Source organism: Cnephaeus nilssonii (genome assembly GCF_951640355.1).
Source record: "Cnephaeus nilssonii genome assembly, chromosome: 6".
Classification (NCBI taxonomy): Eukaryota; Metazoa; Chordata; class Mammalia; order Chiroptera; family Vespertilionidae; genus Cnephaeus; species Cnephaeus nilssonii.
In genome coordinates, this window is record NC_137077.1 from 3,019,369 (window position 1) to 3,160,969 (window position 141,601).

At 50.2% G+C, this 141,601-nt stretch overlaps 2 protein-coding genes and 2 pseudogenes across 11 annotated transcripts in view; 3 read left to right on the forward strand and 1 right to left on the reverse strand.

Annotated features, from left to right (window-relative positions):
• The first annotated feature begins 6,164 nt into the window (after window positions 1-6,164).
• PACSIN2 (protein kinase C and casein kinase substrate in neurons 2) lies at window positions 6,165-120,661 on the forward strand. Of its 8 annotated transcripts, none has more exons than XM_079774562.1 (12): window positions 6,165-6,328; window positions 56,811-56,914; window positions 98,557-98,676; window positions 105,275-105,431; window positions 107,217-107,452; window positions 108,821-108,976; window positions 110,110-110,285; window positions 112,383-112,503; window positions 114,776-114,897; window positions 116,809-116,931; window positions 117,361-117,557; window positions 118,946-120,661. In XM_079774562.1, exons 3-12 carry the CDS (start codon window positions 98,617-98,619, stop codon window positions 119,056-119,058), a joined length of 1,461 nt encoding a protein of 486 aa, XP_079630688.1. In that variant the 5' UTR covers window positions 6,165-6,328; window positions 56,811-56,914; window positions 98,557-98,616; the 3' UTR covers window positions 119,059-120,661. The 8 variants fall into 8 exon arrangements, with proteins under 8 accessions (XP_079630688.1, XP_079630687.1, XP_079630685.1 ...); XM_079774561.1 differs by having other exon boundaries at window positions 56,814-56,914; XM_079774559.1 differs by having other exon boundaries at window positions 56,811-56,918; window positions 118,946-120,660.
• On the forward strand, window positions 56,932-60,404 carry LOC307101542 (palmitoyltransferase ZDHHC4-like; annotated as a pseudogene). The gene has a single exon. The product of its transcript is annotated as a palmitoyltransferase ZDHHC4-like (transcript).
• On the reverse strand, window positions 71,142-74,234 carry LOC307101541 (keratin, type I cytoskeletal 18-like; annotated as a pseudogene). The gene has a single exon. The product of its transcript is annotated as a keratin, type I cytoskeletal 18-like (transcript).
• A 9,439-nt stretch (window positions 120,662-130,100) lies between the features above and the next one.
• The window catches only part of ARFGAP3 (ARF GTPase activating protein 3), a 12,525-nt gene continuing 1,024 nt past the window's right edge, over window positions 130,101-141,601 (forward strand). Inside the window, 4 exon segments of the mRNA XM_079773382.1 lie at window positions 130,101-130,261; window positions 134,013-134,131; window positions 138,799-138,871; window positions 141,163-141,294. Of these exon segments, the coding sequence (XP_079629508.1) occupies window positions 130,193-130,261; window positions 134,013-134,131; window positions 138,799-138,871; window positions 141,163-141,294 (393 nt within the window). The 5' untranslated portion in view covers window positions 130,101-130,192.

The window sequence follows — 141,601 nt, forward strand, 5'->3', positions numbered from 1 at the left end:
ATCGGCTGCCTCCTGCACGCCCCTCACTGGGGATGGAGCCCGCAACCCAAGCATGTGCCCGGTGCCTGTTAACCTGCCGACCGGCAGCTCTGGCTGGGTCTGTCTGCTGACCGGGCCCAGAGGGCAGAGAAAGTGGTGGCCACGGGCAGTCCACGGGCAGAGGAGTTGCTTGAACTTTTTTGTTTGTTTGATTGATTTTTGTTAATCTCACCCGAGGATATTTTTCCATTGATTTTTTTTAGAGATAGTGGAAGGGAGGGGTGAGACAGAGAGAGGAACATCAGTTGGCTGCCTCCTGCACGCTTTCCGACCAGAGCCAGGGACTGAGGTCCGTGCCCTTGACCAGGATCAAACCTGGGACCTTTCAGTCCACAGGCTGACACTCTATCCACTGAGCCACACCAGCCAGGGCAGGAGCTGCTTGAAGTTGCTGTGGCTGTTTGATTGGCGGGCAGGTCTGATGGGTCTCAGACCCGGTTGGAGGCTCCTGCAGAGGGCGGGGACAGGGAGTGAGGCGGGCACGGGATGGCCTGGGAGGAGCAATTGCCGTGGGAGTGGGAACACAGGCAGCAGGGCCGGGCGGGGCGGCCTGGGAGGTGGGGAGATGGTGCCCGCATTCCTCGTGGGTGATGATGCCAGGGAGCTGAGGTCCAGCGCCCCTGAAACTCACCCTCGGGGCAGCACCCTTAGCTCTGCCCCTCTCGGGGCGGGGAGTGCAGGAAGAGAGAGAGAGAGAGACAGACATCCGTGATGAGGGAGAACCATGGATCGGCTGCCTCCTGCACGCCCCTCACTGGGCCTGTGCCCTGACCGGGAATCGAACCCTGACCTCCCGGTTCATAGGTTGATACTCAACCCCTGAGCCATGCTGTCAGGGCTGTGCTGCTTATCTTTGAGGATGTGCTTTTCTTAGGAGCCCCCTAGGGCCCCCCAAAGTCCCCCAGGGTGCTGCTTGGCCCCTCCGGAGCCCTGCTCTCAGCTGCCTCCTGGGGCGCCCACCCACAATGAATTGCTCAGAGGTGGGGACTGTGCGCTTTCCATTCAGGCCTAGGTGCGGGCATCGTGCGTGTCAGAGGGGAGTCACCAAGGAGGGTCTCCGGGGCGGAGGCAGCGTGTGTCTGGGGGGGCTCATCAGCAGAGACGGGATGGCGGGAGCCAATGTGAGGAGGTGGAGGGCGTGGGGCTGGATGGTGAGGGAGCTAGCATGTCCACGGGGCCTGCCTAGCCTGTCACCTGACCCTCTCCCCTCCACAGACCAGGAGGCGGCTGCACGATGCCAAAGGCAGTGCCAGCATCCGCGGAGTGAGCACCTACTGTGTGCCGGCGCCGTGCAGAATGCTTTAGTCCGTGACCCCACTTAACCCCCGCCCCCCAGCAGGGGTGAGCCATCGTTCCCTGTCCACACAAGGACACTGAGGCCAAGAAACGAGGTGACCTGCCCAAGTCCATAAAGTCTATTCGAACAAAACCAGAAACAAAGCAAAAAGTAAGAAAGCACAGGAACCTCTGGGCCTAAATGTCCTAACTGCTGGAAGCAGCACCCTTTGTCACAGAAGAAAAAACTGGGTCTGTGAGGCTCAGCCTCTCCCCCTCCTTTCTCTGACACCGGACGTGACCGGCACCCAGTGAGATACTGAACCCCAGGGGGGTGTCTGGGGGTCTGACCTCCTCCGCTGCTGCTGCTGCTGCTGCCGTGATGGTGACACGGCTACACACAACCCCGGGCTCTCGGTGGGAGACGGCCCGGGACCAGCTCACCTGGAAGTCCCCCGACCCCCAGCGAGGCATGGACGCCCCTCCCCACCCCAGGCAGCCCTTGTCCAGTTTCACAGATGGTGATTCAACAAGTCAGTCACAGACGCACACGGACAAGGTCCCTCCTCGTCAGCAGGACCTTGGGAAACAGCTGGTCTGGGGTCCGAGAGCAGCCCCTGATGGCTTCCCGCTGCCTTCCATCGTGGTTTCAACACCTCTTCATCTTTTTAGCTGCGGGACACTTTCCGTGACATCTTACATGCAACCAACAGCAGCGCTGTGTGGGTGCATGTTTATTTCACAGTGTCAGTACTGGTGCACAGCTTCTTTTACAAGTTCAAGCTCATTAACATTCCTTTGTTATAAACCGAACCAGTGAGAGCAATGCCACTTTTCTGATGAATGTACATTTTGAGACTGTTACAGGTACTTTTTAAAAAAAATTAGTTTCAGCATCTAATATTATTTCGTATCAAGGAAATCTGGATTCCCAGGACTAGTCAGTCGCCTATGATTACAAATATCTCATTTTACGATCATCACAGGATGACCTTCAATTTGTCCGAGCCGGGAGCCGACATGGGTGAGATGAGACTTAGCGTCACAACGGAACCCTGTGGTGGCTTCCCGGTCCCCCTGACTCTCCAGGGCACAGGGGAAGTCCCCAAGGAAGCTTCTATGGTCACCCGATAGAAAGTACTTACAATGTATCCCGTCAAGGCTGGGCATTGGGAGTCTTCATTCAAAGTTTCAAACTCTCACCTCAATGTATCACTTTCGTTGTTGACACGTGTGCCACTTGGGGACCCACGGCAACATTGTAACACGGAGCGGGCTTCCGCACTCGGTGAAAGTGAGCCGGAAGTATCTGTGAGGAACGGTGCTTTCAGAATGCTGAGGGATATGAGGGCGATCTGGCTGCGACATCTGTCACCCCATTGATCGCCAGGGTTGATTCGGCTGATCTGGCTGGCTGGCGGGTGTCCCCCTCCTCCCTCACCGATCCACGTGCGTCCCTCCCGAAGCCGCGCGCTCGGTTGAAGAGGACGACCTCCCCCCAGAGGAGAGGACCGGTCTTCGGTCAGGGGTATCCGAGTAGCTGCGCTCCCCTGCTAGACCCTCCAAACAAGCTCTCTCAGAATGCCTGAGACGCGGGAACCCGCCGAGGAACTGAAGACGGGGTGATCCCCATGTCGGTGTCTTGGAGACGCCCAATTGGGGAAACGTCGTCGTCCAGGTGATGTGCCCATGTGCCCCTGACTTTGGGTGGGGGCAGGCTCCAGGCATATGTGTCCTGCTCGGTGGCACTGGGTGGGATGTGGCATGGTGTGGCACAGGTGTGAGGCCACGTCCTTGCTGGTTTTATGGGAGCAGACCTGCGCAGGCCAGAGTGGGACAAAACAGAGCAAAGGCCGAAACCGGTTTGGCTCAGTGGATAGAGCGTCGGCCTGCGGACTGAAGGGTCCCAGGTTCGATTCCGGTCAAGGGCATGTACCTTGGTTGCGGGCACATCCCCAGTAGGGGGTGTGCAAGAGGCAGCTGATCGATGGTTCTCTCTCATTGATGTTTCTGGCTCTCTGTCCCTCTCCCTTCCTCTCTGTGAAAAATCAATAAAATATATTAAAAAAAAAAAAAACACAGAGCAAAGCAAGGAAGGCCAGGTAACTGCTTCCTAATCAATGACACATTTGCCAGGAATTCAGATCTTTACGCAGCTTTGGCCGGCGACAGGTTCACTCTGGTGTATCTAGAGATGTGTGTCTTTGGCCTCAACGGTTAACACTTCGGTGTCTGTGAAATATCACTGGTGCGCAGCACGTGTTCTTTGGTCTTTCTTCTTTTTTTATCACAATTTTTTTAAAGAGCACTTTCACAAAATGTGTATGAGCCTTGCACACTCTCAACAACCACAGACTGGGCCTGTGACCTCAAGAATCTGCATACTTTCCCTCAGCACTAGATTCTGTGATTATTCCCATTTTACAGGTGAAAGAATTGAGGCCTGAGGGTGAAGCAACTTGCCAGCATGGCACAGCTACTTGCTGCTCAGCCGCCTTCCCCACCGGTTTCCCCTAACTTCCCCTCCAGTCTGCAATACTCTGGCCAAGCAGGACCCTCCCCTTCCTCGGGCCGGATTTCTTGCCTCTGGGCCTTCGCTCATGACTCCCACCCACCCAGGCGAGGTGAGACTTCACTGCCTTCCATGTTGTTGCCCTCCCGCTGGAGGGTTTCTCCTCCTCTGGGACCACCCCATGAGGTCCCCCCTGTGTCTCTTCTAGGCTCTGTGCCCTGCAGGGTCTTCCCAGGAGTACAAGCAGGACCCGGGTTCATCCCTCCCTGAACCCTCGCTGCCACCCCCTGCCTTGTGCATTGGAATTTATCGAGTAGATATCTGGAACAAACTTAGATCTTCGTTTTTTCTCTCTCTCTCTTTCTCCTTAAAATATATATATTTTTTATTTCAGAGAGGACGGGAGAGGGAGAGAGAGATAGAAACATCAACGATGAGAGAATCATTGATCACCTGTCTCCTGCACGCCCCCTACTGGGGATCGAGCCTGCAACCCGGGCATGTGCCCTTGACCGGAATCGAACCCAGGACCCTTCAGTCCGCAGGCCAATGCTCTATCCACTGAGCCAAGCCAGCTAGGGCAGATCTTTGTTTTCTTGAAAGAAGCATGTATACCACTGTACAAGGATATTTACCAGCAGCACCACTGTCTGGATGCTTTTATTTTTTTGAGAATGTTCTGTTCTCTGTGAAAGGGTGTTCTAACCTGGGCTGCTTATCCTGGCTGGTCAGTGGGAAGTGGCTAATAGACTAACATAGACAGCCTTGGTTCCAGACCAGGAAATGGACACATTTGTGGGAAAGAGGAGCAGAATGGCAGCTGACAAAGTGTGGCCTCAGGTTAGCCGCCCTGATAATGAGCACGCGCCTGCTGGGCCTGTGCTCCCAGAGGGGCCCTCCCGCTTCCACCTGCTTGCCCCATGGCTCCTCACCCCAACCCTGCGAGGAGGGCTGGCCCTGCGTCACCGATGGACACAGAGGTGCATTGACTGGGTGGTGACCTCTTGGGCCAGGAGGTCAGCATCCGGTCTGCAGGGACTGCTGGGAGCTGGCAGTTCCAGGCGTGGGGTGGGGGGATTTGCGTGAGGTGTGGCAAAAGGTGACGATGGAGAAGGTGACGACGCCGAGGACCCGGGCGTGTGCGGGGAGGAGCAGGAGCACTGAGGCAGGGGGGCGGACATTGTTCAGAGACCTCGGGAAGGACGGGATCTTCACACGGCGTGGGCTAGCTGTGTGCGTGGGCCTCACCCAGGTCCCCGGGGCTGGGAGACTCTGTGATGACTGGGTTCAGCACTCACGCCCCGGAGGTGTTTTGGGTGGCAGTTGGGCCCTTTGGGCTGAGTCCTGGAGAATGGCAGGGACTCCTTGGCATTGGCTTGCCCCGGCACAACATGGGGGTACCCTCCCCCCACTTTCTTTCTCAAATATTATCATAAGCACAGAACAGTTTGGAAAGGGGCCGACCACTGTTTCTCGTGGCCTCTCGGCCAGTCCCTGTCCGGGGGCACAGGAGTAGCAGTTTTAGGGCCCCCACCATTCTGCATTTTGTACCCGGCTTTTTCTTTTAACATTTTTCTTTAACGAAAATGTTTAGAGCTCCCACCATTCTGCATTTTGTATCCGGCTTTTCTTTTAACGTTTTTGTTTAGCATTTCCCCGTATCCTGCTACACTGTTCTCATGATTATTTTCAAGGTGGTGATGTGGAACCAGTGCCGGCCTGGCGTCAAGCGGACCTGGGGTTCTGATCCTGGCTCTGTCATTTACTCTCTTTAGTTGGGGCCACTCCCCCCAAAGTTACCTGGTGTCAGTATCCGAAACCCTCCCTTGGGCTTTGTATACCACCTTCTCCCCTCCAGCCCCCCTCTGCCCGCCCCCCCCCCCCCCCCCCCCCCACTAAGCCGGTTGAAGTGGAACATACTCCAGTAGTGTGAGTCTGAGGGAGCCCTGATGACACTTTCAGAAAGGAGACTTTCAGAAAGACTTCCCTGAACTCCCAGTCAGATGCGGTGTTGCCCCCCCAAACCTTGGTGGCCTCCCCAAACCCGTAAAACTCGGGCTCCACTAGCGAGCTCTGCGGACCACATCCTGGGAGTCACTGGGCTAGAATGACCCCAGCAACCTTCTCCGCCGCTTAAGTAGCCCTGCTCCTTTGATTGACAGAGGAAGCCGCCAAAGGCGCCCAGGGGAGGTCCCTTTTGCGCGCGAGGGGGCGTGCCTCCTCGGCTTGCCTCTGGACCAATCAGATGCGCCTAAGGGGCTGTGGGGTGGGGCCCGGCGCCCAGCAGCCAATGGGACGAGCACAGCGGACGCGGAGGAGGAGGTGCGCTCGGCGCTGGCGGCAGAAGTAGTGGCGGCGGCGGGTCAGGGCTGGGCCGGGCAGCGCAGCGGAGCGAGGGCGGGATCCTGGCCGCAGCCGCAGCCGGAGCCGGAGCCGGAGCCGGAGACGCCGTCGCTGCCGGAGCGGGGTGCGCGGCCGGTCGAGAGGCGAGCGGCGGCCGAGGTGAGGGGCGCGCGCCGGCGGTTGGGAGGCGCGGGCGGACGCGGGCGCTGGTCGGCGGCCGGGCCCTCGCCCTGTCAGGCCCCGCGCCGCGCGCCAAGGGCAGCCTCTGGGGCCGCCGCCCGCACCTCCCGGGCCCGCGCTGCCCGCGCGGGAACTTCCTGTCGCGGCGGGAGGGGTGTGTTCGGGGCCGAAGCGGAGGGGGCGCCGAGAAGACGTCTGTCCGGGGGCCCGGAGGAGGTGGGGGGGCCCGAGGGAGGGGGCAGCCGGCGGGGCGCGGGCTGGGGCTGACGGGGGAGAGGCGTGCGGGAGCAGAGCCCGCGGGGTCCGAGGGGGAGAGGGGGCCACGGTCGGAGGGCAGCCGGGTCCATCGGTTCGCAGCGGAGGCGCCGGCGTCCGGGGGAGACGCCGCGGGAGAGGCGTGGCCGGGAGCCGCCGGGTAGGGGCTCGGCGCGGTCCGAGGTGGCCTGGAGGGAGGGGCGGAGGGGCCGGCGGGACACATATGCGGATGCGCTTATTTGGGCGCTGGGAGGACCGTCCTCATTTCCTTCCCTCCCCCCACCCTCCCTGCCCCTCTCCCGGCTCTCCCTCCGTGGGGCGGGGGCCAAGCCCTTCCTCGTTCCAGGTCCGAGGGCTTCGGGGCGGCCGGGGCGCCCGGAGCGGGTTGCCGTCTGCCCAGACCGCCGCTGCTTCACCGACGCGCGAGCGCCCTCCCCCGCGGGGGTTCCGGAGCCTGCCTGGCCTCGGGGGAGGTCGGCGATGGGCGAATTTGGGATCTCTGCTGCTTCCTTGGAGCGGTTCTCTGGGTCTCCGCGCCACCGATTTTCTTGGCAGACGCAGCTGGCCCGGGCGGCCCGCGGTGCGCGCTCCGGGGGCCCACGCGGCTGCAGCCGGGGAGGATGCCGCTCGGCGGGCCGGGCGCGGGGCAGGGGGCCTTCAGGTGTGCGCGCGCCATTCCTGGATCTTGCCTTCTCCCTTTCCCCGAACGGCCCCTGCGTTTTTGTGGCTCCGGAGGGGAGGCTGCTCCGAATCTCCAGGGCTGCTCGGTACCCTGTTTACCAAACACGCCCTGGCTGTCCTGGTGAGCATCGAGGGGCCAGCTCACCCCTTCCTCCTCCTCTCTCCGGCTCCTCCTCCGCAGCCAGCCCGACATGCTGACGTTCTGATGGAATCCTCCTGGGCCGGAGGGGCTGGAGCCCCGGGCCAGGTGGGTGCCCTGGGGGGGCAGCCCTCCCGTTCTTGCCCCAAACGTTCTTATTCCGCTTGACCACACGCCTGCCTGCAGCCTCCCTGCAGAGGCACCCAAGGGGGTGGTGGCGGGCATGGCAACTTGGGTTTCTCTTGACTCACACGGGAAACTCTCATCTGTGTGCATCTCAATTTATAATGTTAGCGTTTGGCCATCTCTTTGGTGAGGTTGTGCCAGCTGCGATAGGAGGCCACTGCAGCAGAAACACACTTTCCTGTGGTGTGTTTTTCTTTGGACAATTGTCTGGAATCTTTTAAGAAACTGGCCCTTAGGCTGGTGATATTTATTACTTGGGAAAGTAACACAGAGGAGATGCGTTGATTAGATCTGCACTCTACTCACTTTTTCGGAGAAGAATAAACACTCATTTGAATGGAAATGGCATTCTTAGCTCATGCTGTTTGGGAACTGGAAACTTCATTACTTTTATTTATTTTTATTTTTATTTTTAAAAATATATTTCTTTATTGATTTCAGAGAGGAAGGGAGAAGGAGAGTGATTGAAACATCAATGATGAGAGAGAATCATTGATTGGCTGCCTTCTGCACACTCCCTGCTGGGGATCCAGCCTGCAACCCAGGCATGTGCCCTTGGCTGGAATCGAACCTGGGACCCTTCAGTCCGCAGGTTGCCACTCTATCCACTGAGCCAAGCCGGCCAGGACGGAACTTCATTACTTTTAGTCTCAAATGTATAAGAGGTCATAATACTGAAATAATCAAAGTATGCATTTGTAAACGACAGTATCTGGGTTTTGAACACATTCTCCTTCTGGGAAATAAAGTTGGCTTTCCCTAGTCCTGGAGGCCAAGTCCAGATCTCTGATGGCCTGGCCAATTTTTGGGTGGGACCTGAGGTTCCTTTGTCCTTAATCTTTTTGTTTCTTCTCTATTCACTTCAATTTCCGTACCGACTGAGTTAAGAAGCAAGATGTTCAGGCTTCCTGCTTCTGCTGGGGTCATCTGCTGTTGCAGGATGTTATGGAATATCAAAAAGGTTGCATAGGTTCCTTAATGATGATAATAATGGCACCGTGTGTTTGGAGATCCTGCTAGCATTTACCAAATGCTCTCTGGCCACCCTCCCGTGAACGCCCCAGCTCACTTGGGCCTGCCTTATCTGCCATCAGGTTGTAAGGTGGATTGTGGAGGCTGCCCTGTAGATTATGGGGGTAATGACCACCTTCCCATGAGTGAGAGTGCTGGTTCAGTTTTTTTCCAGTTAGATTGTTTGGAACTGCAGCTGCATACCTGAAGGCAGTAATGCCTTACTTCTGACGTCAGTTTACATTCCACAGGTAGCTACCTTCTTTCTGGCCCTGGCAGTGATCCTTCACATACCTGGAAGCACCATCAGTGCCCGAAACCTGGCTCCTGATTGGTCCAGTGGTGGCCCCTGGGATGGCTTTGTAGGAATTTCTTTAGTATTTATTACTGGGACTAAGGAATTCCTGCAGATAATGAGGCTCTGTCTGGTGATTGGAGACGGTCTAAAAAGAAGTAGTCTCAGAGTATTCTGTGCAGTGCAGCATTCTTGGCATATGTGTAGTTCTAAAGGTAACTATTTGAAGAACAGTTGCCATTTAGGAGCATAAGTTTTTTGGTATTTTGATAAAAAACACTTAAGAACAAAAATCTCCTTTAATTGTGTAATGACTTGCATTTATTCCCATAATTGTACATTTATGTTTGCTTAATAAAACAGAGAGCACCGTGTAGTCTTTTTATTTTGTTTCCTAGAATAAAATCTTTATTTTTAGAAATTGAAAGGTAGCCCGGCCAGTGTGGTTCAGTGGTTGCACATCAGGAGGCCCCAGTTCTTTTCCTGGTCAGGGCTCATGCCCAGGTTGTGTTCTCGATCCCCAGCAGGAGGTAACTGATCAATGTTCATGTTTCATCAATGTTGCTCTTTCTCTCCCTTTCCCTTCCTCTCTCTCTAAAATAAATAAAAACATTTTTTTAAAAGAAATTGAGCCCTACTTGGTTTGGCTCAGTGGATAGAGCATTGGCCTGAGGACTGAAGGGTCTCGGGTTTGATTCTGGTCTAAGGGGCACGTATCTCATTTGAGGGCTGGATCCCTGGCCCCGATTGGGGCGCTCGCGTGAAGCAACCAATTGATGTGTCTCTCTCACATTGATGTTTCTCTCTCTCTTCTCCTCCCTTCTCTTCTCTCTAAAAATCAATGGGAAAAATATCCTTGGGTGAGGATTAACAAAAAAAAATATAAAAATTGAAAAGTATTTGACATGTAACATTGTATAAACTTAATGTGTTAAAATTTTCAATATTAAAAATTCATCTGAGTATTTCCTGTTTCCAGGCACTGAACTAGACTGAATGAGAATATAGAAATGAATAAAGTACAGACTCAACTAGCAAAAACCTCAGAAAGAAGCCTTAAGAAGGAAAATGATAGAAACTTTGTTATAACTTGAAACTAATATAAAATACTAAATTAAAATTTTTATTTATTTATTTTAGAGAGGAAAGGAAGGGAATCGGGGTGGGGAGAGAAACATAAATTTGGCCGTAACCGGTTTGGCTCAGTGGATAGAGCGTCGGCCTGTGGACTGAAGGGTCCCAGGTTCAATTCGGTCAAGGGCATGTACCTTGGTTGCGGGCACATCCCCAGTGGGAGGTGTGCAGGAGGCAGCTGATCGATGTTTCTCTCTCATCGATGTTTCTAACTCTATCCCTCTCCCTTCCTCTCTGTAAAAAATCAATAAAATATATCTTTAAAAAAACCCACAAAAAACATAAATTTGTAATGCCACTTATTCTTGCATGTGCCTTGACCAGGGACCGGTGTATCGGGATGATGCTCTAACCAACTGAGCTACCCGGCCAGGGTAATATAAAATAATATTGAATGTCAACTGTAATTGAAAAGTAAAATAAACTTTATTATATTTTTAGGTAGAAAACATGTTTCAACATTATATAATAATATATATTATTGTTATGATGCTTAGAAAGAGCCAGGCTGGTGTGTCCCTTCAGTGGTTGAGCTTTGGCCTATGAACCAGGAGGTCAGGGTTTGATTTCCTGTCAGGGCACATGCCCGGGTTGTGGCTTGATCCCCAGTAGGGGGTATGCAGGAGGCAGTCGATTGATGATTTTCTCTCATGATTGATGTTTCTTTTTTTTTTAAATTTAATATTTTTATTGATTTCAGATAGGAAGGGAGAGGGAGAGAGATAGAAACATCAATGATGAGAGAGAATCATTGATTGGCTGCCTCCTGCACAACCCCTACTGGTGATTGAGCCTGCAACCCAGGCATGTGCCCTTGTCTGGAATCGAACCTGGGACCCTTCAGTCCTCAGGCCGATGCTCTATCCACTGAGCCAAACCATCTAGGGCATGATTGATGTTTCTATCTCTCTCTTCCTTTCCCTCTCTGAAATCAATAAAAATATATTTAAAAAATAATGCTTAGGAAGAAAACAAGTGGAAAGATGAATAAAATTAGTGTAATTATTTTGTTAATCTACATGGGCTCTGGTACTTCTGTATTCTCTAAATTTTGTGTTATAAGATTATTATTTTTTAATGGAAGCAAGAGTAGTATACTTTCTTAATAAGTCTAGTAGAACTTCAAAAAAAAAGAAACTTTGCAGTGACTTTAGAAAGCCCCTGTTCAGTGGTTTGTGTAACGTACTCTGGCTATATGAGGTTTATGTGACCATTTTCCTTCCTAGACCTGTGGAGTGGTAGAGTGGGAGGGGCATGGATGGAGGTGGGAAGCCCTGGGCTGGTCCAGCCTTTCCCCGACTGACCCTGAGGTCCGGAAAGTCACATTCTCGTGGGTCTCAGTTTTCATTTGTAAAATCAGGGGCTTAGAGGTTCTTAACTTTTTGAGAAACTGATAACTATGGACTTTTCTCCAGAAAACACACGGGGACAGCTTCAGAGGCCTGGACCCAGAGTAAGAACTGGATCGTCTCACCTCTAAGCTCCCACTCCCCTCTGCTGTTCTGTAATCCTGTTGTCCTGGTCATCTTTGAGCTAATAATAATGATGACTTGTGTTTATAGAGGATACATTCCAAAGCCTTTCACCTCATTTTTTTGTCCTTAAAACGTTTCTGAGTGGTGTGGGTAGTGAGGGATATTCCTTTTTGTGACGAAGAAAGGGTACCAAACCGGGCCACCACTTTGGTAGGGTCACACAGCAGTCGGACTGTCTTGGGATCAGAACCGGGCTTCTGGTGGCCAGCCTGGGTTTTTTCCATTAGTTGAATTCCTAGGTGGTTGTCTTTACGAGTTATGTTTGGCAGTGCCCGTATCCCAGAATGTGTCACTTGCAGAGGAAACTGTTTGTTCATCTGCTGAAAGACCTGTTTTCTTGTCTGACTTTGGATCACTAAACACCTTTCTGCCTGACCTTCAAAAGGTTACTTACTTTGTTTTTGTTATTTTTTCTTGCCATATTTTCCATAGGGGCACATTTGTTAGACTTAGGTGTTTTGAGCAGACTTTGTTTAATGTTTATTGATTAAAGAGTACATCAAAATGATTACCTCTCAGTATTGCTTAGCACTTGATAAACTTGTGAAATAAATGTTAAGTGAAAATTCCAAATATTTGACTTGTTTCATCCAAGTATGTTCTCACAGAAGAGAGATGTTCCTTGTAGCCTGGAGACCCCTCCCTGGGCTGAAAGCTGCTGGGTGGGCTGAGAGCTGGGTGTGGGTTGTGCCAGTGACCAGGATTGTCCAATAGTGGTTTCTTGTGGCCTCTGGCCGATTCTGAATATTTTAAGGACTGATTTTTTTGTGTGAAGTTTATTAGTATAGAGTCTCAGCTACATAAAGAGCTCATGTATGCAAAAGAACACTAAAGCCTCACAGATGTTAGATGGTTTATTATTGATGAAAAGCATTATCCATCATAAAGAGGTTTGGAATACTCAGACCTGGAGGTGATAGGATGGTATACAGTAGGTATCACTCACATGTGGTGTGTGTCCTCCTGTCTTGTCAGTTATGTCTGACACCTGTGAGGAGATGGGCTGCCATCATGCACTGTCCAGGCTGGAAAAGGTCTTTGTTGATTTCGGGTGCATTTCCTTAGGCTACAGGAGAGGATGAGGCAGACACACACAGCCTCCCTGACACGGCATATAAAGCTGGGTGTCATGTGTCAGCTTCCCGAAGCGACTTGCTCACTAGAGAGGGGTTGGTGGAGGTGTAAGGCCGTCAGTGAATCCTGAACATTAAGCAGTAGAAAATCACCAAAAGTAGAAGGCTGATCAGGACATGAGGCTGTCAGTGAGCAAGGCCCGTGATGAAGTGTAAGCTCCAGGCTGCTGCCACTGTGCCGGATCGTGCCCTTTAACCTGCTGTAGCGCCTCCTTCGTTAGCTCTGCTAGTGTTTATGAGCCTCTGCTCTTACCAGGAAACTTGCATCCTATAGGTCAGCCCTTCTCTGCCAGGGGCCTCTGGTCTGTGATTTAAATATTGGTAGAGAGGCAGGGTTGTTAGTGAGCTCAGAACGCCTTTAGTGAGGCTGCTTTGTTGAAGTAAGTGCTTTTTATTTTAATTTCACTCTCTGAGCTGAGAGTGTTTGGAGGGAGTGTATGTGGGTGAAGGGAAGTAGGCGGGTCGGGTCGAAGGGACTGTCCTGGTCACTGAGGGTTCAGTGCCCCTGGCATTGGCTGGGATTCTGAGACTCAGGTGACTTTTGCACTCTGCAGAGGCCGCTCAGTCAGGAAACGGGCCTAAAGCACTCCCATTTCATTGGGACAGTAGCAAATAGGAGTATGTACCAAGTGGAGGGGACTGAAGAAGGCCGTTCTGACTGCCCTCAGGACACTGCAGAGAGCTGCCTCTGAGGGAGGTGACTGCGGAGTGGTTTTGCCAGTTCACAGGTGCTTGCTTTTGTGTGTGTTTTTTAACTTTATTTTTAAAATATATTTTTTTATTGATTTCAGAGAGGAAGGAAGAGGGAGAGAGAGAGATAGAAACATCAATGATGAGAGAGAATCATTGATTGGCTCCCTCCTGCACGCTCCCCACTGGGGATCGAGCCCATGACCAGGGCAACATGCCCTGACCAGGAATCAAACTGTGATCTCCTGGTGTCATAGGTTGATGCTCATCCGTTGAGCCACACTGTCTGGGCAATATACTATTTTTAAATCCCAACATTGATGTTACGTTATCCAATTCTACTGAAAATTCTTCTAAAATGTGTTATTACTCTCTTCTCCAGCCAAGGCATATTTAGTATATTTGGGCCTTTCCTTGGTGACTCAGGGTCCCAGGGTTGTTGATGTGGGCGAGGCCTGCAGTCCTGCATGGAGTATCCTTCCTCCTAGCACTACAAGGCCTGCTTCCTCTCTTCTTACCACCTCTAGGCTTCTTTCCTCTTGGTTGGGACGCGGGCCCGAGGGTGGCCATATTCTCTTTGGGTTTTGAGGGCCGCCTTGCCACGTAAAGGCCCAGCTCCCTCTAGGTCGGTCCTTTGTGCCTGGGTTGAATGTTACAGGTTATAGGAAGCCTGACCCTGTGATGACGGGCTGCTTCTGTGTGACTCTCAGGATTGGAAGGGCGTGTGTGTGATGGTGATGATAACTCATACTTAGGTGATGAAAAATACAGAGTTGAAAAAGCAAATTGTAAAGCTACATGCACACTGATCAGATGTGTAAAATATTAAAATACTATACAGCAATGAGGTTAAGGTTGTAGAAGTCTAGAAAGTTTCTTATTTTCCAAACTGTACCATTGCCCTTTTACTTTTAGAGTGAATATTTAAGTAACAACTTGGCTTTGTAATTAAAAAAATATATACAAAGCTTGGCTTTGTAATTAAAAAATATATATACACAGCTTGGTTGTGTAGGTATGTGCCGTTTACCAAGAACTTTCCATAGCCCTCATTTTGTTTTCAGAGCAGTCCTGTTGCTTTGCTCCCTCTTCATTGTTCAGAGGAGAAAAGAGGGAGGCCTGGAGGATTGGTGGTTTTGCCTGAGGTCAGTGGGCCAAGACCCCACACAGGCCTCGCCCCAAGTCCAGAGCTCCCGGGGAGCCTGGTTATGGGGCTCTGCAGGTGGCCTTCCACATATAGAATAAACTGGGGCTAGTGTTTGAAGGTTCCTGTTCCACTGAATGAAATTTTATTATTATCCAGTGATGCCCAAACCATTGTTTGTGAGCATTTTCATGTCTTAAACTACATTTGTGTTCCATTGTACCCAATTACATTGTCGCCAGCCGAGTGTGCCAAGTCTGTGAGTTGTGGTCTTCAGAGAAACCACAGAGCAGGCTCTGCTCCCCTCTCGACTTCCAAGCCTGCTATTAGTGGGTTTGGGAGCTGCCTGGTGCCCTTTAGCATGGATATGACAATGTTTTAGTTAAGGAAGCCATTGTGACCTCTGCACCAGCAAAGGTTTTATTGGCTAAGGAGCCTGGGCAGGTGCCAATGAGGGGGTTGGGCGAGGGGAGGGGCAGATCACGGGTGGGGTCACCGTCTGAGACAGACCTCCGGATACAGTGGTGTCTGAGGGACCATAAAGAAGCTTTACATTCTGGTCATTTAATTCTTGCACAAGGTAGCATTAATCCACTGTCCTTATGCGTAAACGGAAGCTCTGAGAGATGGCATGACCTTCACAGGATCACTATCATTTCACTTATCTTGCTGCCTTGAATAAGTGAATTCTGGTTTACTCACCTGCAAATATGAAAGTAATCTTTAAAAGTTCATCTTTTTCCCCACCCCTCAGAAACAGAAACAAGACAACTTATGTGGTCTTTTGTTTAAGATGGTATCTATGCCTGCAACTAACTTGCTTAAGATAATCTGAAAGTTTGCAGTAATTTACACAGTTGGGAGATAAAGGGAAGAAAGGGAGAGGCTGCTAAACAGCCTAGCTGCTGGGCGTGAGTCCAGGTAGCCTCTGCTTGTCCGCCTGTTTACCTGTCCATCCGCTGTGCTGTCCGCCTCCCGACTGGTGAGCGGAAGCAGCGTGCCCGGGGTTCAGACCTGGCTCAGGAGTACTGTCGTCTCACCTTCCGCTAGCTGCCTTTGGAAAGGTGTCGTATGCGACTAAAATGAATCAAGAGAGGAGAAATTACATTTCTGTAGAGCATTGAGTTTGCATTGCACTTTGTAAAATTGTGTAAGACTTTCACATTTTGCTAACATTGTGATACCAAATTACGATCATTTGTGCAGGTCTATTAGAGCAAATGTTTGTTTTTGTGCTTGTGATAGTCTTCATTTTTGTGTCACGGGAATTCCCTTCCTTTCTTGTCTCTTAGGTCTTTTAAATGTTGAAGATACAACATAGAAAACAGAGTTTTTTGAATAAAGAACTCTCTTTCTATTTTATCTTCCACACAAGGAAGCAATAGCTGCCACATATTGTCTCCTTTGTTCCAGGCTGCAGAAGAGGCGAGACAAGCACAGTGCCTCTGTCGACCTCTGGGGTTACTAGTTTGAACATGAGGGTGCTGCAGGTCGTGAAATCTATGCTCAGTCCCAGGTCATCCAGGTTGGGAACAGGAGAGAGGCTTTGAAGCCCGGTCTGACCACATGTGCTCATCTCTTTTTCACTGATCAATATTGTTGTTACAAATGTGTTATTCAGATTTGCTTAAATATTTTTTCATATTAAAAATTTTTTTTTTATTGATTTCAGAGAGGAAGGAAGAGAGAGAACTAGAAACATCATTGATAAGAGAGAATCATTGATTGACTGCCTCCTGTACTCCCCCCACTGGGGGACTGAGCCTGCAACCTGGGCATGTGCCCTGACTAGGAATCCAACTGTGACCTCCTGGTTCATAGGTCGACACTGAACCACTGAGCCATGCCAGTCGGGCTATTTTTCATGTTTTTAACATTATATGGTGTGGGGGTGTGGGGGTGGATGGATGGATGGATGGGTGGGAGAGATTAATGGGGGAACTTAAAGGCATATATGCATAACCCATGGACACAGACAGTAGTGTGGTGAAGGCCTGGGAGGCGCTGATGCTGGGTGGAGGGGGTCAATGGGAAAATAAAAAGGGGGGGGGGGAGAGACATCTGTAATACTTTCAACAATAAAGATAAGTAAAAAAAAGACTTAATGGTTGCATAATCCTGTTGATGTCATGAGATTAATATATTCCCCTCTAATGCTGGACATTTTAGGTTATTTCTACATTTTTTTGCTATAATAGATGAATTTGCAGTTTATAATTTCATTTTTCATCTGTGTAATAAGTTCCTGGGAATTTGGGGGATAAATTCCCAGAAACAGAAGTGCTGGTTTAAAGGATCTGCACATCTTAGAGGGTTTTAAAAACCTCCTCTGTTGTTAGTGGGTTTATTTTTCTGGTTGAGGAATTCTTTCTCTTTAAAATACCTTGGACTTTAGAACTTCCAAGTATCTGTGAGATAAACTTTTGTGAGAGTTTCTTACATGAGTCACATTTTCTTCCTAAGTTTCTGCATATCATTTTACTTGAATTGGATGCTTTACTTTTTAAGTAAGAAAGTTTTTGGAAAAGTCTTCCTTCTTTCTTTCTTTCTTTCTTTCTTTCTTTCTTTCTTTCTTTCTTTCTTTCTTTCTTTCTTTCTTTCTTATATATGTTTTTATTGATTTCAGAGGTGAAGGGAGAGGGAGAGGGAGAGAAACATCAATGATAGCGAATCATTGATGGGCTGCTTCCTGCACGCCCCTCCTAGGGATCGAGCCCGCAACCTGGGCATGTGCCCTGACAGGAAATCGAACTGTGACCTCTTGGTTCATAGGATGACACGCATCCCCTGAGCCACACCCAGCTGGGTCCTACTTTATTGTTTAATCACCTGAGCTATAATTCTCCATTCCCAGGATGTAAATGTTTGTGGCTGCCTGCCACCAGCAGCTCAGTCACTGTGGAGTCTGAACCTCAATATCTCGTCTTCACTCCCAGGCTGCGTATATGGAAAGGCTACGCAAGGGGGTTTCTCCCGTGTCATGCATCCGTTGGGATGGCCGAGGGGGGATGTTGGCATTCTTCTGATTTTGCCTGACTACCTTGTAGATGCTGCTCTCATGGATGTCCCTAGCTCGGTTCACACAACTCAGAGAACATATTGGGAGGTTTATAGTGTTGTTTTGTTTGTGTGTTTTTTTGTTCCGAAGTCACTGTGTCCTTCACCTTGCTCTTTCACTGTCGGCTGGCTTCCTTACTCACCTTCTACTGTCACTTCGGTATTCACCCTCAGTGAGTGGCGTCCTGCTTCCTGGTGGCTCGTTTTCCAGGATCTGCAGAGGAAAACGAGCTTAGCAGGGACACGGAAGGGCTCCAGGTCAGGAGCAGTGCCCGGGCCTCAGCTCTCACCCTTGGATCCTGTTTCTCTATCAAGTCCCCCATCCCTTGCTTCCCTGGGGGGCTACTTCCCTTTTCGTTCTCTGGCCTCACAATAACAAAAACTCTCTTTTTTTTGGTTCCTCTTATACTAATTCGCTAAGAAGGGCTGACTTCACAACAAAACGAAAGACATTATTACATAGAAGGTGGAAATAAGAGGAAATAATCACGAACAACCCAGAAGCATAGTAAGAGTTTTGTTTCCCAGGCACAAGTCGGTTTTTGGTGCCAGCGCCGTAGGGCTAGCCTAACGGCATTGGCTCGGCTGGGTGTTGCCTAGCTTCCTGCTTTTCCTCTCTAGCTGTATTTATTCTGTCAATAAATCCAAATTTTAGAGTAATGCTATGCTCTGTGCTTGGCAGTCTGTTTTTATCACAAGTATGGAAAGTGTACTTTGCCCTGGTTTCCACAGATGCCTAAACATGTCTAGGTTGGCTGTTGCCTAGGCAACTGGTAGAGCTGTTGGTTGTGTGTGTGGTGAAGCTTGGACAGGGGTTGGACAGAGGGCCAAGTCATCCATAGGCTTCTCAGCCAGGCTGGGTGGTAACCACCAACCCCAGAGGCACAGGCTCTTAGCTTCCCTTTGCCCTTCCCACTCCTAAGTCACGGGAAAATTGATTGGATCGTTGGGGTGCTACACTATGTCTCCTTTCATGAAAACTGGGTGAAATAGTTGATAGAGAAAACTCCAGGCTATCTTTTGTTACCTTATCTTTAATGCTGCTTTTATTTTTGTTTTGATTTCTTTCCTTTTTGCTCTCGCAGGTGTGGGTCTGAAGTTGGTGATCGTCTTCAGAATTGCTATTTTGGACCTGTGCTTTTTGGTCTACAAATTCTATCAGAAACTTGCAGGTTCATGAAATTTAGAAATAGTTGAAAATAGCATGCTCTCTTGCTAATAATTAAAGAGACAGGAAAAAAAAACCCTTCAAATTCGTGCCTTATAAAAATTGAATGTTAGCAGAATGACTGGAGAGGTGGCCTCATTCTTGGAAGACTGTCTGCCCACTTAGACTCGTGGCAGGCAGGAGGAGGGGCCTTTCCCTCCCTGGGAGGAGGTGGCAAATTGCCTGTATCCACAAGGGCTGTGAAGCCTGCTCCCTAGTCCCTTGGTTTGTCCAGGGGACTGCCTTTTGAGGCCATGAGCTGGGGCCCAGGTTGCTTTCACCTTAGGAGGGCCCTTTTTGGAGCAATGGGACAAGGACAAACCTCTGCTGCATTCCTGTACCCCGTGCTGCAGGTGTATGCAGCCAGCCATCCTAAAATATAAAAAAACCCAGGGTCCGTAACGACCGACTGAAGGCTCAACCGAACACCGGAAGTCAGTCCTGCAGTCAGTGCATGGTTGCCGTGGCAACCCAGCACTGACTGCTGCGGGGGCTGTGGATCAGGCCTGGAGAGAGGCCTGAAGAGAGAGGCAGGGTCTGATTTGCAGCCTCCGTGGCAGCTGTTGATCAGCTGTTGCCTCTCTCTTTCTCTCCGGGCTTTGTCAGCAGCCGTGCCTCTGTTTCTCTCCAGGCCTCCGTGGGGGCTGCTGATCAGCCCCGCCTCTCTGATCAGGCCTGGAGATAGGCCCCAAGACGCTGACTGGCATAGAAACCAACCAATCAGAACCAAATCTGGGTGAACTGTGAGGAGCCAATGGCTGCCTAGAAGGCAGAGCTTTTGACGCTGACTGGCATAGAAACCGACCAATCAGAACCACATGGGCCAGCAGGGGAGGGCATTTGGGGGCGAGATCAGGCCGGCAGGGGAGGGCTGATGGGGGCAAGATCAGGCTGGCAGGGGAGGGCAGTTAGGGGTGATCAGGCAGGCAGAGGCAGTTGGGGGAGAGATTAGGTCGGCAGGGGAGAGCAGTTGGGGGCGAGATCAGGCCACCAGGGGAGGGTAGTTAGGGGCGATCAGGCAGGCAGGCAGAGAGGTTAGGGGTGGTGAGGCAGGCAGGCAGAGGGGTTATGGGCAATCAGGCAGGCAGAGGCAGTTAGGGGTGATCAGACAGGCAGTTAGGGGTGATCAGGCAGGCAGGCAGGTGAGCAGTTAGGAGCCAGCAGTCCCAGATTGCGAGAGGGATGTCCGACTGCCGGTTTAGCCACAGGGATGGGGCCTAAACCGGCAGTCGGACATCCCCCAAGGGGTCCCCCATTGGAGAGGGTGCAGGCTGGGCTGAGGGAATTCCCCCCCCCTCCATGCACGAATTTTGTGCACCGGGCCACTAGTTATTATATAAGGAGCTTGCAGGCAGATTGTCTGGGCTTGAATCCCACCCAGCTCTGGGCAAGTTATTGCATCTCTCTGCGCCTGAGTTTCTGTGCCTCTAAAATGATGATAAGTAGCTGGTTTGGCTCAGTGGATAGAGCATCGGTCTGCGGACCGAAGGGTCCTGGATTTGATTCCTAGTCAAGGGCACATACCTTGGTCAAAGGCTCCGCCCCAGCCTGGGCCCTGGTGGGGCACATACAGGAGGCTACCAATTGATGTGTTTCTCTCACATCGATATTTCTCTCTGTCTTCCCATCTCTCTTCCACTCTCCCTAAAAATCAATGGAAACATATCCTTGGGTGAGGATTAAAATGGGGATAAAGACAGGATTATTGTGAGGACTGGTCGAGTGCCTGTGTACCCCACACTTGGGGATTGCACCCAGAGAGCCTTGTTTAGTGCTGCCATAGGTGTGCCTCTGAGCCCCCAGCATCCTGCCACATGCCTCTTTGATTCCCACTTTACAGGTGAGGGAACAGGCTCGCAGAAGCTTAACAGCTCCTCAGACCAGAGCTGCCTTCACGCTCCGCCTGCAGTGCATTGGTGGTCTGCTGTGGGGACCTGGCTCTCCAGGACGCTGGGCTGTGATTGCACAGGGGCTGCTCACTCAGGGCTGTGCCATCAGGCGTAGCTTGTAGATGGGTATTTTTACTGCCCCTGTACATACACACATGCACACCATTTATTCATATGTTATAGTACACAAATGATACTGTGATTATGATTAATAAAATACCAATTCATTAAAAAAAACTTGAATTGAAAGCTAGCTTTTTGTCATCATGATTTCCTTAGTCATTGAATGCCAAAAGTACCATCCTCTAGGGAGCTAGGGAGGGAGTTGATCTTAAGAGTCCTCTTTTGTGGGGAGAGTTCAGTGGAGGTTTATTGCTGCCCTTTTAACCCTGTCGGGTATGTTAGTGTATGTCCTTCTGCTGTCCACCATCTGCATGCCTCATGGATCAGGGCATGTGGGGGAGATGGAGTCCCCAGTGTGGCTGGGCTGAGTTGTGAACTGGAAGCAGGTTGGGAGCTCAGAGTCCATGCCAGGTTCAAGAAGCAGGAGTGTCTGAAGTGCCTGTGGGAGCAAAGAAGGTGATTACATCCGAGGGGCCTGGAAGGAGTTCTGCTGGGTGCTTGTTCTCTGGAAGCATTGGTTCTGGCTCACCTGTCTTCCCTGCATGGTGCAGCGTGATTTTGTTTTGTTTTAATTCAACAAATCCAGCTCCCTCCTTAACCTGGGGCTCTAATTGCAGAGTATATTCCTGAATCCAAACCACAGACCTAAAGGCTGGGCCTGCCCATGGAGAAGTTGGTGATTCCATGGCGGCCAGCCCAAGAAGCCCCTTTTCTAGGAAAGCTCTCCTCTTGGTTAGATTTGGTTCCGTAATTTTTCTGCTTATTCTCCTAACCTTGGTCATTGGTGCTCTGAGACACGTGGGTGGAACCCAGCCATGCTTCTTGACCTGTATTTGGGTCTCGGATCTCCTTCAGAATTTCATGAAAATAGATTCTCTTCCTTCCATACAGGACACAATTTTTTTTCATGCAATTCTGACAGGTTCATAAATCCCCAATCATTTATTCGACAAACATTTGAATGTTATATGCCAAGCATGGTTCTGAGTAGTGGGATTGTAGCAGGAACACAGTGGACCAAGTGCTAGTGGGAGAGGGAGGCTGTGGACAGCATGGTAGCCAACCCCTACCCCAGCGTGCAGAGAAGGCCAGCCTCGGTGGGCTGGAGTGGCCCGCCCTCATCCGCCTGCTTGGGGCTAGGCTCATTGCCAACCTCCCAGTTCCCTTCCAGCTTTTACTTTCTTGAACTGGTTTGTGACTACATCATTATCATAATGATTTTAAAAACTTTAATATTTACTGAGGCTTATTTTGTGCAGCTGCCCTGCTTTTCCTTGCATGATTACACGTATGACAGCTTTGTTTTGCAGGTGGAATGCTGGGCGCAGAGAGGTTCAGTGACAGGCCGCATAGTTAGGAAGGGCGTTTTGGGTCAGCATGCCGCCTGGTGTTGAATTCAGCAGCCCGGCCTGAAGACATCATCGGAAATGCCAACAAAGATTAAGTTGACCACTTTGTCCTGGACCATCTCCGTCCTCAGACTGGTTCCTTTAGCAGCCAGAGATTTCTTTTTTTTTTTTTTTTAAATTTCTTTATTGATTAAGGTGTCACACATTTGTCCTCATCCCCCCATTCCTATCCCACACCCCTCCCCATGGATGCCCCAACCCTCTGTTGAACTTAAGCATTGGTTAGGCTCATATGCATGCACACAAGACCTTTGGTTGATCTCTCCCCCCTCCCCCCACCCTCCCCTATCCTCCCTCTGAGGCCCGATAGTCCGATCGATGCCTCCTTGTTTCTGGTTCTGTTCTTGTTCATCAGTCTATGTTCATCATTTCCCCTAGATGAGCGAAATCATGTGTCACTAGAGATATACTTATAGGAATTGAATGTGCGACGAGCAATAATAGTTATGCTGACAGGCAAATGAATCAGTCTGTAGTGAGTTTCTTTCTGGACCAACAGTTCTTTTTTTTTTTTTTTTTTTTTATATATTTTATTGATTTTTTACAGAGAGGAAGGGAGAGGGATAGAGAGCTAGAAACATCGATGAGAGAGAATCATCGACCAGCTGCCTCCTGCACACCCCCTACCAGGGATGTGCCCGCAGCCAATGTACATGCCCTTGACCGGAATCGAACCTGGGACCTTTCAGTCCGCAGAGCGACGCTCAATCCACTGAGCCAAACCGGTTTCGGCCCAACAGTTCTTTTGAGACCCAATATCAATGTCCACCAGTTCCTTATGAGTACATGTCGGCACTGACCCCTCAGCTCTGGATGGTGGACAAATGGTGGTAATGCAGGTCCGACTCCCTCTGGTTTGGTCTCGGCCGGACCCAGGGGCACGGCTTCACCCGGATCCAGGGGCCCACGGCCTCACCCGGACCCGGGACCCAGCCTCACCCGGATCCAGGGGCACACGGCCTCGCCCAGACCCAGGATTCAGCTTCACCCGGACCCAGGGGCGCATGGCCTCACCCGGACCCAGGGGCGCGTGGCCTCTCCCGGGCCCGAGATCCAGCCTCACCCGGATCCAGGGGCACACGGCCTCGCCCGGACCCGAGCAGCCAGAGATTTCATCTTTACGTGACAGTCACACCAAATTGCCTTGTCAAGGATGAGAGCCTGAGTGGAACGTGCGTTCCGGCCTGGATGGGGCAGCCATTATAGATACCATATGTATTTACTGTTAGCAGAATTGCATACTCCCATCCTCAGTCCCAACTAATTGCCTTGTGAATGACATTTGAAATGCACATTATTCAGTACTTGGCTGAGGAGATTTATATGCACGCTGCTTTTTCCACACCAGACAGTTGTTTTCTTGTTTTAATTTTTCAGGCACTGCCCAGCTGACATAGTAACTTCCTGAAAGTTGCTTTAAAAAACGTCGTATCCTCTGTAGAAGGTGGAATGAAATAGCATTTGTGATCTTGACTCAGTCCCTGACAACAGAATCGTTCTTCTGACTGGAAGTTTGCAAGCTGCCATTCTCCTGGCATCCGCTGCTCGTTCTTTCCCTATTTATTTACATTTAATAACTTAACAGCTCTGCTTCCAGCATTCTAAGGCTTGCCACAGCTTCGTGTGAAGCACAGACTGCACTTTGGAGTTACTTTGAAACCTGACTAAATGCCAGCTTGCATCATGGACACGCGGTGGGACTGTGTTTAGCTCAGGGTTAAAAAAACGTGGCAGTGCCCCGTCATTCTTCCTGGGCCCTTGGGTCCGGAGAAGCCCCAAGGCCGGGAAGGGGAAGTTCTTTTATTATGTGACCAAGGGATGGCTGTTGGAAGTCAGGTCCTGAGACAGGCGAGGGAGGAATTCTAAATGCAGTTTCCGGTCTGAAGGGGTGAGGCAGGGTTGGGGAAGTCCACGTTTGAAGTCCAATAAGACGGAGATTGGGAGTGGGAGGATGGGGTAGCTGACGAGAGAACCTGTCGGTTTTCTGAGTGTGTGGGTGAGTGGGGAGCTCTAGTGGCTTCTTTCCCTGGCGGGCTGTGCTAAGGCTGGATGTGCCGCATGGGGCTCCCGCCCTGGGCCCTCTTCTATGCGACTCTCCCCGTGGGGTGAGGAGTCTGAGAGGCCGAGAGTTGTGCCTACCTGAAACCCGTGCCTCCACCTCTAGACCCTGCCCAGGGACAGAGACCCTGGCATTCCCTGTCCCAGTAACCCCTGGGCCACTTCCAAGACCTGTGGGAGCTCTTCCCTGTGGCCCACCTGGGGTTGGACTGTGCCCCCTGTGCACACGCCTCCGCCTGAGCGGTGGCCAAGTGGTGGCTGTGTGCAGGCTGTGTGTGTAGCTGGAGCTTGGTGTGCAGGCGGGGTGTCCCCCTGAGTGCACGTGGGGTGCAGGGTCCAGCTCCGGAGTCGTTGTATATTTGCTTTCTTGAAATAGCAAAGTCTGGGCTTATTTATTGGGTGTGTTTGTCCCATGCCGTCCCTGCTGCTCAGGGTACCCTGATGTCCCTCCCTGTCAGACACTGCGGAGCTGGGTTCCAGGGCAGGCCTGTCCCTGCTCAGCTGTTCTCACCGCCAACCCAGCCGCTCGCGAGGACGACCACTTGCACTGAGCCTTTTCCCTGGAGTCTCCTCTAGGGCTTGGCGGCTGGAGGTCTTGGATTTTGTTAGCATCTGGCACCCTATCAGAAGGATTCCAGTCTACATCGTGGACTTTTTAGAGCTCATATTTTATTTCCGCTTTATTCCATGGACTTTAGCCTGGAAGGTTCCCAGTAAGCAGTTTTCACATTGACACATGAGACTTTTCCTTGCAGCGAAGCACAGGTACCCTGGCTCTGAGGTGAACGGCTCTTCTAGAAACTGGTCAGGTCACTTCTTCAACAGCAAAGCGGTGTTCCAGGCACATTCCTGTGACTGCTTGTCCTTCAGGGGCAGGGCGTGTGTCTTTGGTCACTGCCACAGTCACAGTGTCCCACAGTACACACGGGCTTCCGGGTGCTGCTGGGGCTGGGTGCCACCCCTCAGGAGGAACTGCCAGGTCGGAGATGGAGACCGCAGGGCAACTGAGGACGTGGAGCCTTCAGCGGTGTCCCCAGCCCAGAGGGTCACCAAAGCTGGGCTGCAGTGGTATTGTCACCAATGTGAGAAAAATAAGGACAGTAATCTTTTATGTGTTAAGGTTAGAAACTGCCTTTTCTTGGGAAGAGTTGTCTTTTAGTGTAAAACTGTGAGCTCTGTATCTTTTAGTTTTGAAGTGTCCTTATTTTTTAGTATTGGTGATAAGAGCTGGTCTGGTAGGTTTCCGCCCCCCCCTCCTAATCCTCACCCAAGGATACACACCCTTTCGACTTTCAGAGAGAGAGAGAGAGGGAGAGAGTAACGTTCATTGCCACCTACCCCTCATCCCCCCATGCCCTGACTGGGGATTGAACCCGTCCCCTTCCCCAGTTCCCAGGTGCCTAGGACCATGCTCCAATCAATGGAGCCACCCGGCCAGGGCAAGAGCTGGTAGTTTTTAAAGAGTATTTCTTTCTTGACAAAATAAGAAGTTAGTGGTCATACTTTTCCACCAAAATTTTAAACTTTCCTGAGTATAATTAACAGTTAGTTGCACATATTTAAAGTGTACAATTTGATAAGTGTAGTCATATGAATACGCCCGTTAAACCATCACCACAATCAAGATAATAAATACACCCATTATGCCCAAAAGTTTCACCGATTGACTTGAATAGTTCCTTCTGCCTGCTCCTCCTCACTCCAGGCAACTGCTCTGCTTTTTGTAGATTAGCTTATCTTTTCTAGAGTTTTACATAAATTGAATCAGACAGTATATGCTCTTTTTAGTCTGGCTTTTTCATTCAGCAATATTATTTTTAGATTCATCCATGTTGGGGCATATACCACCGTATCATTCTCTTTAACCCAGTGTATGGCTATGCCGCACTCACATGCACACACAGTTTGTTCACCCGTTTGCCTTTGATGGACAGTGGGCTGTTTGTAGTTTGGGGCTATTACAAATGAAGCTGTTATGAACATTTGTGTACAAGCTTTTGTACAGACACGCTTTCATTTCACATGGGTAGATAACAAGAGTGGAAGGGCTGGATGATACGGTGTTTGTTGAACTAAAGTGCTGGACCCTATTGCATCCCCACCAGCAGTGTGAGAGTTCAGCTCCTCCAGATCCTCACCAGTGTTGGGTATAGTCAGGCTTTTTCTTTTTGCCATTCTGGTAGGTCTGTAGTGGTGTCTCATTATGGTTTTAATTTACATTTCCCTAATGACTAGTGATGTTGAGTGTTGTTGTCTGTATATCGTCCTTGATGAACTATCTATTCAAGTCATTTGCCCATTTAAAAAAGTTGCAGTTTATTTTATTATAGATGCTCCCTGACTTATGATGGGGTTATGTCCCAATAAACCCATTATAAATTGAAAATATCCCAAGTCAAAAATGCACTTAATACACCTAGCCTACTGAACATCACAGCTGAGCTCAGCCCCCCTTAACCATGCTCAGGACACTCGCATTAGCCTCCAGTTGGGCAGATCCTCTAACACAGCAAAGTGTCGATCCTTACTCTCGCGATTTCGTGGCCGCTGGCCGCGCCACTGCCCAGCTGCATTGGAGAGCATCACTAGCCCCAGAAAAGAGCAAAATGCAAAATTCAAAGTACGATTTCTACTGAATGTCTGTCACCGTCACACCATCGTAAAGTCGAGAAATTGTATGTTGGAGACTGTCTGTACTTAGTTTCGAGATTTCTATATTCTGGATGTAAGTCCTTTATCAAATATGTGATTTGCAAATATTTTCTCCCAGGATGTAGCTTGTCTTTTCATTCTGTTAACACTGCTCTTTGAAATTTAAAAAAAATTTGCTGATGAATGTGTTCTTCTGTGGTTTGTGCTTTTTTTGGTTGGTGTCATAGCTAAAATCTTTAGTCCAGTTGAAGGTTTTACACTGTGGTTCATCTGAGTGCTGTGATGTGTACAGCTCCCTTGGTCTGTGTGTGGGGTGGAGATGTTGCAGGAAATGTCCTCTCTCATTAACCAAGTATTGAGAGGGAAGTGGACTCCACAGCTGTCAGAGTGGTGTGAGGGGACAGGGCTGTGGGTACAGCTGGGGGTTGGTAGTCTGGGAAGGCTTCATGGAGGAAGTGGAGATGTGTGTATCTCTGGGTGTATAGAATTTACATACAATAAACTTCACTTAAGAAATTTGGTACTCAGGGACTTTATTAGATAGGCAGTGGGAATTAACAAAGTTTTTAAGCAGAAGAGTAAGGTGAGATCAGATCTGGGTTTCAGATAGGTTTTCTGGCATGGGTAGGAAAGGATAGAGGTTAGTTTGTGAGAGGCAAATGTTTGATGCAATAGCAAATGCCCTTCTTAGGGTCTTTGCATATCTGGTTCCCGCTTCCTGGACTGTCCTGAGCCTGGCTGGCTACTTCTTATCGTTCAGGTCACCAGCCCTAGCATCAGCCTGATGTTGCTCCCTGCCCCTTGGTGCCCATTGAATGTCTGAAGGCGTCGAGCTTCCACACGGATCTCAGTGTGTTACCTCCACCCTCAGTTAGACTGTCACCATCACGTACGTAGGGGCCTGTCTGTCCCCTGTCCTCTCAGAACAGTGTTGGGTCCCCGATGCCCCTGTGGTGTGAAAGCACAGCTGAGGTTCAAGATCCCAGATGCCGAGGGATCGGGCTGGGCTGGCGGCAGCACAGCGGGAAGGGGAGAAGAATGCCAGGGCCATGCTTTTTAATTCCATGTCATCAGATGAATGCTGCCCTTGATTGACACTTGTGATGTTCCAGTTGGTTGGCCACTGCTCTTTCCTAAACAGCTGGGGTGTTTGCCAGACTTACTGACCATTCTGGCTGGGCTGTGGCTTACGAAGGCGGCATGATTTTGCTTAGTTTGGATCTCCTTTGCTTTTCTGATGGGAACATGCTCTTTTGCTAGCTATCATTTCCTTTTTTCAAGTCTCCCAGCATAGCTCCTGGTATTCCTTTCCATGTCGCTCCCTTGTCGAATGCTTGCTTTTTCTGTATTAATTCTGGAAAAAGGGAAATCAACTTGGAATTGCTTAACCGAGACTACAGAGCAGGGGAGTTGTCAACGTGGAAATTAAAGCTCGAGCTGCCTGACTCTGGACATTTGCTTTGGGCCAGACCGCGAGGTCAGGCAAGGTGACCTTGATGTGTCCTTTGCACTGGTAATGTGAGGGGTGAAGACAGGTGGCCAGGATCTGTCTCTGATGTCAGTCCTGTAGTCAGTGAAGGGAGAGCACCGTGAGGATGGGAGTGGGTGGAATCGCCTCAACTGGCAACAGGGCTGTGGAGTTTGGGGTGAGGATGTGGGTTTGCGAAGTGATTTCTGGATGAGGGGGCCCTTATCACATTTCAGGGTCTTTTTAAAACTTGACCTCTTCCTCTAGAATATGATGCAGAAGCGGAGAAGCAGACACAGGTTAACGCTGAAGCTGGGTGCAAGGTTTTCTTTCTCTTTACCAGGCAGGCCCTTCTGAGGGGTTGGCTGATGGCTGGTAGATGGTGTGGAGGGCTGGGGGTGCTGGTTAGTAAAAGCTAACCCTGCTGAGCCCTAGGACTGGGTCTGAACCTGGAGGGAAGTGAAGCCAGGGGAATCTGGAGTCTGGGACCACCATGGAGTCTCCTGGCACTCCCATCTGCTGGTCCTAGAGCGGGGAGTGTGGAGCTCATCAGGAGCAGCCGGGCAGCTAGCCAGCACCTGGGCGTGAGCACCCCGTCCACCTGACAGGAGAGGGCCAGCTGACCTTTGGTCACCACACAGAACAAACCAACCAATATATTCACCTCTAGGTTTAACTTAGAATAATAATGAAGCATCAGCCCCACTTTTGTTTTTCAGCCACCTCCCTCCCTTGCTTCTTTTGGGCAAGCAGCTGCCTCTTTTGAAGTAGTCGCCACTGCTTGGCTTGACAGTCTGTTCGTTGTTAAATTTATGGCATTGTTGATGTGCCAAGGGGAAGAGACCTGTGTCTGTAATGGGGAGGTGCTCAGCCCGGCCCCGGGTTAAGTTAGTCTTGTGACAGTCAAATAGGCTTTGTAACCTGTTGGCACAGAGGAATTTAATTTCCATTTCCTCTGGTTTACTTTGCTCCTTCCCAGATGCTCTGAAGCACCAGGTAAAGGGAGTGGTTTTTCCACGCGGAGCCATCTTTGCATCAGGTGTAGCTAACCAGCTGTCCTAGGTCAGGTACCGATGGTCACAGTTACCATGCTTTTTCCCTAGCTGGTGAGTTTTCACTTTAGCTCCAGATTCAGTTTGGAGAGAGGGTAGGTGGGAACAGAGTTGTGTTAGGTTCACATATCAACATCAGCGTACTTTCAGGGACGCCTGGGGCTTTTATTTATTTTTTTATTATTATTTTTAAAATATATTTTATTGATTTTTTTACAGAGAGGAAGGGAGAGAGATAGAGAGTTAGAAACATCGATGAGAGAGAAACATTGATCAGCTGCCTCTTGCACACCCCCTACTGGGGATGTGCCCGCAACCAAGATACATGCCCTTGACCGGAATCGAACCTGGGACCTTTCAGTCCGCAGGCTGACGCTCTATCCACTGAGCCAAACCGGTTTCGGCTGCCTGGGGCTTTTAGATTAGAAAATAAGAATTCTGAATTGGGCATTTTTCTTTTTTCCCCTTTAAATACTAGAGGCCCGGTGCATGAAATTCATGCATGGGTAGGGTCCCTAGGCCTGGCCAGTGATCAGGGCCGATCGGGGCCTTCTGGCTGCCAGGCGGGGCCTTCCTTCTCTGGCTGCCAGCTGCTGGCCAGAGCCTTCTTTTGTTCCGTGCCGCCCCCTGGTGGTCAGTGCACGTCATAGCGAGCCATCGAACTCCTGGTCTCTTGGTCGAACTCCCGAGGGGACACTTTGCACATTAGCCTTTTATATATATAGACTAGAGGCCTGGTGCACGAAATTTGTGTATGGGGAGGGGGGTGTCCCTCAGCCCAGCCTGCATCCTCTCCAATCTGGGACCCTTGAAGGATGTCCGACTGCTCGTTTAGGCCCGATCCTACCAGGGCCAGTCCGGACATCCCTCTCACAATCTAGGACTGCTGGCTCCCAACTGCTCGCCTGACTGCCTTCCTGATTGCCCCTAACCGATTCTGCTTGCCAGCCTGATCACTCCCATCTGGGAAAGTAAATTAGCCTGATCATTCCCCTGCCAGCCTGATTGATGCCTAACTGCTCCCCTGCCAGCCTAATTGCCCCTAACTGCCCTCCCCTGTAGGCCTGTTCCCCCCTAACTGCTCTCCCCTGCAGGCCTGGGTCCCCCCCTAACTGCCCTTCCCTGCAGGCCCAGTCGCCCCCAACTTCCCTCCTCTGCCAGCCTGGTCACCCCTAACTGCCCTCCCCTGCAGGCCTGGTCCCTCCTAACTGCCCTCCCCTGCTGGCCATCTTGTGGCGGCCATCTTGTGTCCACATGGGGGCAGCCATCTTGTGTGTTGGAGTGATGGTCAATTTGCATATCACTCTTTTATTAGATAGGATAGAGGCCTGGTGCACCGGTGGGGGCCAGCTGGTTTGCCCTGAAGGGTGTCCCGGATCAGGGTGGGAGTTCCCTTGGGGCGTGGGGCGGCCTGGGCGAGGGGCCTGTAGTGGTTTGCAGGCCAACTACGCCCCCCCAGCGACCCAAGCGGAGGCCCTGGTATCTGGGATTTATCTTCTATAATTGAAACTTTGTAGCCTTGAGCGGAAGCCAGGGCTGCGGGAGCTTGGCTTCCTCCATTGCTGGGGAAACCCAAGCCTCCTGCTTGCTCAGAGGCTGCAGCTATCTTGGTTGGGTTAATTTGCATACTCACTCCTGATTGGCTGGTGGGCGTGGCTTGTGGGTGTAGCAGAGGTTATATATATTACATATATATTACCCTTTTATTAGATAGGGTGTTTTCATTGACTTAAAAATATTTTTATTGATTTTAGAGAGGAAGGGAGAGGGAGAGAGAGAGAGAAACATCAAAAGATGAGAGAGAATCGTTGATCGGCTGCCTCCTGCAAGCCCCACAATGGGATCAAGCCCTCAACCCAGGCATGTGCCCTTGATCAAAACCGAACCTGGGACCCTTCAGTCCGCAGGCTGACACTCTATCCACTGAGCCAAACCAGCTAGGGCCCAGTGATCTCTGGGTTCCTGGGTCCACACTCAACTGCTGAGCCACACCAGCCAGGTATAGGTACTATTCTGTGTGAGTTTTTTTTTTTAATCCTTACCCGAGGATATTTTTCCATTGATTTTTAGAGAGAGTGGAAGAGAGAGGGAAAGACAGAGAGAAATATCGATGTGAGAGAAACACATCGATTGGTTGCCTCCTGCACGATCCCTGACCAGGGCCCGGGTTGGGGAGGACACTGCAGCGTGCCCTTGACTGCAGTCAAACCCGGGACCCTTCATTCTGCAGGCGGACGCTCTATCCACTGAGCCAAACTGGTCAGGGCGGTACTTTTCTTAATTTGTCCTGGTCTTTATGCAAATTATATGGCTGTTCTGTTTTCACTGATGGCATGGAAGAGTTTTTAATGCCCCTCTAAGTACTGAGCCCCATAGCTGTTCATAGCTCACTCAGCTGCTTTCCCCTAGTTTATTTTCCATGAGGCTGTGTTGTCCTCAGGACTTGACATGACACCTGACCAGTGTCATCAGCATTTGGGACTGGCCAGCAGTCCGTTAACTAAAGAAGTTGGATAGAGCAAGGATAATTAAAAAATAATACATAGTTTAGGCATTTTATTTTTAACTTAAAAAAATCAATGTATCTCATATGCCAATCTTTTGTTGACCTTTCTTTTTAAACTTTAAATCTGCTTATCAGAATTGTCAGTTGTTTTCTTGCATAAACCACACCTATCATTCATTTATTGTGTTCAATATTTGGTTTTTGCTTGAAGAGGATTGAGAACGTAGATGCATGAAGCAGCCTGAGTTGCTAAATCCTAGATTTTTACACATTTTGACCTTGTCTTTTACACTTGTCTTACCCACAGCTATAATTTAGTTAGGATTTTTTAAAAATTTAAAAAATTTTAGCAAGTTGTAGTTTTTATAGAAACAACTGTGCATTTATTCCACAGGTTTTTATAGTTAAGGATGTGTATGTGTGTATGTATATATCTACATACATATCCATATATAATTTCTAAATACATACATGTTTATATGTACAATTGGCATAAGCAGGTTTAGGGACAAAGACTTGTTTAGCGCACTGGGAATGTGTAGGTCTGCTTGCCACATGTGCTTACTATGCCGAGGGGGTCGGTCCTTTAGTAAATCACAGAGATTCTGCTCTCAGGAAGCTTCCAGCCTAGTGGGGGCGATGTCTGTGTTTCAGTAACTAGAACACAAGTTAAAAAGTGGCAGATGCCTTCAGAGAGAGCATGGACTCCCAGCAGGAAGGGATCCGAGAATTCATGGGGGAGCAGGCAATTCATTTCTTTCTGTGCTTAGGCGAATGTGTTTCTGTAAGTAGAGGTGTAAACAGAGGTAAATATCTTTCAGAGCCTTGGGCAGTGGTATGAACATCTGGCGTGTGTCTGAAGTTTCTGTCAGCCTTCCGTAGAGGCACATGCTGTTTCTCCTGACAAAGCTTCGAATATCCCTGTTGTGCTCTGCTGCAGGGGGTTAGTCAAAAGGGATGGTGTTCCTCTCAGTGAGGAAACAGCGGAGCAGTCACGGTTCTGTTGTCCTAAGCTAACCTGGGCATAAAAGCACTTCCCTGGCATAGTGAGTGGGGTGGCTCCACAGACTCAGAGGGAACCTGACTAGGAGCCAGGGGCGGGACGAATGTTGCAAAGGGGTGGGGTGGGGAGGGTTCCCCAAAGCCCAGTTGGAATGCTGTTACAAAGAGGAGGAGGAAGAGGGGGAGGAGAGATGGGTACTGGGCAAGGAGCAGCCCTTTCCGACATGCTTCGTAGAGCTCCCCATGAAATGGGGTGATGCATTAACCAGGAGCCAGGCTGCATCCAGGAGCAAATAGACTTTGTCTCTCCAGTGAGTCCACCTGAACTTTAGAAGCTAAAAGCGTAGCACAGCATCCAGAGGAAATCAGGAAGAACTAGGGTTCATAGGAATTCAAGAAATGTTGCCAAACTGCCTCCTGAAACTTACTGTCCATATGAGCAGAGAGCCTTCCTGTGTTCTGCCCTGTGTGGGTGTGTGAACTCACGTGTGGGGAAACGGTGTCTGAGAGCGAAGAGCCCAGTTTTGCAGTCATTCAGCAGGATAGAGGGTAGATCTTGGTTCCGCCACCAATTTGATGTGGCCCTTGTGTTCTTTTGTTGTGTGTAAACCAAAGCTGTTTGCAATATTCTTTACTAGATTCTCAAAGTGACAGGTTATTGCGTTTGTTTCTATATGCTCATACCAAGTGAAACAAAAAGATGTATACACAGCACAGTGATAATAAACCTCCCATCCAACACTCTGAGCTGGTGTAGGCGAGCCTTCCACAACTTTCTCCAGACTCTCACAAACACCAGCGCATATTTTAACAGAAGGAAGAACATCCTGAAGGCAGCACTCAGCAACTTGCTGTTTTCACTTCCCTTTGGCTTACAATCTCCTGGTTTGAAGCACTCTGAGAATAAAGATTTAACAGAGTGCTCTGCCTGTTGTAGGTGTTTACTGTTGAATGAATGAATTAAAGAGTGAAAAAAATGAATGAATGCTGTATTCTAGATAGCTCTCCGGGTTAGTAGTTTTGGTTAGTTGCCCCGGATTGAATTGCTTCAGCCCTGTTGCGGGTCATGCTTTGATCAGCAGTGTATGAGTACTCCCTTTTCTGGGCATTTCCACCAACACCAGATGTTGTTTTTTGCTAATGTGATGGGTGAAATACTATTTCATTGTTATTTTAATTTATATTTTCCTGAGTACCTGTGAGGTTGAGCATCATTTCACATGTTTATTGGCCATTTGTATTTCTTTTTCTTTGAATTCTATATCCATACTAGAGACCCAGTACATGAAATTTGTGCACGAGGGGGGGATGTCCCTCAGTCCAGCCTGCACCCTCTCCAGTCTGGGACCCCTTGGACATCCCTCTCACAATCCGGGACCACTGGCTCCTAACCACTCGCCTGCCTGCCTGCCTGATTGCTCCTAACCACCTCTGCCTGCCTGCCTGCCTGATTGCCCCCTAACCTCTCCACTGCCGGCCTGATCGCCCCCAACTGCCCTCCCCCGCAGGCCTGATCGCCCCCAACTGCCCTCTCCCATTGGCCTGCTCGCCCCCTAACTGCCCTCCCCCACGCCAGCCTGATCTTGCCCCTAACTGCTTGTGTCCCCCTGCCGGCCTGATCGCCCCTAACTGCTTGTGTCCCCCTGCCGGCCTGATCGCCCCTAACAGCATCTGCCTCGGCCCCTGCCACCATGGAAGTCGGACATCAGGAAGATGTCCGGTCGACCAGGTCTAATTAGCATATTACCCTTTTATTAGCATAGATTCATTGTGTCCTCCCCCCCCCCTTTTTTTTTGTCCTATTGGATTGTTTTTCTTTTCAGTTTTAGAATATTTTTGTATATTGGGCTATTGCAAATATGCCCCTACCCCCAGTTTTGTTTCTATACTTTGTTTTTTGCTTTGTTTAGGTGTCTTTTTCTATTAAGTTTAAAGATTTTTATGTAGTCAAAGATGTCTATCATTTCTTTGTAGTGTTTAGGTTTCTGTTTCATCCATGATCTAGAGAAGACTATACACCAATTTCCTTTGTACATGTGTATATACAGATATATGTTTATATAAATACACACAGGGTGTGGCAAAAGTAGGTTTATAATATGAGTACATGAAACAGTTTTTTCTTGTGTTATTACTTATTAATCATTGTATTGTATTATTTTCCATATGAACAACTATAAGCTTACTTTTGCCCCACCCTGTAGGTGTGTGTGTGTGTGTGTGTGTGTGTGTATTTGCAACATTTCTAAATAAGTAATAATTTGGAGTCGTGTGTTAAAAGATTAATTCTCCATGACCAGGTGAGGTTTATTCCAGAAGTACAAGGATTGCCTAAGGTAAGGAGTTGGGTTGGCTGAAGGAAGTTCTGGCTCAGAGCTTCAAGCACGATGTGTCGCAGTCCTGCCATCTGCTAACTCTGACTTTGGCCAAATTATTTAATGTCCCTGAGCTTTAATCTCCTCATCTGTAAAACGAGCAGGACAAGAATAGCATCATTGTATAGGATCCACGTCAGGACTAGTGGTTAGAGCAGGACTTGGCTCATAGTAAGTGTTCAATTAGTGTCATGCTAAACAGTTCACTATATAACATTAAAAGAAAACCTATGCTGATATATATTAATAGGTGTTTGAAAGGCATATGATAGAATTCTACAGCTAATCCTAATAAAAATCTAAGTAAAATGACCACAGTGGTAATCTACATAAATACAGATGTGTTGCCCAGAACCCAGCAACAAGCACATGAAATGGCCATTTCATTAGGCTCCAGGCATGACAGGGAGGCCTGCGTGGAGCACTGTCCCCACACATCTGTGAACCCCCAGATGGTCCAATGGACAGGCTCGTGGGAAAGGAGTCAGAGAAGTAGCTGTGACAGTGTCTGTCCAGCCTGAACTGGCTCTGTGTTTCTCTCGCGCTGCCTGGAGCACGTGACCACTTTGTTCCTGAGGCCTGCACTTCCCATTGGCCTTGGCCTTTCACTACGTGGGTGAAAGGCCTCCTGGTCTCACCCTGCAGAAACCAGGAATGAATTCCTGGGGTTGGGTGGGGGAGAGGATTGTGAAAGGAACAAGCCACCTCCAACTGGCCAGGGGAGCAGTTTCATGGGCGTAGGAGGAGTCCTGGGAACCAAGTGTGACATGGAGTGCTGAGGGCCAGCAGCAGGTGGGTTAGCCTGGCAGGTGCCCGGGGCTCAACATTCTCTGAGAAGAATTAGCGCACTCATAATTTCTAACTCCCTCTCCTCTTCCACATGTAGAATAAATGTACCAGCGCTCTCAAAATGAGAGAGGGAGGGAAGGCTGGAATACTCCAGAACCCGGAGGGCTTCAGGTCAGTAGACCTTCCGGACTGGCCTGGAAAGCCTTTCTTGGGGGACGGGGGAACCTTGGCTTTGGCCTGCTTTTGGCCTGGCATTTGGGGAACACACATTTCTCTCCTTGTGTCTTTCTTAGGGCACTTTTCTTGCCTACCTCTAGCTTAGAAATGTTTTATGATACCTTAAAATTCATGTAAATGGGTGCTGGGTATGTAAGTTTTGAAGCATTATTATAAAAACCTCAAAGCCAACCTCCTAGCTTGACACCATTGTGCATCACGGGAACTCCTGGTGGGCACTTCCTGCCAGGGGTAAGGGGTTCCAGGAAATTTTATTGTTCCCTATTCTCTTGTGTTTTTTTTTTAAAAGAATACATAGTTATGTGTATCTATAACTAATACATTCAGCTCTTGTTTATGAGCTTTATAAAAAGAGAATCAGGAAATCTGCAAATTGGGGTTTTCCTCCATTTTCACTGCTGAATAATAGTCCTCTGTTTGTATTGTATTAGTCAGGGTTCTCCACATGGATGGATGTGTGTACATAGAAAGCAATTTATTTTAAGGAATTGGCTCACCTGACTGTGGAGACCAGTAAGCCCTAATCTGCAGCCCGGGAGAGCCAAGGCTGGCAGCTGAGGGACTAGGAGAGTCGATGGTGTATGTCCGAAGGCTGTCCTGTTCTGGGCTTCACTGATTAGATCAGGTCCACCCACATTATGGAGGGCGATCTACTTAACTAATTAAAAAGTTAATCTTACCTGAAAACACCCTCACAGAAACACCCAGAACAATGTTTGACTTAATCTCTGGGCATTTGGGGCCCAGTCAAGTTGACACATAAAATTAACCATCACCTGCATAGGCCCAGATTTACCATTCTCCTGTGGGCAGGCACTGGCTTGCTTCTGTGTGTTGGCCATTGGGGGCACTGCAACTCTTAGCCTTCTTTATACCGTCTCCTGGTGTACTCGTTCCTCTGAGGTTTACACTAGAGGAGACTTGCTGGCTCCTGGGGTCTTGTGTGGGCAACATGCACAAATGCCACGCCCAAGGGACCGTGCCAGTTTACTCCATCTGCCATGTATGCAGGTTCCTACATCCCCTCCCACACTGGCTATTGTTATATTTCTTAATTGTGCCCATGTACTGTAGGTCACATGTCTTATTCTGGCCTTAATTTATCCGTCCTGGTTACAGAGGAGATGAGCATTGTTTCACACGGGTATTAGCAATTCATGGTCTCTCTTTGGTGACTTGTCTGATCAGGTCTTTCCACATTTTTCTCTTGGGTTGTCTGTATTTTTCTTATTGGTTTGTATTATTGTATACCAGTCAATTTCTTGGTTATATGAGGTACAGATACTGTCTCTAAGTTTGTGCATGTCTTTTCATTTTTATTATGTTGTCTTTTGCTAAACACTTTAAATTTCAATGTAGTATAGTTGACTATATTAATCTTTTCTCTTATGATAAGTATTTTTAATGCTTTGTAAAGGAAATCCTCCCCTACCGGAGGTCATCCTATATAATAAAAGCCTAATATGCATGTTGTCTTCTGGCTGGCTGGTGGCGGCAGCAGGCGGCCAGGGGAAGGGAGGCTCTGGCTGACAGCCAGCAGCCGGCAGCCGCTAGGGACCCTACCCGTGCATGAATTTCGTGCACTGGGCCTCTAGTAAAGATATACTCTTCTATTGTTTGTTTTAAGAATTTTATTTTACTTTATTTTTTAAAAATATGTTTTTATTGATTTTTAGAGAGAGAGGAAGGGAGCGGGGAAGAGAGAAAGAAACATCGATGTGTGAGAGTGGAAAGTCGATTGGCTGCTTCCTGCACATCCTCCCACCGGGGGATTAAGCCCACAACCCTGGCATGAGTCCTGACCAGGAATCCATCTGCCAATCTTTCAGTGCACACAACAATGCCAGCCAGCTGAGCCACACCGGCCAGGGCTGTTGTAACAATTTTAAAGTTTTGCTTTTCAAGTTAAGCCTTAGTATATCTGGAGTTGACTCTTGTAATTGATTTTTGTGTTTGGTGTGAAAGGAGTCCAGGTTTATTTTCTTCCAAGTGGATGATTAATTGAGTCAGCATCACTATTGAGTGGCCTTCTGTGCTTTGGGACACTACCTCTGTCACAGGAGTTTAGAGATAGGTCTGTTTCTTTTTTTCTAAATCAAAATTTATTTTTTATTGCAATAAAATATACATACCATAAAATTTATCATTTTAGCCATTTTTAAGTACATAATTCCGTGGCATTAAATACATTGACATTGTTGTGCGGCCACCACCATCTCCAGAACTTTTTCATCCTCCCGACTGCATCTCTGTACCCAGCAAGCAACAACTCCCTGTTCCTCTTCCTTCCAGCCCTGAGGGTCTGTTTCTGGGTTGCAGATGGTCAACATACCACCCGCAGAGGCAACCCTCCTTCCTCCGGTCTACCTTTTAATAGTTTTACCTTCCTTCTGAGTAAACCACAAGAACGAGGACTTTGTCTTAATGGGTCTCTGTGGCTCTTAAAAGCACTTCACTTTGTGGTGAGTGTATGGTGGGAGCTTCATAAATGCTAATAACTGAGCATTGGCATTGGGTTTGAGAGAGGTAACAAGTTAAACTCCGGTTCAGACCTGTGAGAGAGTGATCGGAGAGTCAGAGTGTGACCGAAACACCACCTAAGTAACAGGCACGGTGGCTGCGGTGTGGCTCATACGGGCCGCCGGCCAAGGGGACGTGCACTGTTTAGGCTCCGGCACAACCTCGGCTGAGTCTGCAGAGCACATATTCTTGCTCTTGATGGCTGCCGGCACTGGTTTGGGGTAGAGAAAGACGGAAAAGAGGTGGGAGGTGCTGGTCTTCTTTATACAGTCCAGGAAACAGGCTGGAGGGAAACCAAATTGTGATTCCTCAGCTGGAAGGCTGCGAGTTGAAGCCACACTTTTATTCCTGAGACTGGGCATTGACACCCGAGCTGTGCGTGTCCAGGGGGGAGGCTGCCATTTCTCTCATGGGTTTTCCTTTCTTTTTTCAGCATGTTGTGCCCCTAGGTGCTAAGCCCTGTCCTGGTGCTTCCCAAGGCCACAAGTGCAGTGAGGCATGATGGGGCAGGGACTGGGGTCCGGCACAGGCCTGCTGCTGTGGCAGCTCAGAGCGGGGAGCAGCCCACTCCGCTGGGTGTCTGGGGAAGGGGGCTGTGCCTGGCACCGTTGTGGGCTCGCCAAACCTGCTGGAGCACAGGCACGTGGCCCGAGAGCTTACCCATGAACTTTGCAACTGTCAGATGTGTCAAGTCCAAGGAACGTGACTAGTGTAATAAAACATTTACAAAATGAATGGAAAAAGCATACGTAGTCTTTTTCTCAATGTGAAGTTAAAGGATGAAGCCTCAGTGGAGGGCTGCTGGGCAGTGACACTCCCCTACGGATTCCTAGTCGAGTGATGGAGAATGCTGGGAAGTTTTGACCTGCATTTTGCGGACTCTTTCCAAAGACTGGCTAAGTGGAAATGAAGAAGCTGCTCAGGAGAGATTGCCTCTTTGATGAGAAGCAAGCATGGCAGATTCTGTCATTTTCCAATTGTCATTCTGGAGAACAGATGTGATCTTTTTTAGAATGTCTTCTGGCCCTGGCCGGTGTCACTCAGTGGATAGTGTCGGCCTGCGGACCAATGGTGCCCGGGTTTGATTCTGGTCAAGGGCACGTACCTTGGTTGCAGGCTCCTCTCCGGCCCAGGCCCTGGTCAGGGCTTGTGCGGGAGGCAACCAGTCGATGTGTTTCTCTCACATGGATGTTTCTCTGTGTCTTTCCCTTTCTCTCCCACTCTCTCTAAAAATCAATGGAAAAATATCCTCGGATGAGGATAAAAAAAAAAAAAGAATGTCTCCTGTCTTTTAAAAAAGAGATTATTTTTAAAAACATCACTGTTGTGTTTCAGTAATTTGTTGCAGGGCATTTTGGGGAATTTTTTACATAAAGTCCCCTAGGACTGACATTTAAGGGTAAGACGTGTTTGCTGCAGCGCGTAGGCAGATGTCTGGCTGCTCCATGAAGCTGCTTACTTACGCTTTAACCTCAGCCACAGAGGACTTCTTGAAGCCGGTTCAGAGTGAATTCAATCCCACATGCTGTTCATAATTGGAAGGTCCAGGTGTGTACTTTTATTTCTAGAACTGTGTTCTATTTAAAGTGCAGGAGGGTACAGTTATAAAGAAGCACCTACAAAGCCCTTTAAAAGCATGAGTGATTTCTTAATCACTGGGAGGCGGTAGGCTCTGCAGCTCCGAGCATGGTCCCCGGATCAGAAAGGCTGAAGGCAGCATTCTGTTTCTGCTGCTTCCAACCCCCCCTCCCTGCGGAGTGGCTGCAGGGTGGCCTGGGAGGAGAGGGCTGCAGAGACTGGGGCCGCAGGGAGGGTGGGCAGCGGGGTGCAGCTGGCGCCTGCAGCACTGTGATGCGTGCGGAGACCAGGCAGGGCGGCTCCGTGGTTTGGAAGTCGTTCCTCGCTGTCAGCACAGTTCATTCCCACAGTCAAGGGCTCTGTGCCTGTGTGGGGTGTCCTTTACCTTCAGACAGGCCCACCTTCATTTCAAGGGGCTTACTTTCTTTGAGATTTTAAAAAACAAATTATTTCCTTAGTCTTTATCTTTCCTGGCTTAATTTTTAAATGAAAACCACATTGTCACTAATGCGTTCTTGTGAAGAACGGAATGAATGCTCAATAGCCAGTTAAAATTTTTATATTATTACTAGAGGCCCGGTGCATGAAATTCGTGTGCGGGTACGGTCCCTAGGCCTGGCCTGTGATCAGGGCCATCTTTCCCAGCTGCCTGCAGCCGGCCCTGCCCCTGCCCCCCACCCCCGCCTCCACCCACCCCTAGATTCTCCGTTCGCCATCGGGTGATTGGTGCCTGATGGCCTGGAGAAGGGACCGAGAGATTGGCTGTTCCCGCCCGCTTGCCAGCCCTGCCCCCACCTTGGGTGGCCATCAGGCGATCGGAGCCTGCCGGCCGGGGAAAGAGACCAGGAGGTGGTCAGTGTGCTTAATAGTGACTGGTCCAGTGGTCATTCTGCTGTTAGGGTCAATTTGCATATTACCCTTTTATTAGATAGGATAGAGGCCTGGTGCACAGGGAGGGGGGGGGTGGGGAGGGGGAGGCGGGCTGGCCTGCCCTGAAGGGGGCCCCGGATCAGGGTGGGGGGGGTCCCCGCAAGGGGGCAGGGCCGGCCTGGGCTAGGGGCCTCGGGCAGTTTGCAGGTTGACCACACCCCCATTGGGGTGGGGGTCCCTGTTGAGGGGCAGGTGGTTTGCAGGCTGGCCACGCCCCTGGCTTTGTCAGGAAGAATGTCCAGTCTATTCGGTCTAATTAGCATATTACCCTTTTATTAGTATAGATTTCTGTAATAAAGTTTTATTTGGGAAAAATTTTAGATATGCAGATATATAGAAAAGTTGCAAAGATAAGAGTTCCCATATGCCTTTCACCCAGTTTTCTCTAACGTTAACACCTGGCATAACCACAGCCCATTTGTCAGAATTAAGACATTAACGTTGGTGCATTGTTATTAACTAAACTACAGACTTGACTCAGATGTCAGTGGTTCCACTGTTCCAGGATCCAGTCCAGGAGATCACATTGTGTTTAGTCTCACGTCTCCTTAGTCTCAATCTGTGATTGTTTCTGTCTGTCCTTATTTTTCATGACCTTGACAGCTTTGAAGTATGCTTATTAGTTGGATCATTTGTAGAATGGCCCTCGATTTGTGTTTGCCTGACCTCCCCCCCCCATATTATTAGACTGGGCTTCCCCTCCCCCCCATATTATTAGACTGGGCTTATGAGTTTTGGGGAAGAATACTGCAGAGCTGAAGTGCCCTCCTTATCACATCACATCAGGAGTACAGTGGCATCAGCATGACGTATCCTGGTTGCTTTAACCTTGCAGTGTTTCCATTCCTTGGCTTTATACAGGTTTAAGGGCTCTGGTCCCCCATAAATTAGCTTGTCCCTTCAGGACATGACCCCTGTTCTGCCTGCTTTGTGCCTGTTCCCACCGTGAGGACTTGTGCTGTGGATGCCAGGGTCAAGGCGGACCCACCAGGTCATGGAGAGACATTTTGGTCACGTGATTCTGTGAGCATTTAAGTTTTCACAGTCACAGATGGAGCAAGATTGGCCATGTGCTGCTAATTGTTGAAACTTGAGGTTATTATCCTAGTCTCTCCACTTTTAATATGTTTGACATTCCCCATAAAAAAATAAAGAGAAAAACATTTCCAATATACAGGTATAATGAATCCCAGATTGTTTTGATAGTGAAGGTGTTATGATGTTGGTTGTTGCCAGGGTTGTTTAGACTGTATTTGTTTTTTTCTCCTCAAGGCCTCCTTAGGGAAAGAAAACTTACATCTAAACCAATGTTAAATGGTATTGCTAGTAACTGTGGAACAATAATATTCCTTAATATCTTTTTTTTAAAAAAATTCTCACCTAAGGATGTGTTTATTGATTTTGGAGAGAGGAAGGGAGAGGGAGAAAGAGAAACATTGAAGTGAGAGAAACATTGATCAGTTGTCTCCTGTATGCTCTCCAACTGGGGATCAAACCTGCAACATAGGTATGTGCCCTGATCAGGAATCGAACCTTTTGGTGTGCGGGATGATACTCCAACCAAGTGAGCTACCCGGCCAGGGTCCTTAACATCTTTGCGGGGAAAAAATCGTTGATGTGCCGTCAGTAAAGAATTTCAATTAAAATTAGGTTACAAATTAGTTGGCATACATTTATAGAATAGGAAGAAAATCTTTACCACTTATTGTCACCCTAACTTGTTGTAAAGAACACCTGAATATAATGAATGTGACATGGCCTATTTCTAATCTGTATTTTGACATTACAAACTTGGATTTTGGTCTTTCAGCAAATGTAGCAGAGAAATACTGATATCATGTAAAGATCCTAGTCTACCCTCCTGAGCCCAAGACAGCGTCTAAGTGTAATTGAGTGTATAGGGGGAATGAGCACCGAGGGACCAAGGGGCCGGGTAAACTCGCCTGTCTTTGTGTTCCCCCATTAACCTGCAGGCACACTGTCACGGCGTTACGAGCTGTAAATGTGTGCCCTGTCAGGAAATAGAATGAGTGCACTGGGTGCTGTCACATTTTAAGAAGACCTTGTCCCTGGAGGTCAGATGACCTCTCAGTGGTTTATAAATGTCCCCAGCCCTACTCCATGTGTGCAGGTCTGGTCCTCTTCCCTGTCGCAGGCCTTTGTAACAGCTTTGTGGGTGCATGTTAATTTGTGGGTTTGGTGGTCACTGAGTTCTGTGGGTCATGTGGGCTGTCAGGGGCACTGGGATCTTCGTCTCCTCTCTGGGATGGGACTGTGGCTGCTGACTCCCCTTGCTCAGGGTGGTCACTAGGAGGGGCCTGGTTGTGAGCCTGAGGAGTCTCCTGCCTGTCTGTGTGTGGATGGGGTTGGGGCCCCTCATTTGGTTCTGCTCATCCAGAGAACTAGGACTTGTTTACTCGCTCAAATGTCTGCCTCAAACGTGCCTCTGCCGGGATTAACTCATGTGAGGTGGAGGTTCAGGAACCTGCTCACCGTGGAGGAGATTGCTGGTCTAAGGCCGGGCCAGCACCTGCTGCTTTGGGATCCCGCTGGCGGTTGTGACTCTTCCTGGGATTTGCTTCTTTACAGAAATGGTGTGTAAAATCTCAGCCTTTAGGCACCAAATTGTGTGGAGCACCCAGGAATCACTCCCTTCTCTTTCCCACACGGAATCCTACCTAATAATAGACAAATATGCAAATTGACCGTACCTTTGCTATGTCCGTGATTGGCCAGGAGGCGCGGGGGGGCGGGACTCAGGGTGGTCGGGGTAGCTGATTGGGCCAGCGGGACACTGAGCTCAGCGTCTGCGCCATGGCTGTGCTGCGGCACAGAAGGGGCCTCTGGGGCAGCGCGCTCACGTTCCACTGCGGACCATCAAAAGCGGGGGAGCTGGGTGCCTGTCCGCTCAGGCCTGGTGCACCAGTGGACAGGCACCCAGCTCCCCCGCGATCGAAAGCAAAAGCATGGGAACTGGGTGCCTGTCTGCTCAGGCACCAGGCCTTTCAGAAGCCTCCGCCGCGCCGGAGGCTTCTGAAAGGCCTGGTGCACCAGCGGACAGGCACCCAGCTCCCCTGTGATCGAAAGAGAAAGCGTGTAGGGGACCCTACACGTGCATGATTCAATCATGCACTGGGCCTCTAGTGATGTATAATAGGTAAAGCCAGCGGCAGGGGTGACAGCCGCCTCTGGAGGAGGAGGCATTGGAAAGGCAGATCTTGGTTGATAGCCACTTGTTCGAGGGTTTATCCAGAATGGGATTTTTACCAAAGCTCTGCAGGTGGTTTTGTGCCCGTGACCTCCTTGTGTCTGGTGGTTTACGGAGGACTTGCGAGTGTTGTGGGCCCCCCTCTGTTCAGCAGCGGGGCTCTCGGCAGCCCTTCCACACTGCCTCGGTGCTGTCCGTCCAGGTTTCAAGACTCATTAAGGAATTCAGTTTATTCCTTCAAGATAAAATTCATTCATGCACTTTGTAAAATAAAATATTCTAAAGGAGAAAATCACTGTCCACACCTTGATGTGCAGTTTTCCAGTGTTGTATTGACACACACAAACGTGATGTGAAAAAACAAATGGGATCATACCACTTAAACTGCTTTGTACCCTGTTCATCTTTAGCTGGGTCACGGAGATACATGCCCTTCGTCTATACAGCATCTTAAGCTGAGCCACCTGTCCTGTTACAAATAGTGACCACTACCAGGCTGAGCGCCCTGCTTTCTCCCTGTGACTCCTGCCAGGTTGCTCACAGCACATCCACCACAGCACCCTGATCTTCCCAGCAGGAGCCCGAGAGTCGTTCGGACTTGGCACTCTCTGGTGCTCGGCCCAGTCGGCCTCTGGGCAAAGTCCCCTCACACTATTTCCCTTCACAAGGCCTTCTGAACCAGCCCGTCCTTATCCATACTTCACACGTGATCATTGTGAGTTCTGACAGTCACTTCCGTTTTGATGGCTATGGCATTGGTTCATTGATTTTCCAATGTTTATTGATTGCCTGCTTGAGTTTCCTGGGGTTAACCTTACGCTGCTGCCTCCTAAGTATGTGTCCTCCTGTGCTTCACACCTGCCCTTAGAGAGGCCTTGGGCCCTCCTGTGGCTTGAGTTGTGATCAGCATCATTGGGAGCTTCCATTTCTGTCATCAGATGGTCCCAGTGGCTACCATTAAAAACGCACTGTGTGTGTATGTTATTTCGCTTAATCTTCACACTCCTGAGGCGGCTCCCGAGGCTGTCTTCATGGTACAGGTAGAGGAGCTGATGCTTAGAAACTTGCCAAGGGCCTGCATCTGCTCCCTGCTGTCTTGCTCTGCCCCACTCAGCTCTGCTTTTCCAGGCGATGTCTGTGGAAGGTCCGGTAGGGGACCAGGCTGTAGCCATTACCTGGCTCATGTCCTCACACAGCAGGATCTCATTCCATGCTGAAGTACGACTGGGATCATTGTATTAAAATATTGCTTAAGTACTGTAGACTTTCATTTAAATGGTAAAGGTAGAAAAAAAGCAAAACATTTGTAAAATGAGATATATAGTTAAGTTTGTAGTTGGTATCCTGTTTTTAATCAACTCCATATGTTGAACCTAGAATGGAAGCTTTTGGAGGTTAGAGACCATGTCTTCTAAATTGAATTTATATAACACACAATAGTGTTATAGGATTTAGAGTCATTCATTTATTAAACACCTAATGCATTCTTATTATATGGCACATTGAATATGATATTGAAACTTCTGAGTAAGGGTTCAAATGTTTTTTATTTCTTGACACATAAAGCGTACTTGATTCTTGTTCATCTTCCCATCTTATTTTTCTGGCACTGGGCCAAAATAGAGGAGAAAGGGGAAGATAATGGGGGCATTCTGGAATGCTTGGGATCGCCATTTCATTTATTTCCAAAGTTATACCTCTCCTGGTTTCGCAGAGGATTTAAGTTGGTTGCTTGGGACTACAAAGAAAAGACAGTGGCGGCAGAACTGAATTTTTCCCTCGCCATCCCCAAAGCAACAACAATAAAGTGCATGTTTAGTTCTGATGAGGACCTCAGAGGTCACCTGAGCCCTCCCATGGCATCACGGTGTGTCTGTGGGTGCTGTCTGAGCAAAGCACTGTGTGACTTGGGCAAGCCGCTTCCCCCGAGCTATAGTGTTTTCATCTGAAAAATATGGGCATACTCTCACCTTGCAGGGTTTTTGTTGTATGTAAAGGCCCGGGCACATGTGTATAAAATGTCATAAAATAGTATCGAATTTTATTATCTATTTGCAGGGTTTCTAAACACCAGTTCATGACGGTATTTTTACTGGCATGCAGCCATACTATCAACAGTAGTTACTCTTTTATAAAGCTAAAGATATTAGTTTGAGGCTTTTCATTTATTCTCAGGTTGTATGGCTTGTTTTCTGGTGTTAAATGCCTTGGAAATGAAATACTGGGAGGTGGCAGTTGTTTGTTTTAATGTCCTTCGTGGGCAAAATGAAGCTGGTGGCCTTGTGTTGGGTGCTCCTCCTGCCCTTAATAAAAGACACTGGCCAGGAAGTGAGAGCTTGCTCGGGTTCCCTGCCTGCCCTCGCAGGAGGAGGAAGCCGCAGCCAGAGAAGGGAGTAACAGCTAGAGGTACGGAGTGACTCCACCTCTGCCTGATTGAGCTGAGGGCCTCGCTCTCCTGGGAGTTTTCCCACATCTCTGCTCAGCGCCCCTTCTTACGCCCCCTTCAGCGCTCCCTGCTTAGTTCTGTTATGTGGCACTTGTCACACTGTGTGTCCATAATAGAACTACTAGACTCTAAGCTACGTAAGGACAAGTGTGGTGCATTATTTAGCTTGTGACTTCCAGAGCCTAGCACGGTACCTATAAATCAGTGAGGGGGAACATTACTCTAAGTAACCTCCAATGAAACGTTAACATAGCATACCTATCTCCACCCTCACCACAAACCTTGTTGAACACTCCTTTTTAAAACAAAGATTTTTTAAATTGATATCAGAGAGGAAAGGAGAGAGAGAAACATCAATGATGAGAGAGAATCATTGATTGGCCACCTCTCGCACACCTCCTACACTGAACCCAACCCAGGCACGTGCCACAACTGGGAATTGAACCATGACCTCCTTGTTCATAGGTTGATGCTTAACCACGGAGCCACACCAGCTGGGCTAGCACTCCTCTTTGAATTCAGACCTTCCTTCTGGAGTCCTTTTCCATCTTCAGTGTGTTGCCCAAAGAAGGCTCAGGTGTTCCCAGGACGGTGGGGCTGGGTGACGTCTTCACCACCAAGCTATGTGTCAGGTGTTCCTTCTCATGATGGGTTTTTATAAAATGCATAAGAAAAAATTAACATGTTTTCTATCACATTGGTGCTTTGAAGTTTTTCCCAATTGGTCTTTCTGCTTTAATTAGTCTGGCTTCTTCTTCTTTTTTTTGTTTTGAGCTTTGGACAAGTGCCAGAGAAGCAAAGAAGCTTATATAAAGGGTTTTATTTTTTTTTACTTTGCCAAAGATAGAACTGGTACTTAGCTCAGCTTGTCCTGGCACCTTCTTTGATAGAGAATGTTAGAAATTTGGCTTGGTTTATTCCTTTTTATGTATATATGTGGGAAGAGTCACAGCAGGATGGCTCTATTTTTGTCTTGGTATATGAAAGGTAACAAATAGGATTTAAACATAGCCAGCTCCCCTCCCCCCCTCAAAAAAAAGCTTGACCCATCATATCAGAATGTTTTTATATAACCTGTTTATGAATATGATAGGTTTCTAGAATTTAAAATTTATTTAAGACAAAGAAAAGCTAATACTTATAATTATCATATTAGATTTTACATATTTACAAACTGTCAGCCATTGAAACTTATCACTGAAAGCTGCCATTTCTAAGTCACTGACTGGTATTATCACACTTTTTTACTTAATAGTGGAGAGAACGGCGTTAACCTGGTGAGCATGTAGACATTCTGGCTTCTCAGAATCATTTGTGTATGTCAGAGGATAAGTTATTCCAAGAATTGAGAACCAATGAAATGCACTCGGTGCTAACATTACACAGAACTTATTTTAGTCTTTGGAAATAGACTAAAACCCTTTTTAAAGAGGGTTTTTCTCCCTTTCTTCCTCTTTTTCTTTCTTCCTTTCTTTTCTCCTGTCTTCTTCCCTCCTCTCCCTGTCTCTTCCCTCCCCTTACTCTCCCTTTTCTCTTTATTGAGATACAATTTACATACAACTGAATGCACCCGTTTAGGGACATTGACAAATGGGCAGGCCTGAGTAGACCTGTCCCTAATCAAGGTACAGACCATTTCCATCACTTGAGAAGTTCCTTGTGTCCCTGTGTGGTCCGTCCCCCACCTCACCCAGTTCCTGGCCCCTGGCAAACACAGCTCTGTCACCATAGATGAGTGTTGCCTGGTTTAGAATTTCAAATAAACCGCGGTGTGCAGTGTGCACTGTGCTCATCCTGATGTTTCTGTGATTCACCCCGTGGCTTCCATCAGTGCTGAGTAGTTTCCACGTGTGGGAAGCCGTGCGCAGGCGGTTTTTGATGTCCTGTGTAGAGCAGTGTGGCAGAGAGATCGGGGCTCTGCAGGAGTGTGTGCATGGTCTGTTTGTAGTTCTCCCTTCCCCCGGCACCTGAGGGCTGAGAGAGCACATAAACAAAGCGACACGAAGGAGTCACCTTTTCCTCAACGCCACGAGTCCTGCTGGTCCTTGAATAGTTGGGCTTCTCAGAACAACTCCGTTCTGATTACCCCGTACCATCTTGGTCTGTGCCTTTCTGGCGCTGGGCAGGGCAGGTGGAACAGTCCACATGGTGGAAGGCTGTGTGACCTTGGGTGTTTGCATGACTTCTGCCCTCCCTTCCGATGGTAAACCACCTGGCTCTGTATTTAGGGCTTGTGAAGAGCAGGGACATTTGAACCATTGAGCCCATCTAGCATGGGGGTGCTGCCAGGTACCCCCACCTCTCACCCCAGCACCTGCCCCTGAGTTGCCTGCTTTTCCCTCATCTTGGCCCAGCTCAGCTGTTAGCTTTAGCCCAGCAGGGAGGACTGAAGCCCACAGCTGTAATTTGCACGGTTTATTCCCATCCTGGTCAGTTACGGTGTGCCCAGACCAGACCCTCTGTGAGAATCACCCGTTAGAGGCGGTGGTTTCTCAGGCCGGGGAGGAGGGATGAGAGGATTGAGCAGTGATAGCTAAAGAGTACGGGTTTCTTTCTAGGTAGTGAAAATGTCCTAAAATGGACTGGGGTGATGGTTGCACATATCTGCGAATATACCAAAAACCACTGTGTTGTACACATTAAATGGCTGAATTGTATGGTATGTGAATTATATGTCAATAAAACAAGGACAGACCAGTAGAGGAATGGGGGAAAATCATGTCATAGAAATTTTATTTTTCCCCCATATGACTTGACCTGTTGCCCGATAGCCTGATTTTTCTCACAGGCGTAGTTCCATGGGAGGCATAAGAGTGTGGTAGAAAAGGATGAGCTTTGAAAGCATCAGGTGGGCCTGAGTTAGAATCCCATCCTGCTATGCTGGGTGACTGTGGCAGGTTCTTAACTTCTCTGTGGTGGTTTCCCTTCTGTAAAATGGGGCTGATAGTACTTATTTTACGCAGTTTTTAAAAAGAGTTCAGTAGCTCGGCCAGTGTGGCTAAGTGGTTGAGCATTGACCCGTGAACCAGGAGATCACAGTTTGATTCCAGGTCAGGGCACATGCCTGGGTTGTGGGCTTGATCCCTGGTAAGGGGGCGTGCAGGAGGCAGCCGATAGATGATTCTCTCTCATCATTAATGTTTCTATCTCTTTCACCCTCTCTCTTCCTCTCTGAAATCAATCTATAATAATAAAAGCGCAGTATGCTAATTAGACTGGACATCCTTACCGACGACCTTCCGGACGAAGCTGAGGCAGAGGCGGCTTCCGCCCCTTGCATGAATTTCGTGCATTGGGCCTCTAGTAAAAACATACTAAAAAAAAAAGAACCCAGTAAAGGCCATTTTCAGCGTGTGACAGTCGTAACAGAGGTATCGGAGCAAGAGGCTGCCTGGCCAGATGCTGTCCTGATGTTTGTGAGTTATGCCAGGGAAATACTTCACTCGAACCCCCGCTGATGTGTGCCGTGGCCGAGGTAATGGGTGGCACTGGTAGTCTTCAGCTGACTTGCTGGACTCCTTCTGAAATTTTTCTGCCTTAATCCACATGCTTTGAGTGGGTCAGTGACGAGCTCTCAGAGAACCACCTGTGTCCCTCCTCCGTGAGGCCTTCCCTGACCCTGCTTCCCGCACTGGGTCATTGCTCCTTCTCAGCGGTCCCTCAGCACCGGGTTCTAGCTTTGATCAGCTCATGCCAGTTTCACTTATTGACCCCTGTGCCTGCCCATGCACTGTGAGCAGCCCGGGGCAGAGACCCTGAGGCCCTAAGCACTGTGCTTGGCACTAATGTTTGTTGAATGAGTGCCCAGCGGTCCAAGTCTGGTGACAGGAACCAGACTGGAACTGGAAATACCAGTTTAGTCCCTGCACCCCAGAGGTTAGCAGATGGGTTTCCCGAGAGCAGTCTTTCTGTCCCAGCACCACCTCGGGAGGGAGAGCTGCCTGAGCCAGGCATGTCCTCTGCCGCTGAGAGGTGCGGGCAGGTGCCGGCCACTCTGGAAAGCTGGTCTCATCATTTCATAGTCCCACTGCTATCTGCATTCTGAATTTAGTTCACATAAAAATTTTACTAAGACCTAGTGTGATCCTTCAGGGAAGCCAAGATGGAGAGACAGTGTGTTGTGATGGTTAGCAGCCGGACTCTGGAGGCTGACGGCTTGGGTTCAAATCCTGGCTCCTCGACACATTAGCTCTGGGACACTGGGCAAGTGACAGAACCTCTCCGTACTTCTGTTATCTCAGCTGGAAGATGGAGGAGGTAGCAGTACTCAGGCTCATGGGCCATGGTTAACCCTAAATGAAGGCAGCATTGTATATCCTGCCTAATAATAGACAAATATGCAAATTGACCGCACCTTCGCTGTGCCCAAGCCATGCCCACCAACCAATCAGGACGAGTATGCAAATTACCCAACAAAGATGGCGGCTAATTTGCATATCAAGACAGCTTAGAAAAGAAGCCAAGAGATGCTGAAGGGAGCAAAGCTGCGGAGAAGCAAGCAAGCGGGGCCGGGGGGGGGGGGTGGGGGGAGACAAGGGAGGAGCGGAGGCGGGGCCGGGGGAGAAAGAAGGAGAGCGGGGCAGGCTGGCAGAGAAGGCGGGCTGGGGGACAAGGGAGGAGAGCAGGCGGGGCGGGGTAGAGTGCAGCAGGAAACCCTATTGCAGGATTTTTCCTGCAACGGGAACGCTAGTATGTTTATAAGTAGCCTGTGTTTGTTGGATTAAAAAAAAAAAAGAGAATGAGGGTGTTAGACAAACAGAATGAATACATCTACCTTGCATGGTTTGTATGATTGTCCCCTCCCCATAACCAAGCACCCTAAGTGAGACTTGGGGCAAAGAAGCGTTTTCTGCCTTGCTGGCTGATAAAAGGAAAGGTAGACAACCAGTTTGCGTTGCCAGAACTCACATGCTTGTTTTTCTTATTGGAAGAAAATACCATTTTTTGTGTGCTGCTTAAATTTAGTTTAAGTACTTTGAAATATAACCACTAGATCATTCCTTTTAGAAAGACTGCCCATGTGCTGTGCTCAAGTACACTGAAGTAGTCTCCAGAAACATTATTTGATCTGAAGCTCAGCCTTTTCCAGCCTTAGTGTCCATCACTGGACAAAATGCCTGTTAGGGCAATCAGACCCACAGCAGACCCTGAGAACAGTGGTTCTCAACCTTCCTGATGCCGCGACCCTTTAATACAGTTCCTCATGTGGTGGTGACCCTCAACCATAACATTATTTTCGTTGCTACTTCATAACCGTAATTTTGCTACTGTTATGAATCGTAATGTAAATATCTGTGTTTTCCGATGGTCTTAGGCTCTACAGCAGTGGTTCTCAACATGTGGGTCGCGAACCGCTAGCAGGGTCGCCTAAGACCATCGGAAAACACAGATATTTACATTACGATTCATAACAGTAGCAAAATTACGGTTTTGAAGTAGCAACGAAAATAATGTTATGGTTGGGGGTCACCACACATGAGGACCTGTATTAAAGGGTGGCGGCATTAGAACCACTGCCCTGGGAAGATGTGCTGGCCTCTGCAGACCAGAGGATGCTGCTGGATGAGTATGGCTGGCCTGGTACTCCTACGTGCGCCCCTCTGTAAGGGAGTCATTGACTTAGCTACAGTGAAATCTGCCTTGGGTCAAATTCTTTGTTTTGTTTTTTTTTGGGGGGGAGAGGGAAGGTGAATTATTATATTCTCATATGTCAAGTAATCAAGCCTTGTATTGATATGGTCTTTGCTTTATTGGTGTTTTTCCATTAAAATTTTTCTAAACACAGATTATAAAAAGATTTTTAACTGTTCTGTTTAGTGTTATAAGGTCAGACTAGATGGCTGTTTTTTAAATTTTTGAATAAATTTGGGTAGCAAGTATATCCACTTAGCATAACTTCCCCTTTCCTCTTGCAATATATTCTTTTGTCAATTACATATCTTCTCTTGGTTACAGACTTCTCCTTAGGCCCACGTTGCAAGGAGGGAATGGTCTGATCCTGTTCTGGCCGCCACCATCCCAGGTTGCCTTGGGGTGGGGGTGAACATATATCTTCTGGGAGGGCACTTTGGAGAAATTGAGCCCTTGGAATATTTGTTTCTTGTCTGTTTTTGCAGATTAGTTTCAATGTTGGCTCTCTTCAGTAGTGTTTATATTTTTTATATTGTTGCATACTATGGTATATCCATAAAAAGCGCACATATTGTAAGTACCAGTACATTGTTACAAACACAGCACACCTGTAATAGCTCAAGAGCTAGGGCACTGCTCTAAAAGTGCCCCCCTGACCTCTTCCTGCCCTGTGCCCTCCCGCTTTGTCCTGTCCTGGCTTCAGGCAGCGTAGATGGTGCCTCCTCTTTACTGTAGCTAGAGGGAAGTACCGCCAAGTATACAGTATTCCTCTGGGCACATACATTTGAAAACGAGGAGATATAGGATCTCTTCTTCCTCCCCTAAAATTATATTATTATTATTTTATTGTTTCCCCCTCTACTTTCAATTCTTTGTAAAACTAGGAAGTAAGGAGTTTTGGTGTTCGGTGTTTACTTCTAGGTGATCACATTTGTGTTTTTGAGTGCCCCCGTTCTTGGGAGACAGTCGTGCTCCGGGGAGACAGGGTCGTCCCCTGCCTATCTGCAGCAGTAAGCCTGCATTTCCCACCAACAAGCTGCTTTGCTTTGGCGTGTGGAGTCCGAGAGAAGTAGGGACAATGTAAGATTTTCTCATGCAAGTAAGTCCCTGTCACGTTAACTCCTGTGCCACCTGGCTCCTTAGATACAGAGCAAGTCTTTTCTCCTCAGTAGAAGAACCCCAAATACAGAAGAGATTCTGAGACTGTCACATGTGGTATAAGTTAATGTAGACACTCCAAGTTGATTTTGGGGGGTAATCTGACTTCTGTTCTCCGACCTCGTGTCTCTCTGGTTGTCCATGGAAGACCAGTATTTCTATTTGGTCCCTTTCTGAAAAGAAAGCTCTTTTGTGATGGTCCCAGAGGCCCCGGGCTGCAGTCTGAGGAGCTGGTGCTGTAGGACGAATGCAGCAGTGCAGGGACTGGCCTTATCTCAGCTGCAAGGAGCCGGCAGCCAACAGGAAATGATGAAATGCGCTGGGATTCCGCCGGGAGGGAGCCGAGGTCAGACACACCAGCAGGGCTGCAAGGAGGCAGGTACCGGAGCTGAGCTGCAAAGTTAGGCAGTGGAAGCCAGCATTTGACAGAAAAACGTGAGTGTGCTATTTAAGGTGGACGTTTCCTTTAAGGTAGACCTTTTTGAAAGTAAATTTTCTTTCATTGTGTTTTTTTCCTGAGTGATTGTTTGCACAGAAATCTTGCCTTTTTAGCTCACCTAGTTTTAGAGCTTCTAAAGAAATGTTGAGGCAGTTCAATATTAACTACGCAGTGTGGAATGTTTTATGCAGAATGCTTTGATTTTCTCGGTGTGTAGATTTTGGCCTAAACAAACGAAGGATTGTGCTTTATAATTTTTACTCTGCTTTTAGAACGTATGTGCATGCTTCATTTCAATATAGGTGGGATAAATTAGAAACTTTGGCATGTTTTAGGCTAGCTTCCCTGTTGCTAGCTGTGTTTTTTTCTTACTGGGTCGCTAAATGAGTTACTTGAGGTAACTGTTACCCCCTACTTTCAGCATTATGGTCATTACATGCTGCCATTTTCTCTCTTAACAGCCTGATCTAATCTACGGCATGTAAGTGGAACTTGTGAGAGAAAACGGATAAATTAGCTTTTCCTGTTGGCTGTAATTGCTGTTTTATGCCCGTTTACTCCCGACTGGACTCCCAGCCAGAATTAGCGTGCGTTGCTGCAGTCCCCTCCGCCTTCCTCCTCAGCCGGCGCTTTCTCTCTTCTCAGCGGGACCCTGTGCCCTCGTCCCCATCCGGCTGCTGTCACCAGACACTGTGTTCTTATTAGATAGCAACATGTAAAAGTTTTAGTGCTTCAACAACTGAGCAGCCTTACATACATATTTGTTTCTTATGTTGGAAGTCTTATTCTAGAATTGAAAAAGTATGGCTCCCTTCCCCTCCCTGTATTATGTAGCACTGTCATTGCAATGAGAGGGTTTTCTCTAATCCTGATAACGTGAGTGACCCATTGCCGAGTGAGTGTGTTTATTGGGTTACCTATTGCCGTGAACATTAGAAAGGCGGTCCCCTCTTTCTGTTCTCTAGAAAGTGCCATGCGGTGCAGTCTGTGCCACACAGAGAAGCATATTTCCCTGTGAGGTCATTCCCGAGCGTGATGTGTATAGATCTAATTCTTTTAGAGCTGCATGTTTTCTGTTTTCTAGAACTCCCCCAAATATATAATACTTCTCTCAGACCTTAATCATGTCCATCAGTTTTGCCCTTGCTCTTGTAATTCTGAACATTTCCTTTAATCCTTTCTTACTTAATTCGCTATCTTACTGAATTCTAGATGAACTTTAACGGCTGCATTTATGAAAATAATGAAGACGTAGTATAACTTCGAACCAAAGCATGTCTTGCAGGTCTGAGATTTATGCCAGTGGTAAATATTAGCCTCCCCCCTTTCTTTTTATACATTGCTAGTGTTCTGTTTTCCCAGCTACATACTTGTATTATTTATTTGGTGGCATAATTAAAAAGGTGGTGACATGGTATTTAAAGTTGTGATGGCTCTTGGAGTTGATATATTCAGTCCTTTTTTTTTTTTTTTAAAACAAAATAATTAAGACCAAGAGTCAAAATGCCTTGTTGACTTGTCCAAGGTCACACAGCTTGGTAGCTGAGATAGCCTAGAACCCAAGTCTCCTGACGCCTGAGTCATTGGCCTTTCCTTTATCGCCTTTCTTCACATTATCTCAAGATTAATAGGACTAGGTTAAGAATGGCTTTTTCTCCTGATGAGTCCATTTTTATTTGTTTCATTTTCAAATACTCAGCTTTTATTTAATAATTTTCTTAAGTGGCATAGATGTACTTGAATTATCTCAAGCCACAAAGAGCATTGAAATTTCTTCCTCTTCTTGCTTCTCCCCTAGTAAACTAGGTTTAAACTGTTATTGTTATAAATGAATCTCGTTATATGATTAACTGCTAGATGAGAAATCCAAACTTAATAAAATCACAACTAATAAAAGAAACAGACAAAGGAATTCGATTCTTCTTTGAAAGAGGCTTTCTCAGGATGTGAAAGGAAAACCCTGAACTCTGGGATCATTTCGGCCCCAGTTAGGGAATACTGACAACTCTAAGTCTTGCTAACCCTAAGTCTACACCGCCCACGTTTTCAGACTGTAAAACAATGCATTATGATACAAATAAAGGAGGAAATGATTTAAATTTATAAAAAACGGAATTTATCTACCACTTTCTAGAATCAGTTAAAAATAGTCTCTCCTAAAAATCAAATTTGAATCTTTCTGAAATTCAAGTATGGGAATTAGATGCAAATAGAGGCGTGCTGAGAACAGTGGATGACTGTTCTTAGACCTTAGTGTGGCTCCCTCTGTCTGTCCAGTCACCTTAAAATGCCTGGTGGGGCAGGTGGGGGCGGGGGGGAGGTTCCTGGAAAAGCACTTATTTGTATTTTCTGAAGTATGGAGTATACATGCCTTGAAGAATTTCTGAAACAAATGTACTATAGGAAAACAGGCATTTTCTTAATACTGTAATTGTACTTGAAGTTGTGGTCAATAACTTTATACCTACTTGAATGTATGAGACCCGAGACTGAAGGAGGAAACATGAGCACTGTTTCTGTGCAGTAGGTTGGAGCCGTGTCTGCCCTCCTGGTGTGCTGGTTGGCTGTGTTGGCATTATCCTGGGAGAAGCCGCTTTCATTGGTGAGCCAGAGGACCCATCGGCTAAGGCAGGTGAGGAGCCCGCTTCAGGGATGGAGGAAGTTCACTGCTCCCATAATCTAGTTACCTTTGTTCCCCAATCATTCTTATATATGGGGTGTCCCCCAAAAATATACACACTTTAAATGATTATAAAGTCAGGGGTTATTAACATACAGTTCTTTTTCAAAACTTAAAAGAATCTACAGAAATGAATAATTTTTTTGTGTCAATGCCTGTTTTCAAACTTACGACCATTCTGGTCCAGGCACTGCTGATAACATGAAACAGTGGAATCGCACACGTCAAGAATCATTTCGTTCGGCATTTGTGTGCCCTCACTTCGTTGATTGTTGCTGGGTTTGTACCTTAAACTTGATCTTTTATGTATCCCCATTAAAAAAAAAAGTCTAGTGGCACTTTAGATTAAGTTTTATTTGTACAAAGCTGTAGTCTGGCTTCACCCATTATTTCAAATCAGTTAAACCTGATTTAAGGAGTGAAAATTAAATGAATTAATAGTTGTTAAAGTGTGTATACCTTTTTTTGGGGGGGGGCACCCTATATTTTCAGTACATGTTAAGTATAGAATATTTTAACTGACTTCTTTTTCTTAATATATAATTGGCCTTCTTAACATATATGCATAAATATGTATATATAAATATGTCATTGATATATAATTGTCCCAGTCAGTAAGTAGTATTTGATATTCCTCCTTGCCCCTCGCTTCTGCCCACAATAGTGTATATTCTGGTATGCCTGTGAAATTTAAAGATCTGAGGGGGAAAGTGGTGCTGACTTTGCCGCAGGACGGGTTGCTATTGGACCAGAGTTTGTGCTGGTGGTGTCATCCGGGTCTTCCTCACGTCCACTCTGCTCAGGCCTTCTCTCCAGGCCTGTGGGGGTGCCCTTAGGACCTCCTCTAGGTTGAAGAAACGCCTCCCAGTATCCCAGGTCGATCCTAGGCCCTAGAGCTGGGTAAAGAGGTGTGAGTGAATGAGTGGGTGAGTTGCAGTGGTCTCTTTCTGTAGAGATTGCCTTTCAAGGCACTACAGTCGTGTGTCCCCAGGCTGGTCTAAATGCATTTGCATCTCACAGTTCTGCCTTGATACCAAATGACAGAGTAGCTGTCTATTTAACGTGTCCTCCAGTCCTGGGAATCTGGCCTAAATTTTTTTCTCATTAGACTCTGTCATTCATGAATTATAAGACATGAATCTTGATGTGGTCTCACAAAGCATATTCTATTTCTGGATGACTTACAGAACCTAACAGGACGTATTCTGAATTTGAAATGTTTGCCAAAGGCCACCACAATAGTACAGGATTTAAAATTTCTTTCTGTTAACGTGAAGACTAAATTTCATATTCAGTCTTGCTTCCCATCGGGATTTGTTCTGCAGCAGAGTCCTTGAGGGAGATCAGGGGAGAATGATTTTGCTGAAAAATGCTTACTTGACATGATGTTGTTGATGTAGTTGACAGGCTAAATGTTGCCCTTCCCAGTTTGGAATTCTCTCTTTGATTCTCAAGTCTCTGACACGTATTGCTACTGCTAGTTTAGCAAAATAAATGAAGCACAGGGCAATTTAGGAACAACGAATTGCTCTCGTTATGGTTCTTTTCCAAAAAGAAAAGACACATAAAGAAAAAAATAGCACAGGGCACAGTGAACTAATGACGAAATACCTATTGACTTGGTTAATTTACCGCCTCTGAGAATGTTATGTATGAGACCGTGAGGCCGTGCAGGCAAGCAGCAGGATCACTTTGGGAGGAGAAATCTTTGTGTATTTCATGTTGAACTGTAAGGCATTTCACTTACTCTTTGGTGCATCCAGTAAACCACTAACGTTGAAGAGTTTGAATTTGGGATGGTAGAAGTTGTCATCCTGATGAAAATCATCGTGTGAGGTTTACATGAGCTGTCCTCATCCCACCACCTGACTGCTCTCACCCATGGACATGCGGGCACCTGAGCGAGCTCCGGCTCGTTTCCATTAGGTCACAGCCCGGAGGGCAGTCCGCCTGGAGGCCGGCTGGCTGGATCCATTGTTCCTTTCTGCACGGGCACATTCATTCTTTTCCTTTAATTTCTCAACTAAGTGAGTACCATTTGGCATAGGTGTATAATGAGTTACCTCAAGCACAGAAGAGAGCTTTGGAGAGAGATTTTCCTTAAAAATAAAGAGTTCTAGGGTGTGCTGTGGAGGCACCAGCATGGCGCAGCTGGTCGCTCCTGGAGCCAGGATTGCTGCAGCTTTGGGTGTCAGCTGTGGTGCCAGGCGCATGCCACTGCACAGGAGACAGTGTTTGAATTCTCCAGAACTGTTGGGGGGGGGGGTTAGGGGGGGGAATGCCAGGGCTGTTGCTGAAAATGATCTAAACAGGAGAAAATCCCCAGGATGGATCTGGTTCTCTTCTTGTTCTACCTGGCTTTGGTGCTGAGGGGTGGTTTATGATCTACATCTGCTCGAAAGCCCATTACCTAAAAGGCCCGATCAGGGAAGACACAGATATTTTCCTGTGCAATTCCAGAATGCCTTCGGAGAGCCATGCTAAGTTTGCTTCATTACCTCTTTCATACACGAAACCACACCTTCATTAACCTGCACCTCGTCTTGCAAGGAATGGTTTATACCGAATACACACGGAAAATATTTGGCTACTGTCAAGAGCGGGACTTCTCTTTGTGTTACCTTCTTCTGCCCTACCTGCTGCTGATTGTAAACCTGGCTTTTTTCACCCTAAGTTGTGCAACCGACCCTGGTACCATAACGAAAGCAAACAAATGCTTGTTCCTTCACGGCTATGAATTCCATGAGTGCTGTTCCCAGAGAACACGAGGCGCTCTACTTGTGATTGAGGAGACCAGCGCCGTCCAAGCCCTGCCGTGTGGCCCAGCGTGGGCACCGATCTTACCGTCACTGTGTTTGGGTGGGCAGCTGCATCGGGCCTGGAATGCCAGGTACTTCCTCGCCTACCTCTTGACGCTGAATGCCTCGGCTGCCGCCGCGGTCGTTGTGTGCACTGTTTCTAGTCTAGTTGGTGGTGTTGTCAGACTTGTACCTGGAGACTTAATGTTGATGATGTTGGATTCTTCCAAGTTCTCGACACCATCTTTGCCAGCACCTTTCCTGACCTTCCCAGGGATTGTCTCCATTCTGGGTTTGTGGTTGTACCAGCTTCCTCCTGGCGGCTTCCTGTGCTTTGCTCTATACCTGGCCGTCACCGGCCAGACCACGAACGAGTGGTACAGAGGTGACCGGGCCTGGTGCCAGCATTGCTCCCCTGTGGCCCGGCCCCCATCAGCAGAGCCCAGGTCTTCCAGAACATTCGCTCCTATGGGCTTTGGAGCAGCCTTGGAGAGATCTTTCTACCTGTGCTGCACATTACGAGAGAAAGAAGAAATGAGAATGGGAAGAGTCTTACTGCCTCTTAAATACAGTATACATTTATTTAGACATATGGGTACTTACTTTCTAAGAAAAAAAAAAAAGAATTTGGTTTTGTCAGTCCTCGTCAGGCACTGTGCTCGGCCCTGAGATCCATGATTGTCGAATTCTTGCCTCTGAGAAGCTCACAGTCCAGTGGGGAGATGCGGGGTGATGAGTCATCTAGAATTATAGGGACCTTCTGCCGTGAAGAATGGGGGAGGCTGGGAAAACGTCACAGTTCGGTGGTGTGTTTTGGAGACGGAGGTTTTCAGTCACACAAGAGAGATGGAGGAAACAATATATGCAGAGGCAAGGAGGTCAGAAAGAATACGGCATATTGGAGCCTGTTGGCTCTCTGAGCAGCAGTATGGCGGTCGGCAAGAACCAGTGCCTTATTCTCTTGGTTCCTGGGTCGACGCTCAACCGCTTGAGCCATACTGCCCGGGCAGTGCCTTACTCTCAGCACCAATCTGCCCACCCTCCCCATCCTCTAATCCCTACTATTTGCTGGTCATTCTTGGCTCTGAGAAAGGAAATGTTTTCCAGCCCAAGTTATGCCTGTGAAGACTCTGGGGTCTTGAAAAGAAGTCTCAAGAGAGCATTGCTTAAGGTGCTTCATTTCCTAATCCCCTTTTGATTTGTTTCCAAAATAAAAGAGTATTTCCCCTCCTCCCCCCAAAAAGAACAAGTGCCTTACAGAAGGCAGCAAAAGGGAGCCAAAAAGGAAGTAGTCCATTCATTTCCTAAGGAAGATGGGTGTGACATGACATGAAAACACGCTCTGTGTTCGGTATAAGAAATGTGGAAAACACACTAGTCACAGAACTCATGGAACCAAAATCATATCTGATGGTCTCAAGGATTGTGTTTTTAAAAAAATATGTTTTATTGATTTTAGAGGGAGGAAGGGAGAGGGATAGGATAGAGAGATAGAAGCATCAATCAGCTGCCTCCTGTACGCTCCCTACTGGGGATCGAGCCCGCGACCTGGGCATGGGCCCTGACCAGGAATTGAACCAGTGACCTCTTGGTTCATGGGTCCATGCCTAACCACTGAGCTACACTTTCCAGGCTTAAGATTCGTGTTGTGTGTGTATTTTTAAATATATGTTTATTGATTTCAGAGAGGAAGTTGGGGGGGAGAGGGAGAGAGAGAATAATTGATTGGCTGCCTCCTACAAGCCCCAACTGGGGATTGAGTTGCAACCCGGCCATATGCCCCCACCTGGAATTGAACTGTGACCTCCTGGTTCAATGCTCAATCGCTGAGCCACGACAACTGGAGAAGAGTCGTGTCTTTGAAGTGAGTCTAGCTGATCTGCAGAACTATGAAGTTGCATTTGGAAAATTCAAACCAATTACTGAGGATGTTCAGGGCAAACACTGCCTAATTTCCATGGCATGGATCTTACTCGTGACAGAATGTGCTCCATGGTCAAAAAATGGCAGACCACGACTGAAGCTCATATTGATGTCAAGACTACCGGTGGTTATTTGCTTCATCTACTCTGTGTTGGTTATACTGAAAAAAGCAGCAATCAGATTCGGAAGACTTCTTTGCTCAGCATCAACAGGTCCACCAAATCCAGGAGATGATGATGGATATCATGAGCCGAGAGGTGCAGACAAATGATTTGAAAGAAGTAGTCAATAAGTGGATTCCAGCTAGCATTGGAAAAGCTTTGCCAATCTATTTATCCGCTCCACGATGTCTTTGTTAGAGAAGTCAAAATGCCGAAGAAACCCATTCCCTGCAAGCTTCAGATCTCGCCCCAGGCTCTCTTCCCTGGCTTCCTTCAGGTCAGTATCGCCTCCTTGTACTCCACTGCACCTGTATCACCGTCATACTTGCGTCTGGGAGAGTATAGGTGGTGTCCTCATTATTTGTCTCTCACTCTGTGGCAGGCATAGTGGTTAAGCTTTGGGGACAGATAGATTTCATTTCAAAAGCAGTCATTTACTTGCCAGGTGGCTTTGGGCAAGATATTTCACCTGTCTGAGTCTCCGTTTCTTTATCTGTTACATGAGGGTTACAATGGTATCTCCCTCATGGTAAATGAGACCCACTGCACAGAGCCCACAGCACTGTAGCTCTGAAATCCCAGCAGTGTCCGTCAAGCTTGCTAAAACCCTATCAGCTGCAAATAATGATGTTTTCTTTCTTCTTTTCTAATTCTTACATCTTTTACTATTTTCTTTATTGCATCGGCTAATACCTCTAGTACAATATAAATAGGAATGGTATTGCATAGATGCAGCCTTTTCTTGTTCTGGTGCCTTCTATTTGCTGTAGTTTTCTGGTGAGTTAAAAAATTCTTTTAGATTCTCTTTAATTTTTTTATTACAGTTGACATACAATATTATATTAGATTCGGGTGTACAACATAGTGGTTAGATATTTATGTAACTTAAGAAGTGTTTTTTGCCTTCCTTTGTTTTGAGTCCTGTTGTTACCCCTCACCCCCTTCATTGCATTTGTTTTTTCTAAGGTTAGAAATTAAATTCTGTCTAGTCCTTTAGTAGCTATCCTAGGTATTTTAACGCACTTAACAAAATGTAATGTCTTTACTTCTCCCTTCACTAATGAAAGGATTTAAATCCTTTTAACTCCACACCCCCTTCCAACTTGTCCAGTATTTCTCTTCTGAATTGTTTAATTCTGAAAATTTGATGCTGTGTTTCATGCAGTCAATGCTGTTTAGATTTATCCATATATTCACCAGTATATTTACTTACCATCTTTCTTGTGCTTCAAGCTTTCCACCTCAGATTATTTCATTTTCCTAAAGTATATTCTTTAAAATTTCCTTTTTCTGTGAAGGTTTTTTGGTGTGGTATATATTTTATCTGTCTTAAAATGCCTAATTCTTTGTTCTTAAAAACTAGTTTTGCTGGGTATGGAATTCATAGTTGGCAGTCATTGTTACTCAGCATATAGTATATATTATTCCATTGTCTCCTGGCTTTCACTTTTGCTCTTAGTTCAGTTGCCATTCTTTGTGGTCTTTCTGCTGACTGCTTTTATGATCTGTTCTATAACTTGGAGGTTTTACAGTTTCGCTTTAATTGTGGTGGTGTGGATCTCTCTCTTTAAAATCTTGCTTGAATTCATTGGGCTTCCTTGATTTGTGGTATAGTCTGAAAAATTATCTTTAGATATTGCTTCTTCCCCATTCTTAATGTTATCTTCTTCTGTAACTTCATTAGATGTAAGTTAGGATTTCACTTTTTCTCCAAGTCTATTAATTTTTCTTTTATATTTTCTTTCTTGCTATTTCAGAAAGAAATCTGATTTATCTACTTTTATTCTATGGTTGCTTCTTTAAATTTATGTTTTTAGTGTCTTTATCTCCCTTTATTTTATGCCAACTCAGTGATGTAAACATATTTTGTTCAGCTGTTTAAATTTTGCAACCAGAGAGTCATTAAGATACCTGCTTTTCCTTGCTGCTGAAAACAGAAGTCTGTTCTGTCACACTGGGTGTGTGCTCCAGAGCCTAGCACATTTCTTGACTCATTCATTCCAGACATGTTTGCTGTATGCCTGTTACACATCAATACTAAGGGTACAAGTTGAACAAGGACTTGGTTTTTCAGGAGCCTGCATTCTGCTGTGTGGAAAGAGACAGTATGTAAGTTGGCCTGTGGGGCTAAGGGTTATTAAGAAAATGGAGCAGAGTCAGGGCTGAGTGTCAGAGGAATGGGATGGATTAGGGGAGGCTTTCTTCAGAAGAAGGTGATGTCTGGTGATGTAAGGCAGCACAGCCTGCAGACGTTGGCGGAAGGGTGTTCCTGGCACAGGGGTAGCCAGTGCAAAGTTGGGGCTAAGCCGGTGCATTTGGTGACCCACAGGAAGGTCACGGTAGCTGGAGGAGTCGAGCCAGGATTGGAAGGAGCTGAGACTGAAGTTGGAAGCTGGGGCCAGATAGCATGGGATCTTGTAGGTCAGAGAGGGAAGGGTAGGTAAGTATGGCAGACAGCTCTTGGCAAGTTTGAATGTGGTGGCTTGAACCAGGTAGCTGAACAGAGAGGAAGTGTGAGGTGGCCACATTCTGGCCCTGTTTCAAGGTGGAGCTGATGGCATGTGGGGTGTGAGGGAAGGAGAGGAGTCAGGGATGACGCCAGGGCAGAGTCCTGGGCAGCTGCGCAGATGATGGAGCTGTTTACTGAAGGAGAAAGATTAGGGGAGGAGCCCATGAGCGGGTGGGTGGGGGAGCAGAAGGTGAACGTTGGGCAGTGGCTCTGAGAGGTCTCTCAAATGCCCAGGGTGCGTCCTGAGCCAGTGGCTGGGTTGGGTGGGGGTCGGAGCTCCAGGGAGAGGTCTGTACTGGAGAAGTAAAGTCAGGGAAGAAGGGGGTCGCCTAGGAAACCGGTGTGCATATCTCGGAGCCCTGGGCCCTACTAGATCGCACACAGCCATGAAGGTGTTGCCTGGGGACTTTGCAGGACAGACCGAAAGGCATGTGGGCACTGGGACTGAGTGAATGTAAGTGATACCCAGGCCAGTTATCTGTGACCTAAAGATAAGGAACTCGAATTCCTTTACCGGAAAAGCTTGAATTTCATGCTTTGGAAATCGTGGAAGGTGCCTAGTGGTGCCGTATTTTCCAAAGTAACTCAACTAGGCCTGGCGGGCGTGGCTCAGTGGTTGAATGTCGACCTATGAACCAGGAGGTCACAGTTCGATTCCCAGTCAGGGCACATGCCTGGGTTGTGGGCTCGATATCCAGTGGGGGTGTGCAGGAGGCAGCCGATCAATGATTCTCTTTCATCATTGATGTTTCTTTCTCTCTCTCCCACTCCCTTCCTCTCGGAAATCAATAAAAAAATATTTTTTTAAAAACTTCACTAATATATTCTTAGGGTAGATAAATAAGAAATACAGGGATGCACAAAGAAAAACCCAAAACTCACATATTCCACCATCTAGAGAAGGGGAAAAGTTAACATTTATTCAAGTATTTGCTCAGATGTCCCCTCCTCAGGAAAACCTTCCTGACCACTCTGTGCCCCAACCCTCACCCCACCTGCCACTACATTCCTTACTGGTCTGTCTTCAGGTCTTCTGGGCCTGACCATCAGCAGGGCCTTTCCCACTCTCCTTCACCCCTGTACCCCTTGTGCCTGGCATATCACACGCCTTCATTACAGTTTGTTGAGTGAAAGAATCCACACACTTTGGCTATGCCTTCCAGACTTCTTTTCTGGGCAGGCACCACTCTTAAACCTGCATTTGTAATTAAGCCGAAGTGTTTGGTGTTTTAGGTACTACAGAGTATCTGTGCACTCAGTCTGTCTTTCCAGCGGGAGCACCTCAAACCCACACTCACTGGGCTGCAGGCAGCAGGCTTCTCCTTCCTCCTCTCTCCCTCCCTCCCAGCCTCCCTCGCTCCCTCCCTCCCTCCCAGCCTAGTCAGATGTGACCTTGACTTATCTTTCCTGCTGCTATACTGTGCGCTCATGGACTGCAGAGCCCTGTCTTATTATGGATTTATTTCATTCCCTTCTCCCAGCTCTTAGCAAGGTTTCTGGCGCTCAGAAAGAAAATGTTTTTAGAATATTGGGGAAAATATACATAAAATGATAAAACATTGTTTTGACTTAGCATTTTACCCAGTTTTTCAGAATAAATTATATATTTTATTGGAAATGTTTAAAAATTTGGGACACAGGCTATTTCTTAATTAAGACAGCCAAATTGACAACTGTTTTATTAAGGAAAGGCTGTGTGTGTGTGTGTGTGTGTGTGTGTGTGTGTGTGTGAAAAAGAGAGAGCAAGAAAAAGAGGAGGATGTGTATGAGGAGAGAAGGAGAGAGAGAGAGAGGATGTGGGAGGCATGTCTGTGCATGTACTTGTATGTGATTTGTACATTTATGTCTGTGTTTGGTATTATAATTGAAGTTAAGATAGAACCAAGCCATTTTCAGGGCTTCTCAGGTAATACTTATTTATGCTAGTCGGGCATCTATATATATAAAACCTTAACATGCAAATAGACTGAATGGTGGAACAACCGAACAACCGGTCGCTATGACGTGTGCTGACCACCAGGGGGTATGCACGCAGACCATGGCAGGCCTCGGCCATGGCAGGATGTTGGAGGAGGTGAGCGGGGACACCAGACCAAGGCGGGGTGCCGGTCACTGTCATTGGGGTGAGCCTCTGGTGGTTACTGAAAATTCTTGGCTCTCACGCACTGTGGTCCCACTTGGCACTTGCACCTGCTGCCAGCGCCGGCCCCATTTGCACCCGCTGCTGGCGCCGGAGCCGCCACCTATTGCTTGGCGCTGTCAGCGGGTGCAAGTGGCAGCTGCCGGCCCCAATCACCCCTCAGGACTTCTCCACCTCCCCCTGCTCCTGAGGGGCAATTGGGGCTGGAGCTGCCTCTCTCACCTGCTGCCAGTGACAGCCCTGCTCGCACCCACAGCCGGTCCCAATTGCTCGGTGCCATCAGTGGGTGTGAGCAGAAGCTGCCGGCCCTGATCCCCCCTGAGGGCTTCTCTACCTCCCCCTGCTCCTGAGGGGTGATTGGGGCAGCAGCTGCTACTCGCACCACTCTTGAATTCCTTTACCGTCAGCGGCTGCGAGTGGGGCCAGCGCTGTCAGCGAGTGGGAGCGGTGGTGGGGGAGTGGGGCTGCTGGCAGACAGGAGACTGGGGTCCACAGCAGGAGGGGTTGGGTGGGGGCATGGAGGATGGGACAAGACCCACCCCTGTGCCCACCACAGCCTCGCAGCCCACAGTTCCTTTCAAGGTGCACGAATTCATGCACTGGGTCCCTAGTTGTATTATAAATAGAAATAGCATAAATTTTTCTCCTTTGTAACCTGGTAACTGGAAATGTATATTAGGCAGGTAGCATCATGAAAAAAATATAGGAGGCTTAACATTGCAGGCGTTTGTTTTGTATTCCTGGAGTTTTCAGTGGCACAACTGAGGAATGAGCACGTAAGTCTTGTTTGCTGAAGTGACATGTGCCCTATGGGATGAATTATGGCCAGAGAGACTGAGAGGAGTGTAATGGGGACAAGCAGGTATAGACGGACATTTGCTGTGTTTAGGCATTTACGTATAATGTACCATTTAAATTACTTATAACTTCCCTGAGAAGTAAGTCAGCCGTGGTTATCCCCATTTTATAGATGAGGAGAATGAAGCTTACAAGTTAAAACTTGTAGCTGTCACAGCTAGTTCAAACCATGGGCTCTCTCTATTCTCCTCCTTTAAGAAACTTTTGCTATATTATGCTTGGCTTTAGCCCATCAGTTTTAGATCGTTGCTTGATAAGTAGATGCCCTGTTTATTTTTTCGAATTATTGGATCGACCTTCATGTTATATGAACTTTTTAAAAAATAAAGTCACTGTCAGGTTAGAACTAGTTGTCAGTTTGTCACACCAGGTCCAAACCGGCCCTATGTCCTTCTTTAAAACAGAAGGCATTGGCTCCAGCTTGTACATTTGAATGAAATCGAGTAGTTTCTTGAGGAAGTAGCACCATAGTTGAGTGCATAGACACCTACTTAAAAACCAAATCCTTTTGTGGTTGTATGACTTTTTTTAACTCAAAGGCACATATTCACAGCACTTCACTTCCTGACAGAGCTCTGATGGGTGTGAGTTCTCATCAGTGGTTTCCTAGCCTTCTTGTGGGGGGTGGCAGGTCGGGTCGTGCTGGTAGTAGACGGAGCAGAGGTCTCTCTTCTTGCAGCGTAATGAGTGACTCGGGCTGGCAACCAGCGATGTGCCCATGGGCACCCTGCCCTTTGTAAATTCTCTCTCCCCTTTGCTTAGAAGCCAGAGCCACTTCCTAGGACCTGCCTCAAGGACCTGTGTGACCCTGCACTGAGTTGGTGTGTGCCTCCTTCTCTTTGCCATGCAGGGTCCTCTACCTGAGGTGCCTGTCCCTCCAGCTCATGAGTTCCCACGGAAATGTCAGTCCCGTGCACCCTTTCTGGACCCTCCTGTCTGTTCCTGTAGCGTTTTGTGCAGAATTCTCTTCGAGTACTTGCACCCTCTTGTTAGAGGAGGTTGTGTCCGGGTCTGTCATCCCCATGGGAAGGGGAATGCTCAGTGTTTGTGCCTGGCTTGTTTGACGGAGTCTGGCCCGTGGTCACCACCATCAGCCTGGCACTGTGACCGATGGTTGAAGGCCCCACACTGGCACTGTGCCAGGCCTCAGATAGATGCCATTGGATCCTCAGAACCTCTCAGGCAGATTGGATTCCATTTTACAGATAAGCGGTATCAATCACAGACCTCTTAAGTAGTTTGCGTGAGGTGACTGGGCCATTGAGCAGGCACGCCAGCATGTCCTGTTAAAGCATCACAGATGCACATTTCAGAGACCGCCTGGACTGACCCAGGAGCGCCGTGTTCTTTGGCATTACTCTCTCTTGCTGCCTCTAGCTTTCAGGTGGGGCGCTCGCCGGCCTGCAGGCCTTTCTCCAGGATTCCGCAGGGAGGTGCGCTCAGAAAGACTCGGAGGGAGGGAAGCACCTCGGGAGTGCCTCGCTCTGCAGGAAGAGGCAGCGGGAACTGCCCACAGAGGCCCTTTGTGTGACAGGAAGTCCTGCGTCTGGAAGGACTGCCTCAGAGTGGAGGGGCTGAAAGCAGCCGAGGTGGCTGACCTGAGGCCACTCTGACTCATGCTGTTGTTAATAATGCCCTTTGTGAATCTTGGGAACCTGCTTCTGCAGACCTCGGCCTGGCCTCCTAGCCGCCAGCTCTCCGGTGCATTTCTCCGGTCACATCTGTCCTTGTGAATGCCCCCATTTTCTCGCCTGAACAAAGGACGGCCTCCCTCCCGATCCGTTCTATAGTTTTCCTTCTGCTTTTGCCAGAGAATCTTCTGTCTCATCTGGACCTACGCCACTTTCCTTTTTTTAGGCTTTAAGTGTGTGTCTTAAGTTGGAAAACTTGCAGCTCAAGGAAGAAGTATCCCACTGGGCAAGTGCTTCTGCCCGAGAGAAGGAATCCTCGGGAAGTGTTTGATGTCACTTAACAGCTGGCCGTGGCGGAGCTGCGCCAAGAGCTCAGGGAGTAAAGATGAAATGAAGGGGCCCGAATTGACAGCCCAGTTCCCCGCCACTTCCTCACACACTCCGTCTATCTGTGGCCATCGGTGGTCACTGGTTAGCACTGTGGATAGGATGCAGGACACCCTGACGTGAACGGGGAGGTAGTGGTGGTGATGAGCTGACAGTCCTCATGTGCTCTCCAACCCTGAGCACCAACTCCAAGAGAGAGAGAGAGACAGAGAGACAGAGACAGAATGAGAATGTGTATAATGCTGCTTGTATGAAGGGATTCTAAAATTATGTTGGAATAACACCCCTTCTGTCTTTAGCAGGCAGCTTTACGTGTTGGGACTCCTCCTGGGTTGACATGGTGGCAAATCAATGTACATTTGTTCTTTAGAGCCATAAAGTGAGTCTTTGTTGAATGTGACTTTTTCAGTGTGCCTGGGCAATCAGCGTAGAACGCTTGCGTATGTGGGGCAGAAGAAGCCACATCTGTTGAATGTGTTCAATTGTGGCTCATACATACTCTTTAGATTTTGGTGACCAGAGGTCATATCCTTTTCCATACTTAGAGTGGTGGAAATCAGAGCTGCAAAGACCCTTTTCATCTAGCCTACCCCTCACATTGTCGAGAAGGGGAAGTGAGTGAGTATCAGGAGGGTGCGGGTAGGAGTAGGAACAGATCTGAGAATGACTCCAGCCCCCTCCCCATTCATGTGATGAAACCTGGGGTGAGTTACTCAAAGGTGGCTTAGCCCTAGCTGGTTTGGCTCAGTGGATAGAGCATTAGCCTGTGGACTGAAGGGTCCCGGGTTCAATTCCGGTCAAGGGCACATGCCCGGGTTTGGGGCTCAGTCCCCAGTGGGGGATGTGTGGGAGGTAGCCAATCGGTGATTCTCTCTGATCATTGAGGTTTCTATCTCTCTCTCCCTATCTCTCTGAAATCAATAAAAATATGTTTTTTAAAAAAAGGTGGCTTATGCCCTGACCAGTTTGGCTCAGTGGATAGAGTGTCGGCCTTTGGACTCGAGGGTCCCGGGTTCGATTCCCGTCAGGGGCATGTGCCTTGGTTGCGGGCGCATACCCAGTGGGGAGTGTGCGGGAGGCAGCTGATCGATGTTTCTAACTCTCTATCCCTCTCCCTTCTTCTCTGTAAAAAATCAATAAAAATATTAACAAAAAAAAAAAGGTGGCTTAGTGTCTGGTGAAAGACAACTTAGTATGACTACTCTTTAAATTTCTGGTGAAGTTTTCCCATTAATGTAACTACTAGTCCAAAGGAAGACACATGGTGTTTTTTTGTTTTTGTTTTTTTTTAATATATTTTATTGATTTTTTTACAGAGAGGAAGAGAGAGGGATAGAGAGTTAGAAACATCGATGAGAGAGAAACACCGATCAGCTGCCTCTTGCACACTCCCTACTGGGGATGTGCCCGCAACCAAGGTACATGCCCTTGACCGGAATCGAACCTGGGACCCTTGAGTCCACAGGCCGACGCTCTATCCACTGAGCCAAACCGGTTTCGGCAACACATGGTGTTTATAGTTATGGAAGGAGGTTCTGTGGTTACAGATAGGAGTCCATTGAGAAAGTGTCCAGGTGTCTGAATGATGAATCTTCTTTGTGTGTCCGCCACTCTTCTGGCACTTTGGCACGACCTCGTGGGGGCCTGATCCCACTTCCGTCTCTGCCTAACACTGACAGGTGGCCTGCCAGCCTCTCCTTGAACTTCAGGACACCACCTGCTGAGGACTCCTTCCCAGTATTGGAGAGCTTCGAGTTTAGTGAGTTTTTCTTTGTGTAAAGTCATGCATGACCCATTCTCTTGAACATGAATCCAGCTTTGTTATGTGAAGAAAGAGTACGATTTCCCTTTCCCTGTTGCAAATGTGTAGGCATCTTAAAATGGACCACTGACGCCACTTTACAGAAATGAGGCTAAGGGGACTCCCTGCATCACCACGGTCTTCTCCATCCCGGTATACCTCCCTCCCCCACTCACACACACAGTTGGTCATTTGTTGGTTCAGACATTCAGTCACTTAGCAAATATTTGAGCGTCTACCTCACTGGGCTACAAAAATGAAAACACAGAGTCTTGCCTGTAAAGTTTGTGAAATGAATGTCTATGTGCTGTTACACTCTGCTTTTCTTTGCTTATATCCAGTTTCGCATATTAAACGGCTCACCTGCTGGTCCTTTATAATGGCCGGTGGCGTCCATTCTGTCAACTCACCATGTTTTCTCAGTTCACGAACATTTGACTCGTCTCCAGTCTTTGCTGTTATAAATATTACTGAGATGAACATTTTGTTCAGGCTATTTTTCTTTGAGTTTATTTGCTTGAGGCATATTCCCCAAAGTGGGACTGCCAGGTCAGAGGTCGGTAACTATTATCAGCCTTGTTCTGCATTTCCAGATTTTTCCATGAAGCCTATTAGCAGTGTTAGAATACATTCCTATTTTCTGATAGCCCCACTAAAACTGGCATTGTCATTTTAATTTTTCTTATTTTTATAAGTTACTGCCTTTTTTGGTTGTTGTTAATCCTCACCTTAGGATATTTTTCCATTGATTTTTAGGGAGAGTGGAAGAGAGAGGGAAAGACACAGAGAAACATCGATGTGAGAGAAACACATCGATTGGTTGCCTCTTGCATGTGCCCTGACCAGGTCCCGGGCCAGGGAAGAGCCTGCAACCAGGTATGTGCCCTTGATAGGAATCAAACCCGGGACCCTTTGGTCCGTAGGCTGACACTCTATCCATTGAGCCAAATTGGCTAGGGCAAGTTATTTCCATTTTTAAAGGGGGTTAAGCTATTTTCCTCACATGGAAATTTGCTCTGTTAGTCTTGGCTAGGTTATGTTGCAGTAATAAGCGAGCCCCAAATCTCAGAGGCTTAAGATAACAAAAATATCCTTCTTACTCACTGTGCCTATCACTGGGGGGTAGTTCCACACAGTTGCTCCAGGGCCAGGCTGGTTGAGGAGACCTCTGTCCTGTAGCTGCAGTGGATGCTTCTCGGTGGATGACAGGCAGAGAGGAGAGGGCCAGGACTGGGCGAGGCTCTTCACTGGTTACGGGGCCTGGCTTAGCAGGTGGAACTTCAGGGAGCCTTCCTGCCTGTGCCCAGCTGTCTTTTCTCCAGAATGCTCACCTGCGGCAGCCTCTTTGGACCCTCAGTCTTCATTTCAGCCCTGAGTATAGTTTAAGTAATAAGATTTTGTCAGTTGTGTTGAATCCATTTTTCTTTATTTGCTTCCCACATGACATTTTATTATGCAAAGTTTTAAATAATTATATAAGTTTTGGAGACATCCATCTTTTTCTCTGGTATTTTTTTTCTTTTTTTACCCCCAATGATCTCTGAATTTTTTATTTTTTATTTTATTGATTTTTTACAGAGAGGAAGAGAGAGGGATAGAGAGTTAGAAACATCGATGAGAGAGAAACATCGATCAGCTGCCTCTTGCACACCCCCTACTGGGGATGTGCCCACAACCAAGGTACATGCCCTTGACCGGAATCGAACCTGGGACCCTTGAGTCCGCAGGCCGACGCTCTATCCACTGAGCCAAACCAGTATCGGCTGATCTCTGAACTTTTTATTGGCCTCCTGCCCCCCCAAGGGGTACTCCACTTCTGCTGCCTCCTTAACACCTCAGAACTTTGGTGTCACTGACCTCAGACACCACTTTGCAGACATCCCGCGGTGGTGGTCTTTAGGGCGGAGTTGCTGTTGTCTAGGGTGTCACCAAAACTGAAGTCCTCCCCTGATCCAGCAGGCAGCGGTAGGTGGTGATCTCAGCCTCCATCGTGACCTTGATGTTCAGCAGGGCCTTGTACTCCCCCTCTGCCCAGGTCTGGGCCAGCTCTGCCTCCGGGTAGAGCAGGATCCCGCCTGCTGTTCCATCTGCCTGGCATAGCGTGTCTCCACCTCCCGCTGGCTGCTCTCCAAGCTGGTCTTCAGATGTCTCATCAAGTGCAGGTCGATCTCCAAGGACTGAACCATTTGTCTTAGCTCCAGGAGTGTCATCTCAGAAGCTCCTATCTTAGCGGTCTGCGAGGTGACCACTGTGGTGCTCCCTCAGTCTGGTGGGACCAGTGCTTGTCTAACTCCTCTCGGTTCTTCTGCGCCAGCTTGTCATATGAGGCCCGCTGTCTGCCAGGATCTTGCTGAGGTCCTGAGGTTGGGAGCATCCAACTCCACAGTCAACCCAGAATTGGCAGTCTGGTTTTGTAGACCATTTGCTTCCTCCTTGTGGTTCTTCATGAAGAGCCGCTCCTCCTCGAGAGCTTTGATCTCTGTCTCCAGCTGCAGCCAAGTGACACTTTCGGAGCCCAGTGATGTCACTCTCTAGTTGGTGTATGGCCGACCCTACCTCATACTTGACTCTGAAGTCATCAGCAGCAAGACATGCATTGTCCATCTGCAGAATGATGCTGGCATTGTCCACAGAGCTTGCGAAGATCTGAGCCCTCCGGTCTTCCATGGTCTTGAAATAATGCCCCCAGTCTCTGGCCTGGGGTCCCTTCTCCATGTGTTTACGGATTATGCTCTCCAGTCTCCCGAGTATCAGCCTTCAGGCTCCTCACCCTCTCCAAGTAGGAGGCCAGGTGGTCATTCAGGCATTGCTTAATCTGCTTCTTACTCCGGATGCCCCCATATGCTGCCAGACCCCCAACCATCCTCACAGTCAGGCCCCCGGACCCCAGCCACCTGGACGCTGGTGGAGTAGGGTATGGAGATCCAGGAGCCTGAGCCCCCAGCATCTGTGTGAACGCTGGCTGTGCTGCTGGCAGGTGGGCTCAGTGGCTGGGAGACCACGGAGCCCAGGGTTCGGTAGTCTGTGGAGAAAGAAGCCAGGGCGGGTGCTGAAGCTCATGTTCAGGGAGAAAGGCCAGAGGCCAAGATTCAGGTTCCAGCAGTCTCTTTTGTTTCTTTAGCATCACAATTTATCTTTTCCCAGAGCCGGAGAATAAACTGTTTTCTTTGAGTTGCTTAAAATAGATTTTTATGTGGCTCCATCTGACACTTCAAACTACTCCAAATATATAATGTAATGTCAAGGGGTTTTAATCTAAGTTAACTTAGGTTTTTGGTGATATGTTTGTTCTGTAACATGAAAAACAACATGAAAAACCTGAGCACATCCCTTCAGTGCAACACCCCTGCATGATGAAAACACTCCTCAAGGTAGGAACATCCTCAGCCTGATAGAGGGCGTGATGACAACTCACAGAGCGGGGTGAAGAGGACTGAGGACAGGGTGTCTGCTCTCACCACTGCTACTCAGCGCACTGGAGGCGCTAGCCAGGGCGGTGAGGCAAGAAAGGTAAATGAAAGGCATACAGATCAGAAAGCAAAACGTATAACTGTCTCAGTTCACAGATGATGTGATCTTATATGTAACAATCCTAAGGAATCCACTAAAAAACTATTAGAACTAATACACGAGTTCGGCAAGTTTCAGAATACAAGATCAATATATAAACGATATGGTATTTCTGTAGACTAACAATGGGTAATCCAAAAATAAAATTTAGAAAACAATTCCGTATAATAGCATGAAAAATAATAAAATATATAGGAATAAATTTGAAATACAAAACTTGTACACTGAAAACTACAAAACATTGTTGAAAGAAATTGAAGGTAACCTCAATAAATGGAAAGATATCCCACATCCATGCATGGGAAGACTTAACATTGTTAAGTTGGCAGTATTCCCTAAATTGATGTACAGATTCAGTGCAACCCCTATCAGAAGCCCAGCGACTTCTTTTGTAGAAATCAGCAAGCTGATTCTAAAATTCATATGGAAATGCAAAGTATCCATCCAGAATAGTCAAAACAGTTTGGAAAAAGCAGAACTCACACTTTCCAATTTCAAAAAGGTCTATAAGTGTTCAAGACTGGTATTGGCATGAGGATAGAACCAAGAGAACAGAATGAATCCCTAACATTTATGGTCAATTGATTTTAGACAGGAGTGTCAAGCTAAAGAATAAAGAATAGTGTTTTGAACAATTAGTGCTGGGACTACCTGATATCTACATGTAGAAGAATGAATTTGGACCTTTGCCCCACACCACATATAAAACTGACCTCTAAATGAATCAGAGGCTAAGTGTAAGCGCTAAATCTATAAAAGTTTTAGAGGAAAACAGGCATAAATGTTCAGTACCTTGGATTAGGCAATGGTTTCTTAGCTCTGACACCAAAACAAACAACAGAAGAAAAAAAGAAACTTGGCCGAGTGGCTCAATTGGTTTGAGGCTATGTCCTGTGCGCTGAAAGATTGCCAGCTGATTCCGGTCAGGGCACATACCTGGGTTTCGGGTTTGATCCTGGTCAGGGCTTGAACGGAAAGCAACTAATCAATGTTTCTCACATCAATGTTTCTCTCCCCTTCACCCCCCACCCCACATGTCTCAGATGAGGATTAACAAAAATCAATCAATCAATGGATAAGTTGGCCTTTATAAAAATTAATACTTCAAAGGATAATATCAAGAAAGTAGAGAGACAGCTACAGAATGGGAAGTTGGAGGAGGCGTAGGCAGTGGAGGGCGGCCAGCTTGAAGGGAAGGAACTGAGAATTGGGAAGTGCAGGGATTGGCAGGTGCCCATCTCCAGGCCGTGCTGGTCTCCCTGGCCCCAGTGCAGGGCCGCCACTTCCTAACTCCTGACCTCGGTGACTGGGTTCTTTCTCCTCCCCTCCCTCCTGTGTACAAGGGGAGTGGACATTAAAGAGGCGTGCGGGAGGCTCTGCGCATGGCCGGCCTCTGGGTGTAGGTGTGACAGCCACCAGTAGCCGATGTTACTCAGTCAGCAAACAGTGCTCTTCTGTGCGCAGCTGCCTGTGCGCAGCTCCGAGAGGCTGAGATGAAGAGGATGTGAGCATGCTCTTGAGCAGCGCGCAGTCCAGTAACTTACTCTGCAGCGCATGTCTTTCCTCTCATTGCATAGAACATACAGATCTATTTTTGGAATACAATGCTGTCCTAATTACCGAGTAAAGAAGGAAATGGAGTTTTTATGCCAGTGCTATTTCTTTCCATTTTGTTTCAATTTCCATTCTTTAATGGCTGACTATGTAATAATAATAATAGGTGACATTTGTTAGGCTGGTCACAGCACCGTCCTACTTGAGTGTCACCATCACCACCTTCCCTGCAGCAGGCTGTACTCCAAGCTGGTCTTCAGATTGGGCCAGGAAAGAGTCCAGCTTGAGGAATCTGGTCATTGTGTCTGGTGCTGGGGAGAGCGTTCCCGCATTCGGCAGCTTATGGGAGGCCGGATATGTGCAGACCCTAAACTGCAGCTTCTGGGAAGTCGGCGCTGTATCTGTTCACCGTGGTCGGCGTTCCGTGCGTGACTCAGGGAATAAGTGAATGACCAGAGGGACTGACCACGAAGGTGAGGAGGTGGCTTGTGCGGAGGCAGCACTAGACCAGGTCTCCTGGCTCCTTCGTCCCACCCCAGCCTTGAAAACAAACGTGGTCTTATGTCTCCTAAATACTGCCCCGTGGAGCATGCTCCGTTCCCACTGTGGGGCTGCCCCCTCTTCAGGGTTTTGGGGACAGGGAATAACTAGAGTTTTTAGGCGACTTGTTTTCTGGCTTGGCTAGGCCTACTCTCAGTTTTCCTTTCAAATCTTGGAACTCTTCCTGTCCATTTTCTTGCATTGTTGTTTGCATTCTCACATTAACATCAGTTTGGAAAGTGTGTCATTTTGGTCCCTTTTAAAGTAACTTTTTCTATTTTTAAACCTGTGGAGCATCAAGTCAATATTTAGCTCAGGGAAATCTTCAGCCCGAGTCCCCACGTTCCCAGGGTGCTTGCCAACCAGAGGTCTAAAAAAGTATCGCTGTGAAAATCAGTCCAAGACATGGACCTGTCAGTTTCTTTTCTTTTCTTTTTTTATTTATTATATTTTATTGATTTTTTACAGAGAGGAAGGGAGAGTGATAGAGAGTTAGAAACATCGATGAGAGAGAAACATCGATCAGCTGCCTCTTGCACACCCCCCTACTGGGGATGTGCCCACAACCAAGGTACATGCCTTTGACCGGAACCGAACCTGGGACCCTTCAGTCCGCAGGCCGACGCTCTATCCACTGAGCCAAACCGGTTGGGGCCTGTCAGTTTCTCTTATGTGAGAAATGTGAGGGGTGGGGGTGGGACCTGAGTGAATGCTGTTTGCTCCAGCTCCTGGAGGAAACCTGTGGGTAAGGAGCTGACAAGCTGGCCTGAGACCTGGTGACTATGGATCTTGTCCTTCCTCCGCTGTCGAGACAATTATTGCCCAGACGTGGGAAGCCACCTGAAGGTGACGGGGGCCTGCCGTGACTTGTTTTCTGTGAGCTCTTCAGATGTAGAAGACACAGGCAAACCTAGTCATTTCAGGGTTACTACATGACTCCAGATCTGGCATTTTTTCAAAATGCTAATTTCTCCCATGGAAAGTGTCACTTTCTCTAACCTGCAGGATCCAGCTGAGACAGCGCCCCTCTCCCTCCGGCTCGCCCCTTTGCCTAGTGGTTCTGTCTCATTTCTTGAGCACCTGCTTTGGGTTACACGTAGGTTAAAAGGGCAGAGACTTCCCCATGGGGTTCAGGTGGAGTAGGAGAGGCCCCTGTGAGCCTGCAGGGATGGCACGTGGCGGGAGTGCTGAGTCGCCAGGCTGTCTGTCCTAAAGGACACTGAGGGATTGCCAGGGGCCTGTTCGTGCGCCCTCTGCTGTCGTGGTCCTTGACCAGTGCGTACCCCGTGAGCCCTTTCTAGAGAGGACTGCTGAAGGCCGCTGTGCAGTGCAGCAGCTCGTGGGGCAGCCGATTTCCCCACGATCGTTGAGATCGAACGCGCCAACCTTTCCCGCCTCCTGCATGTTCCAAAGGTGGAGGTTTCCTTACGCGTTTTCTGCATCTGCGGCTTTCCTGTCTTCTTCGGGCCAGTTTTCAGAATAAAGTAAATTGACCCACTTTTCTCTAGATCTTCAGAACCATTTCATTTTCATTCTCAGGCCAAAGGAATTCCCTGCTGAGCATTCACTATTCATACACCATTATGAAGTTATGAACTAATTCAGTTACTTTCTAATTTGGAAATGAAACCCCTGGTGCAGATAGTGAGTTATTTTTTAAAAGACCCTCCCCAAACTTACCTGAGGTGACTGCCAGCTTGTTTCAAACGCATCTTCTGTTCTGCTCTTTTTAAATGGCATTAGCTCTTAGGGTGGTCAGCTCAAACCCAGCATTTAGCAGAACGGATCTGTTTGACTGTGCAAGTGTGCAAAGGGGTGGTGAGGAGTGAGCTGGGAAGAGTCGGCCAGGCAGGAACAGGCAGATCTCTTCCCCGATCGCCTCCCTCTGACGCTACTGAGTGGAAGAGGGAGCCTTCTGGAGATGGGGTCGTGGACCACTTGATGAGGGAGGAGGACTTTCGGGCTCCATATCTGCGCAGCTGGTCCCCAGGCAGCGTGGTTCCCCTCGGGTGCTGGGCGTGTCTGCTTCTTGGAGCTACATGGGCTCAGTGGAAAGGGCTCATGCTCTCCATCCCTGCTCCTTACCACAGGGGCCTTGGGCAAGTCTGGGTCTGGGAGAGCTGAGTTCAGGGGGAAATGCAGGGCTGTAGCTAGGCGAGGGGGTGCATTCTCAGAGTAGGATGGCGGGGCGGGAAGTAACAGCATTGGATGTGTTGGTTTACGTGCCTTGTACAGAACTCTTCTTTGAGGACAGGGACCCTACATCCATACTTAGGGCGCTGGTGGCCTCTGAGCACATGCTTGTTAAATGGTGGAGCCAGGAAACCGAGTCAGTCGGGGATGGACAACGTGGTGGGATAGAAGTTGAGAGAATGAGGTCATTTTGTGCTATCCTCAGTGTTTTTTCAAAGCGCACAGGTCTTCATTTCTACTCCTGTCTGCCTGGTCTCGGCATCATCTCTCCCTGGGAAGCACTGTAGTCTGGCATCCCTGCTCTCCTTTTGTGGGTACCTTTCCCTGGAGCCCCTGGCTCACTCCTTCCCTCTCCTTCAGGTGTCACCTATGACCTTCTGTAGCCCCTCTGTTTACACGTGCAGTCTCCTTTCTTCCTCCACCCTCACCCCTTTCCTTGCTTTAGTTCTCTGTAGAGCAGCTTCTGTGTGATTGCGTTTCTTTGTCAGTCACCTGCCCTGGAGCACAGACTCCGCGAGGCAGGGTTTTTGTCTCTTCTATACCGTTAGATGCTCCAGCACGAGAACATCGTGTGACTCAGGGGTCCCCAGAACATAGGTGTTGAAGGAATGGAAAACAAGCAGTAGACTGGTTGGATGATCACGGCCCTCCCAATGGACAGAAGCCAGTTTAATTAAAAAGAAAACCCTCTTGCCCTCACCAGTTTGGCTCGGCGGATGGAGCGTCGGCCTGCAGACTGAAGGGTCCCAGGTTCGATTCTGGTCAAGGGCACATGCCCAGGTTGCGGGCTCAATCCCCAGCGGGGGGAGTGCAAGAGGCAGCCAGTCAATGATTCTTTCTCATTGTTGATATTTCTATCTCTCTTTCCCACTTCCTTCCTCTCTACGATCAATAAAAATACATTTAAGAAAAAGAAAAAAGAAAACGCTCTTTTGATTGTTGTCTTGATTTATTTATGAAACCATCTTTCTTTTTTGTTTCGGCACAAAACGTACAATGTACGTGTTTACTGAAAACTTTGGACTGGGGATCGCACAGCCAGCCCTGTCCATCCTTTGTCCACACGCCCAGTCTCTCGTTAGCATGTTGGAGTCTAAGCAGAGCTTAAGGGTCACTTCCTTTTATGAACAAGCACACCTAAGGCCCAGGAGTCGCGTGCTCAGCCCCAGGTCTTTCTGCTCCCTCTCATTAGAGTCACACCAGAGCCCGGGAGGGACCCAGCATTTAACGTTCCCTGAGTGAGGCAGCTTCCATGCATCAGCTAAGCTCGTCCTCCTTTCGCGGTCTGCAGGTGGGCCTCATCTTCCTGTTTCGTGAGTGGGAACCAGAGGCACGGAGCAGTCATGGGGTTTGCTTGGGCACATGGCTTGTAAGACCCAAGTGCTGAGTCAGCCCCATTGGGTTCCGTTCCTTGCCAGCGGAACACTGTGCAGCCCCTCCCAGGTACATGGGAATCTCCTCCTCCACATGGTAGGGGTGTCTGCAGCAAGCTCCCAGATCTTGTGTTTTTAAACTTTTTTTTTTTTAATTGATTTCAAAGAGGAAGGAAGGGGGAGAGAGAGAGAGAGAGAAACATCATTGATGAGAGAGAATCATTGCCTCCTGCATGCCCTACACTGGGGGTGGAGCCCACAACCCGGGCATGTGCCCTGACCGGGAATCGAACTGTGACCTCCTTGTTCATAGGTCAGTGCTCAACCACTGAGCCATGCCGGCCTGGCTCTGTGTTTTTGGAAGATGCTGCTGGTCAGGCCCCCCCATGTTTGAGTTTTCCTGCCGTGAGTCCCTTCTCGGGTTGACCTTTGTCTGCGTGGGCAACGCTTTCCCCTGCCCAACATCACTGTGTACTTGAGTGATTCTCCTGGGCTTTGGGTAACAAAACAAATCGAAAGCTCAGTGATTATGGGATTTGAATAATTTATGTCGCAAAAGATAAAAAAGTTAGGCCTCACAGAGGAAATTTTAAGGGGTCGCTTAAGTACCATCACTTTGTCGAAACTGTTCAACTGCCAGCAAAGCTTTTTCGCAAACAAGTTTTCCTGATGCTCTGCCGCCAGGCAGCCTTGGAGGTGAGGATGCAGTGTGTCCAAAACCAGTCTCTGGGCAGGAGGAAAGGTGGCCGTTTGCACAGGAGGACAATTATTCCATGGGAAGAGGAGAGGAGATACAGTGAGTAGGGCAGGGGAAGGGGATCAGGGAGGAGGCAGGCCCTAATCTGCTGAGGATGCCCCGGGACTTGGAGGTTTCCTGAGAAATCCATTCCCTGGCTCCATTTCTTCCTTCAGCAGCTGTCACTGAGCAGCTGCAGGTACTGTGATAGGCACCAGGGTTTCCCAGGAGCTAACAGCTTCATTGGGGAAATACGGCACCATAGAGGAACTATAAGGAGACAGGTGGGCAGAGGGTCACCAGCATGGTGGGGGGTAGAGGAGGCTCCTCAGAGGAGGTGACACTTAAACCGGGCCTTGCAGGATGGGTAGGAGTTGACATGGAAGGGCAGTCTCTGGTAGTAGCACGCAGCATGTGTGGTTGTTCAGGGCCTGGTAGGAGGCTGAGGCTGGCTAGGCAGGTAGGGCAGGCCAGAGTGGATCCCCAGGGCTGAAACCTGTGGGTTAAGGGTCTTCTGTAAGTATACACTGAGTGGCCAGGTTATTATGATCTCTGAACGCTTGTATATATTAGAGGCCCGGTGCATGAATTCATGCGTGGGTGGGGGCCAGCCTGCCTGCTGGTTGAACTCCTGGTCGAGGGGACAATTTGCATATTAGCCTTTTATGATATAGGATATACACTGAGTGGCCAGATTATTATGCGTTCAGAGATCATCATCATCTGGCCACTCAGTGTAGTTAGAGGACATGCAGTGGAGACGAGGTTCCAGGGAGGGTGGTGGGGCGTACTCAGGTGAACGAAGGGAAAAGATGGTCACGTAGCTACAAGATGCCTGAAAAGGTTGTATGCTAATGATAGAAATGATGCTGTGGTTCTTTCCCGCCTTTCCCACACTGGGAACACAGTCAGCGCAAGGCACTCTGGGACCTCGGTTATACTTTTTGAATTCAGTTTGGCTTTTATGAAAAGTCTCAAAACAATTCTTGTTGCATGAGTGTATGTTTCCATACTTCCATCAAACTCTAAAGCATACAAGGTCTTATTCATATCAGATTGCTGGTAAAATTAGAGAAAATTTTCAAAGCGTCTTTTCCTTCCTTTTACTTTCTTTGTCTCACGTTTCTCCGATAGGGAAAAAGCCTGGAAGACTGTCAAAGAACTTGCTGTTCTCATAAGTATTTGAGGAGAACAGTGTGAGTCATTGTAGCTTTTTGCTGGTATTTCAGTATCCGGTTTATTTTTAAACAGTTCTGTGCAACTGGAGTTTCTTCCATAGTTTCTGTTACCATGGCTCCATAATATTTCCTCAAATCTGCTTATTCATACTTTCACACACTCCAGCATCGACTTTACAATTCCTTCGAGTCAGAATATCTTATTCATGATATCCAAGAATGTTTGTCCAGCTGCAATAGCATTTTCTCCAAAATACATTTTCTCCAAAAGTTAGTTGCTTTTCCCACTAGAGATGCTGGGACGAGAGAGCGTTTGGTTCTGTGAAGGACATGTGCAGTGAGTGGGGTGGCGGGCTATTCGGGGGCTCTCCTCGGAGGTCTTAGAGGAGACCAGTGTCACCTGTGAGGAGCCGCTTCCCCTGTAGATGCCACAGTTGAAGGCACAGGGTGGCAGAGCTGCCACATTTGCTTGGGAAGTGTGGCCTTAGGTGTTTTGGTCCAGACATCCACAGACCCTGGGTTGTTGGTTGTCTCAAGTGTGCGCATGTTTTTGTTCTCACTCTTATTTATTCATTCATTTGTTTTTGGACTTGACTGAGACTTCCACTTTGGGACGGTCTCTTGTTTCAAGAATCTGCAGTGAAAAGCAAAGCAGTCCCAGTCCCGGCGGGCACGGGTGAAGCTGCCTGGCACTCCCTCCTGGCATTCGGACCTTCACGGAGATATTATTCTGCTTTCGTTGCTTTGAGAAATGTGTGTGTATAAGGATTGTTCAGGACTTAAAGAAAGTCCCAGAGCAATAGGGACTCATAGACATAGTTTGTTTCCAATGTCTACGTTGACCTCTTCCATTTTGCAGGGGTAACTGGGTTCTCCTCTGACACATAAATGTAATATCAGACTAGAGTCTGGGTGTGTGCTTGGGGCTTACCACAGGGGACTCGTCTTGGCCAAACATTTTCAAATTCCACTATAAATATAAACGCTGACTGAGCAATGATAGAGCAAATCCTAATACTTGAGAATTTAAAGTATGGTGTAACTGGCTGGACCTTTTGTCTACTAACAGTTGCTTCTACTAACAGGACCCCCTTTGATCAACAAAAACAAAATGAAACATGGGTCTGGGTGCTCGGAGGCTGCCCAGGAGGCTCCAGGTGGGAATGTCTTCCCACAGTGACTGCAGAAGCTGACCATGGTAGCAGACCTGCCTTTTCAAAAGTCACTGAAAAATTACTTTGCTCTCATCTGAGCAGTCTGTTTTCTTTGCTGGGTAATCCAGGGGCTGTCAGTATGCGGCTTCCTAAGTGCGGGTGCTAACAAAACCTAACTGTAAAGCCACTGCTTTTCTTCGCCATCACTTCATTTATAAAGATCCCAGCATGTATTGTCGCTTTCAACAAGTTAAAGAGGACCTATCATGGGTGAGATACCCCAGTGGGATTTACTTTCCAGAGGGGGGAGCAAACTACTTGGGTAAAGAAATTCAGGTAGCCATGTATGTTTTAAAGAAATATACCAAGAGAATAGAAAGTAGCAGGGGAGAGGGGGAGGTGGGGAGGGGGAGCTGGATGCAAGAGGATGGTCAGAGGCTTCTCTGAAGACCTCTTGGCCGTGGGCCAAATGCCGGCAGGGAGCTGGCCACGCACTTACCTCAGAGAAGAGCTTTCCAGGGAGAGGGAACAGCATGCGCAGGAATCCCGAGGCAGAAACGAGTTTGGTGTGTTCCAGAGACAGTGGGGGCCATGTGGCTGGAGCAGATCGGGGCCAGCCAGTGAGGAAGGCTGGCAGGGGCAGCGGGGCCAGTCATGGTGGGACTTGCAGCAAAGGGCAGGGTTAGGGCTTCCCTCGGAGCGCCAGGGGTTGGAGCAGGAAAGTGACGCAGTTTAAGTGTTGAAAAAGGTTGCCCTGTGGAGACCAGAAATTGGAAGTGAGGGGGGGTTTTCTGTTCTACCTAACATTGGGATTTTTTTTTTTAAAGCGAACCTATTGACATTTTAGCTTTGAAGTTTTAGAGTTATTAATACCATCTGCATCCCTGGGGATTTGGGATTCTGTGAAGTTTTCTGGGCTCTTTTGGAAGAGAGGTATTGTATGTGTAAATAAATACACTGGTTATTAATAACAATAATAACAGAATGATCTCTGCATGGTCCTGTCAGTTAAAAATATACCTAGTCAAAGTGTGCACCATAGATCTCAGCCTAGCCAGCAGCTGAAGATGACAAGCTGTGAGAAATTCATCAAGTTTAAACCTCATGGGGATTTCTGTGTGGAAATGGGGCACCACTTCCTCCTTTCTTCCTCACTGTTCCTGTTTCGGGGTGGACACCCAGCCCTGCTGTGTAGCCCTCTGAATCCTGCATGGTCCCACTGACACTGGCCTGTACCCCTCTCTGAACCCATTTTCACACCCCTCACCCACTCTTCCCTAAAGGCTCTTCTTTCTGGGATGCCCTGCACCCCTCTACACCTACCTGATTCCTCTCGGTTCCTCAGGAGTCAGCTTGGTGTCCTGGCTGGGAAGCCGCCTGTGCTGGGTGTCCCTCCAGGCTTGCTCAGCACCCTGGTGGACAACTACCCCTGAGAAAGAACTTGGAGGGATCATTTGTGGGGTTCAGAGATAATCTGCCCACTCTTTGGAGGCAGGACTCAGCCATTTGCAGGTGCACTGCTCTCACCTGATAGGTCACAGCTCACTGCACCCAGTGTTGTCACCATGCCTGACCTCCCAGCAGCCATTAAGAGGGGGTCTTCGGCCCTAGCCAGTTTTGTTCAGTTGGTAGAGTGTCGGCCTTTTTACTGAAGGGTTGTGGGTTTGATTCTGGTCAAAGGCATGTATCTTGGTTGCAGGCTCAATTCCCTGTGCCAGTTGGGGCGTGTGTGGGAGGCAACCAATCGATGTGTCTCTCACATCAGTGTGTCTCTCACAACTCTGTCTCTCGCCCTCCCTTCACTCTCTCTAAAAATCAATGGAAAAAATATCCTCCGGTGAGGATTAACAAAAAAAAAAAAGCGGGGCGGGGGGCGGGGGGGAGTGCCCTTCAGTGAGAAGCCCTGGGACCCAGGGTCAGAATGCATGAGGCCATGGTTACTGACAGTCATGCTCCTTTTTACTCGTTTTATAAAATGTGCATGCTAATTGCTGTCGACTTTCCCTTTAAGCCTTGGGATTTGTATGTGCAGGACTTGTACCCCAGGTGACGTCCTGTGCCACCAGCATTGGACGTAATGTCTGGGGTGTGGATGTGCTCAGAAGCAGGGGCTTGCTTCACAGTGGGCCTCTGGGAGTGAGGTCAAGCTTGGACTTTGGGGTCCTGGCCAGGACATCCTCGCAGGGTGGCTGTGAGGCTCAGATCGGATAGAGGAGGAAGGCACTTTGCAGCCGTGAAGGTCACTGCCAGTGCACAGCGCTTATAATGACTTGGCTGTAATCCACTCAATTCTCCCATAATCTCTTGCCAGTAGGAGGCTCTTTTAAAACATTTTAAGCTCAGAAATCTAAGAGTTTGTTTAATCCCGCGCTCTATTTTCAAGTAAAGATAGCAGGGTGCTGAAATGATGCCCAAGGTCGCATAGCTATTTAATGGCAAATTTGGGACCAGCTTCCAAATTTTGGCTCTGAGAGCCCCTTGTAAGAGTAAAAACTGACTTCTGGGTCATCAAAAATTAAAGTTTGTTCCATGTAGCTTTACTGATTTTGTTTGTTTGTTTGTGTTGTGTGAATGTCTGTTTTTTTATTTTTAAATTGTATTCCCAGCAGGGTATACCCAGTGGTTCCCTAAGCCAGACTGATTAACTACCACCATTCTTGTCTCTTGGGGGGAATTAATTGTGTTTAGACAACCACACCATCCCAGGAAGTTTAAAGGACATTTGTCCACCAGGATGTCCATGTGTGGATAACTAGTGTCAAGGTAGGGTTGAATGGATTGAGTCTGAATACTCTGAAAACTTACACATTAAAGGAACTTTATGTTTAAAAAGCTATAAATGTTTATTCACTTGAAGTTTCTTAAAAACAAACAAACAAAGCAGCCACCTGATTTCTGTACCTTCCAAGGGAGAAATTGGAAGCTATGGTGAGGCTCACCGTCTCCACTACAGCCCCGGTCTCCTTTCCGTGGAACCTCATTCCTTGCTTTCCCCCTTTCTGCCCATTTCTTGTTCATGTGTCATCTTGCACGTGCTATTTCACCTCCTGAAATGTTCTGATTCATCATGTGAAACAAACAGGACCCCCAAAGGCAGCAACATTTTTCTGCCTGCGTGTTTTTGGGGTCATTTTTTCTCCCGCGCCTCATAGGGTATATTCCCATCCTTTCTCATGGGTGCGTAACCTGCCCCTTAAATGCAGATTGAGAATGCCAGTTCAAAATCTTGCTTTTTAAACTGTCTGAGAGATTCACAAACTGTCTTTAGAACGCATGCGCCTAGAGCCCCCAGCGAAGTAGCAGGACAGAAATTGGGACGCTGTATGAGCCGTGGCATGACTGTGACTGGGAAAGACCCTGACCCCGGAGGGCCTGGCCCACCCAGTCTTGATGTTTTACGGCCATTAGAAGTGACAGGAAGACGGGACAAAGGGGCACTGCTTATGCTTATGCAACTGGAAAAAGCAGACCCCACATGGCTGTTTGCTGTAAGGACAGACTGGACATGGCAGGAGAAGAAAGGGCGGGCTATGAGAATGCAGGTTGGTGGAACAGAACCCTCGTTGGTTTTTTTGGTTGTTTTTTTTAAAATATATTTTATTGATCTTTTACAGAGAGGAAGGGAGAGGGACAGAGAGCTAGAAACATCGATGAGAGAGAAACATCGACCAGCTGCCTTCTGCACACCCCCTCCCCGGGATGTGCCCGCAACCAAGGTACATACCCTTGACCGGAATCGAACCTGGGACCCTTCAGTCCGCAGACCGAGGCTCTGTCCACTGAGACAAACCGGTTTTGACAGCCCTTGCCACCCAAAAGTGTAGACATTTGGACTTGAACTGTCAGGGTTGAATGAGCGAAGCTGAGGAAGCGAGGTGTCACCCGTGAGCGGGAATGCGCCTGCTTCAGAACTGATGCTGTGCTGAGCCCCGGTGTTGCCGGGTTTGGTACTGTGGAGTAGCTTCTCTGGGTTGGTCTGTTTAGAAGAATTTGTTTTTCTTTAACCGTCCCCAACACAATTGTTTTTCCTGCAGGAGGAAGAGGGTTGCTCTGTACTATATATATAAAAAGCCAGCGACCGGAACACTGTAACGAACAGAACTACTGGTCGCTATGACACCCACTGTGGCCAGCGTACTGGCTGATTGGGGGGTGGGGCTGGCAGGAAACCTCCCGCGGCCCCTCCCCCTGGCAGGCCCGCCCCCAATACCAATTGATACCAATTGGGGGCAGGGCCAACTGGCCCACCACCCACAGCCCCTCCCCATGGCTGGCCCCATCCCCAGTCAGCTCCCACCACCCCAATCGGCCCACGGCCCCTCCCCCAGCCAGCTCGGCCCCTGATTGGCCTCCCACTCCAATCAGGGGCAGGGCTGGTGGCCAACCGCCCGCGGCCCCTCCCTCTGGCTGGCCCCGTGCTCTATCCGCCCCCCCCCCCATACCAATCAGGGGCGGGGCCGGCTGGCCCACTGCCCACAGACCCTCCCACAGCCAGCCCGGCCCTGATTGGGCCTCAATCGGGGCCGGGTCAGCCAGACCACCTGTGCACGAATTCGTGCACTGGGTCTCTAGTTGACTAATAAAATCAGATATTTTTCCCCCACTCTTTTTCTCTTTTCTTTCTTTCTGTCATGTTCAAAAGCCCGAGCCATGTTTGTTCTCATTGAAATGGTTGTGTCCTAATAGAGTTCCTAAAGTCTCGTCTCACCAGCTCCTCCTTCAGTTTGCAGCAGGTAGTTCTGTGCCACCAAGTGCTTGGAATTACTGAAACTGGTAGTTTCAGGAGATGGTTTCCACGGCAACCCCAAGCTCTTTCTGCCCAGAGATGCTGACTGTTTTTCAATCTCTGGAAGCACTTGAGTGTGCCCACTGCCCATCCTGATGGGTGCTGCTAGAGGACCTTCCCAGGCCTCCGAGGGCTTCCCTGAGGAGGCAGCCTTTAAAACCCAGCACCGAATCCTGTGCACCGAAAGGTGGTGGGTTCGATTCCTGGTCAAGGCACATACAGACTGATTCCACAGATGAAAAAAAATAGGTTGCCAGTTTTATCTGCAATTGGGGCATGTATGGGAGGCAACTGATCGATGTTCTCTCTCTCTTTCTCTCTCCCTTACTCCCTCTTTCCCTCCCTCCCTCCCTCCCTCCCTCCTTCCCTCCCTCCTTCCCTCCCTCTCTCCCTCCCTCCCTGTTTTCCTCTCTCTCTAAAATCAATGAGCACATCCTCAGGTAAGGATTTAAAAACAACTGAGCACTGAGCACCTGGAACTAATACTAAGTATTTATTGTAAACTAATTGAAAGTAAAACAATGAAGAATCACTCATCAGGAAAAACAAAACAAAAAATCAAGCACTTTGCAGTGAACAACCTGTTTGCCGTTGTTGAAGTCAACACACTACGCAATTTTCCAGAGATACAAGTCACTTGATTTGCGGATCTCTATCTCTTCCTTTGAGGAATGTTCACTTTTCCAGATGAAAACACTGGAAACAGAATAGGCTGTGCCAGCTATTCGAGCCAGTAGGAAAAGTGTCCTGTTTTGCTAATGGTGCAAAGCGGTGTATTACCTCCGGCCTTACTCCCTGAGCACCCAGCGGCTCGAGGCTGGGAGAAGCAGGGACCCGCCCTTTCTCGGGTGCTTGATGGGCTGCCCGGCCGAGGCTGGAGGCAGGGCGGACCCAGGACCTGGGGCCCCAGCGGTGCTCAGGCCGTAGGGCGGAGCGGCAGAGGGGGGCTCCCTGTGTGGCTGGTGACACAGCTGGGGCCTGAGCCACACATCCCCACTGTGGTTGCCGAACCCATTTGTGGTTTAGTTGAACGTGTGCAGTAGTGTTTATAAGAGAATTCTAACCACTAGAGTTAAAACATCTTCACATAAATGCTCCAATTACCTTTCATCTGTGGAACCAGTCTGTATAAATAAATGACCCAGACTCTTCAGTTCAGCTTCTCTCATCCTGAACCCAGGTCTTTCTCAGGTGACTGCCACATGTCAGCCACGGGATGGGGACTAGAGCAGTGAACAGAGCAGACAAAACCCCTGCCCTCCCAGAGCTGTGTTCCGTGCGGCGCGGTCAGTGAGCAGCACAGCTCAGTAAACAGTGTAGCTTGTTGGGAGGAAGCGTGTGCTTCGGAGAGGAAGCAGAAACGGAGAAGGGGCCGGGGAGTGCCCAGGGGGGGATGGGTTGGAGAAGACCTGCCTGAGCTGGGGCTGGTGCAGGCCTGAGGGGCCAGGGCAGCCTGCCTCCTGTGTGGGCTCCCTGGAGGGAGACCTGGAGCCGAAGAGCAGTGTGGCTGTGCCTGGCAGTGCCCCCGGCAGCGGAGGTCTTAGGCTGGAGCTGGGGCAGTGGGGGGAGGCACGGGATGAGGGCTGAGAGGAGGTCACCGTGGGGGTGAGCAGGCGGCTGCACTCTGCGGAGCACTCGGGGGCTTTTGCTCTGCTTAGGAGGGGAGACGTGGTCTGACATGTTTTCAGGGGGTCACTATGTTGAGAATAGACCGAAGGGACGAGGAAGCTGGGACAGCTGACAGGAGACTACTGCAGTGACCCAGGGGCGAGGCGAGGGTGGACCGGACACCTCTGGCAGGCAGAGCAGGCGGGCTCCTGACCGTCAGTCCTTGAAATGGGCGGATGTCCCTTCTCGAAGCTGTGCTGTGGTCATGCGGGGCACAGGCACCCTCCCTTCTTTCAGCACAGGCCATTCATGAAACAAAGTGGAGTCTTTTTGTTCACTAGTTTATGTATTCTAAAAGTAGTGCTTGCCTGCCTATAGTCACAGTTTTCAAATAGATGAGGAAGTTATGCGGTGAAATGCTAAAGTCCCCTGCCCACCCCCATAGCACTCCCCGGAGCGAGTCCGAGACCCACTGTGCTACTGGAGGAAAAATTCCAGCCTCGGGTGCAGATAAGATAGGCTGTTGAAAACCAACCACGTGTGCACACCTCATTTCAGACTTCCCTTAGAGCTGTTCTGATGGGCAGGCGATGTGGGTGCCTGATTGTTGGGTAATACCGGTGGGATCAGACTGTGTCTGCTGCTAAAACCCAGTTTTCCCCTGGTGTGTGGGAACATCTCATGTCTGTGCACAGCCTGCCCACCCCTCCTCTCCACAGGTGGGCTGGCAGTTTTCATTTTTATCTTGTTAATCCTCACCCGTTGATTTTTAGAGAGGGTGGAAGGGAAGAGAGAGGAAGGGGTAGAGAAAGAGAAACATAGATGTGGGAGAGACACATCGATTGGTTGCCTCCCACACGTGACCTGACCGGGGCCGGAGATCAAACCTGCAACCCAGGTACGTGCCCTTGACCAGGAATCGAACATGAGAATGAGACCCTTTGGTGTGCGGGTTGACTCTAACCACTGAGCAATGCCAGCCAGGACCAGTTTTCATTCTTTTTTTAAAAAATATATTTTATTGATTTTTTACAGAGAGGAAGGGAGAGGGATAGAGAGCTAGAAACATTGATGAGAGAGAAACATCGACCAACTGCCTCCTGCACACCCCCTACCGGGGATGTGCCCGCAACCAATGTACATGCCCCTGACCGGAATCGAACCTGGGACCTTTCAGTCCGCAGACCGATGCTCTATCCACCAAGCCAAACCGGTTTCGGCCCAGTTTTCATTCTTGATGGACAGGGAAGTGGTTTTCAGTGTGTATATTTTGTTGCCTCCATGAATACCTACATTTGACTCTTGGGTGAGTTTGTCTGTGGGATAAAGTTTTAGAAGAAATAGTTGGGTCAAAGGCTATAGGTATTTTCTTCTGTTAAATCTGTCACACATTGAGAAGCCTGTAACAGTGCGTAAGGGCAAGTATGAAATGAGGGTGCATACATGTGCTTGGTTTTCAGCAGCATTTCTTTTATTTTTTAATCCTCACCCAAGGATACATTTATTGACGAGAGGGGCGGGGGGGGGGAGAGAGAGAGAGAGAGAAGCATTGATGTGAGAGAGAAACATTAATCAGTTGCCTCTTGTATATGCCCCGACCAGGGATCAAACCTGTGACCTAGGTATGTGCCCTGACCAGGAATGGAACCGGCAGCTTTTTGGTGTATGGGACGACATTCCAACCAACTGAGCCACCTGGCCAGGGCCAACAGCATCCTATCTAATAAAAGAATAGTATGCAAATTAACCATCACTCTGCTACACCATAAGCCACACCCACCAGCCAATCAGGAGCAAGTATGCAAATTAACCCAACCAAGATGGCTGCGGCCACAGAGCGAGCAGAAGGCTTGGGTTTCCCCAGCAATGGAGGAAGCCAAGCTTTCTGCGCATCCTGGTTGGCCCAGGCCTCCACTCAAGGCTACAAAGTTTCAATTATAGAAGATAAATAAATCCCAACAAAAATGGCTGCAGCCATGGAACTGGAGAGAGCAGGAGGCTTGAGTTGCCCCCGATGATGGAGGAAGCCAAGCTTTCGCAGCCCTGGCCTGCCTTGGCCTCCACTCAAGCTACAAAGTTTCAATTATAGAAGATAAATAAATCCCAACAAAAATGGCTGCAGCCAAGGAGCAAGCAGGAGGCTTGGCTCCGCTCAAGGCTACAAAGTTTCAATTACAGAAGATAGATAAATCTCAGATACCAGGGCCTCTGCTTGGGTCGTTGTGGGGCGTGGCTGGCCTGCAAACCACCACAGGCCCCTCGCCCAGGCTGCCCCATGCCCCAAGGGAACCCCCACCCTGATCCGGGACATGTGTTTGTAGAATGAATGGGTAAATACGTCCTTACTTAAGAAATGATCCTCCCCTAACTCTGGGCCAAACAGTGACTTAGAAGGAATTATAGTCATTTCCCAATTAATGATGAATTTTCCACCCTAATATAGGCAATTATACTATAATAACTATGTGATGCCAGGTGGGTACTAGACTTATCGGGGATCAGTTTGTAAGTTATATAAATGTCTAACCACTGTGCTGTACACCTGAAATTAATATGAAATTGAATGTCACTGTAATTGAAAGAAAAAAGCCCTTCAACCTGTTAAAAATTAAATAAAAGCATTTTCCACCCTGGAGAATGAATTAGAAGAAACAAACCTTAGGCGGAGTGTGTGCTCGCTCCGAGTCCTGCAGGGCCGCACAGAGCCTGGCAGCGTTGTGGGGGGTGGGGGGGGGCAGCTTCGAGGACACCTTCCTGACGCTGCCTGCGGGGACCGAGGCCTAGAGAGGCCTTTCTCCGGAGGCCGACCAGGGGCGGCGAGCAGCGGGCGCCTTCGCTCAGAATGTCCTTGCCTTTTAGTAATAGCCTTTGGCCCAGCAGCCTGTTCTGTTGCTTTTCTTTTTGGGAACGAATTGAGGGCATTCAGAGGGAGCTGGATGTACTTATGTAATTTGTACCTTTTGTTTCCTGGATACCTGTTATCAGGCTCAGAGGGGAGGAGGGAGGTCCCGCCTCCCAGCCTGGGCCAAGGGCGCCCTCGGCAACCTCCGTTAACCTCTGAGACTCTGAATCATTTCAGGAGTGGCTCTGACTCACCAGCGTTTATATACGTCAGTGGAATCCCGAGAGCTGGACCCGTGTCTCCTGCCTCTGAGAATGTGTATTCAGCAGACGTTGATGGAGGGCTGCTAGGTGCCAGCATCACGTGGAGGACCCCGGTGTGTTTTCAGGAGTGGGAGGCGGAGGTGATGATTTGTACATCCTTGTGCTTTGATTGTCTTGCTGTCAAGCTCGCTGCTTCTGCAACCTCTGATGGGCAGACAGGTTCAGACGGAAGCCCCTTGTCCCTGTCCCTCGAGCAACTGAATTTAAGGTCTCCAAGGGGACTGGCGTGCGCAGGAGCCTCCGACGGGAGCATTCACTGACATTAGAGTTCATGGAGCTCACTCAGCATTCTGTTTGAGTATTGGGTTTCAGTTTCTCTAGGAAGAAACAACCAGTCACCCACTAGGTAGTGGACAGTCTGAAATACACTGAAGTGCCACTCCGTCCAGTCCTCGGAAAGAGCGGTACTGACTCACCTGTCCCTTATCATCCCTGAGGCATTCACAGCTCAGGAGGGAGCGCCGGGGATGACCTTGCCTCACAGGACAGGCTCTCAGGATGGCTGAGTCCACAGGGGCGGAGCCCAGATGCCACACTGTCTTCCCAGGAACTTCACCTCCTGTGGAGCAGCACCTAGTTAATTATTAAATGCACATTTATGGGGTTGGCTTTGATAACCACATCTCAGGAACACTCAGTACCGTTTGGCAGTACAGCCAGCTAGTTTCACAGCCTGGGCACAGCCTTGGTGAGGGGTGGGTTTGGCTCAGACCCTAGCAGAGCGAGGGAAGCAGGACCAGGAAGTTGACCCGGCCAGATCTCCTTTTGAAGGAATGGACCGGAAGGTTCTCTCGTGTTCCCCTCAGAAGCCTTGGTTTCCCCCACCGTATCAGTGGGTACGAAAGCCAGATTCACATTTCTGCATGGAAAAAATCTGAGTAATATTCCCTGACAGGCCCAGGGCCTTGGGATATTTGGGCAGCGATATTACTAAGACAGCCCTGAGAACCCAGCCCCTTCCCGGTGGGAGCAGCCTCCCAGCCAAGCAGGGTTCCCAGGCCTGGGAATGACTTGGGGCTGGTCATGCAGTGTCCTGCTGGAGTCGGCAGCATGGAACCAGACGCCTGGGTTGAATCCCAGCTTAGCATTTACTAGAGGCTCGATGCACGAAATTTGTGCAAGAGTAGACCTTCCTTCTCCTGACTGCCAGCACCGGCTTCCCTCTAGCACCCGGGACCCGGGCTTCCCTCGCAGCCCCTGCTTCGTCCGGAAGGCGGGCTAATTAGCATGTTATGCTTTTATTATTATAGATGAGCTGTGAGCTCTTGATTTGATTGCCTCCCTGTAAAATGGGGACAATAATACATTTTTTACAGGGGTTTTAAGGAACAAAAGTAATATATTTAAAGCTCACCTAGACCACCTATTGGTGATAAGAGGTGCTTGGTACATGGGGGCTGCTTTGATGTTGCTTTATTCCCACCCTGGGCTCCCAGGTGGAACAGCAGAACCATGTGTGGTTGAAGCAGGCATTCTGTTTTCTTTTTTAAAATATGTTTTATTAATTTTTTACAGAGAGGAAGGGAGAGGGATAGAGAGTTAGAAACATTGATGAGAGAGAAACATTGATCAGCTGCCTCCTGCACACCCCCTACTGGGATGTGCCCGCAGCCAAGGTACATGCCCTTGACCGGAATTGAACCTGGGACCCTTCAGTCTGCAGGCCGACTCTCTATCCACTGAGCCAAACTGGTTAGGGTGAAGCAGGCATTCTTGATTTGACACAAACACGGACAACTTTGGCCAAGAACCTTCTTGGTTTCTCTGTGGGGTTGAGCATGGCTCCTGAGTGTGGCCTGGTCTGCAGCTGGTTCCCATTCGGTTACCACACTCAAGTGAGTGCCCGTATATGAGAACAGAGTGCCAGTGTTTGGACTTCGGGGGCTTTGTTCAAGGAGTTCATTTCCTCTTTGTAGGCTGTGTCCTATGCCCTCTCCTCTTACCTGAGGGTTATTTGTCTGCAGCTCTAGGCCCCCAAGTCACACGTGTCTACCTCGCCCTGCCCCCTACTTTAAGGAGGGAATAGATGATGTCTGAAAATAGCTGTGAGGGACGCACCTACATTGTGTTGTCTTCCCGTGATAGGACCATGGATAATCCATCCTTCTTCCTGGCCTTCCTTTCTCTGCCAAGCTCTCTTGGAGTTCTCTATGGAAAAGAGATTTTTTAGGTTACAAATAAATTAAAAAAAAAAAAAAAGAATGCCCAATTTGGTACATTAAGGCCTTAACATTAGATATTGCCATTTTTCTTGCCTTATGTAGAGCAGGCATTCTGAGGTCTTAATTTGATTGTCATCAAGTATTTTCACATCAATCAATTTCATTTTATGTACAGTATTAAAAAGGCAAAGAATATTTTTTCTGTTTGTACTTGACAAAGTTAACATTTTGGGACTTCCTGATTCCCACTAATCTAGTCCAGTTTCATTGTTTCTCAGTTTTATTTAAAAGAACTTGAGGCCTGGCCCATGGTCTATCTGTATTCCCAGCACTATCTCAGTTCTGGAAACTTAGATCTTTAATGACTGAGGCTCACTAAGTGCAGCTGATAATGGCAGGTCTTCCTCTCTTTCCAATTTTTGTTGACACAAGACCATTGTGTCACTGAGTCACATGATGTTTCATGGGTTCTTTCCTTCCAGTCCCTTCCTGACAGTCTCTGAAGCCAGGCTGGTGTGACTCAGGTCTTAGGGGCCCAGGGATAGTGGTTGATCATTGTGCCACATGGAGTCAGTGGCGTCAGTCAAATCCTGGCCATAACTGAACAGATCTAACTAGACATTGTGGAGACCATTTTTGTTTGAGCCCTGAAGGCTGACAGCTGATTCTCTTACTTTTGTAAAATCACCAACCATGGATTTCCAGGGGAGATGAGATTTCTTGGCCTCCCTTTGACCCATCTGGACCCCCTCCTCGCCTTCCAGATAGGAGGCCCTCTCTTGTGCACTTAAACAGAGCCCACCTCCCTGTAAGTCTCACTCCAGCTTTTCCCACGCCCTGGTCATGAAAGGATTCATTCCTGCTCTCTCGATATTTTCACAGCATTTTATTCATTATACCTATACACTTATTTAATTATCTGAAATGTAATATAATAGGAAAAACTTGAACGTTAGAATCACAGAACCTGGTTTTGATTCTTGATCTCACCATTTATAATCTTAAGTTACTTGATCTTCAGTTTCTCATCTGTGGAAAGGAAATAAAAATACCTACCTCATGGGACTGTTAATGAAAAATAAATGAGATTGTGGAATATAGCTAACATTGTGCTTCAAAGGATGCTTAATAAATCTAGTGCAGAACTGATCTTCCATTAGTGTCTAAACCATGGCTGAACCCAGGCAGAAAGGAGTTCCTCTGCCTGCGCTTTTCTGCCAGAGCAGGTGCCCTTCCGCCCGGTAACTGCTCCCTGGAGCTGGCCCGGCAGCCAGCCAGCCGGCGCTTGATTGGACCACTTTGAGACTTGCCTGGGCCAGACGCCCAGATATCCCCTGCGGAGCCTGGAGCAGGGACCAGGTGTGCTGGGTAGACGACTTCCCGAGGCTGCAGAGGCAGGCTGGGTGCGTCTAGGAGGCCCTGACTCGGAGCGCAGGGTTCTGTGGAAAAGGGGCTGCTGTGCAACAAGGCGGTACGAGGGCCCAGCCGATGCCTGTCAGGCCTTCGTGCTAGCCCTGTGGCCAGTGACACACGCCCCTGAGATGGTGGAGCAGAGGGTTAGTCAGCGTGCTGTCAGGACGAGTGTGTGGGTGGCACCCGGGCGACTGCCTGGATATACTTGGCGTGCATTAGAGCTGTGGCTTTGGCGTGCCGTAATCTGTCTTTACTTTGAATTCATTGGGCATACAGCGCTGTGTTTACCTTTGGAAGCTCCACCAGATTAAACCCTCTTAACTAGCAAGTAGATCTGAGGTTATGGATCTTATTTAAATTGGAGACATAATGTACCTTAGCAAACAGGCAGAGTTGGTGTCAAATGCTGGTCTCTACCATTCATTACTTGGGCGAACCTTGGGCAAGTTACTTCTCCAAGCATCAGTTTTCTCAACTATAAAGTATAGTCCAAAGTAATGCTAGTAATACTAATAATAGTTACTATTCTATATAATAAAAGGCTAATAGGCAAATTGTCCCCTGACCGGGAGTTTGATCAAGAGGCAGGGCCTGCCGGCCAACTGCCCTCGGCCCCTCCCCCTGGCCGGCCCCGCTCCTGATCACCCCCTCACCCCCACCCTCCTGCGCCCCCTCCTCTCCACCGGCCGGACTCCACCCGTGTACAAATTCTTGCACCGGGCCTCTAGTCTAATAATAATTACATCATTATTTACTATGTCCATAGCACTTACTATGGGCCATGTATTGTTCTAAGCCCCTGTATGTATTGCCTCATTTGACCCTCAGCAATTCTGATTTACTTACTGCTGTCTTTTACAGAGAAAGCCACTGAGGCATAGAGAGGTCAGGTAACTTGCCCTCGGTCGCCCAGACAGTGAGTAACGGATTGAGGATTGGAGCCCAGGAAGCCTGACTCTAGAGCCTGTATTCCTGACTACGGCTCTGGACTGTCTCTCAGGGAATCGTGAGGATTAGATGTGGTAACATGAGGAAAGGACCTAGAACAAACCAGGCCGGGCACCTGCAGGTGTGGCAGTGTAGGTCATTCTGCCTGCCCGCCCCACCTGCTCCCTGCTGGCACGAAGCTGAGGCTTTGAATCCTGACTCTGTAGTTAGGAGAGGTTGGGATCTGGCCGATGGAAAGGGAGTGGAGTCATCCCCCTGGATGGGTCATTCCACCACAGTGATCTGTGCTTCCCAATGTGCTCCGGCTTCCTCCCTCCAGCAGGGGAGCCGCTGCCCCGGACCGCTGCTGGACTGGGAACACCGCGTCTGCACGCACAAACCGTCACTTCCGTGTGTTCGTCCCTGCTCTGTGTAGCTGACCCTCACACACATGGTGCCCAAATAAATTGGTCTGAATGTGGGGGTTCAGTGGCTGAGATGAGTCAGCCATGGGTGGGGGAGGACAGTGCCCGGCACAGTCAGAATGTGCTGGAACCCTGTGGAGAGTCGTGTCAAAGGTGGGGTTATTCCCACTCCCATTTTACCCCGATCCTCTCCCTGCTGGACGGCTAGGACAGGCTGGGCAGAGTGAGCCCAGAGATGCAAGGGCTCTGCCTTCATTTGCCGCCCTCCGCACGCGTTCTGTGTCTCGTTCTCCAAGGGACGAGCAAGAGCGTTTAGGGAAGGCATCAACCTGCTGATCTCAGAACACAAACGTTCTGAAAGCTCTTCTAGCTCTCCAGCAGGATGGTGAGGAGGGTTACTTGTTAGTGTGAAATACACATGTGTATGCATATCACATACGTGTATGTGCCATGTTTAGAGTTTATTGACCTTCTCCCAACTAAAGGAAACGTTGTAGACTGTTTTGTACACAGGCAGTGATGGAAATGGACATCGTCAGTGGGGATGGCTTGCTTTTACGTTGGGAGTTCAAAATCACAATGGTATGTTTTCCTGTAGGTGTGCCTTTGGATTTGGAGTGTCTGCAGCTGACCCGCTGCGCCCTCGCCCTTCGGAGAGATGTCTGTCACTTACGATGATTCCGTTGGAGTGGAAGTGTCCAGCGACAGCTTCTGGGAGGTAATGGCCAGGCTTTCCCCCATGATACAGATCAGGCTGATGCCTGCCTGCCAGGACTGTGTGTGTGGGTGGGGTGGGGGTGGGGTGAACACCCCCCCAAACCAGCCAGGCATCTGTGGTCAGATCTGGATGGTAACAGGACGGCTAAGCTGTCTTGCTAGAAAAGTCAGGCGTGTAACAGTTTAGAGGCGCTTCAGAGGTCTTGTCCGTTTGTCCATTCTCTCATCTTCCTTTTCCTGTTCAGCCCTGTGTGACTTAGAGTGAAATATACACATCACTGGGCTTAGCCTGAAAGGCAGTTCTGTGCAGAAAAACAGACGGCGGTGATGTGATATGCTGGCCAGCGCAGGCAAATGGCCAGAGGGCTGAACACACTGCCCAGAGCTGGTTGGAGCCTCTTCCTGTCTGTCTGAGCCTATGAGGAACTCCCTTCCTGATCAGATTATTTTGTGGTTTTGGTAGTCATTCTTCCTGAGCCCCACTTTTCCTGCCTGCTGGTTAAAGGAAAGTCCTTTTTTATCAAGTTTTATTCTCATGGTAAAACCCCTGTAACTTTCCCAGTAGCCATGGGTTTCATGGAAAGAGCACTGGCTTTGCAGCTGAAAAGATCTAGGTTCTGCCCTAGCTGGTTTGGCTCAGTGGATAGAGCGTCGGCCCGCGGACTGAAGGGTCCCAGGTTCGATCCCGGTCAAGGGCACATGCCTGGGTTGCGGGCTCAATCCCCAGTAGGGGGATATGCAGGAGGCAGCCGATCAATGATTCTCTCTCATCATTGATGTTTCTATCTCTCTTTCCCTCTCCCTTCCTTTCTGAAATCAATAAAAATATATTTAAAAAGTATATATTAAAAAAAAAAAAAAGATCTAGGTTCTGATCCCAGCTGTGCCCTTACAGCTGTGTGACCTTGGGTAAGTTGCTTGACTGATACTAGCCTCAGGCTTTTCATCTGTACAGAGGGAGTGGTACTGGCCTTTGAGGGAGGCAGCCAGGATGAAGTGAGAGCGCAGACATTGGCTCCCTCACGGGTGCTTTCCTGACCCTGGAGGCTCTAGTGGTACAGAAGGTGAGGATGATGGCCTGGGTCTCACTGGGGATGAGCACAAAGGAGTTGTATAAACTTAGAATAATTAAGTGTATAATTTTGTCTGCCATCAAATACCATCTGATATTATAGACTAATAGACAAGTGGTCACAGGTGGCCAAGTTTAGAAAAGATGGGCCAGGAGCTGAAACTTCTATCCACACTTCTCTTTCCTATGTATTGGGGAAAAGCCCATATTAACTTTTAGCTGAATACTTCATTTTATTACAAGTATGTGTTTGTTGATCACCTCCTGTGTGGTAGGCCCTGTGAGGCCCCAACAAGGCAGTCTGAGTCCCTACCCTCAAGGCGGGTAGCTGGCTTCCGTGGGATCAGAGTAGTGCCCTCTGCCCCTGCCCCTTGGCTGGTAGCACCTTCCTGGTGGGTATCTGGGCCGGAGCTCCAATTTCAGTAGCCAGAGAGGCACATTGTCCGAGGGAACATTTCTTAGAAAGCAGCAAGAGTGACAGGGGCAGCGACAGAGTCATGGGCACGTCCCGGCCTGTGGGCAGCAGCGGCTTCCTGGCATTGTCAGGTGCACTCCCACTGCGGAGGGGAATGTTGGTGGTGAAGCTGGATGGAGCTGTTAGAACTGGTGCTGGAATTCAGACTGTCCCTCTGCCCCCAGTTCGCAGACAGGCAGGCCCTGCTTGCTGGCCCCAGGAAGGCTGTGCAGCTTTGAAGGACGCTCAGGAGCTGGCGGTGGCGGTGCAGACTTCCTGGGAGCTCCTGGAGCAGGGGCGGGCTGGCCTTTAGAAACGCAGGTCCTCGTGATCTCGCCACTGAGCCAAGCCATAGGCAGAATGCTTTAGAGTCTCGGGGAACATTTTTCTCCCAACACAGTGACATTGCACCGGTATTAGTCAGTACCCGCCCTGAGCTAGGTGGCGATGCGGAGGGGATGGAGCACACAGAGGCCTTCAGGAGATAGACCGACACAGCAGCGGGGCAGGTTCAGACACGTGCTTTGGAGCCAGGTGACCTGGGTTTGACTCCCCGGCTTGTCACTTCACATGTGTGGCTTTGGGCAAGTTGCTAATTTGTCTTTGCCTCCATTTCCCAATCTGTAGAGTGGGAGTGATGCTGATACCCACATCCTAGCATATGTGAGGGTTAAGGGAATGAGGATGTAAAATGGTGGAAGGTGTCGGGACAGGCTCTGGCTGGGAGCCCTGGCCCTCTGCTGTGGCGGTGCGGTCTCAGCGCACGGCGTACCTGCTCCTGCAGGCCGCGTTTGGCAGCATCCCTGTGATGACCCAGTTGATGACAGAAGCCGCCTGGGAAAATGAAGTAGCTAAATGTAGTGCTCTGACAGAAGTCTGCAGCTGCCTGGTTAAAAAAAAGGTGAAAGTTGCCAGAATATGTTATCAGCATATATTAAATCAAGTAGCTTTAACAAGCCATTGATTTAAGCTCTTAGGCTCCCATTTAAATTCTTAGCTGTCATACTCTCTGTAGACAAGAACATCTGCTTTTGCCTGAAGAAAGCAAAGACAAATGGGTTTATTGTCTAGGCAGGCTCTGTCCACTCCGCTCCGCTCGCCCTTGAACGAGCCTCCAGGTGTGGAGGGAGCAGTGTGCGTAGGCCTCAGGGTTGCAGGTTAAAGGGCATGAGTGTTCTGAGGCTAAAATAAAGGTCATCTTGAGCAAGCGGTTTTAGTAGTTTTCAGGTTTGGGGTTCCTGATAGCCTTGCCAGCACATGGCGGGATCAGGGACAGGGCCTGCATGCTACCTGCCAGTCCTGACCTCTGTGGCCTTCCCTGAATCTTCGGAAGCACACACGTCACCTGATACCAACCCGTCAAATCTTGGCTCTATGCCTTCTCTGTTCGTGGCCTGAGGAACGCTCTGTAAGGTGGGCTCTGCCTCCTGGCTGATGATCATGGGGGACTTCGCTTCTTCAAACCTGTTTCCTTTTCTGTAAAATGGAAACATAAGCAGCACCCACTGCCTAGGATTGTGACGGACTCGATGATGCGGCACAGGAGGAGCTGTCAGCACACCACCCGGCCCAGTGCGGACATGCTCCATTGTGATGCTGCTGCTGGGGAAAGACGGTGTGGCACCTGCTGCCAGGAGGCCGGCAGCCAGCACGGGCAGGGAGCTAACATGCACGATCGTTACCTGTGCGGGACCAGCTGCGACTGCGGGGCATGGGGGCAGTGCTCGGGAGGGCCCTCCTGGCCCCCGGGTGGACCAGCCAGCAGGAGTCCGGGCTGGGGAACTGGTCTCGCCTGTGCTCCAGTGCAGGCGATCCGGGTGCTCCGCACTGGTGGCCCGGCTCGGGCGGCAGGTGGCAGGGAAGCCGCCCTGGGGAGGCCGAGCTGAGCCTCAGAGAGCAGAAATCGGGGCAGGTAGGATGGGATACTTCATCAACATCTGTCTGTTCCCCATTTCTCCCCCTGCCTTGGACACTCAGTCCCCTCCCCTCTCTGACGTTATCCTTGTGTTAGGTCTCCTCACAGCTGGGCCCAGTCTCAGGAGGCACTCTCACACCTTCCCCAGGAGCTTCCCCGCCCAAGGCCCAGCAGGCCCTGCGCACAGCACCTTCAGGGTGAAGGCCCGCCCTGAGATTCCTCACTATCTGCTCCACCTCCCACCCCACCTGCTGCACTGACCCCTGGCCAGGTCTCTGCTCATTGCCCTGAGTTCTGTGTTCCGTGTTCCATTCCTGGGGGGCGTCTCACAGTGCGCCAGGTCTCCGTGCTGTCATAACTTCTTCACTTTGCCAGCACTGTTCCCTGCCTGGAACCCTTCCCTCGCCTCTCCGTTAACGTGGCCAGCCTCCTACTAGCCCTTTAACGTGGCCAGCCTCCTACTAGCCCTTTAACGTGGCCAGCCTCCTTGAAAGCCCAGCTCAGATGTTGCCTTCAGTATACCTCCCCACCCCGCCCCTCCCTCAGCCAGGCAGTCCTGAAGGGAGAGGACGAGCATTGTGGTCCTGTGCCAGGCACACGCGTGTTGAGCGCCTGTCTTTAGCGTCTTGCCGTCTGCGGGGTGAGCTGAATGTAGATGAAGTTGGGGACACAGATGGCTTTGCGGTGCCTGTCACCGTGAGCTCTCCTTCCTTCCGTGGCCCAGCATGGTCACAGTCCGGCACTCAAACGTGCAGCACGTGCTTCTGGGGACATCCTTCTGCACTCCTTGCTGCTTCTCAGGTTTCAAGAGTAGTTATTTGAATATAAGTGGGGCAAAAGTAGGTTTACAGTTGTTTGAGTGGAAAATAATACAATAATTAATAAATAATAGTACAAGAATAAGCTGTATTCCGCATACTCACAACTGTAAACCTACTTTTGCTCACCTTGTATGTGCTGATGGGTTGTACCAACATGGACCTTGTTAAGAGACATCCTTTTCTTTTCTGTAAATCTTTCTACAAGGGTTTTGAAAGTCAGAGATGGGCAGGTTTCTAGAGAGCCAACATGTCTTGATGTTGATTACCAGTTTGAATATTGTTGGTGACTGGGATGAAAGCCAGCTCACGTGGTGGCTGCCTGGGGACTGTCAGGTGTGCATGGGCCGTGGTGATCTCAGCTCTCCTGCCACCAGCTCAGCGGCACTGACTTGGTTTTTTTTTTTTGTTTGTTTTTTAAATAGATTTTAATGATTTTAGAGAGGAAGTGAGAGGGAGAAAGAGATGGAAACATCAATGATGAGAGAGAATCATTGATTGGCTGCCACCCGCATGCCCCCTACCGGGGACCAAGCCCACAACCCAGGCATGTGCCCCTGGCCAGAATTGAACCTGGGACCCCTCAGTCCGCAGGCTGACGCTCTATCCACTGAGCCAAACCGGCTAGGACCTGACTTGGGTTTTGTTGGTGATTTTTTTCATCTTGCTGTAAATTTCAAAATGATAGCAAGGCCCTATTTTAAATGGGAAGTGAGCATGTGATGTCACTTCCAACTGGTTGTGACATGCTCGCGTTCGCCTTCCTAAAAAGGGGCTGCTGAAGGTAGGACTGGAAGCTCGGGTTCAGCCTGTGCGTGTTGGTGAGCTGCTCACCTGCTTCCCTGACTGGGGGCTAACAGCTAGGCCAGGCCTGGGCTGGGGGACTGTGGAGGGAAAATAATACAATAATAATACAAGTGCTGGTGTTCGTGAACTTCAGCAAGCTGCTGCAAACCCCAGTGGCCTCTGGGGAAGGCTGCCAGGCCACCTGACTTCCAGGGCTTCTGTCCCCATGGGAGCTCGACATCTCAGTCCCTCCCCCGATTGCCCATCTCCCTGCAGGCCTGCCTTCGGTGCCTTCCCAGGCCCTCCCACACTCCTCAGAACCCCTCCTCCACCCGTTAGCCAGGCTCAGGGTAGGAGAGCTGCACTGTGTGTAAATCACAAGTCCGCAGCAGTGCCGGTGGCCGCAGCCTGAGGACCGTGCCCTTTGCTGCAGGAGTGGGACCCTGTTCCCCAGGAGCTTCCAGCTTCACTCTCAGCAGGGGTGAAGTACAAGCATGCTCAGCCAGGCAAAGAGACTTAGGAACGGTAACACTGGCAAAAGGTGGGCTAGGGTGTTTGAAGACAGGGAGAAAGGGGTTGAGAATACAATAGATGGCTTTTCTGCCCCATTTCCTCTGGGAACCAGGTATTTCTGGTGTCCAAGATAAGCAGCTCAAAGAATGAAACATTGAACACTTGATTATCCCTCCAAATTAGCCACTGGAATCTTCTCAATTACCTGTTTATTATTTACAATTTAGATGAGCTAGTCTCTCCTTTCATATGTGAGAAAAAGTAGCCAAAACTCACCTCAGTCCTTGTCAGAGCAGAGAAGGGTCTGCAACTGAGGGGTCTTGGCAAACTATGCGACTTCTCTAAGCCTTGGTCCCTTCATCTTAAAGCGGGGACAGTTGCTCCTGCTTGTTACGGTGGAGGCAGTATTTGGAGGTGTGATACACCTGTGGTGGTGATTGGCACATAGTAGGTGCTCAGTAAGTGGGAAATAGTGTTGATTGCCATGATTGGGAGGCAGTAATAATCCGGCAAGTGATGACTTCAAGGCAGAAGACACCTGTTTATACCCATGATGATCAAAGGCCTTTAGCCAAAAGTCTGTAATGTAAGATCATTTTAATGAGTTACTAAAACATTATTATTATTATTTTAAATCTCTCTAGTTAGGCATCACCTCCTCTGGAAAGCTGTCCCTGGCCCCTCAGTCTGCGTGAGAGTCCCCCTGGGTGCCCTAAACCCCTCACTTCCCTCCATCATAGCCATCCCTGAGCTGGTCTGTCTCCCTCCCTGACCCACAGGCCAGAGCATGGACACTGGCCAGGTGGCATTGAGAAGCTTCGATGGCTGTTTGTATGTTCCTGCTGCTGAGTGAAAGCGGGGGCTTGTCAACTGATGATGTGGGATGCCTTTCAAATGGGAGAGGGATGAGCCTTCGGGAGCCTGGTCGGCACGGAGGCTGTTGGGACAGCAGTGAGGGTCAGGCTGTCCTGCTCCGGGAGGGTCTGGCAGGTGGGCTGCTGCCCAGAGCCCCAAGCCTCCCAGCGCGCTTCTGTCTCCTAGGTCGGGAACTACAAGCGGACCGTGAAGCGAATCGACGATGGCCACCGCCTGTGCAGCGACCTCATGAACTGCCTGCATGAGCGGGCACGCATCGAGAAGGCGTATGCGCAGCAGCTCACCGAGTGGGCCCGGCGCTGGAGGCAGCTCGTGGAGAAGGGTAGGGAGGCCCCTGCCCAGCACAGCTCTGGGCAAATCGGTGACCTCTCTGTGCCAGTTTCCTCTCTCATAAGGAAGTGGGCAGGAGTGCGTCTTGCAGTTCTGAGGCCGTGATTCGTTTGGGAGAGCAGCAGGGTGCGGTCACCCACAGGCTGCGTGCGATTTCTCTCCTCACGGCAGGACTGACAGCATCTGAGTCTCCCACGGAGGCTGCGCTTGTCGGTTTAACGTAGAACAGCTCCCGGGGCCCACCCTTGAGAAAGCTCCCACCCGAGCAGAAGCCTGGCACGCAGCACCGAGGTGCTGGCCCTGAGAGCCGCTGAGGTGTGAGCTCGGCCAGGTAGCGAGTCAGGCGGGACTGGATAGTGACATCCAGCAGGGCGTCCGTTCTGAATTTTAATGGAATAGCGGGTTTGCCTCTCTCACCCCCTAGCCCAACAGAAGATTCTGGAGCTTAGTGACAGAAGGCTGCTGTGGACCTGGATTGTGCTCGACGCACTTCCCAGCAGTGGAGGGGGCACTGACTGGTTCTGGGTGTCCTAGGACAGAGCGGGTTGGTAGGAGTTTCTCGGTGTGTTTCTCAGGTTCTTCTACCGTGACCGCTGTCCTCGAAGGAGCCAACCAGGGGACCTGGTCAGGGTCCTGGAGGGCCAGGGGTTCTGGAGGGCAGGCTCCCAGGGTCTGGACCAGCGGAGTGGCTGTTCATGGATGAGGAGTAGCCAGGGATGGGCCCAGTCCCTCAGTAAATGGTGGCTGTTGTCGTTCGTTTCTGCCTCTCAGGATCCAGCTGTTGACACAATCCCTTCTGTCCATTCAGAGCTTGAGGGTCACAGAGCACTTGCCCCTCACCGTGTGGATGCTGCCCCGGCGTTGAGGATCTAGGCAGGACAGGGAGCTGCAGGTTTCATAGACGCCGGGATTAGAAGTTCAGAGAGGCTCGCCTCTCCCCTCCCCCAGTGCCTCTGTGTCATCACCCAGCTCAGACAGTAATTGTCCCCTGAGAGTGCCTTGAAGACAGGACCTGGGGCTTCCATGTTCATCCCCAGCTCTGCCTTTGTCCCTCCCTCACCTCATGCCACCCCACATCCTCAAAACGACAGGCCGGTTGTGCGTTTCCTTCCTGAGAACAGTGAGTGAGGTGACTCAGGCACCCCACCCCACTATAGAGATTTCCATCTGGCCAGAGCAGGTTCCTGCCTCCAACCCTTCCCTCCCCCAGGACAGAGCTTCTGCTCTGCTGAGGGCACAGCCCTCCCTCCACAGGCAGCTCTCGAGCCGGGCTCGGCTGGGCTCTTCCTGGGAGTGAATGACAGGGCCTGGCCTCATCCCTGGGAGGGGGCGTGTGGCCCAGGAGACGGGGCCACGGTGCTGAGGAGCCCCCCCCCCCCCCCAGGGAAGTGTCCTGGGGAGTGTCCTGGGAGAGCGGGCAGCTCTTCGTACGGCCCCTCCTCCACCAGCCAGCCTTACACAAATTGAAACGGCAGAAATTTGAGTTTTTAAAGAGCCCAGTGACTTCAAAAAAGGAAATTGATGTAATCTCTCAAGTTGCCTAGCAAAAAATGGCCGAGCTGATTCAGCTTCAGTTCCTTATTCTTTTCATCATCCCAGGAACTGAAAAAGGAAGAGCCGCTGAGAGGAAAGTATCTGCAACAACCACAAGGAAACCTGGCCAGACAGCCGGGCTGCTGGCCCCCACTCCCCGGCCGCGGGAGGGACTGACAGGAAGTCCCCTGGAGGCCTGTGGGCCCCACAGGGACAGTGACCGCCAGCTTCTCTCTCTGTGCAGGGCCTCAGTACGGGACGGTGGAGAAGGCCTGGATGGCCGTCATGTCCGAGGCGGAGAAGGTGAGCGAGCTGCACCTGGAGGTGAAGGCCTCCCTGATGAACGAGGACTTCGAGAAGATCAAGAACTGGCAGAAGGAGGCCTTTCACAAGCAGATGATGGGCGGCTTTAAGGAGACCAAGGAAGCCGAGGACGGCTTTCGGAAGGCACAGAAGCCCTGGGCCAAGAAGCTGAAAGAGGTGCACCCTCCCGCAGGCCCTTCCCCGCCCCGCAGACCTGTGCTCCTGGCTGGGGACCTGTGGCCCTAGTCCTCCCACCAGCAATGCTCCCCCCACACTCCCAGAATTCCTGCATTTGTTAGCATCAGAAATAAAGGGCCCCCCCTCAGGCCATAAGCCCTAGTGGCTAACATTTACCCAAGTTCCAGACTTCAATGTAATCCTGACCGACCCATTTTACAGTCAGGACACGGGATCAGATACTGGTGATAGAGCTCCAAACCCAAACTCTTCTCCACCAGCCGTACTTCCCAGCCTGGGAATGGTCTGCTAGAGAGATTGAAAAGTCCCTTGGGACGAGGAGAAAGGGTTAGTTTAAAACTTTTTCCTCTTATATGTGTTTTTCTCTCAAATTTGCAAATGATACTGCGATTTGTTTTTCTGAAAGGAGCAACCGAAGCCACTGAGTCTTGTCCAGCCTTGGCCGCTGGAGCTTTCAGACAGACACACGCCCCTCCCGCCTCAGCACTGCGGCCCCACCCGCACCCTGGCCCCCCCTCCTCCCCCTCCCGCTCCCCTGGCTCTCCTAGGAGTGGCACCGGCTCCTCAGAATCACTCCCTCACGCCTGCGCCTTCTGGTGGGAACTGCAGTCTTTCCTCCTTCCTCTGTGTCTTGGCTTTTGTCGCTTCCTCTCTGTCCCTGGCCTCTTTGCAATGACACTACCCCCTCATGTGGCCATGGTTACAAGCTCATCCCTCAAATGAAATCCATGACTGGCTCAAGTAAGGAAGCTTCCGTTAAATAAATTATACATATGTCAGTACCTGTATGCTTGTGTGTGGCTGAATGGCCAGTGGAAAGTGTGGCCCGTGACCCCGCCTTCCGGTGTCACCCTCTGTGTTAAGTTTCTCTTGTGAAGTTTTCGCTGCTGGGCATGCTCTCCCCTCAGGTGCCCCCCCTCCCCCAATTCTTGCTTCATGTCATCTGGGGGGCTTTCCCCAGGCCCAGCTCCACCACCGGCTTCCCATCTCTCTTCCTTGCTTTCTTCTCCTCCTTGGCCCTTAGCACTTATACTTTACCCTGAACTTGAGCTGTTTCTTACAGTTGCCTCCCCAGCTAGACCGTAAGCCCCATGAATGCCCAGGTCCTTTGTTGGTGCCATACCTCATTCTGGTGCCTAGGACAGCGCCTGGCTCACAGCAGGCACCGTCAGTGTCTGTTGAATGGGGCCCTCTGTCATAACTGTGTGTAGTTACACTGAACACACAGCTCTACCTGCGCTTTCCTCGCCTCTTGAGAGCACGAGCACTTCCCAGGGGCTCTGTAGCGTCGGGTGAGGATTTTGACCTTTCAGAATCCCGAGGTTCAGCAACCCCTCCTCCCCGCAGGTAGAAGCAGCAAAGAAAGCCTACCACGCGGCGTGCAAAGAGGAGAAGTTGGCGATATCGCGAGAAAGCAACAGCAAAGTGGACCCATCCCTGAACCCTGAACAGCTTAAGAAATTGCAAGACAAAGTGGAAAAGTGCAAGCAGGATGTTCTTAAGGTAAATCCCGCACCTCTCTCCCCGTGGTGAGTGCACCTGCCCCTCCCGCTGTGTATCTGGCACACGGGAGCGTCTGCGCCGCTTGGCTGCCTGGGTGGAGAGGGGGACACACAGTCACCGCATTCCTGCCCTCAGAGGGCCTCTCCAGTGCCCGCTGTGCCCGCCCCAGGATCCCCGTGCTCGGGGGTAAGGTGCGGGGCAGCTGGGTGGCTGTGGGCAGAGGGGGGAAGAATGCTTGTGCAGGACTCGGAGGTGTGAATGTCCCAGGGGGAGCCGATGTAGGAGCTGATACGGAGGGTTTTGAGGACCAAATTGCCAATGGCCTTGAGAGTCAGGCAAAGTAAGGCGCCTGGGATGCTGCTGACGGAACCACTGCAGGAAGGGCGGGCAGAGGTGTGGCGGGCCAGGCGGTTAGAGCGATTGCTCTGATGTGGAAGCGAGTCCCATGGAGGGTGGAGGCGGGTGCGCTGGCCGCAGGGAGCCCGAGGGCCTGGAGCAGGAGGGTTTTCCTGGCAGCCTCAGCCGTGAGGGCCCCAGAGAGGTGTGGGCAGAGCGGCAGGAGCTCGGGCGGTGGGACAGGCGCTCTCAGTCAAGAAGAGACTGGGAGCAGGTAGTGTGGCTTCCGGGCCATCTGTGTCTTCCACTGTGAAGGGGGGTCCCCCGCCCCTCCCCCTGCAGTGGATTAGGGAGAAGATCAAACAGGATGTTTATGAAGGGCTCCTCAGATGCAGGTGGCCTTCCGCCTGGGAGGTCTGGGTCACGGGACTTGTGATTGAATAGTTCCCAGGAAGTGGGCTGGGCCTGTGCCTGGCCTCCAGCTTCCAGCCCCTCCGTCTGCTTTGCTCTGCTCTGCGGGAGAGAGAGAGGCTGCTACTGTCAAGGGACCTGAGGGGTGCAAAGGAAATAGATCGGGGTGCTTCTTAGGTGCAGGTCATGGCTCCTCACTGTGCTTATTCCTTATAGAAGTCACCCAAAGCAGCTGGTGTAATACTGCCACCTGATTAGTAAGGCCAGCTGCTGCTGAATTCAGAGTGGTGGGAAGGGACTCAGGCCGTGAGGGCCCGCGTGGCAGAGCCTGGCTCGCCTGCTCTTGGTGGTGACCCTCCCGCTGTGGTGCCTGCGTTTTCTCGCAGACCAAGGAGAAGTACGAGAAGTCCCTGAAGGAGCTGGACCAGGGCACCCCCCAGTACATGGAGAACATGGAGCAGGTGTTCGAGCAATGCCAGCAGTTTGAGGAGAAGCGCCTGCGCTTCTTCCGGGAAGTTCTGCTCGAGGTTCAGAAGCACCTCGACCTGTCCAACGTGTCCAGGTAGGTGTCCTCGCCACAGGGCACGTCACAGGGAAGGCAGCGGAAGGTGCTTCTGAGCGAGGCTCGGTCACCGGTCTCCGGATTTGGGGTGGCAGTGTTGGTCAGGTCTTCTCGCGGTGGTGAAGTTCCCCTGCCCAGGGCGAGCCCCTCTGCTGAGCCTGTCGCTACTGCTCGCGGCAGCTGGTCCCTGGCCTGAGCCCCTCGGCCCCGCTCCGCACGCTAAGGGGCCGGCTCTACCAGCTCTGTGTGCAGCACTGGGTCTGCGCACGGGGAGGGCTGCAGCTCGGACTGGCTACAGTCGCTGGATTTGAAGTCATCCGGGTGCAAGCACAGCATTCCCGGGCCGGCAGGCCCTGCCCCAGGACGGTCTGACCTTGCGGCCCCTTTAAGTCCTCTCTGTCCAGACTAGCTGGCTGCCAGCTCGGTCCTAGACTTCTCAGTGTCCCAGGCCCGGGCAGCACAGACCCTCGGAGACTCGGATCTGAACTGTGCTGGGAGACTGGGAAGCTTTTTCTGCACTTCTCTGTCTCTGGTCCCATGATGCCTTTGTTCAGGGCAGAGGTCTGGGCAACCCTGGACATAGACTTCTGCCATCCACAGAGCAGGGCTTGTTACCAGGAAATTACATCCCCTATGTCTCCTTCTGTATAAAACAACAGAAGCAACAATTACTGCACAGCTCCCCTGCCACCATTTAATTCATCTTATGACAGTCTATAAAGTAGGTGGCATTGTCTTACGATTAGGCGGCTGAGGCTGGGTGAGGCTCAGTGACTTGCCTGAGGCCACACAGCTGGCTGGGGCAGGACTGGGCTCCTCTCTGTGGAATAGCTCCCACACAGGAGTGCAGTCTGACCTTGCTCAGCCTCCAAGGCCCTCTGGCCAGTAGCTGGGGTGGTCGTGTCTGAGGGCTGCTGTAACCAAGTACACAGCCTGGGTGCTTCCCTCACCGCAAGTCTGTCCTCTCTCTCCTGGAGCTGAAGTCTGCAGCCCAGGTGTCGGCAGGGCATGCTCCCTCAGCAGTTCTATCGGAGGTCTTCCTGCCGATTCCAGCTCGTGGTGTCTGCTGTCACCCCTCGGCCTTCCTAGGCTATAGACCAGTGATGGCGAACCTATGACACGCATGTCAGCACTGACACGCGTAGCCATTTCTGATGACATGCGGCCGCCTCAGCGGCCGCATGCCGAGGATGAAACATTTGCTGCTCCTGAGGATGAAACATTTGCGAAATAATGTTTTTTCCTCAAAGTGACACACTACCCGAGTTATGCTCAGTTTTTTGGCGAAGTTTGTTTGACACACCAAGCTCAAAAGGTTGCCCATCACTGCTATAGACCATCACCTCAGTCACATGGCCGTCTTCTCTCGGTGGCGTCACCCCGTCTTCCCTCTCTGTGTCTATGTCCAAATCCCCCCTTTTTTATAAAAAGATGTCCATAGATTAGGGCCCACCCTAATGACCTAACTTGAACTTGATTTCCTCTGTAAAGACCCTATGTCCAAAGAAGGTAACACTCTGAGGTGCTGGGGGTTAGGACTTCAACCCATAATAGAGGGTATTGTGCCCACTCCACGGAGGAGGAAACAGGTCTAGGGAGGGTAAATGACTTCCAGCCATCAAGGTTAGGAGTGAAAAAATACAACGACCCATAGTGACACATACTCCTGTTCGACGTGGTCAGCTTCTTAGGGAAGCGAGCTGCTGTGAGCTGTCCAGCAGGAGGCGTCCCCACTTCTGAAGGGATGAGGAGGGACTTTCCTGACACTGGATTCTGGAGCTGGTTAGGTGGGACCACCCGGCTTGGTGGCCTGTGTGGCCCAGATGCCGGTGTTTTCTGTATTACCTGGTACAGAACAAAGCCAAGTTGCCCCCTGGTGATTGAAAGCTGGCTTGTTAGAAGCCAGAGCTGTGGCTTCCACGCCATTGTTGCTGGTCATCTGTGCACGTTGAGGCTAGATGACCACCGGCCGAGCCAGGGTGGGAGACCTGGTCCTGTGTGAAGCCAGCTGTGGTAGGGACCCGTTGTGGCAGACACCGGGCTGGGGTGAGTGTGGCCGTCCCTGCCTTCCAAGAGTCACGCTTCTTTCTGATTTAGCTACAAAAACATTTACCGTGAACTGGAGCAGAGCCTCAAAGCTGCCGACGCGGTGGAGGACCTGCGGTGGTTCAGAGCCAACCACGGGCCGGGCATGTCCATGAACTGGCCGCAGTTTGAGGTAGGAGGAGGCTGCACCCGGGACCCCCTTGGCCCGGCCGGGGCCAGGCCCACGGGTCGAGTCATGCACTGTCTTTCTCGTTCCAACTCCACGTTGGCCTTTGCCCTGTTCATGAGGAGCTGTTACCCCCAGCGACGCTCGAAGACAAGCTGATGTCTAATTTCGTGGGGCTTCCGGCGTTACTGAAGGGCCTGAATCTCTAGGGAAGGTGCAATTATGTCCTTTCTCGTTGAGAACTTTGGTCACCTGTTAACCACTGGCATTTCTGCAGGGCGAGTCCCAGGAGCTGCAGGGCATGCAGGCCCCCCGACCCCCAGTTCCCTGCCCCACCTGGGATGTCCGGGAGGGAGCGGCCACAGTGCGCACAGCCTGCAGGCCACGGCACCCGCTCAGCTGCCCCTGGGCCAGGCTGAGGGGAGCGTGGGCTCGGTGTGCAGCTCTTCCTCCCCTTCCCGCTGTCCTCATTTCAGTCCCTTTGGGTTCAGGGTTAACGCTCCTGGTCCCATTCTCATGGTCTGAGCCTCCCAGTGTCTTTACATGCCAAATGCCTGGGGATCGCAGGCTCTGCCAGCCCCCCCGCCCCGCCTCCCCACCTGCATGGTAGCAGAGAAGGCCGTGGGCACTAGTCCTGCTCCCTGTTCTCTGAGGGCGGGATTCTCCCTCCTCGCGGTGGAGCAGGGCCTCTCCCGGGAGGATGTCGGAAGCGGCTCTGCCTTGGACTCAGGCCGAGTGGCTTCCCCCGATTCAGTGCAGCGAGAGGCCAGCTGTGGGGTGATGAGCAAGTCATTTGCCCTTTTTGTGACTCAGTTTCCCCAGGTCTAACATGTGCGGACAGTAGCTGTCTCCTCGGGTCGGGTTCAGGGACCTGGGCCAGACTGGGTTTGGGCCACGGGCCGACCACACAGCAGCCGGCTTGGCCCCATCGTAGCTGCAGTTGCTAAGCCTCACATGTGCCTGTGTTCTCTGGAGCGTCTCAAGAAAGCTGCTTCAGCTGACAGCGTGGGCCCCTGCAGCTGAGCGCCCCGCCCGCCCGCCCCATTTTTAGGACATTTCCCAACAGGAAGCCCAGAGCGGGCTGTGCCCCTGCCACAGGCCCGGGGACAGGACAGGCCCGGGCCCTTCTGAGTGCAAGTGGACCCGGAGAAAGGAGAAGGCGCCCAGCCTCCCTCCCACCCCACGATGACTCAGTGGGAAGAAGCGGGTTGAAGACGTGTCTTGTGCACACAGCACCCACCCCATCCTCCCCCCTCTCCTTAGGGTGGCCTGTCAGCAGGCAGTACCCACACGGCGGAATGGCCTGGCAAGGAAGACTTGACAGGCTGTCTCCCGGGGTGGGTGTCTGGGCGAGAGTCCCTGGGTGGCCCCTCTCTGCGGGTCCGGGACCAGTGCCCACAGGGGGCGGATCATGCTTGTCTTTCTCTAATGAAATGATTTGTTTTGTTTTCCATGCCACAAGGATGAAGTAAGTTACTATTTATGGCTAACTTATTGAATCCCAAACCTCCGGCGGTGTGTGCAATCCCTGGGGTCTGTGTGGGTCCGCAGCCCGGTTCTGGAAACGTGCGCTGCCCTTCCTGTCCGTCAGGCAGCACAGATTTACATTCCAAAGGTCCCCGAGGGCACTCAGGTTCCAGCTGAGTCCTCAGCCATGTTATTTCACTTGAGAAGTAATAGACAAGTGGCTGACCTGAGCTCCCGCTAACTCTGTGGAAAGTAACTTTTTCTTTCTGGGTCTCGGTTTCCTCATCTGAGCGATGGTTAGACTTGGGATTGCTAAGATGGCATTGAACCTTAAGATCCTGTAACTGCACGTGAGCACAGCGGGGACTCGGTGGCACCAAGTGCTGGGTGCTGTCAGGAGGGAGGGAAGCCCCATCAGCCATGTGCACGTGCGTTTCTGGGAAATCCTGCCCCTTTCTCCTCTCCCACTCCAGTGTTTCCCAGGGACTTGGTAAAACTGGCCCCTTGCTGGGAAGGAGCGGACCTTTGGGGAGATGGATGCATGGAATAGGAATAGCACAGCGTGCCACGGGAGGGTGCCACTCCTTGGAGACTTGAGTGGTCAGTTAGCTTATCTGCCCCTTTGGTGATGCAGGGCCCCCAGCCCCCGATGGTATTTGCACCCCAGGGTTTTGTTTCCCTATCGCAGACTTGCTCAGGTCCAGTTTAGGGCACAGTCAGCTCTGAGGGCCAAGCCCCTGCCCAGGCTTTAGACTGATGTGGCCTCACGCAGTGAACTTCTGACTTCTCTCCTTCGGTGCCTGGGAACCAGGAGTGGTCTGCAGACATGAATCGAACTCTCAGCCGGAGAGAGAAGAAGAAGCCCACTGACGGCGTCACCCTGACCGGCATCAACCAGACGGGCGACCAGGCTCTGCAGAACAAGCCCAGCAGGTGGGTGAGGGCACCTCCATCCCTGGGCCCTCGGCATGGGCCAGGACACCGCCCGCAGCTTGGACACCTGGGCGTGTCCCCAGTGGGGCCTCACAGGGTCTCCCATGGGCGTCTGAGTTCTGTGAGTTCTGTGGGCGAGGCCTCAGGGCATCTCTGGGAGGATCATCTGCCCACCGGCTGGAGCTGCAGAAAGATCCAGAGAGGAGCCTTGGCCACACATGCTTTGGGCCCCAAGTGAAGGGAGAGGCTGATCCGGTGCTGGTCACACGTGTCCCCAGTGGCGCACACAGGCAGGTGGAGGTCACCGAGTTTCCTTCCGGCTGCTTCAGGTCCCTGGCCAGGTGTGCACTCCCCCAGGCTGTGTGCGGGGACGGGGGGCGGGGGGCGTTGTCAGGTGCCCTCTTTCTGAAATCACCTCTTTGCTGAGAGCCTGGGTTATTCCTCCTTGTTTGGAGAGAGGAGGTGGCCCTGAGGTCACTAGGCCCTCTTGTCTAGCGACAAGGCCTGTCCTCACCCAGAGTTCCCATCAGGAAAGCACTGAACCTCTGCAGAGCTGGCTGCAGGCGGCCCTCCCTGGGAGCCGTGCCCGGCTGGCTGAGGCCTCCATCACGCCGAGGGATGATGCATCGCGTGGTGATGATGCATCACATGATCGTGGCTTCCGAGGAAGGATCAGCACAGGTTCCAGGGCCTTTCTGTAGCCCCAGACACTGAAGCCCCCGCCCAAAGCCCCCCCCCCCCCAGGCAGACATGGCCTGTCATCTTTCAGCTGCTTTGTCACCATCTGGGCAGGTGGGCTTGGTTAAGTGAGCAGAGCAGTGAGCACCATCCCCAGGATCATGCCAGCACCTGTGTGATGGGGTGGGGTGGGGAGGGAGAGCTACCACCCCGGGGAGTGCCTGGGTCAAGTCTGCCTTGGCTGCTGTACAGATTCAGCTGCCCAGGACCAGTCCCCTCTCAGAAAGTCAGGAAAAGGTGCCCAGGAGGGAGGAGGGCCTGGGGTCTCAGACATGTGGCCCAGGTGTAGGCAGCGGGCAGGCTGGGGTCCAGCGCCCTTCAGCAGGCCTGAATTCAGTGAGGTCATGGGTCACTCCAGTGGCATTTGAAGCATTTCTTCCCCTCCCCTCTCCATCTCTGAGCCGTCCACCCGGAACTTTGAGTGTCTGCTCCACGCAGCCTGGACTTGGCGAGAGGTGGTGCTGGCCGCCGGAGCCTGCCCTGGGACTTGGTGTCTGCCCCATCGGCGCAGAGTTACACGGGGTGCCGGGCTCTCGGGGCCTATCTTCTCTTCCATCGGTCCTGCGCTCAGCACCTGCATCCCGCACCCCGTCGCTCCTGGCTGTCAGCCTTCAGGCCGGGCTCGGGTCTCGTTTCTCTGGTCCGACCAGGCCGGGCACACAGGAGGCAGTTGACATGGTTGTACAGACGGGTTTTCTCTCTGCAGCACGAAAGGGGTTCTCCTTCCTAGACAGGGCTGTTCCGCAGCTCCCGGACCGCGTTTGGAAGCTCCAGGCCCAGAAGACCCTTTAGTAGCCAGAGGAGGGGTGCGCTGTGCTGTGGGGTCCGCAGAGCTCTGGGAGCCTCCCTCCTCTCCTCAGCGGGCTCTGGGCCCCACAGGCTGAGCCCCAGGGCTGTCTGGCCGGCCAGCTCACAGGATGGGGAGGCTTGGACAGAATCCCCATGTACCTCCCCGGGGCTCTGATGCCCGGATGGAAATGCAGGTCTGTCCTCGGAGACACTTTGTGTGTTTATTGCCAAGTATTTTGCTGAAACAACTTTCTGCTCATACAGCATATTCCTCCATCTGACTGTGCCTTTAGCCCTTGGCCCTGTGACCCTGCAGCTGGGAGCACCCAGGACCTCAGGGGCTGCCACGCTGGGGTCCCCTGAAAGCTCTCTCTCTCCCTATAGCGACCTTAGTGTCCCGAGCGTCCCCACACGGTCAGCGCAGTCACTGTCCAGCTACAACCCCTTCGAGGATGAGGACGACACGGGGAGCACCGTCAGTGAGAAGGAGGACATTAAGGCCAAAAAGTTGGTGAACGGACGTTTCCCTCTGGTCTTCACCTCGCTCGCTCTGTCTTCTCCTTCTCTCTGTCCAGGGTCTCGGCCCCGTGGCACTGAAAGCAATGCATGAGGCCCGCAGGCCGCGGCCCGGCTGCCAGCTGTGGACAGTCTCTGGCTTTTCAATTTCGCAGGGAGGGGGGCACAGTTAACCTGTGGTTGCTTTCCTCTGTCCTCCACTAACCGTAGTCAAAGCCTCTGCACAGGAAGACAGGCCGCGGGGTGGCGCCGCTGGAGCCGCCCGCCTGCCTCTGCCAGGAGCTGGTGCGGGTCCGGCCGGGAGCCTGCCGCGCTCTGATGCTGAGGGCCGTGCTCCTGCGGAGGGAGTCCCCAGCCCAGCCAGGGCCTCCTGCCTCTGGCAGCCCGTGCTCAGGGCCCCGGCCCCACCCTTTCTTGCAGCGTGAGCAGCTACGAGAAGACGCAGAGCTACCCCACCGACTGGTCCGACGACGAGTCTAACAACCCGTTCTCCTCCACGGATGCCAATGGGGACTCCAATCCATTTGACGAGGATGCCACCTCAGGGTCGGAGGTGCGGGTCCGGGCCCTTTACGACTATGAGGGGCAGGAGCATGACGAGCTGAGCTTCAAGGCTGGTAGGTGGCTCCCCGTGGGCGTCTGGGAGATGCTGCCAGCCTGCGGGGAGGCTGTCTTACTGCAGGGCGGCTGAATCCCCCTAGTTCCAGTGTCGGGTCCCCCCACTCCAAGAGTAGCAGGTGCTTGCCCGGCTGGCGTGGCCCAGTGGTTGAGCATTGATCTATGAACCCAGGAGGTCACAGTTTGATTCCTGGTCAGATGCTCGGGTTGCGGGCTTGATCACCAGTAGGGGCGTGCAGGAGGCAGCCGATCAATGCTTCTCTCTCATCATTGATGTTTCTCTCTCTCCCTCTCCCTTTCTTTCTCGGAAATCAATAAAAATATATATATTTTAAAATGTAGCAGATGGCCCTGGCCGGCTTGACTCAGTGGATAGAACGTCAGCCTGCGGACTGAGGGGTCCCGGGTTTAATTCCGGCCAAGGGCACATGCCTGGGTTGCGGGCTCGATCCCCATTGGGGGTTGTACAGGAGGCAGCCGGTCGATGATTCTCTATCATCATTGATGTTTCTCTCTCTCTCTCCCTCTCCCTTCCTCTCTGAAATCAATAAAGAAATATATTTTTAAAAAATGTAGCAGATGCCCAATGCCAGAGCTTAGCAGGTAGTGAGGTGCCTGTGCCTTTGCCTAAAATGGTGCCTCTTGCCAGGCGAGGCCTGGCACCATAGGGCACCGGAGCAGGAGATGCTGGTCGCCAGGACCACCCAGCCCCAAACATCTCGCGCGCCGGCCTGCAGGTCCCCTGAGGAAAAGCCTTTCTCCATGATTCCACTGGCGGTGCCGCCTTGCCCGGACCCGAGTGGCATTTGCTGTGCCCTGGGCAGCAGAGGCTCGCCTTAGGGTGGCACCTGTCACACTCTCCCCGTAGCCATGCTCTGTTCATGTTTATCACCAACACAGCTCTGTTGTGAGGAGCCGAAACCTCGGTTTTACGGCACAGGCTGCATCCTGACCTCAGGGCCCTGCGTGCATTTTCGAGCCTGTGTCTTTTTTCTTCTCTCTTGTATTTTCATTGTTTTTTAAATCTTTATTGTTGAAAGTATTACATGTGTCCCCTTTTCCCCCTGTCGGCTCCCTCCAGCCCCACCACCCCCACCCAAGCCCTCACCACCCCACTGTCTGGGTCCATGGTTATGCATCTGTGCATACAAGGGCTTTGGTTGATTATCTCCCACCCACCCACCCCTCCCCACCTTCCCTCCGAGATTCCGCACTCTGTTCCATGTTTCCATGTCTCTGGACCCACTCCGTTCATTGGTTTGTTTTGTTCGTTAGATTCCACATATGAGTTGGGCCCAGAGTGGGGGCTAAGATATGAGGGAGACTGACCCGGTGGTCAGTGTGTCACGTGCCTGCTCACCAAGACCCCTCTGTCTTTGTCTTGCAGGGGATGAGCTGACCAAGATAGAGGACGAGGATGAGCAGGGCTGGTGCAAGGGGCGCTTGGACAATGGACAGGTTGGCCTGTACCCAGCAAATTATGTCGAAGCGATCCAGTGACAGCCCAGTGGGCTGGCTGGCGGAGGGGTGCGGTCCCAGGAACTCCGTTAGCCATCGGCCTGGGCAGCACTCCGGCAGCTCCAGCCGGCCGTGGCGTCCACTCCTTTTCCTGCAGAAGATGATGGTTCCATTGCTTTGGCTTCATGGTGTCTCTTGAAGACAGACGAGCCGGTCATTTCACCTGGGACTTGGCAGCCTTTCCACAGTGCCGATGGAGGGATCTGAGCACCGAAGACGCAGTACACGACATCCCGCCCTTGCCGCACCCGCTCCCTGCTCAGTGTGCATGTGGCTTATCGTGGATCTGAATATTCCTGGCCTGTCTTTCCGCCTCTCCTCCGCGTCTGGTGGGTTCCCCTGATTCTTGTTCCACCAACTTCTTTCTCTGATGCGCTTCTCACCCGCAACTTAAAGAACAAAATGCCATTTTCTGAGGTCTTTAAGGCCGTGTACAGTTGTTCTTCATGGTACCTGTTCATCCATTCATTTAGGCTTAAGTTACGGCACAGATTGCCGTATACCAGGCATGAGAAGTGCATCCTCTGCTTCCGTGTTGTGCTGTTACTTGTCCACCACTGCCCGGGGCCGCCTGGCCCGTTCAGATAGGGCGTGTGAGGCAGAAGACCACAGTAGAGGTGGGCGCGCGTATGGTTGGGTTCCTCCTGTGAACATGGGTGTCGGGAATAACCTGTAGTACTCCCCGAGTCTCCATATTTAAAAACTATTTCCACTCTCTTCGTGCTTAGAGCTTTACTCTTGCAAATGAATAATTCTGTCAGTGATGTGGAAGGCGAACCTGAAAAGACTAGCTTTTCAGGCCCAGGCACCTGTAGATCCAGACACTTTATGCTGGACTGTCTTGTCCTGGTGTATCTATATATATTATTTGATATTCAGAGAATCTAAAGAGCTTGTCTACTGTTTCCATGAGATTTCAAAGGCTCTTGACAGTGGATTTAATTGGTAAACTGCTTGAAGACCGTGGCCTTCGGGCCCAGGCCTGGCTGGTGGGCTGGGTTGGCCTTCTCCAGGCTCGGATGTGGGCCAGGGGCCTCGGGCCCTGGAAGTGGACACTGCCGGAGGGAAGTTCGTGCCACAGGCCAGCTGCAGGCCCGCTGCTCACTCGCCTTCGTCCCTCCGTAGCAGAGCACTGAAGCTCCGGGCCTCGCAGCAGCTGCGGGCTCCCGTCACCGTGTCCCCCCTGAGCCCACAGGAGCTGGGCCTCACCCATAGCGCCAGGGTCTCTTCGGAGTGTCCTCGGTCATCAGGGAGCAGACGTGCCGCGGCAAGACGCTACACTGTAATCAGGTGGGGAGGGGGGGAAAGCTTTTATTTTGTGTATCAGACGTTGGAGAAATGGCTGCCGCCATATAAGCTATGCATTTACTCATGTTCCAGTGAGCGCGACTGTCTTGCTTGGAAGTGGATGTGTGTACGTGTTTATCTTGAAGACTTACCAGCAGAAATCCTCATTCCTTTGCTACAGATTACCAAAAATTGTCACGTCTTTTCAGTTCAGAAGTTTCTTTAAATGTATAGTATTTTAGGGAAAAGAATCAATAAACCATTGATCTCGTGAGTGTGATGGTCTCTGCGTGCGTGTGCCTCATGCTCACAGCAGCACGTGCGCCTGTCTGTCGCACTTCCAGCTTCGGGGCCGGGTGAGAGCCTACGCAGGCTGCTGCCCAAGGGCGCGGCCCCGTCCCACTGCCCCTGCTACATCAGAGGTGGTGGGATTTGAGGCCTGCGCCCCTCGGGGTTTCTCTTTCCCCAAAACCTGCCACGGTGTGGCCTGGGCTTCCCCAGTGTGGGCCGGACCAGAGTCCACTCCTGGAGGGGCTTCCCTGAGCCCATTTCTGAGCACCTGCTGCGCGCTGGGCCCTGTCTGCTCGTACACCATCTGCACAGAGCGTGCCCTTCTCCCAATGCCCGGAGTGACTGTCTCCCCATTTCCCTTTGACACAGCAAGGAACAGGCTCCAAGGGCCAGACTCACCTGAGGAGGCCGCCCAGCAGCCCGCACCCCGAGTCACACCCCCTCGGAGCCCTCCACTCTCACGTGGGTGAAGGGAGGAGAAAGGCCTGAGTGAGATGAGAAAGATGAGACGGCTGCCGCAGCCACAATCAGCAAACCCGGTGAAGCCGCCCGGAAAAGCACCCCACCTGGGCACCGGGCGCTCAGGGAGCCAGGAGTGAGGTAGCAGCTGCCACTGCAGTGTCGGTGCCCGGCTCATGATGAATCTTTGTCACCTAGCCGCCTGGTCTGATGGGTGATGGGGCTCCTGCTCTCCACTTCTGAGGAGGAGTGGGAGCCCCTGGAACTGCCCGCTGCCAGGGAGAGACGGAGGGCAGGGTGCGGGGAGGGCCCAGAGCAGGCTGGGGCACCTGGTGAGCGCGTGCACTGGACGCCAGCCCGTGGGGAGTGGGAGAAGACACGGGTCCGGGAACTCCAGCTCACCGTCCCGACGGCACTAACTCAAACCCGCATCTGCAGGATTCTCCAGGGCAGCCCTTCCCGGGTCCCCACTGACGGATAGAGAGCCAGGGTGCGAGCGGAGGAACCTCAAAGGTCGGACGGAACACCCTCTGCTCAGCGAGGCCCTCTGCTCAGCCTCCTGTCATTTCCAGAGCCCCTGCAAGGAATTCCGAAGGGCCCTCACTGCCCACCTGCCCACTCCTGTCCTGGCCCTGAATCCCCGCTCTGGGCCTCAGTTTCCCCAGGAAAGAGTGGGGCCTGCCTTCCCAGTGGGAGGGTTAGAGTAAGGAGGGAAAGGCCACAGGGAGGTGGTAACTTAGTGTGGTTGTGAGTGACACCCCACTCCCCTTCCCCGCCAGGACTCTGGCACCCTGGGCCTCCCTCCATACAGGGCCACCAAGTCCTCTTCCCCACTCAGTCCTTCCCCTCCCTACAGCCACAGCCTGCACCAAGCTGCCCCTCTCCCCACTGGATCCTTCCAGGCATTACCAGGAGAGAAACCAGAGGGACTGAGCGACCTGCATCAGGCCTCGCCACAAGACCGGGCAGGTGGGGGTTTGAATTCTGGTGCCCAACTCCGAACCTCAGGTGCTGTTGTCTAAACCACTGGCTCTCAAACACCTGGAGGGCCTGTTACAACCCCGCTTGCTAGGCCGAATCCCAGAGTCTGAGTCACTAGGTTGCAGTGGGGCCCAGAGTTTGCAAATCTAACAAGTCCCCAGGAGCTGTTGACCGAGGACCACACTTTGAGAACCACTGACCCAAATAGCAAGTCAGAGGTGCCAAAATGCCAGCCATCGACGTGCTCCTGGATTTGTTCAGATGACCAGGGAGAGTTAGGTGGCAGCTACAGAGAGGTGTCCCACCAGGATCAGAGGGCACCTTGTGTCACTGATGAGACGCCTGTACTCAGGCAAGTCCCTTCATCTCCCTGACCTTGTTTCCTCATCTGGAAAATGACTCCTGTCTTCCCTTGTTCATGACCACCTGAGGTCAAGGGTATAAAAGTGCTTGTTATGAAGGTCGCCTCAACCCCAACTCAAGCTGATGGTAACCAAAGTGTGCAGACCCCAGGTGGAGACGCCACAACTTCCCCAACCAGTACCTGGGCATGAATGCTTCCGAGCCATAGACACAGCCATGTATGAAACTGTATGTAAGAAGGCTGGATTTTCCACACCAAAATCTGACAAAACATTTTGTTTCTTCACTGAAACTTAATGACTGTCTTACAAAGACATAAAGATGAAGTCAGTAATTAAGAGCATGGACTGTAAGGTCATATTTCCTTCACTTAAACTTGGCTCCAACTGTGTGACCTTGAGCATACTTAATTTCTCTAAGCCTTGGTTTGCTCATCTATAAAATGGGAATAATAGTAGTAAGCATTTGTATTTCACTTGGTGGCAGGCCCTGTTCTAAACTCTAACATTAACTTGTTCAATCCTCACAGCAGTCCCATGAGCTAGGTAAATATTCCTATTTTTGTTGTTAATCCCCATCCAAGGATACTTTCCCCCCCCATTTATTTATTTAATTTTTGGAGAAAGTGGGAGAGAGGGAGAAGAGGGGGTGGGGAGAGAGAAACATCATTGTGAGAGACATATCAATTGGTTGCCTCCCACAGGCACTCTGATTGGGGCTGAGGATGGAACCTGCAACCCAGGTACGTTCCCTTGACCAGGAATCAAACCCTTGACCCTTCTGTGCTTGGGTTGATGCTCTAACCACTGAACATACAGGTCAGGGCTATTATTCCTATTTTTCAGACAAGGAAGCTGAGCTATAGAGAAGTTAGGTAACTTGCCGAAGGTGTAGGTGTGACAGCTACCACACAGCTGGTCTAGATTCAGAGGCGGGCAGTGCAGTGCAGGGCCTGCCCACTAGGCTGTGCTGTTGGACGACGAGGGCACAGGCCTCAGAGGACAAGGAGGTGCCTGCCCCCAGTGGTGCTCTTTAAGTGATGCCTACCAGGACTGGAGCTGCCTGACCTGAGCCCTCCTCTGTGCTCTGGGCACCTCATCACAGCACTCTCCCTGCCCCCTCGCAGCTGCTGGTATGTCTGTCTCCCCCACTGACTAGCAACCTTGTCTCTCCAGCCCAAACTAAAAAGAAAAAATGAAATCAATCTCGGACCAATCAATGAAACTCAGATTACATATGCTCCTTGACTTATGATGGGGTTACGTCCTGATAAACTCATCGCAAGTTGAAAATATCTTGTCAAAAATGCATTTATTGTAAACCAGAGGCATGCACCAGTGGGGTCCCTCGGCCTGGCCTGCAGGGATCAGGCCGAAACCAGCTCTCTGACATCCCCTGCGGGGTCCCAGATTGCGAGAGGGCAGTTCTTGGGTGATGCACCCAGGAATTGGGCTCCCTCCTCTCTGGTTCCTGGTGTGTCACCCGAGAACCACAGCTGCCAAGTCACTGCAGCTCAGCAGCTCCTGCATTGAGCGTCTGCCCCCTGGTGGTCATTGCACATCATAGCTACCAGTGGGACAGTGGAATGGTCAGACAGTTGCTTAGGCTTTTATATATATAGATTATATGATTGTCTAACCATTATGCTGTACACCTGAAACTAATATAAAATATGGAATGTAAAAGAAAAATGTTACATAGAAGTTAAAAAAAGAAAGTGCATTTCTTACACCTAATCTACTGAGCATTACAGCTTAGCCCAGCCGGTTTCTACTGAGTACCTATCACTTTCACACCATCTTGAAGTCAGAAAGTTGAAAATTTTAAGTCAAACCATCATATATTGATGGTATATTGGTTTAAGCTTCTTCAAATCCTTTGTGGAAAGGGCTGGGAAATGAAGGGAGAGCGGAAGGAGCAGATGAACACAGGAACTACAGAGAGAGCATCACTCTTTTTGAGCAAAGGATAACTAACACCAGCTGCCAAGGGGCTAAACTCCGATGGGCGAAGGATACAGTTTGGCATCCGATGCCGTGACCACAGTCCCAGAAACCTGAGTGCCCAGCCAAGAGACATGAAGGCAAAAAGCCCCGAGCCCAATGGCATTCGGTCACCAAAGCAACAAGGACTGCAAGCAAACTGTGCGGCTCATTGGCCACTTCAGAGTCAAGATAGCCAGGCCCCTTGATTGTAAAAGGAACAAAAATTCAGATGAATATTTAGAAACTAAGCAAGAGTATTCAGAAAAACTTTAAAGTCACCCATGATGCTGCCTTCCAGGGGTAACGCTGCTGACATTCTGGGGGACTGTAGTTTTTCTTGTCCTTTTTTCTATTCATAACCATGGGCACACGTTTCGTTGCCGTTGTCATCAATGTGTATGTGTTTTACAAAATTGGGGTCATGTTGTAACTGCAGTTCGGTATCCTGCTTCTCCTCTTAACATTTCATCACAAGCATTTTCTCCTGACCCTGAAGACGCTGAGCATTTGCTTCCTTCCCACTTCTTTTCTCATCTTTGAAGGTATAATTTACACACAGCAAAGGGCACTCCATTGCATGTACAGTTCTACAAGTTTTAATGCACACAGTTGTGTAACCACTACCACAGTCAAGACACACAACTGCCCCATCATCCCCCTAACACAGAGGAACAGAGACTGAAGCTAACAGCAGTCACCCTTGAAAATGGGCACACTTCTGTCAGCTCATTGGTATAGGTAGGGATTGAGTCAACCTAGGTAGCAGTCAAGTCTGGTTTTGTCATTGCTCTTTATCTCCAGTGCACCCTAGGGTTAAAGCTTCTTTAGCGGTGGGCTGGGGTAACCTTGTGCTCAGCGTGAGGGCTGGGGGACCAGAGTTGTCTACCGCCGTGCCTGTCCCTCCTTCTGCGGTAGACTGCTGCTGCTTTTTAAAAAAATCTTTATTGTTCAGATTATTACAGGTGTTCCTCTTTTTTTTCCCCCCATAGCTCCCCTCCACCTGATTCCCCACCCCACCCCATGCCCTTACCCCCCACCAGTCTTCATCCATAGGTGTAAGATTTTTGTCCAATCTCTTCCCACACCCCTCAAACCCCCTTCCCCCTGAGAATTGTCAGTCCACTCCTTTTCTATGTCCCTGATTCTATTATATTCACCAGTCCATTCTGTTCTTCAGATTTTTTATTCACTTGATTTTTAGATTCACTTGTTGGTAGGTATGTATTTGATGTCATTTTGTTGTTCATAATTGTTATCTTTACCTTTTTCTTCTTCCTCCTCTTCTTAAAAGAATAACTTTCAGCATTTCATGTAATCCTGGTTTGGTGGTGATGAACTCCTTTTGCTTTTTCTTGTCTGTGAAGCTCTTTATCTGACCTTCAATTCTGAATGATAGCTTTGCTGGGTAGAGTAATCTTGGTTGTAGGTTCTTGCTGTTCACCACTTTGAATATTTCTTGCCACTCCCTTCTGGCCTGCATAGTTTCAGTTGAGAAATCAGCTGACAGTCGTATGGGTACTCTCTTGTAGGTAACTAACTGCTTTTCTCTTGCTGCTTTTAAGATTGTCTCTTTGTCTTTTGCCCTTGGCATTTTAATTATGATGTGTCTTGGTGTGGTCCTCTTTGGATTCCTCTCATTTGGGATTCTGTGCGCTTCCTGAACTTGTAAGTCTATTTCTTTCACCAGGTAGGGAAAGTTTTCTGTCATTGTTTCTTCTAATAGGTTTTCAATATTTTGCTCTCTCTCTTCTTCTGGCACCCCAAAAATTCAGATGTTGGTATGCTTAAAGTTGTCCCAGAGGCTCCTTACACTATCTTCATATTTTTGGATTTTTTTCTTTTGTTTTTCTGGTTGGGTGTTTTTTATTTCCTCATATTTCAGATCTTTGGTTTGATTCTTGGGGTACGTTGATCTACAGTTGAATTTCTGTATATTCTTTATTTCAGACAGTGTATGCTTAATTTCTGACTGGTCCTTTTCCATTTTTTTGGCATTCTCATTAAGGTCCTTGAATGTCTCACTACACTCCTCGGAGGTCTCATCAAGTTTCTCAGCGGTTTTTAGAAGATTCTTGAGTAACCTTATAAATGTGGTTTTGAACTCTATGTCGTCCAGTTGTTTGCTTTCCTCCATTTCTTTCATTCGTGACATGTTTCTGTGTCTCCGCATTTTGGCTGCTTCCATGTTGATGGAGTGGCTTTGTGTGGTAGGTGAGCTATAGGGGCCAGTAGCTCAGCCTCCCCAATCACCTGAGGTGGACGCTCTTGGTACACCCCTTTGTGGGCTGAGTGCAAAGTCTTGGTGTAGTTAAGCCTTGATTGCTGTTGGTACACTGGGAGGAATTGACCTCCGGTCCAATTGGCTGTGAGGACCTGCTGTGTTTATAATGGAAGAACTGCTGCGCTGTGGAGACATGCTTATGGTGCAGGACTTGTTTCAGTGGGGCTTTGGTGCTCACTGAGTCCGCCTCTCGAATGTGTCACTTATCGATGTGAGGAGTTGAAATCTGGTGTCTCACACTAACCACTAGGTACACTGGCTTATGGATCTCCAATGGGGTGCAGGTCAGCTACTGTCTGAGGCCACCCTGCAGGAGCTACAGCGAGAACTACAGTTTTCTCCTCTTTGCTTGGGGTTTGGAGGTTTTGGACCCGGGTTGCAAGTTTGCTAGGTTAAGCTGTGATAGGGAAGGCCAGTCATATGCAAAAGCCGCTGCTTGGAGCTTGGGTGGGTTTGTAGGTTGTGTGGGGCGGGGTCTCAGGGTGTCACCAGGCTAGGGCGTGGCAAACAGCAATGGCTGCCAGCCAGCTGTCCCCGCGCCTCTGACCGCGTCCCTGTGTCCCGCGCCCCAGCGCAGCAAACAATTACTCCTGCACGCAGTTCTGCAAGGAAGCCACCCTCACTTTCTGACCCGATGGCAGACAGTCCAGCTTCTCCCCGTAGCCGTTTGGGTCCCCCGCGTCTCCCCAGAAACTGGATTTCAGAGAAATCGGGAGATTGTCTCCCTTCGGGTTGAAGAAAGCAACGCCTGCTGCCAGCCCGGTTCACGCGCGCCTCCGTACCTCAGCTTTTCAGCGCTCTTTTCTCTTCCCTTCTAGTTGTAAACTTCCATTCAGCCAGCTTTCCCGTGGTTCTGGGTGATAGATGTTTTGTCTTTTAGTTGTAGTTTTGAAATTGTTGTGCAAGGCAGCAGTTTAGGTGTTTACCTATGCCGCCATCTTGGATCCTTCTCCTGCTGCTTTACTTAGTGCCAGGCTCGTGGACGTGCAGGTGGAGGTTCTCTGTTGACCTGGTTCAGCCTCAGTCTAAGGCCTCGTGGGCCTGGGGCTTGAGGTGGGGCTTTCTCATCATTCCTGCCCTCCTCCTGGTGACAGCACACGTGTGGTGTCTGCGATTATCTTGATGGGGACTTTCCTCTCTTCCAGTGGCAGCAAACCTGTTTGGTATGGATTAGAATTCTGAGCCCAAGGTGTTTCCTGACCTTCCCCCCCCCCCAACACTCCCCCCAGCAATAGAGGGATTTCGCTTCTGTCCTCCCCTCTGCAGCCATGACATTTTGTTTACCCTTTTAAAGTTAGAGGATTTCCTGTCCTCTTGTGGATTGGGTATTACTGGAGTTTGTTTCTCTTCCTTTTCTCTTCCCTTCTAGTTGTAAACTTCCATTCAGCCAGCTTTCCTGGCAGAAATGGATCTTTGCCAGTACCCTAAGGGAGGGAGAGTTTGCTTTCCAGGAGAGCATGCAAGTGGGTGGGGGGTTGTGCCTGTCCCCCAACAGTTGCATGCCTGCCCCACAAGGGGCTTATCTCCACTTTCTGTCTCCATCTGTCTTGTAAAGAAAGAATTCTGGTGGAGGTTTATGGAAAAGAGCTTGTGAGTGAATGCAAATCCCTTTGTATCTGAGGCCCCCGACTACTCCAAACTGACATGCTAGCTCACATTTGGCCTTTAGGAATTCATTAACATTTTAGGTGATTTCCTTGAGCCCACTCGAATGGCAGCCACTTCTTTCTCCGTGCTCTGCCGAAGGTGAGGGGGTTCTCATGTTCCATCCTTTTGGAGAGTCTTGTCTCTCTGGGAATTGTGTGCTTGGTTGCTTTGCAACCTCAGCTCTCTGAGGGGCTCAAGAGAAGGTGTGATTTTGTACATTATCCAGCCTTTTCTCCTTATGATGTTGGCATGATTGACGACCTTGGTATTTATACCTTCTAAGCCCACACCAAAAATCTTCACTGAATGCATACTACATGCCTGGCATTGTAATCTAGATGCTGGGATAGGAGTGTGGACCAAACAGATCTGAGCTCATGAAATCTATATTCAGCGGAAGGGAGGCAGATATATTTACATATTATAGCAGTCCCTTACATCAGCTGGGAAGAACACTTAAGCAGATGAGCTAAAAGACAATAATGGCACTTGCCCCTTTGCTTATGCCTGCCTACACTGTCTACCCTTCCTTGTACTGTCTTCCTTCTCAGGGATCCCTGTGTTGGAGAGCTGAGTAAACATACCGCGCCCTAATCTGACACATAACTTGGTAAGATTTCAGCTCCAAACAGTAAATGGGACCATCGTGCCCAACAGAAAGGACATGACTGTGTCTTATGAATATGCCAGGTGTTCTGTTTAAAGCCAAACTAGTATCGACAGACACAAAATACAGGGGTAGCTATTCTGACTCAATCTAAAGAAGAACTTTCAAATAGTCACAGCTGCCTGCAAAAATACAGAGCGACCCTGTTCCAGCGGTAATAACGCCCCCTTCTGGGGAAGGCTCCACCCTGTTCCGCCCCGACGCCGCTCTCCTGCTGCTCAGCGCCTGGCACAGAGGAGCGAGCCCCGCTCCGGGGCAGAGGAAGCCCGGGCCACAGGGCCAGGAGGCGGGCGGCTGCATCGCCCTTGGCGCCGAGGGATTGCATTCGACTCCCAAACCTGTTCTTTCCCTGCGCCAGCCAACCGCCGGCGACATTTCCGGGTGTAAAAGAGGCGACTCGGTCCACGTTCAAGCCTTTCTCGCTGGTGATGTCGGCCGAAGGGTAGGATCACGGGGACGGCACGCGTCTTGCCTGTCTCATCCGTCCGTCCGTCCGTCCGTCCGTCCGGCGGAGCACATTCTGCCTCCGGAGAACAGTTCCCTCTCCCTGACCTCGGTCCTAAACTGATACCCTAAGAAAGTCCATGTTCGTGTAGAAAGCGCCCCACCAGAGCAGACAAAGTGCGGGAGCGAACAAAAACCGGGCGTCGGCATCGGCGGGTAGGCCCTTTCCCAAGTTCCCCCCTCTGCCACTGGGAGTGACTGGCTCTGCCGCACTCACGGGGCGAGGTGAGAAGACCTCGGCCCAGAAAGCAGCAGTCCACCCGCCGGAATGGTGGGGGTTCCGCAGGCCGTGCGCCTGGGAGCGAACCCCACCCACACCCACACCCAGGCCCAGGTTCACCCCCGCCCCCCCCGCCCCCCCCCGCACTGATGACGAACGGAGACCTGGAAAAGGCGCGCGAGCCTCCTGCGCATGCGCGCGCAGCGTCAGGGGGCGGGGCCTGGGTGGGCGGGGCCAGCGGTACAGCTAAGCGGGGCCCTAGAGGACAGCGGTGCGTGCGCTCCGCTTGGGGGCGGGGTCTGGGGCGGGGCCTGGGCCGTCACGCGCAGCCCCGCCCCCTGGGCCGTAGTCAGGCTCCGGGAGGCGGCAACCGCTCCAGATCAGCCCTTCCCGCTCGGCTGGGGCAGCTGCGCCTCGGTTTTCTGGTGACTATGGGGGACCCCAGCAAGCAGGACATCCTGACCGTCCTCAAGCGCCTCCGCTCGGTGCCCACCAACAAGGTAACGGCCGCCGGGCGCGTTCGGCTGGCTTGGCATCCCTGCCCGACCCCGCGGGCGGCCCTGCGACGCCAGTGTCCGCGGCCGCGGGAGGAGGAGCCGGCCCGGCCTGTGACACGTCGCACTTGCGGCCGTGGCAGCTGGGCCTCTGCTGGGTCCCCGGACCGCGCGCCGCCCCCCAGCCTCGGCGAGGGAGGGGCGGGGAAGGGGCACCGAGGCCGCGGGCGGGGCGGGCAGCGGGGGCCCGGCGGCAGGGGGGTCCTAGGGGCCGGGGGCAGACACATGGGTTCCTGACACCGGGCGGAGGAGCCTACACGGGGCCGGGGGCTGCCGAGTGGACACTGCGAGTTCCCGAGAGCTGGGACGAGCTTGGGGGTCCCGGGAGAGGGCTGGAGGGTCCCCGGGTTCCTGGGAGTGGGGCGGGCACCGCAGGCCACCTGTGACCCAGCTGGGAAGCGCGCCCTGGGTCAGAACTCCAGCTGGTAGCCCTGGGCGTTTAGGGAAGCTCGGCTCGCCCCCTCCCACCCTCGAACGGACCCTTAAGGTTCCTCGGGGGCGCCTGTGGGAGCTCCCTGCTCCCTGGGCCCCTGACGGCAGCTGCCACGCTCCTGTCCGATGGAGCGGCCCAGGGGTCTGTGCGCGGCTTCCAGCTCTTTCCTCTTTCTAAGAAAGCCCAGCACAGACGCTTTCCCTTCCTCCTTCCCCTCCTTCCCTTCGCGTCTCTCTGGAGCCTGGGGTTTCCCTTTTTCCCCACCTCCGGAGGCTGCCCCCTCCCGGCCCCCGTGCCCTTTACAACTTTTGGAAACCGGCTGGAGGTGTGATGACGCATTGGGCTCAGGTGACTCCCTCTTCTGAGGATCGCAGGTCCGGATCACAGGTCGGAGTGGGACCTGGGGAGTGCAAAGGGCTGTCCCGTCAGCGTGGACTCTCTCCTCTCGTCCTGTGACAGTCTGCCTGGGCCCCATGCTCCCCTCCAGCGTGAACAGCTGTTAGGAGCATGGGCATGAGCCAGGACCCGATGGCCTAGGAAGTTCCCGAGTTTCACACAATTTGCATGTCTTTGTTTGACGTCGCGATGGGGGGGGGGGGGAGGGGAGCCCATAATTTCACCGCCTTTCCGGGAGCGAGAAAGGACACAGGTATTGGGAGCGATGTCTGGTGCAGGGCGGTCAGGAGGAGGAAGCCTGCGGGAACCCGCCCGTGCCAGTGTCCCGGCTGTTTTCCTTGCTTTTCCAGTTTGGAGTCACCTGCGAATAGAGTGGCTCCTGCAGATCGAGGCAGCCTTCGGGTCTGCAGTCAGCATGGTGGAAGCTGTATTGTTTGGTCTGCTGTGCCTCAGAAACGTAACACGTGTTCTCCTCGGTGGACTCCGTCCGAGGGAAGGCGCCCTTTTAAAATAAGACTTCCTGCCAAGACACACGGAGGGACACAGCTGGGCCCCTGGGCGTTGTGGGGCAGACCTGCTCCTTTCTAGCTGTCGCCCCGGGCGGGCTACTTGAACGCTTACTTGTGCTTTATTGCCCTCATCTGAAAACGGGACGGGACCCAACTCGGGGTTGTTGTGAGGATTAAGTGAGAACATTCCAGAAAGGCGGTGGGAGCAGTACCTGCGTGTACTAGTCTTCACCACGTGCCAGCTGTTTTCATTGTTTCTTACTATGAACAGCACACCTGTGGGACACTTTCCGTTCTGTAACAGGACTGATAAAAGCGCCGACCAAAAGGATCTTCTGCTAACGTTCCCCAGCGCCGTGCTGCTTTTCTTGATTAAGACTTCTTATCTGATCGTCCGTGAGAAACAGGGACCTAAACAAAGATGAAAACCAGCTTTAATGCTGTGGATGAGTTGGGTGACAATAAGCATTTTCAGAACGGGTTCTAAAAAGCAGCTCTGAGATATACGAGACCGAAAAACAACTCTGTTTACCTTCGGAATGTGGTGTCCCGTTTCTTCCTCTGGTGTGTGGACCCAGGGTTTTAGCTCCAGGGCCAGTCTGCTAGTCTGTGAACTTCCTTGAAGCTGTACTGTTCCTGGGCTGTGCATTGAGTGCTTGAGTGACTCATTCCACAAATAGCCATTGAGCACTGCGTGTGCTGGGCCGTGCCGGAATGGAGGGTGCCCTGGTGGACCCTCACAGGGCGGCCCCGGCCTCCAGGGGGTGGGTAGTCGGTGCAGACCGCCGGGCCCAGACCCCGAGGTGCCATTGCTTAGCTGTGATACTTCATAATTCCTTCATTTTCCCTAAAATGGGGATCAAAGTATTAAGAATTTTGAGATGAGACGGCAGAGCACTAACCACCCACAGTCTCTGAGTGCGGGCCTGTGGGACGGCACCGCCTGGAAGGGCCCGAGGGTCAGAGCTGCGCCTTCCCGCAGCGTTGTTGGGAAGTTCCGTTGGCCATCGGCAGTGCCTGGCCGGAGTAAACACTCAATATTAGTTATTATTTCTCATCAGTGGGCAGAACAAATGGCCAGTCAAAACTGTTTCTGCGTCCTCACCACAATAGCTGTTTGGATAAGCATGTCTAATCTTCTGCTTAGATAAGCGAGTCTCAGCTCTGCTTGGGGACTGCATATCAAAACCCAGCACAACCCCTGTGCTCAAAGCACAGGCTCGGCTCCAGCCGGGCAATCAGGCGGCATCGTGAGAACCAGACTTGTATTTGCACCTACCTCCCGACTGCCAGGCCCTCAGGTCCCAGCCCCAGCTCCTTGCCTTCCACCTCCAAACTGCCCCACTTCTGTATTTGCGTTTAATGCCACTTTGCGCCAGGCCGGGTGCTCGGCTCAGCTGACCAAGACAGACTGGGCGCCCCCTCGTGGAGCTGCATTCTAGCAATTCCTCCTCTCAGGTGTGTGTGTGGGGGCGGGGGGGGGGGAGGCGGGGTGGGGGCAGGAGGATGCTGAAGTCACCGAATTAAAAACCTGTTCTCAGCTGGCTTCCCCCAGAGCCAGTGATCCAAGAGAGAGGGCACGAGAGAGAAGGGAAGTCCTGGCGTCTTATAACCTGCTCACAGACCACCCTGGGGCAGTGAGGGTGGGCTCCCGCAGGGGGTGAATGCCGGCAGGGGCGGCTCATTGGGGCGCCTTGGATTCTGGCCCCCACGCTCTCCTCCTCCTCCGGCTGAGAAGTGTGCACAACACCTGCCACCTGGTGGAGGCCACTGTCCCGGGGCAGTCAGGCCTGAGCGTCCTCAGCAGGGGCCTCCCTGCCAGTGCTCCTTTACGGGCTTGGTAGGACCTGTGCCTGCCTCCAGGACAAGTGATGTTTGAGATGACATACACACCGAGTTCTCTTCACTACCAGGACTGCAGAGCATTGTAATAGATTCCGGATAATGTATACTATCCTATGTAATTCATGTGTTGTAATCATATAATGCTATTAACATATAGTTAAAATAATATAATAATGAAAGAAATTGAAATTTGAGGTTTTTATTTATTTATTAACTTTGGGGAGTGAGAGAGCGAGAGATGGACTTGTTATTCCGCGTGGCTGTGCGTTCATTGGCTGATTCTTGTATGTGCCCACTGGCGGTTGACCCCGCGACCTTGGCATATTGGGTTCTAACCACCTTAGCCACCTGGCCAGGGTGAAATTTCAGGTTTTAAAAATCTAGGTGAGGTAGTTCCTATTTCCCAGTTTAAACTGTAAAAGTTAAGCAGCTTTCAAGCTAAATCATATATTGTGGGAGGGCTCCCTTGGCCAATATAAAGGAGTTAAAGTCGACTTTTCACATTTCCTTTCAGGTGTGTTTTGACTGTGGTGCCAAGAACCCCAGCTGGGCGAGCATCACCTACGGGGTGTTTCTGTGCATCGACTGCTCAGGGTCGCACCGGTCCCTGGGAGTTCACCTGAGTTTTATTCGGTGAGTGGATCTGTCCCCGCTGGGGTGGGCGGGATTCGGTGTCACATGGAGCTCTTTCCCTTTTTCCTTTTGTTTCCTTTGACATCCAGTACAATGGGAGGTTGGTTATGAGTTATGGAGATTTAAGTGATGTATTAAGTAAACTGGGCCAGTGAGCTAGTTTCTGTTTCGTTTTTGTTACATAGAGCTCTGTGTCGGAGACAGGGCCGTGGCGTGGACCGTGGGGATGGAGGGCTTGAGACAGTATTTCCTTTCCCTTATGATCTTCTGATAACAGCAGTTAGAAACCCGTTCTCCCCGGAGCCCCGGAGCCCGGCTTTCCACCGCCTCGGGATGGCGCTCAGACTTGCCTGCGCTGGGCTGTGCACACCTCATCTCTGCCGTCACCTCCGCCCACAGGGCCATTTCCTGCACAGGCTTTGGCCACTGACTGCCCTTCTAGACTCTTCTTGAGATCTCAAGTGCCTCTTGGTCCCTGTCCAGGAGACTTTTTGCATCCTGTCCTTGCTTGCTGAGACTCAACCTGGTCACTAACTGGCTTGCCCCCTAGACTGCTGGTCTGTGGGCTCCAGACGTGCCCACTTTGTGTGCGCCAGGCACATGCACAGCTGTCCGGTGAGTAGGTGAGGGGTACAAATGGCCTCTTGTAGAGGGGCCCGCCGAGGCACTCCTGTAGAAGGGGGTTCGGGTGCTGTGGGTCCACCCTACACCCCGTCAGGTGGAGAGCTAATGTCAGGGTTCCAGCACAGTCGTACAGCTCCGGCTCCCAGGGCACTAGCACCATAAAGCCTGAGTGATGATTCTGTCTGAGTCTTCGTGGCAGTTTCAAAAGCTTAGACTACGAACATCTTTCTCCTCTTTTCATCTGAAGTGGTGGGCTGCATCGGCTCCTCTGACAAGTTCCTCTTCCACTCACACGGCGCGGAAGGAGCCGGGTGGGGCCTTTGTGTGCAAGAGAGAATGGCGCCCCCTCTGGACACACACAGCCCCACAGACCAGTGGGAGGTGGCAAGGCCCTGGTGTGAGGTAGAAGAAACAGAAGAATATAAGAAATAATAAAAATAGCCCTAGCTGGTTTGGCTCAGTGAATAGAACATCGGCCTGCAGACTGAAGGGTCCCAGGTTCGATCCTGGTCAAGGGCGCATGCCCGGGTTGCGGGCTTGTTCCCCAGTAGGGATGTGCAGGAGGCAGCCGATCAGTGATTCTCTCTCATCATTGATGTTTCTGTCTCTCCCTCTCTCTCCCTTCCTCTCTGAAATCAATAAACACATATATTTTTAAAAAAGAAATAACAAGATTCCAGTGGGGCTCAGGGCTTGGCAGTCGAGGAGGCCTGTTCTTCAGCAGCCCTAGGCCTTGGCCAGGCCCCCTGTGCAGCCATGGGGCATCTGTGTGGTTACTGCCACCTCCCACCACGTCACCTGCTTCCTGCCACGTCTTTTCCCAGGGAAGCAACCAGCGAGGCAGGCAGGCCATTTGGATTGTGACAGGCGATTTGATCTCACGTTGACTTAAGGACTATTGATACAACGCAATTACTGTAAAGAGCATTTGTTCCTAAAGGATAAAGCCTTATAATTCAGAACGAGATTTTTGTATGATAGCACAAAAATAGTAATAATAGCAACATAATTTTCTTTTTAAAAACTTTCCTTATGCACTTTCCCGAGTTCTCTTTTCAGAAAGCGATTGGCAAAGGCCTGATGTGCTAAATATGTATAGCCATGTAACGCCATCGGTGATTGTCTTGAAAAGGGAGTCCTTTTGTGTGTTCTTATTGGTTTTAGAGTATCTATCAGTTTCTTGTCTTCTTTTTTCTTAGCTGCTGTCAGAATATTTTGAATTCACATCCTGTCCTTCTCTCTTTAAATATTGAGGGATTTAGTTGCGAGGACAAGTTTGTTTGTTTTTATAATGGATTTGTTGTTCATGTCTTTTTTTAAATTTGTCTTTATTGTTGAAAGTATTACAGATATTCCCCTTTTGTCCCATTGACCCCCTCCACCCAGCACCCGCCTCTCAGGCCTTCACCACACTGTTGTCTGTGTCCGTGGGCTCTGCATATGTGCATGTAAATTCCCTGGGTCCTCTCTCCCCACCCACCCCCACCCCCACGATTTTATCTTTAATGTGCTTCCCTCACACCCCAGATCAGTTGTAACCCGTTAACCTGGGACCTGCTCTGCCCAGAGCCCAGCGGCAGTACGTAGCTGCTTGTCTGTCTTCTCTCTGCTGGTTCTTTTCCTCTTCCTCGCTGCCAAGCCCTGCCCCTCTCATCTGGCCCTCCCTTTTCCTCCCCACTGAAGCGCACCGGTGTTTAAACCATTCCCGGAAAGGTGGTGTTCTGGCGCCCTCGGTTGAGGGAGGACCGACTGAAGCCTGGCATGCTGGACTGCAGCGTCTCTTTGGGCTCCTGCAGGTTGAATCACTAGCCTTCTAGCAGTCGGATAAATATAACTATTTACAGATAAATATAACTGTATGAATCACAGTGCTCATAAATGATTCAAAACAACTGCAAAAACTCCTGTTCAGAGGGCATAGTCTAGGATTTGGGCAAAGTCAAGGATGACAAGGATACTCAGTGCCTTTTTGTTTTTAAAGAGGTGGAAGGCTGTTCTTTGAACATTTGTATACTGATTAAAAATTACAGACCCTAGCGTACTGGGGAAATGTTGTATCTTAACTCATAAGGCTGTGGAGGTTGAGGGTCACCTGCTTTCTCCTGTACAGTGGGTGGTCAGCAGGAGCTGTTTGGTTCAAGTGACACTCGTTCTTCAACTCTTCTTCCTTGCGCGGCTCACTTTTTTCTCCTCACTCAGGTTCTCTTACCTTTCAGCACGTCTTCATCTAAATTAAAGACAGGAAGTAACCTGTAGTGAGTCACCTTCTCGTGGGACAGGCACCGCTGAGCAGATCAAGTTTCTTCTTACGGCTGACTTATTCATTGTCATCACCACCTTTTGTTTCAAATTCCAGTGTGTGAGAGAGAATCTCTGTCAGCTTGATTAAAGAACAATTAGTTTTTTATCTTCATTTCTAAGAAATATATAAAAAATGTTTGGCTTTGTTTTTTAAAAGACACATTAGGACTAAAAGTTTTAGGTAGGTTAGTAAGTCTGAGGACTTGTAGCTTCAGTTTTAGGACATAGTTTAAGTCAGGTACCTGTTTTATGCCTGCCCTCTGGAGCTTGTGTTTATACCATAGTGTGACATGGTCGCCATGACGATGGTGATAATGATGGTGAGAACTTTAGCCATATGGTGTTTACCATGAGCCCAGAACTTTTCACATATTGGCTTCCTTACTTTCTGCAGGAGTGACATAGATAACCTATGGTTGTTACAAATGAGGAAAGTGAGGCGCAGAGGTTAAGCAACTTCTCCAAGGTCATGCAGCTAGTCATGGCAGAGCTGAGGTTCGCCCCCTCTCAGCCTGTCTCCAGAGACTGCTGTTAACAGCCACCCAATGACAGGTGGGGAGGGGATGGCACCTCACGCAGTCTGGGCAGGTCATCACAGTGTGGTGACTAAGTAAGATCTCTCAGAAAGAGAATTTCAGAACAACATGTGTCATTTCATCACCTTACTTGGTAATTAAATTCAAAAGGAGATTTACTTTTGTCTTTGGGAAATACGTTTCCTATGAAGTATGGTTTAGTATTTACTTTTTATATCATCGTGAAGTAGATATATGCAGATGTAATAATGACATGTATTAGCATCATTATTAACCTTAAGGTAGCTATTGGCTGCAAAATAATATCCTAACATTCACAAAGGTTAAGTGCCCTTTTGTGAAGGATAGTCCACCTGCACCTGTTCTCGCCTGTCCACAGTCCTTTCCAGTTGGTGCAGGATGCGCTGCTGTGGGATATGGGAGAGCCTTGCTTTTGCTCTATCTGTTGATTCCGTATAAAGACTTCCGGCATTGTTGTGCTGTCCTATCCTGCTTTCCGCTGGCCACTTGGTGGAATGTTATTGTTGGGAAGTACTCATTGCCTTTGCCTCGCTCCGAGGTGATCTCAGGGTTCAGGTAAACAGGGCACAGGGTGGCGGGGAGGAGGCACTTGCAGCTTTCACTGCAAGAGCATCCGTCCCGAGTGTTCTTCCTGCCTCTGGGTGGTGATGGCGGGTGGTCCTTTCCATCTGATGGTGAAATGATGAGCATCCTCCAGGGGTCCTACTGGGTGTCAAACTGGACCCCTGAAAAAATCCAAACAGGACACCTGTGCTGAGTAGACACATCACTACCTTTTAGATCAGGACCCACCATGGATGTGAGGCAAAGGCCGAGTGTTCCAGCAGCCCACAGGCCGTCGTGCTCTGTTCCCTAGAGGGCGTGGCTGGCTGGAGTTCGGGCAGCGCAAGTGCTGCTGGCCTGGCGTGGCCTGGCGTGCGTGGCCTGTCTGTGGTCGGCGTGGAGGGGATCCTGCAGGTGGTTGGGGCCATCAGCGTCTTGGCTTCCAGGAAGGATGAGAGGGGCCAGGAGCTGCTGTACCAATGGTCCTGCACTTTGGAGTCCCAGCCTCCTGGAAGGTCACTGTTAACACAAACTCAGAATTCTTCAGGGTCCTGACAGCAAGGAAATCTTGTTCTCAAAAGTTTAGTGGCTTGATTTTGGGGAAGAAAAGTATTAACATTTAAGAGTGTTCTTTCCATTTAGATCTACAGAGCTGGATTCTAACTGGTCTTGGTTTCAGTTGCGCTGCATGCAAGTTGGAGGAAATGCTAACGCAGTAAGTTCATCTCGGATTGTTTTCCTTCTGTGTAACGTGTGCTCTGCTGTCGGGGGGCCCTCTGGGTAACAGAAAGTCAGGAGGGGCTTTGGAGTTGGACGACCCGGCTGACTTGTTTATCCAGAAGCACCTAATACACGCGAAGCTTTGGGCTCGGTGCTGGGATAGTGAACCAGACACATGAGAGCCCCTCTTAGAGGCACAGACAGAGTCAATAAAGAAGCAAATAAACAAGAACCTAACAGGTGGCGAGAGTTCTTTGGAAGAAAATTAAAACAAGAAGAGGTGGTAGAGAGGGATTGGGAGGCTTCTTTCTGACAATACAGTTTTTTAGTATGTGCGGTGACTTTTGTGCTTAGAATAGAATGAATGATTACAGCTGCTTACATCTGAATTTTATTTAATTTATGAAATCTACAAAGTTTTAATAAAACCTATTCTCCAAATTTTCAAATACAGTATATAAAGATCATATATTCATTTATAAACTTAGTAATTTCTATGCAAAAATAATAACCAATTAAGTGGTCACTTAATTTAAACCAGCAGATTTTTTTAACCCTACTTTCAAACCTAACTAAGGATCCTCAAACATTCTAAATTTCATTTACAAATTGAATATATCTGACTTCTCAAACTCTAAATTGGCAGCCTGCTCTCACTGGTTTTGTTCAGTGGATAGAGCGCTGGCCTGGGGACTGAAGGGTCCCAGGTTCGATTCCGATCAAGGGCATATGCCCGGGTTGCGGGCTCGATCCCCAGTAGGGGGCGTGCAGGAGGCAGCCAATTAGTGATTCTCTCTCATCATTGATGTTTCAGTCTCTCTCTCCCTTCCTTTCTGAAATCGGTAAAAATATACTAAAATAAACAAATAAATAAAATAAACTGGCAGCCTTATAAGTCTAGCCAGCAAAATCACCCAAAGCACTGGTACCTTATTATGCCAAATGGTATAGGTTTAGTAAGTAGAATTCCCATAGACATGCCATTACACATTCAAAGTATTAAAAGTCAAATTTGTATACATTTCAAATAAAAGTTGTATCTGGTATGAATTTGATATTTAAAATTAAAATTATAAATCTAAAATAGTAGTTTTTAAAATACCAGATTTCCTGGATTAGTGTTTCTCAACCTTTTTTATTATTGTTCCTTAAGTAGAATAATTAAATTTAAATTAGATTATCTTAACTTTAAATTGGATTTAATATTTCCCTGGTGAGAGAAATTAAATACTAAGGAATATAAGGGGTGAGCATTGGAGGGCCACAAACCATTGTAATAACTGATTTTTTTCACTTTCCAAGAAATAGTTTTGCCCTATTAAGAATGCATGCCTTTTATTTCAAGCATCTTATTAGAAACCCGTGCCCATTATCATGATGTGCACACACTTGTTCCAAAACTTAATACTGAGAGTTTGATTTTATCTGTCCTTATTTCTAAGCCCTCCCAAGGTGGCCGAGTCCCCCGCCCACCTCCCGAGAGCAGCTTTCTCATCTCCAGCCATTGGAGGTGGCCAAGGTGGGGGAAGGGGGTGGGGAAGGTCAGGCCATTCCACTTGATGGAGTTGGAATCGTCCTGCTCAAGTTTGAATGCCAGCTCTGCCTCTCACTTACCTGTGTGACATTGGGCTTCAGTTTCCCCACCTGCAAAGTGTAGCTAGTAACAGTGGCCTCCCAGTGTTGCTACGAGGATTTAATGGGATGGGGCCCAATAACCCAGAACGGGACCCGGTACATGTGGGTGCCTAATACCATTATTAGTCAAATTGGGTTAATAAAAGCATTGCTCGTACAGGTTTTTGGAATACCTGCTTTAATTAGATATGAATTCTCTAATTCATGTCTACACACGGACCCTTATAAGGTGGTTGGAGACAGTTTCCTCTGTTTAATTTTATCACCTTGCTTGTGCTCTTTTGTTAATGAGTAAATAGGTGAAGGTTAGCGGTGCTCCTAACCAATCTTGTAAAATGTCCGATTTAGTGGGATCCGAATTGAAATGGATTTCTCATGAATTAAAAGTAGTCCTGAGTGGAAAGCGTCCCCCCAATAGGAGGTGTTTAATGAAGAAACGAAGGGCCAGTTACTTCATTTTGTAATTCATCTCATGTCCAGTTTCACCAAAATAGTCATGTCACATCTGTGGAGGGTATTCCCTTTTTAATAAGATTATTAACAGTTTTTCGTGGTTTACACAGTTCTGGTTTTCACTGTATTTTCAAAAATCCTTCATAATGTGAAGTGCCATTTCGGCAGGATCGCTAGTAACCCGCTTTTCCTCCGCAGTCGTCCTTCTTCGACCAGCACGGGGGCGCCACCGGCGACACCAAGGCCAAGTACAACAGCCGCGCGGCCCAGCTCTACAGGGACAAGATCAAGGCGCTGGCGTCCCAGGCTGCGCGGAAGCACGGCACTGACGTAAGCACGGCACTGACGTAAGCACGGCACTGACGTAAGCACGGCACTGACGTAAGCATGGCATTGATGCAAGCATGGTGCTGCCGTAAGTGCGGCATGACGTAAGCACGGCACTGACGTGAGTGTGGCACTGACGCAAGCATGGTGCTGCCGTAAGTGCGGCATGACGTAAGCACAGCACTGACGAAAGTGCAACAAGCTGTTTCAGAAGGAAAGGGGGCTTTTACCCCAAAAGGTGAAGCCCGCCCATGGCTCTGTGTTCTGCGAACCCCGCGTTAGCGCTGCGGGTGCCGCCCAGCAAGTCCAC

Excerpts from the sequence above, each read along its gene's own strand:
- PACSIN2 (XM_079774562.1), top strand. The coding sequence starts at position 98,617 with ATGTCTGTCACTTACGATGATTCCGTTGGAGTGGAAGTGTCCAGCGAC. Across the intron at positions 98,677-105,274 it reads CCAGCGACAGCTTCTGGGAG|GTCGGGAACTACAAGCGGAC; the intron begins GTAATGGCCAGG and ends TCTGTCTCCTAG. Across the intron at positions 114,898-116,808 it reads CTGCAGAACAAGCCCAGCAG|CGACCTTAGTGTCCCGAGCG; the intron begins GTGGGTGAGGGC and ends CTCTCCCTATAG.